The 142008-nt window shown below is 40.7% G+C and overlaps 2 protein-coding genes across 7 annotated transcripts; both read right to left on the bottom strand.

Annotated features, from left to right (window-relative positions):
• Positions 1–21785: 21785 nt before the first annotated feature.
• Positions 21786–125379, bottom strand: VPS13D (vacuolar protein sorting 13 homolog D). 5 transcript variants are annotated; one of them, XM_054291955.1, is made up of 70 exons: positions 125334–125379; positions 122784–122952; positions 121858–121935; positions 121439–121629; positions 121035–121115; positions 120578–120694; positions 120258–120362; positions 119758–119928; positions 119029–119129; positions 117720–117888; positions 116282–116374; positions 114999–115209; positions 114278–114457; positions 113929–114059; positions 113201–113273; positions 112550–112714; positions 111250–111380; positions 110778–110910; positions 107971–110193; positions 107473–107624; positions 105690–106724; positions 104895–104985; positions 104208–104334; positions 102506–102686; positions 102173–102355; positions 99446–99665; positions 98770–98980; positions 98484–98655; positions 97387–97499; positions 96639–96848; positions 94171–94433; positions 93834–93967; positions 93368–93523; positions 92596–92818; positions 92180–92254; positions 91239–91442; positions 90695–90784; positions 89270–89410; positions 87961–88083; positions 87286–87360; positions 84792–84897; positions 83905–84057; positions 83185–83320; positions 82152–82199; positions 81265–81415; positions 79726–79936; positions 78372–78619; positions 76845–77036; positions 74597–74723; positions 73990–74132; positions 73031–73161; positions 71587–71762; positions 71348–71471; positions 70561–70796; positions 69692–69800; positions 68926–69086; positions 67183–67291; positions 66224–66403; positions 65793–65912; positions 65332–65481; positions 65032–65181; positions 64116–64212; positions 62421–62569; positions 59751–59885; positions 59244–59411; positions 46061–46193; positions 43544–43739; positions 28711–28842; positions 24289–24529; positions 21786–22870 (listed from the first exon to the last, which is right to left on the bottom strand). In XM_054291955.1, the coding sequence occupies exons 2-70, from the start codon at positions 122878–122880 to the stop codon at positions 22739–22741; spliced, it is 13173 nt and encodes a 4390-aa protein (XP_054147930.1). In that variant the 5' UTR covers positions 122881–122952; positions 125334–125379; the 3' UTR covers positions 21786–22738. The 5 variants fall into 5 exon arrangements, with proteins under 5 accessions (XP_054147930.1, XP_054147931.1, XP_054147932.1 ...); XM_054291956.1 differs by having other exon boundaries at positions 99446–99662; XM_054291957.1 differs by lacking the exon at positions 87286–87360.
• A 2222-nt stretch (positions 125380–127601) lies between these two features.
• TNFRSF1B (TNF receptor superfamily member 1B) lies at positions 127602–141010 on the bottom strand. Of its 2 annotated transcripts, none has more exons than XM_054291963.1 (10): positions 140909–141010; positions 135031–135136; positions 133153–133281; positions 131899–132048; positions 131076–131169; positions 130806–130993; positions 130058–130132; positions 129471–129508; positions 128597–128864; positions 127602–128049 (listed from the first exon to the last, which is right to left on the bottom strand). In XM_054291963.1, exons 1-10 carry the CDS (start codon positions 141008–141010, stop codon positions 127751–127753), a joined length of 1449 nt encoding a protein of 482 aa, XP_054147938.1. In that variant the 3' UTR covers positions 127602–127750. The 2 variants fall into 2 exon arrangements, with proteins under 2 accessions (XP_054147938.1, XP_054147939.1); XM_054291964.1 differs by lacking the exon at positions 140909–141010 and adding an exon at positions 139299–139432.
• Between the last annotated feature and the right edge of the window lie 998 nt (positions 141011–142008).

The following is a 142008-nucleotide window of genomic DNA, read 5'->3' as shown; positions in this document are numbered from 1 at the left end:
TGTTTGGAGTCTGAGCAAACCTGTCAGTCACCAGCAGCAGTTTCATTCTCTGGGGAACTGAATCCTCTTTGACCTCATGCTTTTCTGAAGGAGATGCTGAGCTGTGAGTAGTGGCAGCCACAGATTCAGAGACTTGGAGAGAGACAGGAGGAGAAACAGAACTTCACCTGCTCCCTGCAGCTCATTCTCCTCTATCCTGTGTTTCCTGGGGCAAGGTGGAAATTCAGATCCTTCTGCCCCTTTATCACCTCTGTTCTCCTGAGGTCACCTCAGCACCTGATTGTGCCCTGGACCATCCAAGGCATTGAGTCCCTCTGCTCCATTCCTGTCATTTTGCTTTCAGCATCACCCCCTCTTTTGTTCCTGCAGCAGATCCTGTGAGCAGAGTCACACACTGACCCAGCCTGCCTGCACTGAAGGCACAAACCTCTGAGACAATTTATATCTTCACATCTTCCCAGAGAGTCCAAACTTAGTTGTTCCTTATAGCTCATCTTTGCTATGGGCATTGTGATGTATTAGCACAGAAAAAAATTAAGTGTGATGATTTTTTATGCATCATATAATGATTTTTTCCTGCCTAACCTCCTTAAATGAGGGAAGAAAGCTCTGTAATTGGAGTTGGAGAGTGACAGAAAAGTGTATAAGAATACAAAATAGAAGGTTTTGTATTCACAATCTTAGGGGGATTGTGATGGCCCTAAACAGAGGCAAGATGGCAAGACAGAGGCAAGATGCCACCTTACATCCCTGAAGTTATATAATAACAGAGGCACAGAAAAAAATTAAGGCAGATGTGTGATGATTTTTTATGCATCATATAATTATTTTTTTCTGCATAAAACCAGAACAATTCCTCCTTAAATGAGGGAAGAAAGCAGTGTTACTGGAGTTGGAGAGTGACTGAAAAGTATATGAGAATACAAAATAGAATATAAGGTGCAATCTTAGGGGGAGTGTGATGGCCCTAAACAGAGGCAAGATGCCACCTGACATCCCTGAAGTTATACAATAACAGAGGCACAGAAAAAAAAATTAAGTGTGATGATTTTTTATGCATCTATAATGATTTTTTTTCTGCATAAAACCAGAACAATTCCTCCTTAAGTGAGGGAACAAAGCTCTGTAACTGGAGAGTGACTGAAAATTATGAGAATATAAAATAGAAGATAAGGTGCAATCTTAGGGGGAGTGTGATGGCCCTTAGCAGACAGAGGCAAGATGCCACCTTACATCCCTGGAGTTATATAATAACAGAGGCGTGTGATTTCCAGCCAAATGCAAAGTCTATAAAAGTTGTCACTCCTGCTCATTCCAGGGGGTCACCATGCCCTAAAAAGCAGTCAATTAATTTTGTAGCTTGCTGGCTTGGAAACTGCAATATGCTGGTAAGTGATAGCTGACTCTTGGTTTTTTTGAGGGAGGGAAAGCAGCCCAAACATGTAAAAGCAAGGGTCACTTTGACTCCCTGCTCACTTTCTCCAGCTGCAAGGGCCATCCATCACGTGTAGGTATTACAAGGACATGATTGTGTCACTAATTGTCCTGACCTGGTGCTACTAGGTAGATGTGGTTCCATTTCCTACTTTTTTCCTTAAGCAAAAGCATTTTTTAAATAGGATTTCTCTTTATCTGAGTTAATTGTCTCTGTATTGTACAGGCTTTTCACAGAGAGGCGTCCCAGGGAAACATGAAATTTCCCTATCTGTGTTAATCAAATTATAATGAAAATACAGAAGTGAGGAGTTCCCATTGGGTGTCTTCCTTCCCCATGAAGCCATGTAGAACTAAGGAGAGGAGCCCTGTTGGAAGATCAATGCCTTAAATGAATCCATCTCAGAAGCCTGCTGAAAATGCTTCTGCCTTCCAAAATTGTCTTCCTGCAGCTCCCTGGGGCATCTGGCACTGAATTTGGTTCCCTGAGCAAGTCACTATCACAGTACACTCATAAAGATTGCACATACAAACTCTGAACAGATCTAAACTTCTGGTCCCACAGGACACTGTTGAAAAATCCAGGTTAAAGAAGGAGGTGATGCCAGGTAAGCAGTACAAACCTGAGCTCTGGGGGAGAGCTCTGCTTGTCCAAAGAGAGCTCAGGGCACAGCTCCCACCTCTTGCCTCACATCTGAGCCCTTGGACCACAATCTGCAAACCCTGGGCATCAGGATTGCATGAACTGACATCTTCCCTGATTTTTTATCATCAGACACTTTGTGGTGTGGCCCCCAGCTGCCCTTGGGCATCCCTGTTGCAGTTACAGCTTCCTTGTGAGGGGAAGAGCAGGGGCAGACCCTGATCTCTCTGCTGACCAGGGACAGAACCCAAGGGAATGGCCTGAATTGTGTCAGGGGAGGTTCAAGTTGGATTTTAGAAAAAGGTTCTTCACCCAGAGAGTGGTTGGGCACTGGAAAAGGTTCCCCAGGGAAGGGGTCACAGCCCCAAGCCTGACAGAGTTCAGGAAGCATCTGGACAACACCCTTGGGCTCATGGTGTGACTGTTGGGGTGTCCTGTGCAGGGCCAGGAGTTGGACTCAGTGATCCTCGTGGGTCCCTTCCAGCTCTGCAGATTCTGGGATCCTGGGATTCTGTGATCCTGTGATCCTGTAATTCTGTCATCCCGTGATTCTGTGATCCCCTGATCCTGTGATCCTGTGATTCTGTAATCCTGTGACTCTGTGATCCTGTGATCCCGTGATCCTGGGATTCTGGGATTCTGTGATTCTGTGATCCTGTGATTCTGTTATTCTGTGTTCTGTGATCCTCTGATCCAGTGATCCTGTGATTCAGTAATCCTGTGACTCTGTGATCCTGTGATCCCATGGTCCAGTGATCCTGTGATCCCGTTATTCTGTGATCCTGTGAGTCTCTGATCAGTGTTCCCAGACACTGGGCTGCCACATGGCAGCATTAACTCCAGCTCTAAGATAAGGAGGCAATTCCTTGCTATCTTTTCCAGGAAAGCCAACTCTTGGTGCCTTTTTTGCAGAGAGGACTGAGGTAAGTGCAGGGGGATCAGCTTTTCTGGGCTGTTTTGGTGACATGAATGCTGCTGTCATGTGGGATAAGAAAAAAGGGCTTATGTCAGAGGGATGTTAGCAGAAGATAGAAATAGCAATGATGGAAAACAAGTGATATCCAAGCACATAATTCCTGTTCCCAGAGCCTGCTGGGAGCCCTGATTCCCTGCAGACATGGCACACAGAATCAGTTCACTCCAGTCTTACACCTCCCTCAACCCTGCCTACTACAAGTAGCAGCAGAGGTGACAAGCTCATGATCTCTGCTCTCTCAACTGCTAAATGGAGCAAAATAGGTGGTAAAAAAATATATAAATCCATCCATCAGAGAGCAAAGCAATTCTTTGGGTCAGGGTCAGCCATAGAGAATGGAGGAGTCTCTCAGGTACCAGGAAAAAAGGAGCTACAGCAGCTCCTGATTCTTGGAGGTCTTGGGCCACATCTCCCCTTGTTAATGTAATAAATGTGGAGGAATATGTTTGACTCAGTTCAGCCATGGGATTAAAAAGAATCCCAGATCAGCGTGGCTCTCCTCTTTCCAGCAGTAAAATGCCTTATGTTCTGTTCTGAACTCCCATCAGAGCTGCAAATTCATGGAGAGCCCTTGTGGAGCCAGGCAATATTTTACTGCTGTTCTAAGACTGTGCAAAAGACAGTGGAGAGAAACACAAGCAAGCACTGTCAATGTGCTTTGGTGGCTGAATAGTCTGTAATTTTCAATATCCTGATGGTTTTGACTATTCAAGCAATCTGAAGCAATCTGACATGTTTCTCAACTGTCTGCTATAGCCAAAAAACCTTCTTCACCCAGATCAACAATTATAATATTTTTGAATCCTAAACCACATTCAGTTTCTCTGTTGTCCTGTTGGTTTAGCTGAGGTTTAACAAGCATGTTAATCAAATTATCAAATGTAGCCTTGAATTTCTCTAGAAGTGATCTGATGCTGAGGCAGAAAAATAAAAACCCCAATGTTGATGTCCTGTAGCAAAAGTTTCTACATATGTTAAAAAGCACATCAATAATTTACAAACAATTCTGTTTAATTGTGCAATAGAATGCTCTGCTTCCATCATCCCAGGGACACAGAATTGAGCTTCCTGATCTCAATTTTACACATGCAGAGTCAAAGCATCTTCATTCCAGTTTTAAAAATAAATGACAGACTTGTAAGTTGCCTTATGTAAAAACTACTGCTTGGCTTTGAATTCAAGCACACACAGCTCTGACCTCACATCAGTTATGAAAATAATGTTAATTCTTTCAAATTCTGAAGCTCAGGATTTAGGAGCAGTTACACTTTCTGGCTGGAGATGTCACATTTCCTGTGATGCAACGTAGGAGGCAGAGTTGCAATTCAATATTTCCCTTTAAAAACCTCTTCCCATTGCCAGTCAGAGTTGCCAGAGGCACAGAGCAGAGGAAGTTCTTGTCCATCCCTCCCCTGACCTGAGCTCAGTGCAGAAGAGCTGCTTTTGAATGAGCCACAGGAGCCATGCTGAGTTTATTTTAGCTGGGTTTGTATTAGGTCTGATTTCTGCTGATCCCTTCATTTTTCATCATTTCATCTGTTGGAGAGGGCTGTGTTTGGAGAGCTCCTGAGCCAGAGTGCTGTGCCTGCAGATCCATCTCTGCTCCCATCTCTGCCCTGGGCACACCTTAGACATTAATTCTGTGCCATGGTTTGGGGCTGGCACAATCCCAGTGCCCCCGTGCAAATACATTCTCCTTAATGTCTGCTGTGAGATGTGACCAGAAATAGAGCAAAGCAGGCTCCAGTTAGGAATAAAGGAAAGAACTTTATTAACTTGCAATATGAAAAAAGGAACACACGGAACTCAGAATGAAAACCTTGCAAAAACATTCTTCCTCCGTCTCCCCATTTTCCACCCCCACATGAAAGGAGCTCTGACCTCTGTCAGGAACCAGAACCAAGAGAGAATTCCCCTGGATGTTCTCTGATTTTAACCCCCTGTGTTCCCAGAGGTGAATCCATGTCCTCAGGTGCCAAAATTCAAATCTGAGCCCCCATTGGTTTGACCACAGCCTCCCAAAAAACCACTCACTTCCTTTTCAAACCAGGACTCTCTGCAAACTGCCCTAAATATCTTCAGGATTGTTCCTTTGAAGATGAAGTGCAGCTGAACCCCAGGGAGCTGTTAGCTCTGCTCATAGCTGCACATTCTGTTTAACACCTACATGATCTGAATTTGAACTGGGAAGGACTGGGAGGGAGTGGGTGGCCAGAGCCTCACTTTGTGGTTAGAGGGGGAATCATAAGGTAAAAATCATCTGTTGGAAAATAGAAACACAGTGCAAGCCCCAATACCCAGCACTGCTGTTTGATTTCTAACAATTTCATACACAAATAGTAAAATAGATTATTCTAACAATTTCATACACAAATAGTAAAATAGATTATTTTGACAATTTCATACGCAAATAGTAAAATAGATTATTTTCATGGTGCTTGGTGAAAATAATAGATAAAATTTGGACAATTTCATACACAAATAGTAAAATAGATTATTTTCACAATTCTTCAGAGTGTCCTTTTGCAGTCCTTTCACACATCCTTTAAGGCTGGGGGAGCAGCTTGTATTCCAGTGATCTTTATTACAGCAGCACTGCTTTGCATGGGCAATTCTCGCTGTAAAATCAGCCTGTTTCCTTTCAATGGATCATTTTTACATAGATTTCTTTCAGATTTTCATTTCCCAGATATTTTATGGTTCTCAGCCAGTGATTTCCTTGCAAAGCTCTTCGCCATAACTCCCCCTTTAAGTGCTTGCCATTCATTAATGTGCAGCTTTCCTGTGGAACTGGCCATCCCCATCACATGGTGGCTTTGCTTTCTCCTGCCTGGATGCCTTCCAATCCCACAGAAAGCTTTCTAGGGGCTCCAGGATGTCTGGTGATGACTGTGAGATGGCTTCTGGCAGCAGTGTTAATGCAAATGCATATTTGAGTGTGTTCTCATGACATATTTCCAATCCTGTGATCAAAAACGTGCCTATGGATGTTTTCAAGGGAAAAACCCCCAACTTGGGATGCTGTCAAAAGTGCATTTGCCTTTACTTGCAGCAGAAAAATTTCACAGTTTGGTTTTGTTTCTTTCACTGGATTTGCCTCTCAGCCTGAGCTCATCAAGGGAAGAATAATCACAAAATTAAATTTGAAATCCTGCAAAGAGTTCATTAAAATAAGAGTGACTTCCCAACATCAGGGCATGGCATATTTCCACATGAGGGGGATGGCATGATGGTATTTTGGGATTTGTGTTGCATATTCACCCTTGGTTCATTTAAGAAAATAAAGTGGACTGGAGTTCACTGCAGCTGAGGTTTGGGAAGGAAGGAAATGCAGGAAAAGCTCTGCAGCTGTTTGACTCTCACCTGTGCCAGCCACAGCACTTCCATTTGTTAGACACAGAAAGATGGCACAGAAAATGGTACAGACTCACCTGGTGTCACACAATGAGATAATTTATTATTGTGCTGCTGGCACAACCCTCAGGGTCACCCAAACACCCTTTGGTGGCTGCCAACATCATGAGTTTCTCACCTGGCTGGGACTGCCAAAATCTGGGTCAGAAATCCCAACAAAACGCATTGTTTGTTCATGATCTGTTGCTTGATTATTTCCCTCTGTACAGACAAACCCTGGTGGCAAATCTCTAATTGGATTTTCACAAAATCTCACATTGGATTTTGACTAGATTGCTGCTCCTCTTAATGCCATAATTACAACATTTCCATGCCTTAAACCAAACCAGGGCTTGGAAACGTGGCCCTGTGGCTGCTGCTGCCGCCCAGGGATGTTCTGGAGAAGGGGCAGTGCCTGCTGTGCTGAGCACAGGGGCTCTCAGGGTTTCATCATCACAGAAATGTTTGCTCAGTGGCTCTCACTCTTGGCGTTTTCCTTGGAACTTTGAGCAAACGTGGCCTTTGTTTGCATTTTTCCCTGGGATTTGTTTACTGTTCATTTGTGCTGCACATGCTGTGAGAAATTAAGCCACTATGTCCATATTTTTTTTTCCTTTCTCCTGCTTTCATTCCTTCACCCCCCCCTCCCCTTAAAAATCCTTACAATTCCTTTCATTACTTGGTGTTAACAGCACAAAAGAAATAAATACTTGAAAGAAGATACAAGCTGTGTTTCTGTTTGACTTTGGAGCTGCTGTGGTAACCAAATACCAGTCTGCAAGGTCAGGAAAAGAAAGGAAGAAATAAGAAAACTGCCCAAAAAGCTCAGACCATGGGGCTCATTGGCTTTTGCCCAGCAATTTCCAGCCACATGCCCCGAGAGCTGAGCAGTCACTCTGTAAATCTCTGAGTGTTTCATATAGTTTCCTTGTCATGTGGCCATTAAGTTTTATAACCTTTATATTTCAAGGGGAACAATGAAGGTGAATTCCTCTGAAATGCCCTAATGGATCCCACATGTTCTGGATGGTTCCTGGTTTGGTTGTTCTGGAGGTGCTGGACCTGCCTGGGGATGGTTGGTGATGGCCAAGGGACCCCATCCTGGTGGGTGCTGTCCTCCCTGCAGTGCTGAGGGGTCTGTCCAGGATGTCTGTCTGTCTGTCTGTCTGTCTGTCTGAGCCCCCAGTGTTGCTCAGGGCCTGCAGGAAATCTCTGCAGGGCAAGGAAACACCTCAGGGTAATGAATGGGCACAGCAGGGAAAGGGAAATAGGGAAAGGGAAAAGGGAAAGGGAGATGGAAGGGGAAAGGGAAAGGGAAAAAAGGGAAAGGGAAATGATACATTGTTAGTTATTTTATAGATAATTCTGTTGAGGCAAAGGTGAGGAGCTGTGCTGGCCCTACTGCTGAGGAGTGCAGGACCAGGGCAGTGATGCCATGTGGGTGAGGAGTTTTTGTGTGTCCTCAGTTTATTTATGCAGCAGTTTGAAGTTTCATGTCTTCCTGACAACTTTATTTGTCTCTTCTCAGCAACTTTCATGCTTTGAAATCAGGGAGCATTAGATGGGGAGGGTGGATCACATGCTTTGTAACAGCCTGGGTTTTTTTATTTTCAAATTACTCTTTGTAAAGTGGTATTTTAATGCTTTGGTGTGGGAGTGGTGAGGTTTGGAATGGATGGTGTCACTGAATTGGTGCTCACATCAGAACCAGGCCAGACTTCACTGCCTGCACAGAAACGGAGCCATGTGTCAAGGCAAGGTCATCTGCTGACCCAGAGAAACAAGTTTAATATTGTTCTTAGACCACAAGGAATTTCCACTTATTGTAAAAGCTGTCAGGCTGTTCCTGCCCTCCCTGCCAGTGGGAACAGGAATTTTGTGTGCTCAGACACACTGTAATGGAGATTTGGGCACTCTGATGATACAGACTGTAATAATAGGGAGGAGGAGGAGGAGAAGAAGAAGAAGAAGAAGGAGAAGAAGAAGAAGAAGAAGAAGAAGAACAACAACAACAACAACAACAAGAGAAAGAAGAGGAAGAAGAAGAAGAAGAAGAAGAGGAAGAAGAAAAGAAGAATTAGAAGAAGAATTAGAAGAAGAAGAAGAAGAGGAAGAGGAAGAAGAAAAAGAGGAAGAAGAAGAGGAAGAAGAACAAGAATTAGAAGAAGAAGAAGAACAAGGACAAGGACAAGAACAAGAACAAGAACAAGAACAAGAACAAGAACAAGAACAAGAACAAGAACAAGAACAAGTTGGTGTTGTCTGTGAGAGTCTCTCCTGGACCCGAGGCATCTCAGGTATATCAAAGCCACAGCACAGCTCTGATGTTCTTTTGTCAGCTCAAAAATGATAAAATTAAGATTTACAGGGCACATTTGTTCTGCTCCATCCACAGAATCTTAGGCACATCCTAAAAGTCACCTCTGACAGAGGCAGGGATTGGGAGCAGGTGGGAATGTGGATTTTGGGGAGCCTGAGGTTAAACACCAAAGGGAGCAGGTGGGAATGGAAATGTGGATTTTGGGGAGCCTGAGGTTGAACCCCAAAGGGAGAAGGTGGGATTGGAAATGTGGATTTTGGGGAGCCTGAGGTTGAACCCCAAAGGGAGCAGCAGCTGCTGAGGACAGCAGGGACAGCTCAGCAGGTTTGGTTCGTGCCTTGCTCTGAAGCTGTGCCCAGTTCATTGAGAAGCCTGTCAAATGCACTTTGTGCTGCCCTGAGCAGTGTTGGGAACAGTCCTGAGCACAGCAGGAAAACAAGGGGAGCCTGCCAGGAGCTCGTGTTCCACCAGCCAAGCCAGCAGTTTGCATCACCAGCTCTGGGCTCTGACGTGGGGAGCTCAGGGGGTCACAGAGCACTGCCCTCACTCCAGGGCAATGTCAGGGGTTCTGTCACCCAATTCTTGGTGGGATGGGTGGGAAACTGTGGATTACCAGGGAAAGGGAAACTGCACAGCAGCTTCTGAACAAACCTTGGCTGTGTTCTGGCTGGATTCAGGCTGGATTCTGCAGAGTGAGCAGCTTATGGATGCATAAAGGTCAGGGATGCAAATATAATAAAAAACAAACATATAATTTCCATACAGGGAATCCTTTGTGCAAAGCTTGTTATGGATTTTAACCCCTCTTCAGAACTGCTGGAGTTAGCCATGGGTGGGTAAAAAGGAACAGGATTGTTCCAAGAGTTGAGAGAGAAAATCAATCACAGGGAATCCTGTTCTCCAAAGAGCAGCAGTGGCACCTCTTGATATCCTCCAGCCTTTCCTACACTGACTTTATGGGATTTGGGGTGAGAAAAGCCCTTCAGGGTCTCCCTGCTCATGTTCTGTGTTGCTGCAGCTACTGCAAAATCTAAATTCACTGTCAGGTTCCTTTTGAGGATGTTGAGCTGCAGAAATGAGGGGATGGGCACAGTGGGGTGTCTGGCATGGAGGAGGCTGTGGATGTGGGATCTGTGTGCCAGGGGGATCAGGGATCCATCCTGAGCATCCTCAGGGGAGCAGAGGGAGCAGAGGGAGCAGGGATGGGGTTCAGGAGGTGCCACCCAGCCCTGGGCAGGCTGATAAGCTGGAGCACCGTGTCAGGCAATGCTGCTGACTGCGGGGCTTTTGTGTTTGCTCTCATTGAGGCTCAGAGCATAAATAATGACGGTGAGAGCAGCGCTGAGCTGTGTCCCAGCCCCCTCTCCCCTCGCAGGGTCAGGGGAAGGGAATTGCAGGCGGTGCCTTTGGCTGACACCGGCCCGTGGGGAGGGATGGGAGGAAGGGGGTCTGGGGGCTGGGTTCAGAGCAAGGTTAGCCAAATATCGGATAAATTAGGCAAGAGAAACAGACAGCTCAGCTTGCAGTGAACTTTTCACCCAGCTAACCTGTTCCTCACCCTGCCCTGCACAGGTGGAGTGCCACAGCAGCACAGCCCCTGCTCCTCCTGGCCAAGGGACAGCTTGGAGGGGCTGCAAGAGAGCTGGGTCAATAGAACAAATAACAATTGATGATTTTTGAGTGTATCCATAGCAAGGAAGAAGACAAGGCTGTCAGCATGGAAACAGATTTGGAAATATACGTGAAAATTTTTGTAAGCTAGACTACATGCGTAAGTATGCATGCCTTATTAAATTTCTGTAAAACTTTTGCCAATTATATTGACGTTAATTGCTCTGCACCAATGAATATAATAAGTTATTGGGGTGTAATTAATGACTTAAGATCATGCTTTGTTAAGGGTATATAAGCTGGACAACACTCTGAATAAAAAAGTTTTTTCTTCTTGGACCCTGATCTCGTGTGTGTCGCATCCAACCTAACAGGGACAGGAGAGCAGGAGCTGCTCTGAATCCAAGGAATATCATAGCTCTGATTTCTGCTATAAGAGCCCTGAAGTGAACACCACTAATTGCAGAGGGGCTGGTCCCTGTTTGCTGCAGGGTGAATGAGGACTGATGGTTACTGGTCATAGAGGGAAGAAATTCCATAATTGTGGTGGCACCAGCTGTGGGTTTCTCTGGGTCTGCATTGAAGGCACTGAGACAGCAGCTCATGTTCACACTCAGGTGTTTATTATTTCTTATCAGTGAAACAGTCTCACTGCTGTGAGTTCTGCAGCTTTTCATTAGAAGGCACAAAATGCCCAACAATCTCTTGGTACCAGGGCTTTTCAGACTAAACTCTCCAATTAAGAGCTGACACCTGGATTATTTCCCCTTTTAACCCAATAACTGATCCCACAGAGCTGCAATGCAGACTTTTCTGCCCAATTACAAAATGCCACCCAAACCCATGGAGAAGAAGCATGAAGAAGAAACCCAGGACAACACCCTGTGCCCTCCATCTTGCTGCCATCCACAACATACTAAAAATCCCAAAACCTCAATTTCTCACCAAGTGATCCACCTACACTGCTCTCTGTAATCTATTTCACACTTTTGTGGGTTCCAGTCTATTCTGGAGTTTAGGAAACTTTCTCCATGAATGAGGGTCAGAGTCAGTGCTGCCCTGGGGGTCAGGGCACCCCAGAGCAGACACAGAAATATTCCCAATTCTCTGGGTTTCCACACATTCTGGAGAGGGCAAGGAACAAATGTGAGTCCAAACAGCAATGATTAGAGATTCTTTGTGGGAAAACACAAGACTGGTGGGAATTCTGGTGTTTATTTCTCTGACTTCTCTTCTGCATTTGCAGTGCAAGTAAATACAAATAATTGCTGACAGATGTTGTAAAAACAGAGCATTATGCTAACCATTAAGGTTAATTTTTTTAGGTTAATAATAGATGCTGATAACTCTACAGGGTGTACTTGGCTCAGACTCCCATTACCTTGCTGAAATGGGCTCTGCTCCAGGTGCATGTGTGGAACCAAGAGCTGGATTTCTTCTCTTGACCCTTCCCTGAATCCCCTTGGTCTCCACTCCCTCCTCCCCAGGAACCTCCAAGCAAATTAAAGTTCCTGGGGTTTAAGGAGTTGCTCCACCACAATCAGTGCACAGTGGTGAGGCCTGAAGGTTTTTGTCTTTTCTTAAATCTCTGGTTTGTCAGGTCTGTTGGAGAGCAGGACCTTGCATTGCTTCAATGTTGGGTTGAAAACCACTGTACTGAAATTGCAGCTCCAGGGTTCTCTAATCTTCCTTTTCCCTTTTCTCTCATCATAGGTAAGGAAGGTCTGAGACCAACAGCAGCTCTCTAATGCACAATATTTCCAGGAGCCAAGTCCTGTATTCTTCTCTGTGTGTGCCTGAATGCCATAAAAGTCCAAAAAGAAAAAAAAAATTGCAATAGAACCTTCTTAAGATGCTCCTTCTGGCAGTGAACTTCTGGATGGTGGATGGGAGCTGTGTCTGGAAAGGGAGGAGCAGCCTGGAGATCATCCCTGACTTCAGGAGGCTCAGAGCATCCTGGAGCAGTGAATCATTTCAGTTTTGCCCCTGCCCTGTTCCTCACACGTTCCCATCCCCATTTTGGAGCTGGAATATTCTTGGAGCTCCCTGTAAATGTCTGTCCACACCCAGCTCCTCCTGCCAGCTGCAAAGGAGCATCCAGAAATGTGCCCACAGGTGAGAAGCTGACATGTATTGGCTGATAAAGGTGTTTTATGTTGGCAGAAATGTCCATGGCTCTGCAGGGAACAGGGGTGTGTTTATGTGGAAGGTGTGGGCAAAGGGATGAGGTTGTGATGTGGTTACTGCTGAATTCCTGAGCCTGCTGATGCTGCTGGTTGCTAATCAAAGAGTTTTTCCTTCTCCTGCAGTTGTTTAAGAAAGTGAAAGGTTGAGATGTGCACAAGGCAGCAGCACCACCTCCTCTGCTGCCCTTCCCCTGCAGGGCCGGGAGCTCCTGGTGGGTTTGATGAACCCAGAGAGCAGCTCCTGTTCAAACTCTCTCTGTTTGCTTGGTCTGGGCTGTTGTGGTGCTGTTCTGGTGTGGGTTTGTTCCCTCAGGATGGTTCTGCCTGGCTGATTTTACAACCTGCAGCTTCAAATACAAATTCCACCCCTGGGGAGGGGACAGGGCAAGGACAAGGTCATCAGATAAGTGGGGCTGCTCCTTCTCCAGCAGTTCAGGCAGATTCATCAGAGCTCCAAGTAACACCAGGATCTTGCCAAAGACAAATTTGCCTGTCTGATCTGTCAGAGTGTGTATTCTCCACAAACCCTGCTCCCTTTTGGATGTGTTGGTGAAGTTTCCCAGAGCAGTTTGGCCAATCCCACCGTGGCTCCAAACCCCTCTCAAGGCTTCTGCTGTATTTTTTACTGCCCCTTGAGTGACATCATTCAAATGATGAGTCTCTGAGATGATTCATACCAAAAATAAAGATCCTAATAATTGTTACCAGTTCTTCAGATCGCTGTTCCTGATTCCCAGCATCCTCCCACTGGTCCCTGGAGCTCCCTCCTCCACCCACTCCTTTTCCCTGATATTTCCCAGGCTCTGCCTGTGGGCTCAGGGTGCCCTCTCCTGAGGTGAGGTGTGAGTGTCTGAGTGTCTGCCTCTCCCCAGAGCACCATTTGGGGCTTGGCTGCTGCATTTGGGGTTTGCTGTAGGGGCAGATGCAGCTGGGGTGGGACAGGGAGGCAGAGGGACCCTGGAAGTTCCAGGGGAGCTTCCAGGTGTGGGAATCCACAAAATCAGAGGGTTTTGGGAAAGCTGCAAAAGGCAGGCCTCAGAGCCAGCAGAACTACGATTAGAGCTAAGCAGCAGCCATGAGATTGGTCAGCAGAAAAAATATTTAAAGTATAGAAAAGCAAGGACAAATAAAACAATGATCTGTGTATTAACACTTGTCTAGAATAACTCTCTAAGCTACAGAAAAGTTTATCTAGCAAGATATTAGCAAGTTTTAAGCTTAACAATGAAGCTCTGTGCATCGTGTGTCAAGGCTCCCAAGCAGGTATTGGATTTGAAATAAGCAAGCATTGTTTTTTAACCAAAGGTACCTGTGCTTATAGTGGTTGGATAGAACTACTGTCAATGTGCTTTTGCTTTGTGTGATTGGTCAAAAAACTTATAAAGTAAGTTGTAACATTAAGTTCTTGGTCTGCTGCCTGGGATGTGAGCTGCTGGCATCTTCCCATTGTCATAACCATGTAATGAGAATGATGCTGGAACATAAAACAGCTCAAGGCTGTTTTATCTTTATCCAAGTTCCCAAAAAGAGAGCTTTTAATTTTAAAAAGATTTATATATATATATATATACATATATATATATATATATAAATAAATAAAATATTTTAATATATTATATATAATGTTTTTATATATAATATATTTATATTATATTAATTTATTTATATAATATAATTTTATATTATATATTTATATATTATAATATATAAATATAATATATTTATATATTTTTAAAAATATTTTTATTTTGTATACATTTTTCAGAGTGACAGAGGATTGGAGGGTGACAGTGCCACCTCTCCAATGACACTGGGACACCAAATTTCTTCTATAAAAGAATGCAAAACAATAAGTTATTTACATAAAGCGTGTGAGAAAGTTTGTTACAAGAATGTAAACATCAGAAGGCTTGGAAAATCTTCAAAAATCAACACAACTGTGTCGGCTCAGCAGAATGAGCTCCCCAAAAGAGAACCCTGAGAACCTTTCTGGGCTGGATTTATGGCAAGTGCTGGAGCTGGCACAGGGCAGCCGAGGGGAAGGGAAGCTTGGCATGACCTTTGCTGTGTTATTTATTAACACTTTGCAGCCCCCTGGAAAATGAACTTTGGAAAGGCCGGGAAAAGGCCGGGAATCAGCAAATCCATTGTGCTGCGCTGACAGAAAGATCCTGTTACAACACACTTCAGCTGCCAGCTTGCTGCAGTCACTCAATCCATCACGGTGGGCCGGGGGATCACAAGGCAGTGAAACTCAGCCCGGCGTGTTATTTTAGTCTTACATGGGCTGTGAGATAAACGGGGCACGAACCGGCCCCCTGGCAGGGGGGCGACCCCCGGCGCCCTCATTAAAGTGCCAATCAAAAAGAGTAATGGAGGGGGAATGGGAAACTCCTCCGGCTCCTCCAGCCTCGCTCTGTCCCGGCAGCTCGCACAGGCCAAGGGAAATATTTCTGTTCTGAGCAGGAGCCAGGCCCCAGAAATGCTCCCGGCGCGTCCTGGAGCTCTGAGGCTGCTCTGGGGTTGTGGGGTGGAAACCTGGGCCTGTGGCTGGCTGGGAGCACAGAAACACCAAATCACCAAAGCACAGAAACACCAAATCACAGAGTCACAGAGTCACAGAACCACATAATCACAGAGTCACAGAATCACAGAGTCACCAAATCACCGAAGCACAGAATCACCAAATCACAGAATCACAGAATCACCAAGTCACAGAATCATCAAATCACAGAAACACCAAATCACAGAATTACAGAATTACAGAATCACAAGATTGGAAGAGACCTTAAAATCATCGAGTCCAACCCAGCCCCAACAGCTCAACTAAACCCTGGCACCCAGTGCCACCTCCAGGCTTTGTTAAACACACCCAGGGATGGTGACTCCACCACCTCCCCGGGCAGAACATTCCAGAACTTTGTCACTCTTTCTGTAAAAAAACTTTTCCTAATATCCAACCTATATTTCCCTTGGTGCAGCTCGAGGCTGTGTGCTCTGGTTCTGTTAGTGCTGCCTGGAGAAAGAGCCCAGCCCCAGCTGAGCACAGGCACCTTTCAGGAGCTGTGCAGAGTGACAAGGTCACCCCTGAGTCTCCTTTTCTCCAGGCTGAGCACCCCCAGCTCCCTCAGTGGTTCCTCACAGGGTTTGTGTTCCCAGCCCCTCTCCAGCCTCGTTGCCCCCTCTGGATGTGCTTGGGGGAGCTGGCAGGGTCCTCGCTGGGTGCGCCCTGGAAAAGGTGTGGATGTGGCTTCTGTGGATGCCCAGCGCCTGGGATGGTGCCCATGGTCACTCAGTGATGGTTTTCTGTCAGAAGTGGTGCCCAGTTCAGGATTTGTGTGGGAAGCTGCAGTGAAACCTCTCTCAGTGTTGCCCTGCTCTGTGTGGATCCCTGTGCTCTGGGGGGTTATTTCCACTGGAACCCACAGCAAATCCTCACTGGATAACCTTGGGGTGAATACAGACATGAGGCACAGGAGCAGAGCTGAGCTGTCACTGATGCCCTGGGCTCTGCTCTGACCATGGGTGCTGCTCTTTGGGGCTGGGGGAGCTCCCAGCACTGCTGGGGGATTCCTGCATGGCCTGAGATGGGCTCTGGGTGATGGATGTCACACACATCTTTTATGGAAAATCCTTTTTCCTCCTGAGAAGCTGAGAGGCCTCAAGAACACAATGTAAACAATGGTTATCTGCTGCTGTGGAATGCAACAGGTGCATCTGTGATTGGTCTCATGTGGTTGTTTCTAATTAATGGCCAATCACAGTCAGCTGGCTCAGAAAGTCCCTCTTCCTCAGACCCCTGTGAACACTGTCACAGATGTATAAAATGTTCTTCTGCATGTTGATTTCCCTCTGGTGTGTGCTCAGACAGGGAAAAGGTGTCTATGGAGAGAAAGGTGAGTGAAGTTGTGCTGTGTAATGTGGATTTTTATTGTTAAAAATCAGGAAGCTGAAAGTGGGGGAGTTGGCTCTTAAACCTGCTTATAAATGTCAGCTCTGGTGTGATCTCACTGTGATTATGGCCTTGGCAGATGTTTATTTTTGCTCAGGATTTATCAGCAGCACAGACTTTCTCCAGGTAGATACTGGTCTGATTTAAAATATATGTTTTTTCATGGGCAGGATCAGCAGTTGGGATTAGAGTTAGTGAAGCAAAATATATGAGTAGTAATATCAAGGAATGACAACTGCCACAAAACAAGGAGTTCCCATGTGAAGGTGACATCTTATTGTCCACTGAGGCTGGTACAGATTAGAGGCACCAAAAACAGAGAGGAAGGAAATCCTGGAGCCCTCAGCTCAGGAAAATCAAGGAAAAGATCCAGAGGCCACAGAGATGCTCCAAAGGCTGGAGACCAGCCTGGAGCAGAGAGGGCTCCAGGGACAGCTCAGAGCCCTTCCATTATTTCAAGAGGCCACTGGAAAGATGGGGATAAAGCTTTTAGCAGGGCCTGCAGCTACAGGAGAAGGGAAAGTGGTCTGAAAGTGAAGGAAAGCAGACTCAGAGCTGATATAAGGAAGGAAATTTTGCAATGAGGATGAGGCACAGTCACAGGTTGCCCAGAGCAGGGGTAGATCCATGGAAACATCCAAGCCAAACAATTCTGTGACTATAAATACCATGGTTGGTGTCAGCTTGTACTGACCAGGTCAGAAATAATGATTTGTACCCATTTATATCCCAAATTCTGGCACATTTGCTGGTCTGAACTGGGGGATAAGGATGTAAGGATTCTCTCTCTGGATAATCCTTTGAAGGACAGTGAAGGTGCTGTTACACCACAAATAAAGATATCTTCTGGCATAGAAGGTGTGCTGAATAGAATCCTCACATTTCTGGGATGGTTACCTCAAATACTGCTTCCTTCATACTTTGAGAGTCAAAGAAATCCAGGAAAGGATGAATGGAAGGGGCTGGAATTGCCCATTGGCAGAGGAGAGACATCAGTGGTGATGCTGCTGCTGCTGGACCTGCTGCAGGGGCTGGGGCAGTCTGGCCATGCAAATGGTGAGTTAATTGTAAAAATGATTTTATTTTCCCCTCCCATTAAACCTGCATGCAGGCACAGGTTTTTTGCGACATCATGATTTTGATACCCAGTGGTTTGTGGGGCTGGATGTCAGCTGTTTGCCAGAGCAGTCCTCAGGAATGGTGAGTCACCCTCCTGGGGCAGAGCAAATGTTTGCTTTTGTGGTGTCTGCAGGGCTGAGGGATAGCTGGTATGATGGATTTCTCCTTTATTTATTAGAATTCCTCTGCAGCTGCAGCATGCAGGGGATTTTTTTTTTTTTTTTTTTTTTTTTTTTTTTTTTTTTTTTTGCTGGCATTATCAGAACCCATTGTTCTGCAGCTCCCATCCACAGCCCTTGTCCTCTGGGTGACCCAGCCATTTATCCAAAATGGAAATGCACATGGAAGCTGTTTACTTGGCCCATGGCCTTTCAGTGCTTTTGAGTCAGCCCAGAGCAGCCTGAGGTGCTGCTTTTACCCACACTTTGTGCTGAGCACAGGGCTGGGCAGTGCAGAGTCAGGGAGAGAAAACCCAAAAACCCAAACACACACCAGCCAGCCCCCTGTGACACTGTGCTATGGATAAATTATGTATTATAATACATAATACACCCTGCACCCTATATATATATATATATGTGTGTGTGTGTGTGTGTATATATATGTATATATATAATGTATATAATAGTACATAATACACTCTGAACTCTATATAATTTATATATATATATAAAAATTATCTATATTATAATATATAATGTGTTATAATATATAATTTTATTATATATTATAATAAAATTATATAACTTATAATATATTATATATATTATACATAATACTCCCTATAATAGTATTCTATAATATATAATATATAATATATAATATATACAATACATAATACACCCCATAATATATAATAGTATAATATAATATAGTACAATATAGTATAATATAATATAATGTAATGTAATATAATATAATATAACCCTATAATATAATGTACCCTATAATATAATATACCCTATAATATATAATAGTACCCTATATTATATATAATAGATAAGATTATGTATTATAATATATTATATATAATACATAAACCACCCTATAATACATAATAGTGCCCTTCATGTTCAATTTCCAAGGGTGGGCAGGCCCTGGCACAGGGTGCCCAGAGAAGCTGTGGCTGCCTCAGAAATTTCCAATGACATTTCCATCCCTGGAAATGTCCCAGGCCAGGCTGGACAGGGCTTGGAGCAGCCTGGGGCAGTGCAAGGTGTCCCTGCCATGGCACAGGGAGCATGGGTTGCTCTTTAAGGTCCCTTCCCACCCAAACCAGTCTGGATTTTGGGATTCTGATGCTCTCTGCTCATCATGAGTGACCCCAGGCCCTGAGCAGAGCTGACCCCTCTAAGGGAACTGCAGTTTGCACCCACAGCATTTTGTATTTCTGGCCAAAAATGTGCTGTGGTTCTGCTAAGCAAAACAATATGATTATTTTCCCCCCAGTGTTTGTCAGTGGTTAATGAGTAACCTTTTCTTTCTGGCAGGAATCCTTGTCAGATTCTGCCCTCTCCTGCACCAGGGCTGCTCACAGACCCAGCTGGGGCTGAGCTCTCAATTCCAGCTCTCAATTCCCAATCTCCCACTCCAGAAAATCTGCTCTGGACAGCCACAAAAAACCTCCACAGTTCAGTCAAACTGCTCTGAGTCCTGTTAACAAAATTTCCTCAGCCAGGGATGGTTGTGGCAGGGAAAGCAGATGGGTTTGAGCTGCCCTGAGCCCTCTGTCACAGCTCCCAGACCTGTAAGAAATGGGCTGAAAGAAAATCAAACCTGTAAAGCAAAGGGAGTTGGAAGAGCTTTCTCCCAGTCCTGCATTTGATAAAATTAAGCAATGTGGAGTCAGAGTGTGCTGTCGAGCTGGAATGCTGCAGCAATCCAAACTGGAGTCTGAAGCACTGAGCAAATGTATTACTATTATTATTATTATTATTATTATTATTATTATTATTATTATTTTATTTTTATTATTTTATTATTTTATTATTTTATTTTGCTTTATGGTATGTATTTTCAGAAAATGAAGGTTGTTCTTTCTTTGCAGCAACCTTAGGAGGTTTAGGAGGGTGGAATAGAGAGTTTGGAACACAGCCTTTGCTTTTCAAGAGAATTTTGAAGTATATGTCCATTTGGGGGTGGGTGATATATATATTTAAAGTAGTACAGATGCATAGATGATGCACAGTGTTATTGTCAGGTGAAAATTTTTAAGTGGATTTTGAGCAATTCTTGACTTAATTCAAATATGCTTTGATTTTGCTTTGTTGTTTTTTTTTTTAATATCTATGCAACAATCTAAAGAGAGTACATTCACTGAAACCTGCTTTTTCAGCATGAGGTACCCAAGGTAAAGTCATTGTGAGCAGCAAATCAAGGTGGGTTCCTCTGAGGAGGAGAACAGAGCAAATCTGAGAGGATCTGTCAGCCCACTGGAGGAAGCAGGTTTGTACCAAACAGTGCTTTAGAGAGAAAAAGAAGTTTAAAAAATAGGAATAGTTGGGCTGTTACAAAGTATTTTACTGAAGAGAAAACAGATAAATGCTGAAAAGCATCATGCAGTTTAGGAAGTGAGATAGTGGAGAGATCAAAAGGTCCCTGTCACTGGGAGATGTCTGCTTAGTGCTCTGCTTGGAGATGGGGCCCATTTAGCCACTTAGCTGCTCCCCACAAAAATGTAAACATTGCTCTGCTCTGCTCTGGAGAGCAGCCCTGGGGCTGGAGCTGCTCAGAGGGAGCATCACCCTGAGCTTCTGGGATCACCCTGAGCTTCTGGGATCACACACTGAGCTTCTGGGATCATCCTGAGCTTCTGGGATCACCCTGAGCTTCTGGGATCCCTCTGGGATCACACTGAGCTTCTGGGATCCCTCTGGGATCATCACTCTTAGCTCCTGGGATCCCTCTGAGCTTCTGGGACCATTCTGAGCTCCTGGGATCCCTCTGGGATCACACACTGAGCTCCTGGGACCACACTGAGCTTCTGGGATCCCTCTGAGCTTCTGGGATCCCTCTGAGCTTCTGGGGCTGTGGCAGGAGCAGAGGGCAGGGAAGGGTGCTGGTGATGTCTGCCCCATGCTCCCATGCCTGCAGGAGCTGTTGGGAACAGGAGCATTCCTGGTCCAGCAGGGATGGATCAGGATGGATCCCTTCCTGGTCAGGCAAGGAAATGGAGTTTTCACTGTGACCATGCCATAGATGCAGGACACAGAACTTCAGCCCTGGTTTTGGAACCTAAAATTTAATTTCTTTTTTCCAGTTACTTCCATGCCTTGAGAAAGTGAAGACATTTTCTGTCTCAGGAGAGGGCAGTCAAGTGATGCCTGCCTGTCTGTCTGTCTGATGTCTGTCCTGGGGCTGTTTCCAGTGGGGACAGTGGGGACACACCTTTGGAGTTTGTCACCTTTGCAGGAGCACTGGAGTGAAACTGGGCCAGGGAAAAGGGCAAGGGAGAAAAGGGCAGGAGGAGAGTGCAGGACAGAAAAGGGGAATAAAGGGGAGGGCAGGGAAAGGGGGAGGACAGTAAAGAGGAGGAAAGGTGGAAAGGATGGGAAAAGGAAGGACAGGGAAGGATGTGATGGGTAAAGGGGATGAGAGCACTGGGAAAACAGGAAGGAAAGGAGAAGAGAGAAGGAAGGAAGACATGGAAAGGTGCCATTTCCATGCAGTCAGAGACAGTTCTTCCTTCCTGCCCCTGCTGAGGTGATATTTCATCTACTCTTTACTACACCTTGAAGCTGGGCAGGTTTTTTCACACAAATGATTGAGTTCAGAGCATCCCAAGGGTGCCACTGTTCAATGACTCCTCATGGGTGGTTACACACCCCAAGCACTCCATCCATCCCCTGCAGTGCCCAACACAGCAGTGAGAACTGCTCCTTGTTCTCCCTCCCCACCTTTAGCAGGCCAGGATTTTACAAGAGCTCAGAAGTGGCCTCATTCTAACCTTCAGCAGCAAAATAATCCCATGAAAGGACTTTACCTTCAAATTATTTTACCTTTTATAAGATCTACTTACACTGAATCAAAGGTTTATGAAGTCACACTTTAAAATGCAGCTTTTAAATACTCAGCAGCAGAGTTGTGTCTTCATACCCAAACCTGGCACCTCCAGGGAGTAAATGTGACACTGAGGGCTCCAGTTCCTGTGGGTCAAGGTGTTTAAAGCACTCATTGCTCCCTCTTCAGTGTGGTCACACTTAATGAGACAAATACCAATGTGCTGTACAACATCAGGGAAAAAAATTGTTGTCTTTTTTATTTAGAAGTTTAGTTCTCAAAATATTGTGAAGTCCAACAAGCTGGTAATCTCCTCTCCCCCCACCCTTCCTCCACCTGAGGGAAGGAAAATCTGAAGTTAAATGTTCAATTTCCAAGGCTGCTCACTTCAACTACTTCAAAAACAAGTCAGAAAAAAGGCTTTGAGATGCAGACTGTGAATGTAGAACTGAAACTTCCCTGTATTATTTACCAAAATACAATTTTTTTTGTTAAAAAAGAGGCTGACATTTCAGTGCAAGACCAGGTCTCCTGTATTTACCTGTATTAGTGAGTTAAGAGAAAAAAAAACCAACAAAAAGCCCACCAAACAACCCAACCAATGCCCCCATATCACAGTGTTAATGCACCTTATTCATGGTGTTAAAGCTCTAAACCACAGGACACCTGTGCTCCAAAAGCTGAAATTAATTCTTGATTTTATTTTTTAAAGGTTTATCTACATTCCTGTACTGTGAAAATCAGTTTTCTCAAGGAAAAAAAAAGACAGAGAGAGAGAAGGGCTTCTGTCAGGTAGTGCAGTATGACTCAGTAGAGCTCCTTTAATTTCTTTACACAGTAAACAGACTCATATTTATACCAACACCCTCTGCAGTTGTATTTACATGACACTTGTACATATATACATGTTAGCAAAATACAGGGCTTCTCCCAGACCCAAAGCTGTGGCAGCTACACCTCTGGTATACAACTAGTGCTTAAAAAAGAAAAGCCTCCTCTTTTGTTTTCTCTAAATACTAAAATTATATTTTTTCCTTCTCTAGTCACACAGTCCTGGCTCCAGCCTGGTACTTGCAGCTCTTTCTGGCAGTGAGGAAATGGATTTTCAAGAGTCCAGCTCGAGATGCTCTTGATTTTCACTAAGTCTCAGCATCAGCTGCTGCTCATAATAAAGGCTCTTTGCATAGTTGATTTCTTGGGACACCTTTACTGCCAGAGCTTCTGATTTCACTTTCACCTGCAGAAAGAAAGAGGATTTTTCTTAATGTCCTCCTGCTGTCAGCTAAAACAGAGTAGATTTTAGATTTGAGGTAAGGGACAGAAAGGTTTCAGAGGAGTTTCCTTCTCAGCATTTAGGAGGCAGCAGGGAAGGAGGGTGAGGGAGCACCAGGTACACACACAGATATTCAGGAACACTGTGCCATATCTGAGGTTATTTCCTTTGCCTCCCCTCCCACCTTTTATCTGGCTGCTCTGTTTGGAATGTGAACTGCCCTGGGTCAGGGGTGAGCCTGTAAAACAGCCCCTGAGCAACTACTGAAATGGCACAGAGCATAAACACTGCTGCCAGCATCAGAGACCTCACAGAAAAACTGCTGCATGGAGGAGGAGATTACACAGACAGCAAAGTGCCCGTGTGGTAAAAAGTTAAAAGCATTTCACAGGTAAATACAGGTTTCTTCCTGTTACTTTGCAGCCTGTGGGACTATTTTAGTGTTTTCCTTTCTTCAGCTTTCTCAGGAGTTCAGGGAGCCACTGAAACCTTGGCAGCAGCTGTTTCCAGAACAAAACTTGTGCCTAAATCCCTTTTTTCCCAAGGGGAAGGGTGCCTAAATCCCTTTGCTCCCAAGGGGAAGGGTACCTAAATCCCTTTGCTCACGAGGGGAAGGGTGCCTAAATCCCTTTGCTCCCAAGGGGAAGGGTGCCTAAATCCCTTTGCTCCTAAGGGGAAGGGTACCTAAATCCCTTTTTTCCCAAGAGGAAGGGTGCCTAAATCCCTTTGCTCACGAGGGGAAGGGTGCCTAAATCCCTTTGCTCCCAGGGAAAGGGTGCCTAAATCCCTTTGCTCCCAGGGAAAGGGTGCCTAAATCCCTTTGCTCCCAGGGAAAGGGTGCCTAAATCCCTTTGCTCCCAAAGGGAAGGGTGCCTAAATCCCTTTGCTCCCAGGGAAAGGGTGCCTAAATCCCTTTGCTCCCAAAGGGAAGGGTGCCTAAATCCCTTTGCTCCCAGGGAAAGGGTGCCTAAATCCCTTTGCTCCCAAAGGGAAGGGTGCCTAAATCCCTTTGCTCACAGGGGAAGGGTGCCTAAATCCCTTTGCTCACAGGGGAAGGGTACCTAAATCCCTTTTTTCCCAAGAGGAAGGGTGCCTAAATCCCTTTGCTCCCGAGGGGAAGGGTGCCTAAATCCCTTTGCTCCCAAGAGGAAGGGTGCCTAAATCCCTTTGCTCCCGAGGGGAAGGGTGCCTAAATCCCTTTGCTCCCAAAGGGAAGGGTGCCTAAATCCCTTTGCTCCCAGGGAAAGGGTGCCTAAATCCCTTTGCTCACGAGGGGAAGGGTGCCTAAATCCCTTTGCTCCCGAGGGGAAGGGTGCCTAAATCCCTTTGCTCCCAGGGGGAAGGTGCCTAAATCCCTTTGCTCCCAGGGTGCCAGTGCTCACCATGGGCCGCTGCTGCGAGGGGCCGGGCATGGCCAGCCCGCTGCTCGTGTTCACTGCCTTCTTGGTGAGCTGGATGTAGACATTCCCGTGGTCCTTGGACACCAGGCAGTGGTACAGGTCATCATACCTGACCTCCAGGAAGATGCAGTCCCTGTCTGTGAAGTCTCCACTCTTCAGGAAGTACACGGCCTTGGAGGAGATGAGCACGCAGTAGCTGTCGATGTTCTCCACAGCGATGAAGCTGCAACAAAGGGGAAAGCATTGTTAGCTTAGAGCTAAAAATAGCAAATTAACAAGTGTCCTATCCTGTCTGTGACCTTCAGAAGTTCATCAGAAAATTAAGTAGTGCCACATGTACAATTCCTCTGTATTTAATTTAAATTGTTTTGATATGGAGCTAATGAAGGACGCTCTCACCTATTTATAAAAAGATCGTGCTGTAAATCAAATATTGGTGCTGCCTGCCTGGTCATCAGCTTTGGGCATTACAGGTACACATAAAAATGTCTTTTAGGAACAGTAATTTCCATGCTCTGGAGCACTGCAAATCCTAATGCTGAAGCTTAATTGCAACTAACTTCAGTAAATGAAATTGCTGTAAATGCTGTAAATCAAATGCTGTAAATCAAATATTGGTGCTGCCTGCCTGGTCATCAGCTTTGGGCATTACAGGTACACATTAAAATGTCCTTTGACAAGGACTTAGGAGCAGTAATTTCCTTGCTCTGGAGCACTGTAGTTATGATATTTTCTCTTAGGAAGCTGAGAGACTTCAAGAACAAAATGTAAACAATGGTTATCTGCTGCTGTGGAATGCAACAGGTGGATCTGTGATTGGTCTCATAGAGTTGTTTCTTATTAATGGCCAATCACAGTCCAGCTGTTTTGGACTCTGTCCGAGACACAAGCCTTTGTTATTCATTCTTTCTTTTTCTATTCTTAGCTAGCCTTCTGATGAAATCCTTTCTTCTATTCTTTTAGTATAGTTTTAATAGAATATATATCATAAAATAATGAATCAAGCCTTCTGAAACACGGAGTCAGATCCTCGTCTCTTCCCTCATCCTCAGACCCCTGTGAACAGTCACAGAGCACTGCAAATCCTAATGCTGAAGCTTAATTGCAACTAACTTCAGTAAATCAAATGCTGTAAATCAAATATTGGTGCTGCCTGCCTGGCCACCAGCTTTGGCATTACAGCTACACATAAAAATGTCTTTTGACAAGGACTTAGCAACAGCAATTTCCATGCACTGGAGCACTGCAAGTCCTAATGCTGAAGCAAATTGTAACTAATTCAGTTCCAGAGCTGGTACGTGAAAGGTTTGCAGACATTTATGACAAGAGCTATCCTGCAATTCTCCTGTGCTTCTCTGCTCCCCACGCCTCCCTGCCTTCAAAACCAAAATCAAGTTGAACCTGCTGCCAGGATCAGTAGCAGAAAAGAGAAATTAGCTGTTTAACAAGGGGTGAGAGGTTAAGCAGCAAGCAGGTTTCCCCAGGGAGATTAGGCTGAGTGATGAATAGGAAGAGGGAGAGAAGAGTGAGTTAGCAATATTGAGAGTTATGATGGCTGAAAAGAATAATTATAAGGTGCAAAAGTGAAATGGAAGTTGAACACACAAATGCTTCTCCCCCACTTCTGGTTTCCAACTGAAATGAACCTCATTAGTGGGGCTTTAAAAAAACTGAACAATTCAACAGCATTGAATGTGGAATCACAGCTGAGCAGAGTAATAGAGCAGTGCTAAACAGAGTAAAAAAGCTCTGCCAGCAGCCCCCAGGGCTGACAAACATCTGTAAAGGAGGATTCTGCTGCTGTCAGGCAGGTTCCCAACTGCTGCCCCCTGAGCCACTGCTCACACAAACCTGCCTGCTGTCCTCACACCATGCAGAATCCTCCACTGCCTTAGAAATCTGTGACCTCTGTCACTAACCCAGTGTTTTTGGTAAACAGAAAAGTTCCCAAATCTCCAAATGCACCCTTGGCTCTCCCAGTTAAATATCACTGCACACACAAGCTGCTCTGATCTGCAGTTAAATAAACCCAGAGCTATAAAAGATATGTTAATAGCCAAAAATATGGCAAGAGGTCAGGCCATAGTTTCTTTTTGTGGTATAAAAGGATAACTGCAGTAATTCTGTATTCCAATCCTCTCAAAGACACTGCTCTGCACTTTCCCTCTGTGCCTTCACTCCCCTCACACCAACTCCAACCCACACTGTCCCCACACTGTCATGTGCTGGGAAGGACACAGCCTCATTAAAAAGGGCCTGGAACATGCTCTGCCCAGCTCTAAGCTTGGATGAAGCTCCAGGAAGATAAAAAACTGTGTTCCTTCAAGTAAAACAAACTGGGAGAAAAGTGGAGTTTGGCTTAGAGGAACCCAGGTGAAAGACAACATGAACAGAGCTCCAGACTCAGCACTGCCCTGCAGTTTTCCATTGTAGTTCAAACACTTCAGGGTAAAGTTCTGCCTTTGAAATGAGTTAAATAGGATGGAGAGTGACATTTTTTATGAAGTGTCACAGAAAACTTAATTTGAACCCAGAGCAGCTGCAGAAGAACAGCCTGGTGCCCTGGACAGGCACATCAAACACAGCGTTTGAGGGAGGCACCAGGTCCAGCTGGGTCAGGATGCCACCAGGGCCACCAGGACACCCATGGGGACAGAAGGGGCACTGACAGCTGCTCCCAAGCCCAGGGGATGCACCTGGGCACTGCCCAAGGGCTGCATTTGCTCTGAAAGAGCAGCACATGATGCATGAACTTCTCCTTAAAAGACTTTTACTGGTGGCATGTATCTATTCTGAGGAATGGAAACAGAGGTCAGTGAGTTAATGGAGAAGCCCAGAAACATTAGCTAATTTGTAGTTCAGGCTCTACATTTTGTTCTAAGTTTGAGTCATGCACCACTACCTTTGTTCTTGCCAGCTGTTTCTTTTTTCTCAGTGTCAAGTTCTTAAAACTGGTATTTTTAACCTTTTCAGATATTACTGCAAGATACAACTTTTTTTTTTTAAACCCATACATCTACACTATTAAAAATATCTCAAATTAATAAAATGAAAAATTAAATGAAACATGATCCAGTAGAACAAAGTAGAAGCAACCAGATCTCTGGAGAATTTGTGGGGTTCTTAACAACATCAGGAAGTAATTACACAATATTTTCCAGAAGTGAAACAGCGAGCCTAACTGGAAAAAAATGTGGAAACATTTAGTTAGAACAGTAGAGCAAGGTATTAAACCCCCTTTTATGGATTTAACTCTGAAGGAAAATATGCAAATAATCAGGTCTTCAAATGTGTTTCTGATTATGATACTAGGATAAAAGTCAGAGGCATAATTTTGTATTTATTTTCCATGACAAGAAACACTGTGTTCCTGCTGAATGATGTTTCTAATAGCCAGAGTCACAGTGAATGAACAGTGTGACTTGGTGACAAAGGCCACTGCACTGCTATGGGCTACACCAGGGATTGGTTTTGGTCACAAGTTGCTTTTTCCAGAGCCATCCTGAATAAGCACAAAGATCCTGAAAGGAGATGGAAACAGGATACCCCAAATGTGAACTCACAGGGTGACAAGTGGCAGATTGCAATCTCTTCCTGAGGCAGAACCTGGAGTGGCACATGGAACCTGCCCAGTGACACTGGTGACACCAGGTGACCCTGCTGAGCCTGTACCCCCTCTGCCAGCCCCACCAGCAGCAATTCTGACCCTCTGCCTTGGCAGATGCTCTGGTGGGTGACAGACACAGCATCTCACACCCTGCCCTGACACAGCTATCAGTAACTATGGTGGAGATCAGGCAAGTGATGAATTCTGCATTTAGACTCCAATCCAACAAACTGATATCCCCCTGTAGAATCACAGAATAATTTGGGTTGGAAAAGCCCTCTGAGACCACCAAATCCAACTGTTCTCCCACCACTGCCCAGGCCAACACTGACCCATGTCCCCAAGTGCCACATCCACATGGCTTTTAAATCCCTCCTGGGATGGTGACTGCACCATTGGAAGCTGTGCCAGGGCTTTATGACTTTCTATGGATAAATTCACCCCAATATCCAACCTGAACCTTCCCTGGTGCAACTTCAGGCCATTTCCTCTCATCCTGTCCCTTGTTGCTGTTCCCTGTTCTGTGGGAGCAGAGCCTGTCAGGGAGCTGTGGAGAGCCAGAAGGTCCCCATGAGCCTCCTTTCCTCCAGGCTGAGCTCCTCTATCCAGCGCTCCAGACCCCTCCCCAGCTCCATTCCCTTCCCTGAGCACACTCCAGCCCCTCAATGTCCTTGCAGTGGTGAGGGCCCAGAACTGAACAAGTGTCTGTGTGTGAGGCAGTTTTAGACATGAAGACATGAAGGCAGCAAACAGAACAGAAATGCTCAGAGGAGCAGTGGAAGTGGCTGGGTACTCACAACTCATCCTGGATGTTGTCTGTCAGCTTGAAGAGCTGCTCCTGTCCCTCTGCTTGGCTCTCCAGGTAGCGGGGCAGGAGCCCCTGGGGTCCCCTGCAGCACCGGGGCTTCCGCACTCGCTCTGCCTTGGTCCTGCAGCCAGAGAGAACAGAGAAATCACCTGCTGCAGCCTGTCCTGCCACTGACACTGCCTGCACACTGACTGCTAGGCTTCTTCAAATACAAAGCCTTCAAAAATCCCAGGTCTTCACAAACACTTGGATCTGGAAGATGTGGTGTCTACTCACACATTTCTATGAGACGCAGAACGAAACAATAATAAAAATAGAAGAACTTTGTCTACAATGAAGTAGCTAAATTAGTAGGAAGAAGTGACCTAAGCAGTGCACACTCTCTTAAGGTTTTGGGATATATTTATCAGCAGTTTTACTGATTTGATAATTTATTCTTACTGCTCTAAAGAAAGCGTGCAAAAACCTAGAGAGAGCTCTCACCAATGGACAGTGCCAGGAAACTGCAAACTCCATGGTTATGGAAATAGGAACATGACAGAAGTAAAATCCTCATTAATTAGGATCCCCACAACAGGGTTTAACATACTTTACCCTTCTGTGTGTCTATTAAAAATGACAACAAGAAGGACACACACTTGTGGGCTGACAGCTTCACACATTTCTATGAGACACAGAACCATACAATAATAAAAACAGAAGAACTTTATCCACAATGAAGTAGCTAAATTAGTAGGAAGAAGTGACCTAAGAAGTGTACACTCTCTGAAGGTTTTGTGTTGTATTTATTAGCAGTTTTACTGATTTAATCATTTCTTCTTACAGCTCTAAAGAAAGAGTGCAAAAACCTAGAGAGGGCTCTCATCAATGGACAGTGCCAGGAGACTGCCAACTCCATGGTTATAGAAACAGAAACATGCAGTTAAATTAAGACAGAAGTAAAATCCTCATTAATTAGGATCCCCATAGCAGGGTTTAACATATTTTACCCTTCTGTGTGTCTATTAAAAATGACAATAAGAAGGACACACACTTGTGGGCTGGCAGCCATCAGAGGTTGATATTGGCCACAGCACTGCAGAACTGCAGGCTTGGTTCCTCCCTTAGCAGAATTTTGTTAAAAAATAATACTCTGAATTCCTTCAAGCTCCTGGAACGCCCTGCCCCTGAAGAATTGTGTTACAGGCTGCTGAACCCTGCTCATTTTCCCTGTCCCTTCCCAGCAGCATCACTCTGGGGCTGCCCCATGCTATTTCACAGCTCCTCCAGGCTACTGCTGTTACAAATTTCCCAGCCAAATGCACCATTTTGGGTCAGTGCTCTCCCTTCCCATCCTGACTCTCTGTAAAACCCTGCACAAGGAACTCCAGCCTGTCTGATCCAGGGACAGAATGAAGGTCCCATGGAGCATTATCTCTGCTTTTCAAGCTGCCCACCACCACGAGAGAGCACTCACCTGCTGGGGTCCATGCTCTGCAGATGTTTTCCCTGCAGCCTCATTTCCTTGTCACCTTTCCCCTAACCCACACCTGAAGCCTGGGCACCCTTTTAAAATTTGTTTTCCTTCAAGTTTTTGACAACTCTTAATGCAGTGGTTAGAGCTGTGCTATTAATGTTCTAAGGCTCTAGAACAAGTCACCTCTCCTGCCCCTTAAATTCCTTAGGTACACACAGGATTCACCTGAACCATTCTTGTCTTTCTAAACCTACACAAGAGGTGAGAAACACATGTCTGCTTTTACCTATTAGAGTCTCATAAAGCAATAAACAGAAGTGTTTGCCTCCATGAATGCAAAATGTTGAGACAAAAGTTCCAGAGAAATTAAAGAATTCCAACCAGTATAATTCACACCTTCCTGTCTGTCCCACTTTCTAACTTCCACATGCAGGAAAATGGCAAAAAATCACCAATCAAAGAAGCCCCTGTTGGGTCTTAAACCTCTCTATGGCACCTACTGACAAGTTCAAAGAGTGACTGCCTGCAGCCTTAGGTGGGTTTTAATTAACAGTGGCCAATCAATAATGTTTTACTGAAACTTTCCATCTTGGAAGGCTGGATAACTGGGACAGAGCAGCTGCACTGTGCAGTGGGTTTTACAGGAACCATCCTTCAGACAAACATTCCCCTGTGCCAGCCTCTCTAATATTCCATAATATTCAACATGCCAGCCTCTCTTAATATTCTGTAATATTCAACATACCAGCCTCTCTAATATTCTGTAATATTCAACATACCAGCCTCTCTAATATTCTGTAATTCTGTAATATTCAACACACCAGCCTCTCTAATACTTTTACTTCCTTGAGAAGAGAGATTTGAAGCATTGCAAGCAAGACTACCCTAATGGAACAGAACAGGGCCTTTTAATCCCACAGACACTGTAATTTCAGGGAACACTGGTTTCTAATGTTTGGCTCAAAGCAGGTCAGAGAAAAAGCACCAGTGCTACAAAGGGCACCACAATGGATTTCTGAAGCTTTGGCAATTTCTGAGCCAAGGTTTTATGTTTTGGTTTTGTTTTTAAATGGAAGAAGCACTTCAGAGCACAAGTTCAGTGTTCATTGTGCTTTCAGACACTGATTCTGGTGATAACAGATCATTCCCTGCCTGGTGATAAGGCCAGCAGTTCTCCAACCCAGTGCCACTGGTGCTGGGCTTGAACTGCATGGATTGAATCCATCACCCCCTTGGCAAACTGCTTTGTTTGGTCTGCACAGCTAAAAACATTCCACACCACTTGATTTTTTTTTAATCTAAAAATTTGTTCTACTGTCTCAAGTTGCGTTCTGTAAATAATAAGCAAGCCTGGTGAAATCCCAAAAGCTGCAGATTTGTCAAGCAGAGCGGGCAGCAGTGCCCACATCTGGCTCCCATTAGCCAGGCACTCAGCAGATCTGCTGATTCCTTTTTAATAAGCACACGAAGGCAATCCAAGGCAGGAATGGCACAGCGGGGAATGGTGCTGCTGGATGGAGGCACAAAGGGCTGGGAGAGGGTGTTGGGAGGTTGGGATGAACATGCAGCCCTGCCCTGCTCCCAGCTGAGCATTGCAGCTCCCACTGCAGCTGACTGCAACCAGTGGCATTTACTGCTGGGCATGTGCTGAGCAGTTCACAGAATCCTTGGAATGCAGCTGGCCAGTTTCAACCAGAAGTTTTGTAATCAAACACATCAGCAACCTGATGAAGGAAGTGGTCAGATATTAGTGAGGATAATTATTGACCAACTTAGGTTGAGAAAACTCTCCAAGAGGCATCCCATGCTTTCCAGAATCACCTGTCCTTGTTCCTTCACTCCATTTCCACCCCTATCAGGTACCAACCCCACCAGGTTCTACCATCAGGTCTGTAATCCTGCAGATCATCAGGTCTATAGGTCACAGATCAGGATCTGTGATCCCTGCAGAACTGCATAAATACACTGTGGTTTTGAGAACAACAACTCTTACTTATCTCTGATGGCCTCTTGGACCTCAAAAGTTTCCCTGAAGTGTACCCTGAGTACCTTAAAAACATTAAAAAATAAAATTTAGAAGGCATCAAACTTTGTATATCAAAAGATGTTGTTCTGCTAAAACAAACCATCCCTATTCTAAAATGATTTAGAAATTATTTACAAATTTACATCTTTCAGTTTCCTCAGTATCACACCCAGAATAATTTTTCATCATGATACAGCTTCAGGAAATGTAGCAACTTCTGAGAAAAACCAACATGGACAAAACCCCATGACCAACACAGTAATCACTGGATTTCATTTAAAATGTGTATCTGGGGGATTTCTCTTCTGGGTAAGGGAACAGCAGTGGCAACCACAGATGTGTTCAAAAACCCAGCCTGAGCATGCACATCCCAAATCCTTCACTGTTATTTTGGTTTTTTAAATTAAGTTTTTTAATGTTTATATTTTTGTAACAAACTTTTTAATGCACTTTATGTAAATGACTTATTGCTTTTTATTTTTTATAGAAGAAGAGAAATTTGATGGACTGTTGGTTTGTTTAGTGTCATTGGAGAAGTAGCACTGTCATCATCCTCCAATCCACGGTGACTTTTGGAAATCTATAAATGTTAGAGTCAGAAATGACTTGGTATAATGACTTTCAGCATGGCAATGATTTTTATCCCCTTGAAATAATTATACAACAATCTTAATTCAAACAAAGGAAAATGGCAGGTAATGTAAGACACAATTCAAAAGCTGCTGGTATTTTCAAGAAATAATAAAATCAAACTATTGCTGGCTCTGAAAATAGTCTGTTTCCTAAATACAGGGAGTGCTTTGTCTGAGGAGGCTTCAGTGCATTTCAGACATTAGAAGTGACACAATCTGGTAAATTAAGGGAGGAATAACCTTTATCTTCTACCATAAAATCCACAAGTAAAATACCTGGTCCACTTGTTTGAGTTCCAGACCATGCACATGATTTCCATGAAATGCAGAATGAGGACAGTGCTTGTGGCACAGACATGATGGGAGGACACTGTGCAAAGAACACTTGGGAGTGCCAGAACCAATTAAATGCTGAACAATGTATGCCTTAAAAACTGAGCTGAAAACTCAGCCATGACAGAGACAAACTCAATGCTGCAGCCATAGCCTGAGAACACATGGATAACAAATGAAAACAAACGTGTGCCACGGGTAATGGGGTCTGTAGTGCACACTGCACCTCTGCACAGCACTAAAAATCCACTATTTCCACTATTCTTTCCTCACTGATGCACTTAACTTTGTTTCATGTGCTGAAGCCATGTGATGAGCAGGAATATTCCCTGAATTTACTGAACAGAAGGGGACAGACAGCAGGTTTTTGATGTGCCTGTTCTCAGCGCCTGAGAACATTCAATGCCTTGGGCCTAATTTCAGGAAAACATGTGGCAATCCAGATTCCTTGCTCCCTGGTGATTCTACTGCTGCTCTGTTTCAAGGGGTCAGTGCAGTTGCCTCCCATCCTGTGCAGGACTTTGGGGTGCAGTCACTGATGCCAGAGATGCAGCAAAGCTCTGCCACGGGACGATGTGGAAACCCAGAATATTTCTGTGTCTGCTCTGGGGTGCCCTGACCCCCAGGGGAGCACTGAGTCTGACCCTCATTCATGGAGAAAGTTTCCTAAACATCAAGATAGACTGGAATCCACAAGAGTGTGAAGTAGATTTTTAGTATGTTTTGGATGGCAGCACGATAGAGGGCACAGGGTGTCGTCCTGGGTTTCTTCTTCATGGGTTTGGGTGGCATTTTGTAATTGGGCAGAAAAGTCTGCATTGCAACTCTTTGAGATCAGTTATTGGGTTAAAAGGGGAAATAATCCAGGTATCAGCTCCTAATTGGATAGTTTAGTCTGAAAAGCCCTTGTACCAAGAGACTGTTGGCCATTTTTGTGCTTTTCCAGTGGTGCTTTTCCGAGCCTGGTGTGGACAGTGTGCAAAACTTTAGATAATAAAAAATAAGAATCTGAAGACTAAAATAATCCAGTGGGTCTCTCTTTCCTGTCACAAAACCACTCCAGGAGGGTCTCCCCAAATAGGGGAGCCCCCTGGGAGGGCCCAGTCTGAGTCCCAGAAGTCTGGGAATCAACAACAGGTACCCAGCAGGATTCACTGGCCGGTCCCAGCACAGATGCTGTTAAGGTGTGTTAAAATGCACACATGGTGCTGTCAGTTGAGTGCTGGATTTGGCATCAGAACATCTCAGTTAGATGCAAGAATGTGTAAAATCACGGGCCAGACAGCTCCCTGCTGACTGCACATCTGAGGAAGCTCACATGCGCCGTTTATTCCAGCAAACGCATGGAATATATTGTGCTTGTTAAACGTGCTCCCAAAATGCTAGTTTCAGGCAGAAACATGCAAATAAACGGTGCCTAGGGTTAAAACCTCCCACTTACAGTTAAATCCCTCCTCTTTGGAGGGATCTCCCAGCTCAGATGCTGCAGACCTTTAGCTGACCCGACGTGCCTTTAGGAGAGTACAGCATGCTCAAGGAGCAACTGTTTATCATGGAACTTGTTCCTGCCAGTTTCTTGGAGATAGAGCTTTTCTCCCCCTTGCCTTTTCTTTTATACACCAGATGAAAAACAAAATTCAGAATTATTCCCTGTGTTTGCAATTGTACATAACCTCATCAGGCTCCAAGTTCAAAAGGAATTAAGAGATTAATTAAGACACAATTTAATTGTGACATCCATATTACAAATCCAGCATCTGGACAAGGTGAATGAGCTTGCAGTAGAGACAAAGCACTGACACCAGCTGCACTCTGGGCATTAACTGCTGGCCCTTGCCCCACCTGTGCCTGTAACAGCTGTAAACTCACACTTTCTCAAGCACTTTGGGAACATCAAGCTTAAGAAGTTGACAAAACACAACACTGCCATCCCAGCTTCCAATTCCCCCCAGACTCCTCCTGTACTGATTACAGGGATGAAAGCAGCTGTCACCCTAAAGGTTCCTTGTCAAACCAATGTGTTGAAAAATGCCCCCATTCACCTCCTGAGTGGATGTAAAATATGGTTCTCAGCAGGGATTTCCTGCAAACACCTGTCTGAGAACAGGAGCTGAGCAAAGTGAAACCAAAGTGCCCAGCACCAGAACACTGCTCAGCCTCAGGGCACTGTGTGAGGGTTTAAAATATTAAATACTGTCTGCTGCCAGGCAGGACATAAGAGCATTGCTCTTATGTCTGTGCCCATGGAATCCCAGACTGATTTATGCTTAAAGCTCATCCTGGTCCATCCCTGCCATGGACAGGGACACATTCCACTGTCCCAGGCTGCTCCAAGCTGGCCTTGGACACTGCCAGGGATGGGGAGTCATGTTTATAATGGTCCCACCAATGCTGCTCAAGAAATATCCAGTTGCAGCAAATACAAACAAGGTCACTTCAAGTGTAAAATACTTCAATCTAACAGAAATGCTTTCACATTGTATTCCTGCCTTTCTGGGAAAGGGAAAAAAATCCAAATCAGGGGCCCTGCCCAGCATGGCTGTGCATGAAGGACTGTGTCAATCAACTCTAATTACTAATTTCTTCTCTTTCCAACCCTCCTTTTATATTTCTCAGTTATTACAACTAGGGCTGCAACAGGCACAGCTCTAGCATAAACCTCACCCAACAAAAAGCTACTCACGAGGTTTGTTTTGATTTTTAAAGTTTGCAGTTGCAAGAACAATTCAGATCAACTGGCTGTACTTACAAAACTGATAAAGAGCATTCCACATGTTAACAGCAACATTAGGTGAAAAAATTATCTATAAAAATACCAGCCACATGCTAAATGAGGTGACATCAAGGCAATAAATAGCTCCATCTGTATGAAAGAGTTTGCAGAACAACCCACAAGACATCTCTGAACAAAAAAAGTAACACTGGATGAAGTAGTGCTGAAATAAAAGCGAGTTGGGCTAAAAAAAAAAAAAAAAGATCAGTTTTACATATTTTTCCAGGATCACTTTATAAATCTGCTGCACATTAGAAATCAGACACACATGTACATTTTCCACGAGTACGGAAAGTTGAAGGTTTACATTTTAATAGCAGAGCGCCTGTTTGTGAATGGCAGCAGTGTATATTACAGGCAGTGTGAGAGGGTTAAACAGGACAGCCTCGACTCTTTATAAACTTTTGCCCTCTGGATATGTACTCATTGGCTGCTGTACAAGACTCGAGCTGTATTACACGCCTTAACGATATGGTTCAACTGTCGGTCAGGCTCGGGGCTGGCGCGGGGCCAGACCGCAATCAATGGGACACAAACCTCCCCCTTTCAGATCATCACGAAGGCTCACATTATCTCCTTTTTGTCGTGCTGGTTAAATTTATGGAGCAGAACCCCGAAGCTGCATTCCTTGGCCTGGGCCGGCCCACGCGGGCCTCCCTTTGTTTGGTACTGTAAGGAGCGTGCTTTGGAGGATTGCGGGGTTGTTAGTTCAGGCACTGACTGTTTGCTCATGACTGAAATGAAAAGAGTTCAGGGGAAGGGCAAAAGGACAGCACAAGTGTAAAACCCCATCCCAGCAGGCCCTGGGCTCCCATCTACCGCTCCGGTCTGGGATTGAACACAAAACCTGATGTTCACGACAAAGGGGAAAGTGTCTGCTAACAGGTAAACACCTGAGCAGCACCTCAGCTCTCCTCATTTCAGGCAAGCCTGTAATTGCTACATATGGGGGTCCCAGTTGGTTTTTTTGGGTTTGGATTGAAAGCACTTGAGACAGTAATTTGTGTTCAAACTCGAATGTTTTTTATTTTTCTTTTTTAAAATTTTTATTATTTTTTAATTTTTTAAATTTATTTTTTACTATTTTTATTAGTAAAATAGTCTCACTACTGTGAGTTCTGCAGCTTTTCATTAGAAGGCACAAAATGGCCAATAATTTCTTGTTACAAGGTTTTTTAAGACTAAACTATTAAATTACAAACTGACACTTAGGATTATTTTCCCTTTTTACTTAATAACTGATCTTAAAGAGCTTGCAATGAGGACTTTTCTGCCTATTTACAAAATGCCACCTAAACCCGTGAAGAAGCAGCATGAAAAAGAAACCCAGGACAACACCCTGTGCCCTCCATCTTGCTGCCATCCACAACACACTAAAAATCCCAAAACCTCAATTTCTCACCAAGTGACACACCTACACTGCTCTCTATAATCTATTTCCCATGTTTGTGGATTCCAGTCTATCTTAAAGTCTGGGAAACTTTGTCCATGAATGAGGGTCAGAGTCAGTGCTGCCCTAGGGGTCAGGGCACCCCAGAGCAGACACAGAAATATTCTCAGTGCCCAGAGGTTTTGGGATTTTTAGTATGTTGTGGATGGCAGCAAGGTGGAGGGCACAGGGTGTTTTCCCAGGTTTCTTCTTCATGCTTCTTCTTCCTCCTTCTCCATGGGTTTGGGTGGCATTTTGTAATTGGGCAGAAAAGTCCCCATTGCAGCTCTGTGGGATCAGTTATTGGGTTAAAAGGGAAAATAATCCAGGTGTCAGCTTTTAATTGGACAGTTTAGTCTGAAAAGCCCTTGTCCCAAGAGATTGTTGGCCATTTTGTGCCTTCTAATGAAAAGCTGCAGAGCTCACAGCAGTGAGACTGTTCCACTGATAAGAAATAATAAACACCTGAGTGTGAACATGAACTGCTGTCTCAATGCCTTCACTCCAGACCCAGAGAAACCCACAACTGGGACCCCCATACTTTCTGCTATTTTCATGAAGTGAAAATCCTAGAAAAAGGCTCAGAAGAGATGATGCAAACTCACAGAATGTGCATGAGATGTTTGTCAGTGCTGGGGCCCGAGCCTGACACTGGCCTGCAGGGCTGTCCTGGAACATGCAGCAGACACTGCTGGCCTGAATAAAGCCTTTGTTCCTTCCTGCTGGGCAGATGCTCCCAACTTATCTCACCTCATTCTGAGCAGGCAGATCTGTGAACTGGAACTGCAAATACTTTATGGCCCATCTTTGATGACTTTTAGTTGGTTCTGCTGATGCTCATGCATGAATATAATTATTTTCTTTTTCAAAGACTGTGCAATTTTATTCTAGGAGGCACCAATGCAGACTAATTAAATCTACAGCTCTCTGGAACTGTTTCCCATAAAGCAAGTGTTACACAGAATACACCAAGACAGCAGTAACCTTTAGCAGAGATGCTGTGATCTAAAAAACACAGTAATGCCAGAAAACAGGAAACACACAAAACACTAAGAAGTGTTCCTTTTACTTTTTGGCCTCTGTGTCCTAGAGCTTTGGATGAAATAGAAGATAGTTAGACAGAACATGCAGGCTCTAGAAATACAAATATTTCCAGAAGACATCAAACTTTCTCCCTGTCTAGCTGCATTTGAGTTAACAGTTAAATACTGTGAAGTGGGCACTCAGAATAAGAATTCCACTTTGTGAAGCAAATATTTCATGTCACACAAAATTTAAGTAGTAGAATAAATCTGTAATAAATCCAACAAAGGATTTATCTGCTCTTTTCAGAAGGAGGTTCATAACTGCTTCTATTTCTGATGGACTATGCCAGGCCAACATTACATTGCCCTGGATTTAAGTGAATTGGGAAACATTAGTCACCTACTACAAATGTCTGTGTGCCCCAAGAAACTTTCCCATGGCCTCCAGAAGTGTTGCACTGGAAAGGAGCAAGTTCTGAACCCACAGTGTCTGTTTTCAGCCAGCTCTCCTTTCATACCTGACCAGACTCATGCCACACAATGCATTTCCCTCATTAACCTGCACCTTTTCCAGACCAGTTCCGGCACACAGTAACATCAATCTGAACCCAGATTTCTGCACTGAACCCAGCCCAGGCAGCAGCTTAACAGGAGCTGGGCATGGCTCAGTGGATGCAGCACCTTTCACCAGGGATGGAAATGCAGCTGCTTTTACTTGGAACATCATGGCACTGCTAACATGGCACATGTAACAACATGGCACTAATGAAAGAAGAATGCAAACCACAAAATCCAGTGGTTTACATTCTCAGTCCCAGTCCAGGACAGGGACTGAGCACAGGAGGTTGGGCTGACAATGAGGAAAAGCCCATGGCTACAGCTGTGCAACAGGGAGAGGAATGGACAAATCTGCTCAAAGAAAACAGATTATCATGAAGACCTGTTATCCCACTGGGAAAAAGAACAAATGATAGGAAAAATCACACTGCTCAAGTAATTTCTTGATTAGACTGATAAATACATTTTCTCTCTGGCTTCTAGGAAAATCTCAGGAAGGGTTTATCAAGATAATAGCAATATCCCCTTGACCAGAAGGGCCTTACATGACTGACATTATTGTAAAGACTTTTAAAGTCAGACCTAGATCAAGTCCAAGGTCAGGACCAAGTCTGGAGCACATACAGAAGTGTAAAAGTTCAAACAATACTGATGTGTTAAACCTGAGAACCTCATGGCAGTATGTTGGCTGAGTTGGTCTCCATACAATTAGTAACTCATTTCCTACTTCTGCTCAGTGTCACTGATATTCCTGCTCTCAACCACACTGCTTTTGAGCCCACAATGTAAATCACAGCTAACAGAGAAATGGATGCAAAAAGGCAAAAAAAAATTGAGTTATAATTATCTGCTTTTGACATTGCATCAAACTTTGCAACCTCACTGCACAACTCCAAGTGATGAGCAAAGGAACAATTAGCACAGGTTCCTACTTTCCATATGAAGTACACTTAAAATAATAAAATATTTACATAATTTTCTCTGATTATTAATGGCTTTTCAATCTCAAACTATTTTTTACTAATAACAGTCTAGTTCATGGACAAAACTAATCAGAATTGAGGAGGTCACAGAGTTATCTACTTCTAATTTTCACATTGTGACTCAGAAAAGAACACAAACTCTGGTAGCAACAGTCCAAGAATAATCTTAAACTTGCACTGATCTGGCAGAAGCCTGGGAGAAAGAAATAAAGGCACTTTCCTGCACTACTTGTTAGGTTAGACACACATCTAAATATAAATGTTCTTTACTTGTGCTGCACCAGGACGTAAAACACGTTTCTAGGCAAGAGCTCTCCAAGCATATCCAGAGACATAACAGCTTTCCTGTTCTGAACTGGGCTTTAAAACTTTTGGCAGTATATGAAAAATATGGAAATAATCAGAACTGTTGTATGTGACACTGGAGTACTTGGAACACATAAAACCCTCTCAATAAAGGTATCAAATCACAGGCATTAACTGTTTATAAATTAGATCTATGCTGTACTTCCACCACTGCTTTATGCTCTCTTCTGCATTAAATTTAGAATTAGTAGGGCATCTTTATGATTAAATAATAAGTTTATAAGATTAGCCTTGAAAAAGTCCAGCCTAAAGTCAGATGAAAAATATATTTTCTTGCCCTTTAAACCAATCAGCTTTGAAACTACACCTTCAAGGTCTAAAGGCTTCACCTGTGCCTCAGCCACGCTGGTCTGGTTCCATGTTCCCAACATATGGCATGTGCCAGCTGCAGGAGTTCCAACAGAAATCAACACATTTGAAGGCAAAAAATACTCATGTCCATGTAGCCTGATCACAGGAACACATGCTGCAGACTGTTCCATTCCATTCAAGAATCTGAAGTGGATTTGCTGGAATCAGACTACGTCTTTTAGGAAAGCCAAGAGCCTCAATTAAAATTCTTCATCCCACTCAAACCTGATCCAATGGTTAAAGTCAAGCAGCTGAAATTCAGAGTTTTTTTTAAAATTCAACCATGTAATTAGAGAATTGCAAGGGGCCTATAATTTACAGTTACATATCCTGCTATTTAAATGCAACTTGCAATTAAATGGCTGAGTCAGCTTTGCAGCAGCACCAGAACAGGCACAGGGTCAAAGAGCTCTTGTCACACTCATGAACTGAGCCCTCAGGTGCTGGAATGTTGGGGGACACAAGACAGATGATGGACTTTGGACCTGGTTAATATAAGAGATTTGGTAACAGGATAAAAGCAAATGGAACTTTGAACATTAGACCTGGATTGCAAGAAGAGTCAATCAAACGGGTTTACCGGAAAAAGGAAATCCCATTAGCTCTGCAAGCAAGAGATGTTGTTATTTGCATAAATTTGTGTATGTGATTTTAACTAATCATTGCAGCACACATTACCAGTCTCCCTGAATAGTATATAAGTGTTTATATCCCACAATAAAATCAGGTTCTGATCACCAGGTCAGTCTCCCCATCCCTCTCCATCGCTGACACTCCACTGGAGCTCAGCTCCTGCCATGCCTTTCCAGTCCCATCCATCAGGGAAGGCTGCTCCTGTGTGCTGAGCTGGGGAGAGCCTCCATGGCCCAGCAGGCTCCAAGCAGAGCCAGCAGCTCAGGCTTGGAACGTTGCTCTCCTGCCATTCCAAACCACACATACTTGAGCAGTGACAAACACAGCGGGGGGATAGCGGACACAGCAGCCCAGAAAACAGACAAACCCCGGGTCCTGTGGGGCTTTCTAAACCCACAGAAGAACAATTTGGCTCCTTCTTATACAGGCACATAAAACCCACACACCAAACAGAACGTGAATGCAAGGTTGCTTACAGATGGAGGTGGCATTTTGGGCCCACCTCCCCCTAAACCCCTAACACTATCTACATATTCGCAAGAGCTAAAAAAAGTTTTGATCAGACTTGTGTAGACTGGAGTACTGTGGTAACTGAGTAACCCGAGAAAGGTTGGGGCTTTTCTCCCATTTTTCTTTTCTTTCATCCTGTAAAAAAAAGTTGTTGGGTCAGAAACTTACAGACTGTGTGCAGACACTAAAATCATTTCACAATACTCATCTGTGACAACTGGATTTCAAAATCTAGGGGAAGCAAAAACATGGTTCAGCTCATCTGTCTTAACCTCTTAACTGACAGTTAACAAGGCAAAGAGAAATATTTCCCAGAGGAAACACAATGCCAAAATCAGGCTGCCTGGAGATCTTCTTGCCCTCTCTCCCCCAGCTGCTGTCCAGTTTACAACTGTTGATAACACCCACTGTGTGCAGGCTGTATCTCACAGAAGCATGTCAAAACATGAATTTTAAGAATATGTTTCTTCAAATTACAACAGACACCCAAGCTCAACCAGGAATGCAGCTAACAGCATAGACAGGTGTGCTTCTCCCCACCTTTACATAAATCAGTCAACCTGCACAGTCACAAAATTAAGACATGCACAAGTGAAACACTGTATTTTCTCAGGGATGCACTTTGATTTCTCATTTAATTTTGTGCATGCAAATACACTTACTAAATTTCAGTCCTTGACCTCTTGGTTTTATAAATCAGGGTAAGTCCCAAATATCTAAGACACACATGTACAAACTTCTATTTTCAGAACAAAGCTCACCTAGGGTAATTCTTCAGGCTTCCTGCACCTCACTCACACTTCATCAGACTTATTGTTTACTGAAACCCTGATGTAGACCCTTCAGAATTCCAAGAGTGGCATAATAAAACACAGGAAATGGAAAAGCCAAATGGGAAGACAAAACAAGCAGAAAACCCAACATTTTTCAAACATTTTTCTCTAAGCTTTCTGACAACAAAACCTGCTTAGGGCTTTCTTTCACTCCAGCACACAAGTCTCATGCACATGCAAGAGGACTTCTTGGCACAGTAATACAAAGCAAACTCTTGGCCACAAAGAGCACAAAGACTCTCCTCTCAGAGCAGCCCTTTCAGAAATTGGTCCTTTCCCTCTGCCACACTCACAGTCAGTGCTAATAAACATTTATTTATTTAAGCAAAACCATCATTACTTTGCTGAGCCCACATTACAACAGTAACTGACTACAAGAAGAAGCCAAAGCATCTGTCCTGATGTGCTGACACCTCACAGCCACAGGAGCATGGGCACATGCACATAAGGGCACATAGCCACCCCCTTTCATAACTGAGAACTTTGCACTGAATAAAAATTAAAACATAGTGGCACTGTATTGATGACAGAACTTTTAAAATGTTTCAATAACTTTTTCTACAGCAAAATAGAAGCCGGAGATAGAGCAGGGAGAACTTCATTTCAACTCTGTGAGGATTCAGAGGTAGAAGTTTAATTTTTAGCCTAATAATTTGGCTTCATCTAATGGTGTAGGTTAATAATCCCTACTTTAGGTTGCAGCTTTTCCAGGCAAATTTCACTCTTGTTAAAGTATCAGCAAATGCCACCTATTAAACAAAAAGCAAATGGAACGCAATGGTCTGATAACAGCTCATGTTAACTCTGCTCCATTGTTGCTTTGCCTGAGGAAAGAGAATCAGTTCAGAAGCTGCAGCAGGCATTAACACACAGTTTTGGAGTGTTATTGATGAGAAATCCCAGCTGTGGCTCACCTGGGGCCGCTCAGGGTCGTGGTGTCCCTCAGCGCCTGCGCGGTTTCCGAGGCGAAGTCCAGCGCTCCGGCCACGGGTTTGGTGACAGTGCCCACCAGCCCCTTGCCCAGGCCAGATATGAAACCACTGACCCCTCCTTCTGTCTTCACACCTTCCACTGTCGATGTTATCACACTTGTCAATCCTCCAACGATACCTGCCAAAGACAAAAGCAGCACAGAAGTCCAAAATTATTGGCTCTAGAACTTAGAGAACCTCATCCACCTGGTGCTCTCTGCTATCGTATTTGGGGGATGCCCCAATGAAGGAAGGAATGATGAGTCTGATTCCATGTTCTCAGAAGGCTAATTTATTATTTTATGATAATATATTATATTAAGGAATACTATACTAAAGAATACAGAAAGGAAACTTACAGAATGCTAAAAAGATAATAATGAAAACTTGTGACTCTTTCCAGAGTCCTGACACAGCCTGGCCCTGATTGGCCAAAGAGTGAAAACAACTCACAGCAGAATGCAATGAAACAATCACCTGTGGGTAAACAATCTCCAAACACATTCCACATGAGCACAACACAGGAGAAGCAAATGAGATAAGAATTGTTTCCCTTTTCTCTGAGGCTTTTCAGCTTCCCAGGAGAAAAATCCTGGGTGAAGGGATTTTTCAGAAAATGTGAGTGCCACACTCTGCCTACAGGGTTTATTGTGCATTTAATTTAATACACAAACTCAATGACATTAACCAATAACTTTAGACTTTGTATACATGTATACATATAGTATACATATGCATATGTACAGACCATATTATCCCACAGAAAAATATTTGATTAATCAATAAATATGTGTATTTAAAAGTGTTTCTATACTGGTTCATTTCCAGCTGCACTTACACCAAGAGTCCTCATCTATTGCACAGGTTAAGTGGTTACTTAGGATGTGATAAAATTCCATCACCACAAAAGCTGGTACAATTTGAGACAGAAAACAGTGTGCATTTCTCCACTGGATGAAGTTAATTATTTTAAACTGGCACTTTAAATGTCTTTAAAGTAATTTTAAGTGCCTTTAACTGTGATGCTGCTGACAGACATTTTTGTGCACGTTTCCCTTCCAGAGAACTTCAACGCTCTGAGAAATCAAGCAGCTCCTGAAGTTTCAAAAGACTTGGAACAGTTCACATTATCTGAGAACACACTTTGGAGATTTCAAATCGCCATGATTAAAATATCAATTTCTAGTGCCCTGGCTGAAGCACTCACCTGCCCAGCTTCCAGCAGCCCAGGGCTCCTCTGAGGTCTGCAAGCACAGATCAGGCAGATCTGAACTGCCAAACTCAGGAAGCACAAAGTATTTAAATCTCTCCTCTTGAGTAACTATAGTTTATGATTAAATCCTGTCTGTTGAAATGTAGTAATTAGCAGTTCCTTTATTTTTTAAAAACACAGAATGGGAAGCATTTAAAAATGCCACAGACTTAGGACTAGAAGAGTCACAGTAATTACTGGATAATACAACACAGTGAAGTGCTTTTATAATGGACTTTTCAGCAGAGATTCAGATAATTTGGATTTCCTGTGTTTCTACCAATTTATGGCAGACTGTTCAGCACATTAGTGTGAGAGGAACCTTTCATGATTCATTTCACACCTACACAGTGTCTCTGTGTGACCAAAGCAAAAGGACTTTTCTCAGCATAGAAAAGATCCTCTTTTAGTCAAAGCCAAATCAGCTTTGCACAGGCTGCAACAGTTACATTTAACATTTAAATAACTGAGCCAAGATGATGCAAAATATAAATATTTGATTTAAACTTGGCTTGTATTGATTTAACCTTCTTCAAGAGATAAATCATAAACTAAATCGATGTGAAGTTCTGGCCAAATTAAAACTAGCTCACTACCCTTTACACAAATAAATGTCTCCAGTTCCTAGTACTCTGAAAAAACCCACAAAATAACCCAACTGGTGAAATGTAACTTTAAACTGATGTACTGATTCCAAGGAAACTCAGGTTCCTGGAACTAAAAGCAAATATAAGAAAGCTACAACCCAGCCATATTCATTTTTTTTCAATGTCTGGCCCTCAAAAAATCTGTTTCTGTGGGTATTTCATGTCTTGACAAAGAAATGGATATTTTGGATGAACTTTCTTTGTAATTCTCATTTTAATTTGCAAAAGAAGCTTTTACTTACAGTTACATGTGAAAAACTCTGATTATTAAATGTAGTTTCTGTTAGTAGTATTAAATGTATTTTCTGCATACATTTAATAGAATACTTTAATTTAATACTACATTTTATAGTATTAAATGTAGTTTCTGTAGGTTCTGACCTGAAGACCAAACAATGCCCCCACCCTGACCTGCCAGCATAAAGCTGAAAACCAGAAATTCAGGCATAAAGCCTCTAACAGCTCCACTGCCCAGGCTCCTAGCAGTAACACCCACTGCTCTCTGCAATCTGATCATGCCATTTAGGAGAGAAAGGAGTTAAAATTACAGCTAAGGGTTACCATGTGCAAGTCCATGGATTCCAGCTACCAGGTGCTCTCCACTGGTTGCAGCGTGGTACCGGATGTATTCCCGCTCTGTCTGGTGCCTGTTATCCATCATCTTCCCCAAACCATCTGACAGAGTCCCAGCAAACTAAAAGAGAAGATCATTTCTGTTACTGGAAGAACAGAAGCTGTTTCTCCTAAGTAGATTCACTGCAGAAAATTTCTGGATCCTATTTGTGAAATGCACAATGATACAACTCATTGTGATACACAACAGAATCCATCCAATCCTTTTGCCACGGAGAAAGCTCAGAATTGTATCAGCAGGTGCACCTGGAATGCTGAGGTGACAAGGAGGTGCCCCAGCTACTGTGGCCAAGCAAAAAAAACCCCCACATCTGTGAAAGATGTACCAAAAGCGATGCTCATGACCCAACTGCAACCCCTCAAAACCTAAAAATAAATTAACATTTATTAACATTTAGATATAAAGCTTTTCCTCTGCAAAGATATGTGCAAATCATCAAGGTAAATATGCCTGTCATGAAACTACAACATTTTTAAGAGCTAATTAAATTATTTTCAGTAACTCAAGGTAGAAGTGTTGTAGGAGTGGGAGCCAGGCCACACTCATGGCACAATGTGGGGAGATCCCTGACAGGATTCCCAGCTGTGCTGTTGTCCTGGTTTAAAGGACAGATATCTGCCAAGGAAGGCAGAAATTGGAGAATGCAACACCTCCTTCCCTCCAAATTATTATAACTTTGAAATGACTGGAATTTCAGGAAAAGATATAGTATACTAGCATATCTTTTGCCTCTCATTATCATTTCTTAGGCAACAAATGGGAGAAGATTCTCTGAGAGAGAGGAAAAAAAAAAAAAAAAAACCAAGAAAAAATCCTAACCTCCAGCAAGTGTCCACAGGTACCAAACCAAAAGCTCAGGGGGAACCCTGAGTGTGTGTGTGGAGCATTTTGAGTCCTTACATCTACCTTGAAAAGTGTGGGGGAGGACTGGAGACCTGCTCATGGATGAAAGGGAACATTATGTCCAAACAGGATTTGTTCTGGGAACTCTGACCATTGCTGTGAGCAAGTCAATGAGAAAGCACCAAATAAAAATGATCTGTTGTGATCTGCTGACCTTTAATCTCATGTAATCAGACAGAAACCAGAAGCTTGGTGGATGGAGGGAAGGAAGAAAAGGAGACAAAAAACCTGAAACCTTGCCTTGTATTTAGGATATTATTAGAGAAAAGGGCTCATAGAAGGAATTTTCCTGGAATACTCTACAAAAATGATCTGGTTTTTGATTATGTAGAATTGGACACTTCTTGTACCACTATGAACTATCAGCACTTTTATTTCCTTTCAAGAAATTAACAGATTTCATCCTCTCCACCCATGTGGAAGGAAGATCACTTAAAGCTTTGTTGTGTGTTTGACTGGGGCTGGGGAATGGAGCAGGTGCCACAGGAATGTCACAGGCACTCAGGGTGCTGGTGTCCCCTGTCCTGCATGACAACAGCTCCTCCAGGACAAGGAGCTCACTGTAGAGGACCAGCCTGTGTCTCATGGACCATCCTCTCTGCACCCACAGCAAAACCCCTCCATGGCTCAGGTGTGCCCCAGAGGACAACTGAGACCTGCTGCCAAACCCTGATACACTGAATATTAAAAAAGAACCAGACAAACAGTTCATTTATGGGCCCAGTGCCACAATGAAGTTCCCCTCCTTTCTCTGCTATTTCTTCTAAGGCTGTGTTTCTTTTTCACTAATGACACAACGTCCTGGTCTGAAACACTCATTTTCAGCTTCAAGACAAACCAGTCCAGTGGCTCCAATTATCTAAACAAATAGATTTTAACAACAGGGATGAAAATGAAATCCCATGACCTTTCTTGTGACTTCATCATATGGAGACTAAACAGTGATCATGGACTGAGATACTTCTGACCTTGGTATGAACTTAATGCAGATGTTATTTAAAAAAAAAAAAAATTAGCCCAGAAATACAAACTGACCTGAAGCTATCTATGAACTGTGTTTAAGGTTAGGGCTTTTTCCTAGAAAAATACTTTGCTTTTGTGGATTAGAGTAGTTGCTATAAAGACTGAAAGGCTCAATAGGTCTTCAAAATTCAAACCTCATTACAGAATCTCTCTCAAGACCTGAAAATGCTTTTTCAAGAACATGTTTTAGAAGTTACAGTATTGCATGATTGGACAATCAGCCAGAAGGAATAAACCAACTTATTGATGAGAATTGGTAATCTCCCTTTACAGCTTTCCCCCACCTGCACCCACATTTTCCAGCTCCAATACCCCAGCTCTTCCTGTGAATACAATCCAGTCTTTCCTCAAATATTCCTTCCTCCATTACACAGAATCTGACACCTCATTGTCAATGGTAATCCTGTTTATATGTAGACAGAATTTTAATGTAATTGTGTATTTTTCTTAGTAAGGAGGAAAAAGAAAAAAATCCCACGCACATAGTTTAAAAGTCAAACTCCATTAGCTGTAAACCCAAAGCTAAACAGGGACATTTTTGTTTGTGTTATTTAGAAAATAGCATTAAATTATAGATGTAAGCAAAACAATTTAAGGATTTTAACGTACCAAACGTACCATGAAGTGTTTCCATTCTGCCCTGACTCAGGTGACAAAATCTGAACTCAGCACATGTTAATTACAAAATGTAAACTTCATGGTGAATTGTTGAATTACTTTTTGAAGCAGCTCCTTCTCCCCCTCCCCTGGGACTGTTTGTTTCCTGGCTTCATCTAACACAGACTGCAGCCAGACCTTTGTCAGCATCTGCTCCATGAGCAAACCAAGGGGATTCCTCAGTGAGCAGTGAGTGGGTCCCTCCTGAGCCATTTCTTGCTCTGTGGTGCAGAGTTTGCCAGTTAGAGGTGAAATGCCAGGGAAGATGAAAAAAGGGGATGTTCCACAGGTATCAGGAAGGGCTGCTAGGAAATGGGGCAGCTGTGTGAGGTTTAGACTGGTATTTGAATAAAGGTTCAGACTGTGGGGTCAGAGTTACCCTGACCCCTGATCTGAATCACCCCTACATCCATCCTCATCACCCACTACAGGTGATATCACCTGAGTGAAATAAATACCCGCTGGGGATCACAATTTGACACTGCTTTTTATCAGAAATACTAACCCTGAAATGGTTTTGAAGTCTGTTGCAGTTAATAGGATTGCATCTACCTATACAATAAGGAAATTAAAGACTTCTAACATTAAAAACCCACAACTAACAAAACACCTGCACAACACCTCCTGCCCAGTCTATCTAGGTTATATAATCACTGTATTGAGAACAAGTTTCTCAGCTGTTAACCCAAGCAAGCATTAGAAATTTAAGGAGTTTAAGTCCAGCTTAAGCTCTGAAGGGAGATTTGAACAAACTGAAGCACAAAGGCAGACTTACCTTTGCCCCCTATGAGTTTTGCTTTTAGATGCCTCCTTTGCAGAGTGCAATATCAGCTGCTGAGGTTGAGGGTTTAAAACTTGTGAAAGAGCAGAGACGGTGCCTTATTGAGCTGTTAACCCAATCACACAGCAAACAGGCTCCAGATAAATGAAGGTGACACCAAAAGTGTGACCCACCCTTGTCTTCCTCAGCTTTTGTTAATAAGGTGTGACCTGGTAACTTCAAAGCCTACTCAAGACCATGTAAATGCCAACCTAACTAAACACAACAGTCTGGGGAACAAACATGAAACTAATCAAGAGATGTGTAAAAACCAGCTCCCTCTTCTCTACCCTAATTTTCATTATTTCTTTGTCTACTTGCTGATGAAAAATAAAAATAAAAATTAGTCACTTGGTCATTTATCTCTGCATTCTTCCTATTTCAGACATCCTTTGCCTTGAAACAGAACTGCAACATAATACATTAGTTTCAGCTAAGGGAAGTTACCTGCTTCCAGGGCAAAAGGCTCCTGATGTCTCTGGATGAAGCCAGTCTGCACAAGGCACATGTAGAAGTGGGGATTTTACTTGCCAACTTGGCCTCTCCAAAAAGAGGGGAATAGGAGCCTTCCAGACTACTCACTAAAAGCTCTGTCATTTCATGCACTTAAAATATTTCAACTTATCATCAGTATGTATTGTTTAGTGCTTTGCCAGAAGGAGAACCCCTCCTAACAGCCCCAGGCAGCTGAGCATTTGTCCACCTCCATTCACAGATACCCCCTGCCTCCTCTCACCCTGTTTGTCCCCAGAGCAGATGGTTCTTGCACTTTCCTTCTCCAGAGGGACACTGATCTTTCTTCCAGATCTACACTCTAAAGACCCTTGGATCCCTGGTTTTCATCCCACACCAGTCCACGTATGATATGAAGCTGCTGACTGACATACAGAGAATAACCCTCACTGCACTTCAGCCTGGCTGCTGGAACACAAACTCATCCTCCTGAGGAAGGTGAAATCTGGCATTTTCCCCAAATCCCAGGACATTGTGCTACTGTGCACACTGTCTTTGGAGGAGCATGCTAACCACTCTCAGCCCTCCACAATCACTGAAGATGTTTCTGCATTTCTGCAAGCCTGGGCCATGCTGGGCTCAGCCTCCTCCTCTGCAGACTCAAGTAAATCAACGATTCATCATTTCTTGTTTTACATTTACACAGTGTCAACAATCAATACCAACCATTCACCAAGATCTGCAAAAGCAGATGAAATACCATCTGTACAAGAGACTGATTTATTCGTGTTTGGGGTTACTTGGTCTTTTGTTTTTCTTTTTAAAGGCACAAAAATTAAGGAAGTTTTACCACAAAAACCTTTTACCACTGACTACATATCCCTTGCTGTTTCAAGCAATAGAAGAAAAACAAAACCACCCATATACAGTGTTTGTGAACCAAAGCTGGTGCCAAACAATTAAGGCTTATGGGGCACAAAAAGAATTCAAAGCAAATGAAAACTCGACTTTGGACTGCTTGTTCCCTCTAAGCCAGATGCATGAAGCACACAGCATGGAAATAAGTTTTAAGTAATCTTTTAAAGTCTTTTTAAGCTCTTGGCAGTGCCTGGTTCTCTAAGGACATCCCAAAAGGATAAATACACAATTATGACCTGAGTCCAAACATTCCATTGTAATTCTAGCATCAGAGAACGGTACATCTACAAATATTATTGACTGAGCAAAGCAGAACATTCCAAAATGGAATGTTAAGGGAGAAAGTGATGAAATTAAATGTAGATCACTCAAAATTTCTGTGCAAATCTCACAATGAACTGTGTTTAAAAAAGAAACCAAAGGGTTTATTTGGTTCTCATCTTTGCTTTGCAGAACTCATTTAGAAAGGAGTTAAATCCTTCATGGTCTTTTGTGTTGTAGCAACATCATTAAAAATCACCTTTATTCCTACAACACTATAACCTGTTAAAGGTATTTTAGAGGAAGCCAATTTTTATGCTGATGTCTATTTTTATGCTGATATCTGATAAATTACAACAGTTACAAATGAAGCATTTGCCTATGGAGGTAAAAAATCCTCACAATGTACATGTTCCAGGCTAAGGAGACATAAGTATATGCTGTCAGGATTTGTGGTTAAAAAAGGTCATCCTCAAATCTTGCTGCTATTCTTTGCAAAGTGCAAAAATCAAAAAGCCCTGCCAGATTCTTGGATATATACACAAGGACTGGGTGCAGTGGGACAGATAAAGTTGTCCAGTAAGTTCTGCAGCCTAAATTCCTCTGCTTTTAGTGCAACGCCTCAGGATTGATATGTAATATAGTTCTGTGACTTACCATAAAAATAACTTTTAGAGCAGCTTCTTGGCTCATCAGTACACACACTGTTATAGAGTGGAAGCAGTATATATTCAATTTTACAAATTGGCTATCAGTAGGCATAGACAACAAAGGTTCCTCCCTTCCTATCTCTGTGGTCAATGGTGTGTTATACTGGGACTGAAAAGTAAAATGCCTTTATTTGAAAACAAAGCAGGTGTTGGTTTGTCAGGTTTCAAATGAAGCTGTTCCGCAAAGTACTATTGCAATGTCTTTGGTCAGTCTCTTAAGAATTACTTGGGGCAGGGCCTAAGAATTACAGTCTCTAAGAATTACTATTTCAGTAGGGAAGATTGTGAATTTAGTTATATTTATTTACTCTAGACTTTTGCACTTTCCTTGACACATCAAGACAGACCAAGTGAACTCTGCAATCCAGTCCTAACCAGAAAGGACAGTTCAGGCTGAGCCTCCAAGGCTTTTATAACCCAGCCAAGCCGTGCAGACAGAAACGAGTCCTGGCACTCTGAACAGCACCAACACTCTCTTAATTTAGAAAACACCAAATCAGCAAAAAGCCATAATCAGCTTCTCATTTTCAGAGCAACATAAACTTTGACCCTCTCCAAATTACCGACAACCACGAGGAGCCGCCGGCTTTTCCTACTGAACAAACACCATTCCTTGAGATTCCCCACCCCTATTTAATGTCACACCGCCCAAACTAAAGCAGCTTTAATTAGCTCACATCCCATCGTTAACCCAGCTTCCTAATGCATGCTGACAGGGGCTGCTGGCGGCCCGGGGACCCCCGATGGGCCGGCTGGAGGAGCCCGATGAGCCGGGGGTCCCCGGGGAGCGCAGCAGCAGCAGCAGCAGCAGCAGCAGCAGCAGGTGCCCGCTGGCAATAGTTTTGTGTTACAAGGGCTTGAATGAGTGATCCCTGCAGGAACCGCCGGCTGTTTTCACAGACACACAAAGGCAGTCAAAAGTCCACAGCGTGAACTTGGAATGACCCCAATTGCGGAGTCACTGGCGGGTTCATCTGGAGGACAACTGTGCTTTATTAAACAACTAATACTCTTAACAGATAATTCCCCTCCCCCCGGCCTTAACTCTTAGCAAACCTGAAGCTCTTCATGTTTGTTTGTTTTTTGGGAATGGAATTATTTTCCCTCCTTTCCTCCCCCTTCCTTAAACCCCTCAATACACTGAAAATCAGAGAAAAAGCCTCAAGAGATCCAGCACCTTGAGTTAATAGGTAACAAAAAAGAGAGACTAAATTAGGTTTGGTTTTAACATCATCTTTACCAGCTCTCTTGATTTTGATTTCCAAAAGCATTTCCATCTGCACTAACTGCAGCACTCAGGCTCTTTCCAGACAATTTCTTTTTCTGCCATGACCACCTGTGACCACACCTGGGATCTGAAAGAACCTCCTGTATAAAAACTAATAGGCTTTCCATGTTTCTAGATATTTTGAAGGAAAGGCCATGCTAGCACATTATTTGGACCTGCCATCCTGTGTGTGTGTAAATAGTGAACATCTCTGAGCTGTGTACAGCTTGCCCTTCTCCCCTGCACACAGAAACACAATTTTCACTCCTCATGGATACCCAGCTAAGGAGCTTCAAGTTTAAGTCTGTACTATTTAATATTCTACTCAACTCTACAACTTTAAATACACAGCAGGGAGGTGCAGTCAGCCATTTATCAAGACTGAAATGATGAATTTCAAACCCACACCCCATTTTTTCTCCTTCAGATGCTAATGGTGATATATGGGATAGATGTGCCTGTCTGCCTGACATGTAACCCCTCAAAAACTGCAGGTTAAAACTAAATTTCATTTCAACTCTGATAAATGCATATTTCCAGTGTCACAGTTTATGACTTGGCAAATCTTTGCATATCTCATTTTAAATTCTCCTTTGCTCACTGAGTTCTCCAATGAGTCAGCAAAACAGGAACAGTACATTTTATTTTACAGGAAAATCAGCTGATAAACCCCTTTGAAATGAAGCTCTAGAGCTGGTGTAGAACCCGAAACTCTTTAATCTCTTTTTTTCAGTTGTGCAATGGTCACCTGTACATTCCTCTCTCCAGCTGTGCATCTCCATGTGTGCAGTTGCTGCATTGTTACAGGACTCTCATGGTCAATTGAGCAATTTCTCCTGGGTAAGGCTCATCCAATGTGTAGTTTGCTTTTCAATGGGGTACATTTAGGACATTAAGTCCACATTAAACCAGTTCTTCCCACAGAATATATGTGTTCAATCTACCTATACCCATTTCTCCACATAAAAATACACTGCAGTAAAGTGTGTCCACTTTGTGCAAGAAAGGCTGAATTTAAACCAAATTGAGAAGAAAACTTTTAACCTAGATGCTGGCCACACACATTTTATCCCATGGTACAAATGAAAACCAGGAAGAAATACTTCAAACTTCTCAAAGATGATCCTTTATCCCAAAACCTCTTTCAAAGATACAAGTTACAGGTGCCAGATGTTGTGCACATTAAAACTGACACTTTCCATGGCTTTTGATTGCCACTAATTGGGCATAAAACTTGCTGTCTTTTCAAACTGGCAGGAAATGGGGAAATGGCCTCATCTGTAATATCCCCCATGTACTCAGCATTTCTGCCTGGGAATTTCAATTGCTTTCCACCTCATAATCGACACATTTTGATAGAGATTCTCACTGCTCATGTGAAGCTGCAAATCTGTGGATGAAATGCAAGTTCAACTGAAGATGATCTGCAGTGCCACCTGGACAGGCTGCAGGAGCCTCTATGATACACTGGGAAAGAAAGATTACATGGAAGAAAACACAAAAAAAAGCTACATTTGGCCCAAACTGTATAAATCACAGCTGGAATACAAAAAATTACGGTAAATCCCACTATTTCAATGCCTCAACTACCCTTTGTAGGGGATGACTGCCAGCTTTCCTGAAGGAAAACAAGAATTCTAATCTGTAAGGTTGAAGATGACATGGATTCTGGCCTTGCTCACCTTTATCCAGTGAGAGTGACACTAACCACACACATTCTGCTCTCAGGAGTTAAGGAAAAGAGCAAGGAATCAAACAAACACCATGAAAATATAGAGCAGTAGGACACATTAGACTCAGAACCCAAAAACCACCATGACCTTTCTACAACATCATTTGATGATTTTGTTTAAGACTCTTCTGAGGAAAACACCACCATGTATTTCTTTCTCAGGCTTCAGATACAAAGGCTTTTGTTAGAAGCTCCCTGACATGAAAATATTCTTTTATTTTCAGCTACTTCCTTGGCATTCTGATGTTGCTAGAGTTGAACTGCAGTTAGTCCCAAGATGGGAGAATGGTAGTTGTTCTTGCTTCTGAATGAAAGAGGAGTGATTAAGTGAACAAAAAACCACTTTAAACAAAAGGGAATCATCAGCTTTGATTGTTTTAGAAACCTTTCTGTCTGGTTTTGGGTAGAGCCTGCTCAAACTGGACCTTCCTTCTGTGCTCTGGTACAGCCACTTCTCATTGTATTTGCTGCCAACTTTGTTAAACTTAACATTCATGCAAGTCAAACACATATTCAAGATTTGTTTTTAAATAATCCCTTTATTACTTCCTCTTTATTTTCCATTCAGTTATCTTTATCTTCCTGTCACTGCCAACCACTTGAGATTCTGCTTTGATTTATCTTACAAGGAGGGTTAAAACTCACATTTCCCTTTGTGGTGCTTTCATGGAGGGTTAAAACTTCCACTTCCCTTTGTGTTGCTTTCATGCTCCTATTCTACAAATGCCTCCAGGCCAAACACTCACCTGGAGCATCCTTACTACTCTTAAAGTTTTCTTGTCTGGTTCTAACACCTCACCTCTTTTCCTATCTCTGTTAAGCACCTCTGCCATCAGTCTGAACTCAGCTGAAATAAACAGATGGAATGAAAATCCAGGGCAGAAAGGTTCATCAGCCATAAAAGAAAACAGACACTCAAATGCAATTTGCTGCAACTCTGCTCCAGGGAAGTTTTGGCATCTCAGTTGCCTCCTTCTGAAGGAAGCCTGGCTCACAGAACCCTGCATGCTTCCCAAAAACCAACAGGGAAATGCAGCTCTGACTGATGGCTTACCTTTCCTTAGGAAGCCTAATTAATATAGAAACTTCAAAGTTCAATATGAAAATTAAGCCCTTTCACGAAGTTCATTAAATTCTTTTTCTCAACAGGAAGAGAGGTACACAACAATTATTTCCATCCTATATCCCATGACCTAACAGAGTCATAACAGCTACACTACTATCTGCTCATAATTCCTAAAAGATAAGGGAATTTATGGTAGAGGTAGAGAGAAATCAGAGACATTAAATACAGTATTGACAAGCTGTGAATCTTTTCAATCCTTTACCACCACTGTGTCAACATAACACCTATTTGCCAATAATAGATACAACCACACTTATTTTCCATTTGGAGAACACAAGCTACAGAACAGTTTTGTTCAGCTGCTAATTCAGTGTTCAATATTCATTTCTAATTGAAACACATCTGAAACAGGGGAAATTTAGGATTTAGTTCTGTCATGCCTAACGGGGGAAATAAAAAAAGTGTGGATGCCAAGAATGTGAGACATTTCCACGCATATGGCAACTATAGAAGGCTCCATTCAGAGGGAATGTAATTCCCTCTGGTGTCTATATTTAGGATCAAAGAACTTTTTAAAATACAGAACTTGGAATCTCCAAGGGATAAAAACTACAAAACTGTCTGGAGTGAACTTTATTTAACCTGAGGTTTTGTGCCAATTTAAATACACTGCAGCTCTCCACTTGAAAGAAGGCATTACCCACTGCATGCTCTGAAATGCATGGAAAAGCCATTACAGGGATAATCAGCACAACTATAAAATAGAAAAGCAATAAAATGACAAAACCAGATACAACTCCTATAGCTTACTTCTCATTTCAGTTGAGCAGTGTTACTTTAAAAGCCATGATTACAGTATTACTCTTTGTTTATCTATCTACTCACACCTCAATAGCTAACTCATCTTAAAATCTAGGATAGATTTTTATTTTAGACACTTCATAAGTCAGGTAGTCAGACAACCAAAATGGAGATTTTTTCCAGCCCTCAGCGCCTGTGCAGGACACAGGCTCCTCTAGTTTTGGCTGCTTTAGTTACCAGATCCACAGGATTAGCTGCAAAGACAAGAGGCCTCTGTGGCACAGCTGAATCAGGTGAAAATTTATGCAGCGAAAATATACTTTAAAATACCTTCCTGGAGCACCAACAGCAAGATGAAAACGACCTATTGTTTCAGTTTTGTTTCTCTTGACTAACTCAAATTGTTTTTTCTCTCCACATAATTTTCTTTACCAATGCTTTACATATCCTAGACACACTCATAAGGCACAAAGAAGGTAGAACAGAAAGTAAAAGACAAATTTCTCTGTTGTACCATGAACATAACATATCCCAAACTCAACTTGAAATGCCATTTTTTTTATCCTATGGACATTCCTGGCTTAGTTTTAGTAAGTGCCTGAAAGCAGTGCAACACATAAGGAAGAATTCAACCTGACTATTTGAGCCTTTTGTACCATTGTCTTCTATGCAGCAGAATTAAGATTCAACCTTTGGAAAGAGGATTAATCAAGGAGCTCCACAATGTACTACTAAACCTTTTTAAATTATGGATTTCTCTCCTTGTTCCAAAAGGACAAATACATAAACCATGTAGAAAGCTTTGAAAAGGGAACTGTGTGAGACTTGCATCACAGAGCCATTTCTGATATATAAAGGAGAAAGAAAAAAATACCTGGGAAGACAAATAAATAGTACATGGGGTGATTTTCAAAGGTATAAATGGGAAGCAGGCACTCAGCTCCTGTTGAATTTTGAAAGGAGTTCAGCATCCAACTGCCCCTCTGCCTTTGAAAATCTTCCTTCACAAACCCCTTGGTTACAAATGACTCCAAAGTTCAAAGAATGACCTTGCCCTTGTGGGAAACAGAACAAGGCTCGTGCCTTTTAAAGGAAGATTTATGAGACTGTGGCTGCAGATGTGACTGCAATGAGGAAACACCACTTTATGGAAAGGAAACTCTAAAGAAACACACTCCATTGGGTGGAGTGGATGGGTCACCAGAGAGCACAGCCATGAGGACACAGCATGGACAGAAGGACTCAGCTGGACAGACAGATCCAGCTGCCTCCCAGAAGCTCAGCAGGTCTTCTACCAGACTGCTTGGATTTGCAGCGCTGAGATTTACAGCAGCACCCACTAGGAGATTAAGGCAGGAATATCAACCTAGAATTTTGTTTGAGTTTCTTGAAATTGTGCAAAATAGGCTAATGGTGCAATCAAGGTAATTATGACAGAGAATGTGCATGTCATCTTTCTTCATGGCTCAGCTCTCTGGGTCAGATCCTGCTCTGCACTTGGTGGTGGACTAGGTTTGATAATGCTCTCTGTAATTACATAGGCTCTGCATTTCACATCTTCTGAATTACCTTTTTTCACTAAGGAAGGGAAAAATCAGATTGCCTTGCATACAAATAAGTGGGAAAGGTTATTAAAAGATGAAGCATGACAATACACATAAAATTACCTGTTAGGAAAATGATAAAAATAGAAAGTAAAGAATTTTTACAAAACCAAACTTACCAACATGTCCTTGTGTCAGAAACATATTATTTTAGTTGTATCCATGAAGGGACTCATGCTGACACACCATGTATGTAACAAAACATTTCAAGAACATGTGTTTGCTAACTATCAAGCACAGCATCAACCATGATCCAAACTACTTTGTGTTTCTGACTCCTGCCTCAGATCATCCCTCTCTTGGGCACTAAATGCAGTTATTTTCACTGATATAATTGAATTCCTTCAGCTGTTATCAGGAAGGACAAAAGAATGTTCACCATGCAGAGACTTTGGAAATAAATTACAGATAAATACAGAGCAATCTGGAAATTCTTTAGTTTGTTGCTATGTGGCACAAAACCCCCAAAGCTCAAGGGTCAGCATAATAATTGCTGTTCACATCAGCTTCATCACTTCTCAAAAATAACAGCTAAAAACCCCTGTTATACTAAATAACCCCTTAAATGCTCCACCTTTCTCTAGTGCTCTCTCTCTGAGTAGATTATATACATAATTTAACACAGCTTTGTAAATTTGCATGTAGGAGCAAATTATTTCTCCCTTTGGTTAGCTGTTGATTTAACTTGCAAGTATCTGTATAACAATAATAGGGCTTTGAGTGCTTCACTGACTCCTGTTATCCCTGGGATGTATAGAAAGCATTTAAGAAAAACAAAATCTACACTTCATATGCCATTTTTACAAAACACAGATAAAGCAATTCAAGCATGGTCAATAGTTCTATACAACTTTTTGCCTATTTTTATAGCAAACTTTAATATTACAATTTTTACCTTTGCAGCAGAGTTTGATACTCCATGGGTGACATTTCTGATGAGGCCACCCACATTGCCATACTTTATAAGTCCAGTAACACCTTCTGAAACATCATTCAGCAGGCCCATAGGGTTGCCAAGGAAATCCACAGACCCTAGAATGCTTGCTGCCTGACTCAGAAGCTCCTGGAAAATCAAGAGGAAGAATGAAATATTTCTTATGGATCACATTTACACCATCAAGGTTGAGAGAAAAAAAAAATCCCACCCACAACAGAAGCTTATGCCAGCCAGGTGGGTTTATGAGAGAAATCAACACAGAAATGGAGTAAAATTAACAACATTTTCATCTTAAAATGCAGAGTATTCTTAGATTTCTTGTGGGATACTACTTCTCCATATTCAAAAGAAGCCACACAGCACTAACACTTGATAGTCAGGAAAGGGTTCCCACATCCCTAATGGAGAATTCCTCAACCAAGAGAAGTTCATCCTTTGCCACAACATCATCTCAGCCACACTGACCTCCTGGAAGTGCTTCAGGATATCATTAATGATGAACTCCTGAGTTTCATAGGGATGGACCCGAGTGAAAGGATCCAGATTAATCACAGCATCTTCAAACCGGATCAGAGGGAAGCCCAGGGTGCTTTTCAATGCCTGAGGAAATAAAAGATATTGTCACTGTAATTCTTCTCTCTGCTTCTCATTCACAGCATCCTTTCAATGGGTAACAAATCAAAATTCTCTGAAGCTGCTGGAGTTCTTAGCACTGCAGTGTGGACACTGATATAGAGAGCAGTCACCCACAAACCTTTCAGTTCTAAGCTTCTGAGCACTGCATTTCTTCAATAACTCAAGAGTCACTAACTTCTCAATGCAATCTGCTTCCCACATTTGATAGGAATATTTCAAACCAAAGTATGTCTAAAATTCTATATACAACTTGGTTATATTGTTCTAATGTTCAATTAAACTCCAACTCTAAATGAATTTTCTTGACAAAACTGGCTATTTTCCACCCTGCTGAACTTCTGTGAAGGGATTAAGTGTCAGGATGAGCTGGAATAACATACATAATTTCCTGTAAGCCTGAGGCTCATTTCTTAACATTCTGTGGTCTAAAGAAATTCTTTAAACTAGCATTTCCCATTATTTTTCAAGGAAGAAAACTAAGATTGTAATTAGTTCATAGGCCATCGGTACTTTGTACAATTTATACATAAAAAAACATGGCTAAGGTGGACAGGCTATACATCCAAACAGAGACACACATAAATAAAATAATTTGGAAAAAATGATAAGAAAACTAAGTTTTCAAGACTGAAAGAGGGTGACTCTTCTTCAGGTCTTGATAATGGCATCTGCACACTCACCAACATCAGACACTGAGGAAGGCAAGAAGCTTCAGGCTGATGTTTTATCTTTGCACATTAACCACCAAAGCTGCCTGCTGTAAGGAACACGAGTTTTTGTGCCATCTGCAGGCAATTAAGGCAAGTTACAGGTCTGAGTTAAGTTTGTGTGTAAGAAAAGAGCTATTTATTTTTTCAGTAAATGGATGGCCAACCAGAATAGTCCTCATTATTCACTTGGGTAGGAAGTAATTTCCTGTTTAACTATCAGATATTATATAAGACAACTTTGTTAATACTGGTACCTCATAAAAATAATCTGTCTACACCAAATTACCAGACAGCCATGTCCAAGCCAGAAACATTAGAGGTAGTTAGAAAAACTTCCACAAAGGCTCTACTGTGATTATTCTCTCCCTCCTACCCTGAACTCTCCTGGGCTACAGAACTGAATTGAACTCTTTCTCTGAAAGTCAATATACAGAATATGCAGGGACTCTTAGCATTATAGAGAAAAATGTATATGCCAAGTTTTTTCTTGGGAAAGCTGCCAAGATGGATCCATGTGCAATCCTATACCAAGGGTGGTAGGAATCCAAACACAACAGTGCACAGTGCTGGGTTCTTAAACACACTCACCACCAGTTCTGCTTCCTCAGCCTGCATTTCAAACAATGCAATTACAAGGGTATTCATGCTGAAGCTGAAGTGCAACTACATATTCACTACAGGGCTGCTGTTATTGAGCAGTAAGGAATATCAGAGCTAAGGAATATTCTAGCTAGGAATATCACAGCCAAGGGATATTCTAGCTAGGAACATCACAGCCAAGGAATATTCTAGCTAAGAACATCACAGCCAAGGAATACCCCAACTAGCTGTTGAACTGTTCTTGGAACAAGGATTCAGTAAAAAGAATACAAGAATGTAGGACTGGTGATTTTCTGGATCATCTTGCTAAGACTCCATGACAGACACGCATTACACAACACTAAATTTCTTTAGAAGCTTACTCATCATGATGTCCTTAACATGAAGGACAAAAAAGCCCAGTTGGTGTCTCAGTTTTGGTTTTTTGAAAAGGCAGCAGCTCAGTTCCTCCACAAGGAACTGAGGGTTTTTTGAGGAGGGTTTTTTATGGTTTGGTTGGTTGGTTTTGTTTTAACTCTTCCACCTTGTAGGGAAGAGTTTCTATTAGCTCAGAGAGAACTGAATGTTAAATTAATCATTTCTGAAGTGGCAACTGACTGCTGGCACTTGATTGTGTCCAGGAAGGTCCAAACACAGTTTGGGAACACTGGATGAGATTATGTTCTGGCCATAATCTGGAATTCCTGGTTCACTCTCCAGCTGTGCCAGATTTATGACCATATGAAAAGGACCAGACTTCCTACTGATTTTAAGTTCATACTCAATCTCAGTTCACTTGAATTTTCAACTATATTGCACAGTCCTCATGCAAATTCTTCAATTCCAATGAAACAACATTTTTTTGGATGAAAACACTCAGGAGTTGTCGTGTATTTGTATAAGAAGTTGAATAACTTTTTTAAGACAGTAAATTCCCTTTAAGCTCTTTACACTTCCATCATTGTAACTAAGGTCCTTTGTAAAGCAGTGAGTCATTAGGTCCAGTTGGCTGTGCTTCAAGTGAAATTACAAAAAATGAAGGACTGTAACAGAAGAGACTGGAAATTATGCAAATTACATGTCAGAAGTTGCTGGAACTTTTATTATTTTTAACTTGGATAATGCAAGAGTAAATGGAAACTGAGAGTGTTAAGTTAGTTTTTCCTTCTCTTTACTCTGGGAATTCCACTCTGGGAATGCACTGGTGTACCTTGAGATCCAAAGGGAGCTTGTTGGAAGTGAAGACACTCAACTTGATTTGAGGCACACTGATTTTCAGATTTTCGAAGTAGTATCGCTTTTGTGCTCCTCCTTGTTCAACAACCTTCTCATGGAGGTTTTCATCGTAATTTTCAACCTCTGCATCCAGACAAAACACAGGAATCAGGACCAGTTAAAGATAAATAAATATGGGGTTAGGAATGCACAATGTGTTAAGAGTTAACAATCCTCAGCACAAATAAAAAGTATGTGTGACTGCTGGTGGAGCCAGCAAAATTACTCATGCCTTGTGACACGAAGTTGACCTCTGAGGCTCAAGAATTTTTGTCAGATCTCTCTGCATCTCTAAAACCTGCTATTTGAGCTTTTAATCTCACTTCTAATTTCTCTTTATCAGCACATAGAAACAGGGAGATAACACATGATTATGCAATGTTCCTACTGTGCAGTTGTGCTCTTACAGTCTGTTTTCCTCTCTCTACTCTCTCTGTAATTCCTTACACACTTAACCAGGAATATAATGTACAAAGCAAGCTTTCAAATATTCACTACACAATGCCAACATGCCTACATGGAAGACATAAATAATAAATAAATAAATCAATTTACATGGAAAGTGACTCAAATTTGGTTGACGTTAACACGTTCATGTTAGTTGTAAGAGCACCAGGGTGGTGTGAGGAAGCAGGGCAAAGATGAAAGATGACCAAGCCTTATGAACTCTGACTTATGGACAATAAAACATGCTAACTAAAAATGAGAAAATTATTTTTGTCTGAATCTAGGATAACATCAGCAGACAAACTACAAATAATGTAAAGTAAGTAAGGAAAAAAGAGCAAAAGGAACAGGGTAAATCAGAGCAAAGGGGAGATTAGTTAAAAGGCTAAGAGCAAAACTCAAAATTTGTACTTCTTCCTCATCACTAGAGATTTAAGTTTGAAAGTTCTCTGTTATTTTTCCAGAGACAATTCAGAGGATCCTGTGGATTAGCAAGACAGAACTCTGGAGCATCATTTGTAGGCTTGGCCCCATTTGGAATTATGCCAAAAATAGTTCTTTTCCTGTGACAGTTATTATGTAACAGTACACAGGCTACTGCATAAGAGAAGTGACTTTTTCAATTGCCACTCCAAAACAAACATTTCAGAAAGTTTCCAAAGCACAGATAAACACTAAAATAGGAGGATTAGAATAGCATCTATGAGATCAGAAGATTGAAAAGGTCTGTCTTGTCTACATGAATGAAAGAAAACTTACATTATAATTAAAACCAGGGGTATGGATGCCACAACAAAGGTCAGACAAAATTTTCTTGCAGTGAAGCAAGAGGAACTGCCCAAGGAACAAATTAACACAGATCCCACTTCTAGCCCTGGGTTAAATAAACAAACTAAACAAGTCACTAAACAAAGTGGCTTGCTAAATTGATAACACAATTTCTTTTATCCCAGTTCAGATGAATCCAGACACAGAGACAGGCTGGACTTGGGCCATCACCTGAGCTCTGCCACAGGCACAACACCATGAGCAGCTTCACAGGGGCCACTGAGGCATTTGCAGCTCTGCTCAAGAGTGGGAGGTTCCTCACAGCCAAGAGTGTGCTGGTGTTTTCTACTTTATACACAAAGATCATGATACTTCTGTGCATTGTAAAACTGGGCTGTGCAATGTTATACCACACCTGATTCCGACTGGCCGTAGCCAAAGAAACTCAACAGCTTCAGAAGAAGTTTCTCCTCAATTTGAACTGTGAACTTTCGGGCAGTGATCATCAGATGCTACAGAGATAAACAAGTCTCAGTTTACAGCATTAACACCAGATATATAATCCATGTAAACTAATAAAAAGGACTCTATTTCAATGGAATATTTTCACTTTTATGGATTTGTAGCAAGATTCTCACCTTCAAAATGTCTTTGGTAGCTTTCTTTGCTTCAAGTTATGTACTAGTGATGATTATTTCAACTATTGATGATTATTTCAATTTTCTGGAAGGCCTTGTGTTTAATTACCTAATCCTAACACTTCAAAATCTTAGCTGCATTTCCAGCACTAAAATCAGCTGCTTTTCAGAACAGAGTCAAAAGACATGGGTGAAGATTCCAAGTGAGAAAATAAGTCTTGACAACCAACTCAGTTTTGCCATCACAGTATATTTATCCACAGTTGGTGGATAAATTTATAACCAATGTTCCCAAACGACTGCAGAGCACAGAACCAGGTTTATGAAGCAAGAATTTATAACCTTGTATTCAACTCCTGAAGAGCAAAACATAGATATTCTGGTTCACTGTGCTACAGTTCTCAGGAGAGAATAACTGCCTTGAAAAGTAAGGTCACAGACATGGACAGACAGGGGTCTGGACTGATTTGTCACATTTTTAAACATATTTATTACCCTGTTCATCACTCTACTATAGCTTTGAACACTGCAAACATGAAGAAGTGGACACTGTGTCCTTTAAGCTTCAGAATTGATTCAACAAAGTGTATTTCACAAACCACCGAATTCAGATTACAAGTAAAAATTAAGAACAGGAAAGGTCATTTAAGCAAAGTAATACCTATGTTACACAAACAAAACATTGTGGTTTACCTTGTATATATCAGTTAGTGCATTTTTACTGGGAAATTTCATGGCATTGACTTGCACAGCAGGAGCAGGGTCCAGGGGCCCATTCTCAATCCTCCTGGGTGTCAGAAAGAGCATAAAAGGCTGTGTGGTGCCAAGAAGTTGGTTGTCCACCTACACAATGGACAGAAAATGGCATTGAAACCCCAGTGATATTTAGGAGTTAAAATCTCAGTCATTGCTCTAAACATTTTTCAAACCTATTATGAGTCAAAAAAACTGAAGACCCATGAATAAATGAATTTATTTCAAAATGGCAAATACCTGTATATCTTGCACACTGAGCTCTAGCACCTGACCAGTTGAGAGCTGAGTGTAGTGGACATTAATGTTGGTGAGGCTTGCAAACACAAGCTCTTCAGGGACTTTGTTGACCAAAGACAATCCTATTCCACCTTCCAGTTTCACAAGCACCTGAGAAAAGAAGGGGAAAAAACCCACCACTAACAAAGCAGCTGAAAAAACCTATGATATCAAATACACATTTCTGCAAGGAAATTATTTTTTGGGATCACCTCCAGAGAGACTGAGCAGCTCTTGAACAATCAGTCTTAGACTCAGGAGGGTTAAGACATATTAACCCAAATTTTAAGAAGAAGAAGAAGGTGTAGCAGAAAAATCTAAAGTTCATAACACAAAGAAAGGTTACTGACCATCATCCCCCTCCTAAAATTTAGAAAGAAAAATTAAAATAAAAAAGACAAGTACTGTTTGTCATATCTTACTTCCAATTCCTGCTCTGTATCTGGATTTTTCAACTTGCGCAGATCTTGGTCCGAAACTGGAAGTTGTTCTCCTTCACTGAATGAACGATCACTTCTACGCTGGTTACAGTTATCAGTTATCTGAAAACAAATAAATTACTACAGTGGTCCCTTTCATAGATATAAATATTATTATAAATAAATTACTACAATGATCCCTTTCATATATATAAATAGCAACTACACTGCCCTATCTTAGCAAATTATCCTTTTTAAAAATTAAGGACAAGGAAACTTTTGTACTAACTACTTCTGGTTTATGATATTCCCATCCCCTTCATGTCATTGTAACAGCAGCTATTCATAAGGATTTAAAGATGTAATACTTATAAAGACTATTTCCAGTATAAGCAAAGACTGTAACTAGACTCTAGGTAATGAAGGACTGTCACCTGCAGAACTCTGGTTGGCCCATCTGGGATGACTCTCACAGCCAGAACTCCTGAGCCAGGCCTCATCTTTTGGTTTGTGAACTGCTGTTCAGGTGGAACTGGCCCCAAAAGTTCAAGTGAGTTTTCAGGACCTAGAACAACTTCAGCTCCATCATGAAGACCCTGCATTCCACCCTTTGCCTGGAGAAAGGAAAAAAAGTAAGGAAAGAAAATTAAGTAATTAAGTGATAGGTAAAGACTTCAGATAACTATTTACATACCTTAATTTAAAGCAGTATTTTACTTTCTTCTCCTTATTCTTCAGAACTAAAAGAAGAGCAGTCCAGCAGCATATTATAGAAGTTTCTACTAATTAATTTCTAATTATCTGGAATCTAAGGATCAGCCAAGATCAATAATTAAGTAATTGATAATTAGGTGGGTATTTGATAATTAAGTGGGAATTAAGTATTCCCACTGCACGTTTAAAACTGAAGCTATCACATCATCAGGGGACATTGGAAAGTCCTTCCTGAAAAGCCTTCCAAAATGATAGGAAGCTTTTATAAGATGAACTCTGGACCTGTGCATGAGAATGTAAATCCTTACTGAGTCAATCCTGACTTACTGTTGTCTAAAGACAGCAATACAGAACTTTTTTGGCTGCTTCAAGCAGTAACTTACTACACTGCAGTAAATGATCAATGCAATATCATGGTACTAATTAAAATACTTTTCTAATTTCTAATTAATAGTGCAAGATCTTTAATAATTTGAAATTAATAAAAAAATAAGAACATTAAAAAAACTAAGACCATTCAAATATAAACTTAAAACATAAGGTGCTTGCACAAGTTTGTTTCGCTCTGTATTCTGAACTTGTCTCAAAGCTTTTAGTTCACTTCAACACTAAGCTCAAATGACTCTGTCATCTACATCAGCAACAAACAAACCAGGTTTGACACATGATCAGTACTGACCTGGACAACAAGGCCAGGGATGCCACAGGTCAGCTTTCCATCCTGGAAGCTCCATGTCTGGGTGGTGCTGCGCCGCCGGTCCGGCCGTCTCAGCATCAGCGGCTCGTACCTGCAGGGGAAGCCTCAGTGCTCACAGGATGCTCCTCACAGCTTTTACCCTGCATTTGTGTTAATGCTGAACATTTATTTTGCCCCAGTTCATTTTCCTAATCTCTCTTCTGAAGTGCTCTGTCAATAGTCACCTGCTGAAAAGGCATCAGCCACACTTTTACAAGTATTTCCAAGTCACACAGGTGATGGTGAGATTTTCTAACAAAGCCAGACAAAATCCAGCTCTTTCATATTCCTTCAGAACAATTCTTTCTGTATTCAGAGACTATCAGATCAAGCATGTTTTCAAAGACATTGTTAGAAACCCTCATCAGTTTCCCGAGGAACTGTATTCAATGTATGTATTTGAATGTTTGAACTGTATTCAATGTATGCATTTCAATGTATGATCTGTATTCAATGTATGAACTGCATTCAATGGATGTATTTCAATGTATGAATTGTATTCAATGTATGTATTTCAATGTATGAACTGCATTCAATGTATGTATTTCAATGTATGAACTGCATTCGATGTATGTATTTCAATGTATGAACTGTATTCAATGTATGTATTTCAATGTATGATGTGTATTCAATGGATGTATTTCAATGTATGAACTGTGTTCAATGTATGGTCTGTATCCAATGTATGTATTTCAACGTATGGACTGTGTTCAATGTATGTATTTCAAAGCATGGACTGTGTTCAATGTATGTATTTCAATGTATGATCTGTATCCAATGTATGTATTTCAATGTATGAACTGCATTCAGTGTATGTATTTCAATGTATGAACTGTATTCAATGTATGAACTGCATTCAATGCATGTATTTCAATGTATGGACTGTATTCAATGTATGCATTTCAATGTATGATCTGTATTCAATGTATGAACTGTATTCAATGTATGTATTTCAATGTATGATGTGTATTCAATGGATGTATTTCAATGTATGAACTGTGTTCAATGTATGGTCTGTATCCAATGTATGTATTTCAACGTATGGACTGTGTTCAATGTATGTATTTCAAAGCATGGACTGTGTTCAATGTATGTATTTCAATGTATGATCTGTATCCAATGTATGTATTTCAATGTATGAACTGCATTCAGTGTATGTATTTCAATGTATGAACTGTATTCAATGTATGAACTGCATTCAATGCATGTATTTCAATGTATGGACTGTATCCAATGTATGTATATCAATGAATGGACTGTGTTCAATGTATGAACTGTATTTCAATGTATGATCTGTATTCAATGTATGAAGTATATTCAATGTATGTATTTCAATGTATGGACTGTATCCAATGTATGTATTTCAATGTATGAACTGTATTTCAATGTATAAACTGTATTTCAATGTATGAACTGTATTCAATGTATGATCTGTGTTCAATGTATGATCTGTGTTCAATGTATGTATTTCAATGTATGAACTGTGTTCAATGAATGTATTTCAATGTATGGTCTGTATCCAATGTATGTATTTCAATGTATGAACTGCATTCAATGCATGAATTTCAATGCATGATTTGTATTCAATGTATGTATTTCAATGTATGTATTTCAATGTATGGACTGTATCCAATGTGCGCATTTCAATGTATGATCTGTAATCAATGTATGTATGCATTTCAATACCTGTTATTAGTGACAGCTGCTAGTCCTGCAATATCCAAAATCATACTGGAGTCCTCAGAGCGAGGGGAAGGTTTGTGGGGGTTGTGAGGAACTGAAGAACCTTCATGGCAAAGCATTCCTGAGTCTGTCATCCTCCAGAGCTGGGATCGCTTTCCTGGCTCCTGTTACAGAAAAATTCAACATTTAAATACAGTACAGAGCAAATATTTTTGTTCTATTTTGCTATCAGAGGCTTTGAATTATAATTCTTGGAATGTATTGTATATATTTAACTTCAGAGCCCTGAATTAGAATTAGGAACTAGATTGGATAAAGGCTTCTGATTGAACTCTAATATTTAATGAATACACAACAGCAGCTAGATGAAGAGCTGCATTTAAAAGCTGTTTAATCTCAGCAATATTTAAACACAGTTTCTGTTTCTTAAGAGCACCAGAAATAGATGACTTGGCTTACAATGCTCCCAAAAAGGAAGCATGTCCTACCTTGTAACTTCATGAGAATATTCAACACACAACTACCATAGTCTGCTGTCTAGGAGGCATTTACAACCTTCCTTGCCACTTCATTCCAGTTCCCTGTCACCTTTACCCCTATAAAAGTCTTATACAGAAGCACCACCACAATTCAAAATAAAATAACCTATCAGTTTGGAGTCCCTTTAAAAATTAGAACTTATTTTTAACTTGTCCTACTCTCAGCATTTGATTTTACTTCAGCACATAGCAACAGTATTATTTTAAAAAAATCAAATGTGTCCTGGTACCTTCTTTTTCAGCAAAACTCGTTGAGTCTTTGGAGAAACATCAAGGACAAGCTCTGCATTTGCAGCATCCTTATTTGAAGTAACTGGTCTTACACTTGGCTCCTGTGACCTGGAAGCAAGAAAACAGCATCATGTTTGTTCAGCAGCTTCTTCTGTAGCACAAATTAGATCTGCATCAAAATGCAACTGGAATTTTATACTTCCAATGCAACCCATCACACTAACATTTATACTGGGGGTTTTTCACCTAGGAATTATCAGGGCAAGCTGGTAACTTGAGTAAATTCTTAAAAGGGGCTTTGATTTCTCACTGGAACTAGGAACTTCACAGGAAAAACAGATTAATTAAAAAACAGTTTCTTACTTCATTTTGAGGAAAGTAACAAAGCCCTGTATCAATCTCCCAGAGCTGTTTTCAGTAGCATATAAATCAGTGCAAGCTTAACCCTCACAGGCCTATTGTAAATAGGTGTGACTTGTGGTAAAGTGGTAAAGTGTCCTTTATACACCAAAAAGCATTAAGTCCCCAGAGGGGCACCCCAAACATCCCAACTCTTCCAAGACTACAGAGTGGGGTCACAGCAGATGCCAGATGCTAAAAATCCTTCTCACTGTGTGACAGAATAAATGTCAATCTGCACCTCTAAAGCAAAGGCACTATGTCCAAATGAGATAAAACACACAAAATACTGACAGCCAGACAGTTTCTGAATTTGGCATTTCTTCTGCTAGCTACAAGGTAGACAAAAGTTTAACTCCATGTGAAAAACTTTTGAATGGTAACCAGAAAGAGAATAATAATTTGATATTATTAACTAAAGCCTAATGTGAACATAGAAAGTATTTCCATCAAAGATATCAAGAATTACCCTGAGAAAGTATATGTAGCAGCAATATAGATGAAGTTTTCATAGTAAAGCAGTTTGCTGTCTTGGAAGTCATTCATGCAGCACACAACTTCTGAGGAGCCTGCTCCTTTCACTGTCAGGGTGATGTAGGGAGGCAGGATGGGCTCATCCCATGCATAATCCAGAGAGGTCATGGGCTTCACATCAGTGGACAGCCTGGGCTCCACCACCCCGTGCTGCTTAAACACAACTGGGACCTGCAACAGGCAGGAAAGAGGAGTTTGTTCATTCAGGAATTGTTCATCAGACAGACTTTTTCTATCATTTGCTCATTCACCAGGAGTTGATGACTGAAACATGTTCAGATCACTTCTTTTTTCCCCCCTCAATAATTTCAATATGCATATTCTTCCATTCAGGTCTCAAGTAAAGAGAGTCATAAAGGGATGATAAACATCATCTTTGCTTTTAACTGTGTGAAATGTCTGCAAAATGTCAGCAAAATCTCAAACCCTGCTAATCTAAGTTACAAGATTAGAACAGATTAAATACCATCCCTCTCATTGGTAATACTTCTCTTACTTGTAAGACTTTTGAAGCACCCATGCAAACCAGAATGTTACCACTATTATTTGAAAAAGATGATGTAGCTGCTACTACCAATTTTTACTACAACTTCAGAAAATTGCAATTACTACAGACAAATACAGACTTACATTTTATTTCATTACACAAATTAGTAATCTCCTACTTGTAACAAATACAGAAGAATTACTTTTTTACAAAATATGGGGTTTGGTTGTTTTACCTTGGAGAAATTGTCGATGCGGAAAGGCGGCGGCAGCTGGTCGGTGTCGCTGAACGCAACGCGGTACGTGGCTCCTTGAAGGGTGATTTCTACTCTTAAAAAGTAACATTTTCCCAGGGTGTCCCTGAAGAAGATCACAGCATAAGACATCTAAACTTCTGATCTGCGTTATCTGCAGTGTTAAACAGCTGCTTCTATCAAAACACAGCAGCTGCAGAGGATTGACAGGTCACAGCTACCTCATATTAATGTGGAACGAATTGTTCTTGTTGACCTCAAAGCCCCCAGACCAAATGCAGTTTGGGACTTCCATCAGCCTCACACACAACAGCTGATCATAATCATTCCGAGGCCAGTGGAACACAACACTGGAACCAGGGAGGGTGGAGATGTAGCCATCAGGATTGGATGCTCCCTAGGAACAGAAATTGGGAAATAATTGGTAAATAATCCCAGCACTGAAAAATCCAGAACAAATTCCAATCACTCTGTGATTAGTATGCTATAAATACTTTCTTAGACCATCAAAAAAGATGTCATTGAAATTCAATATCTTCTTTAGTCTGCTATTACATATTTCTAGATTAATATTCTTAGAGTGTTAGCTGAAATTTCTCATTGATATTCCTAGGCACTCTGACCTTGAGATGTTCATCTGAACACAAACATTTATCTCTGCCTTGTCACTGTTTTAGCTTGTGTCTTATGATCAAATCTCTTAGATGGGTGGATATCCATCATTTTGCTGCCATTGGCCTGTGTTGATTTATAGATGGCATCTCAAAGCAATAGTTGTTTTGAACCATTCAATGCTTCATAAAATAAAGCAAGAAATTTTATAGTACTCCTGTGTACTACAACTATTCAATATTTCTTCTAAAACACAAACACCTCTAAAATACAAACACAGCCATTCTTCTGTCAGGTGGATGCTGCTATTGGAATAATGAGAAAGATCCTCAAAACCAGCCAACAATACTTTGAAGAACAATGTCTGCTCTTCTTGGTGAGCAGCAGCTGTCACTAAGTACAGTCCTGGGGTGACTTTATGATGCTCATATCCCCATCGGTCTGCTTAGCCCAGAAATGAGTTTTGCACCCTTAAAGACTGGTTCTGAGAGCAAAGGGGGGGAAGAAGAAGCAGGCAGTTTGTTTTCAGAAACTGCACTCACTCCTCCACATTCCTGTTTCTGGACTGTGCTGTCTGTGGATGGACAGACAGCAGGACAGAGCTCTCCTTTGCTTTTAGTTAGTTTTTAGCTAGCTGAGGCAGAGAAGTTCCCTGGACTGTGGGTTTTCTTTTTCTCTGGAGCTGTTTAAACCTGCTCTGGACTGAGCACTGGCAGCTCTCACCTATAGCCTGGGCTGAGACATTTCTTCCAGCACCAGAGGGACTGATAAGAGACTGAGTGAGCTGAGCTACAGCCCATGGAGGGGCTTTCCGAGTTTGTCATCTCTCTTAGAGCAGTAAGAGGTTTAATTGTTTAGTATTGTTAATTTTTGTGCTGGTGAATGCTTTGCCTATGAAATAAACTGGATTTTTCCACTTTTCTCCAAGGAAATATTTTCCCAAACCAGTGGAGTTCTGCTTTCTAGAGGAACCCCTTTGGAGGTTCTCACCCAAATTTGCCCTAAACCAGGACAGTACTGTACTAAAAAGTCACCACCAGGACGGTTTCTTACCTGCCCTCTGGCAAACTCCCGCTGGACAAAGGCCAGTTTGTAGCTTGATTTATTGTCCAACAGGTATCGGGGAGCAAAGGTGACCATGCAGGTGTCAATGTAACGGCCTCTGCCTTTTTTAACATCAATACCTGGTCATAAAAACAAAGTGAAAATATAGCTATTATTTACAAAAGAAAAGACAGTCCCACAGTATATTTCAGAGAATATGAGTTCTTTCTTGGGTTCCTGAGATGAAGACTTTGTGCCATACAACTGCCTTGCACTGGAACATTATTTTATTTTAAACAGTTAATGTAATCTTATGCCATCTGTTACCCTCTATTTCTCAAGTACAACTTAGATACTGAAGACAACTGAAGATAAAAACCCCAAAACCAATTCCCAATCACAAGTTTATCAATGCATGTAATTATTTCACTTTAAAACATATGAAAAATTCCTTGACAATCACTGCAGAGTAACTTCCTGACTCTCATTTAATTCAAAAGTAAAACCTGCTTGTATTTTATGTACACCAGGGGCAAAATGAATCCAGAAGCTGCACTCCTGCACATCAGCCTATGCAGGCACCACCAAGCAAAACCCAGAGAAGCAGCACATGGCTGAACAGTTACAGTGCACAAACACTCAAAATAATCAGAGTAATGTCATGGGATTTAGAATTAACATACAGAGGGAACAAAAACACAGAAGCAGACAGAACAGTTTGACAATGTAGTTATTAACACTCAATGATGAAATGTAAAATTAAAAATAACTGAAAGCTGATAAGATATAAAAATATATAGATATAAAAATATTTAGAACACTATATTTGTCTAATGATTTTCTCTGGACCCTCAAAAGCCTTTCAGAAGATACATTTCCCGGCTGCACTTGTTCTGTTTCTTGTGTCACTGCCATTGCATCTCACCAAGAGCTCCACAGGGTTTTCCAGGGTTCCCATCACCACCTACCAATGTTGTAGATGAGGCCTGGCCTGTTCCCATGCTGAATCACCTTGAGGGCTCTGACACCACTGCCACCATCCAGGGAGAAGCCCTGGCACCAGCCAGGCATGCCATCAGGATGGATTCCCTTTCCAACCCGCATTGTACAACTGAGGGCAAGAAGAAAACACAAAGGTTTGGTCATTTAAATGAAGGATCAGGTAACAACACAATGCTGGTGATCAAACACATGCACAGATGGAAAAAGAACATTGTGTCTGGATGTAGAAGCATTTGAAGCCATGATAAATCTCTTACTGAGTGGCTCATTCTGCATTTCTGCCATAAGCCCTTTCAACAAGGAGTCAATGGACATGTCCTGTAAAAAGCTTGGCAATTTCCAGACTGATTAATCATGATAGCATTTCTGTGTCTTTTATCTTTGAAATAAAAAAAAAATTAAAATTTGGAATAAATTGAGACACACCAAAGAATTGGCCAACCAAGGAGCTTTAGTAGGAAATGTCTAAGAACCCAGTATGCTCAACACAGTATTAAAAAATGTAATCATTTCACAGGTCATCTTAATACTTTCATCTTTGTAATCTCCCTCCTGATTGCCCTTCTTACTTACAAGTTTGGCTGCTCTTTATCAGCATAGCAGAACAGCAGTGGGCTGAGGCTTCTAGCAAGCTCATGCTCCTCAAACTGACCAGCTGCATCTGTTTTTGCATTATCTTGTCTGAAGATAAGTGGCAATCCTTTAAGTGAAAACAGAAGAAAAAAGTGTCAAACTACACATCACCTTTGTAAAAATTAAAATGAGAACTGTAAAAATTTCAAATTAAGGAACCCAAGATATTTTTGTTGTAGTATTTTAGCCATTACTGTGCATGAATTCTCCTTCAAGTTGTTCTTAATCTTCTTAAAACTGCTGTTCACAGCTGCCTGTCTTGAGATTGGTCTGTGCAGACCTGGAAGTGCCAGTGGAGTTCACACAGACTCACTGCAATTCAGACTGTTGCCTTCTTAAAGCATTTCAGTCTTTGAAAATCACAAATTCTAACAGTGATCTAATCTATACTGATTTATTGAGAACAACAGCTCATGTTTGAAAAACTGTAATACAGCAATCCACTGTCTAATTTACCTGCTCTAACATGCATCTAACAGTAGCTGCTGGCACTATTAAAAATATAAATTCTTACAACCTTTATTCCTCTTAAGTAGCATTTAAAAGCTTTATTTGGCTTGAGAGCAAATCAAAATACTACAGGAAATCCTTATTTCCCACTTGATGATTACAATTTAACTTGCCTGTTTTGTTGATTAACCAATATGGAGCTGAAACGAGTATTTGAAGCCGTGCTAAATCTTCTACTGATAAATTATATAATGATAATATAAAGACAGTGATATAAATAATGTATATAATAAACAAATAAAATAAATAATATATAATAAATAATGTTAATGATAGTATAATGATAAATACTTACATGATAAATCTTTATATTTATATTAAAAATATATATTCTTAAAACCTTTATTTCTCTTAAGTAGCATTTAAAAGCTTTATTTGGCTAGAAAGCAAATCAAAATACTACAGGAAACATAGAATATATAGAATAGACTCTATATTCTATATATATAATAGAAATATAGAATGTATAGAATATTTATATATCTCCTTATTTCCCACTTGATGATTACAAGAGAAATTGCCTGTTTTGTTCATTAACCAATAAGGAGCTGATATGAGTATTTGAAGCCATGCTAAATCTCTTACTGATAAATGATATAATGATAATATAATGATAAATAATGATAGTGATATAAATACTATACATAAAAATAATACATATATAAATAAATAATATATGAAAATAAAGAATATATAATCTATAAATAATGAAAATTATAGTATAATGATAAATACATGACAAATCTCTATATTTATATTGAAACTATAAATTCTTATAATCTTAATTCCTCTTAAGTAGCATTTAAAAGCTTTATTTGGCTTGAAAGCAAATCAAATTATTACAGGAAATGTAGAATATATATTCTACATATATAATAGAAATATAGAATATATATATATATATCCATCCTTATTTCCCACTTGATGATTACAATAGAACTTGCCTATTTTGTTGATTAACCAACATGGAGCTGAAATGAGTATTTGAAGCCATGCTAAATCTCTTACTGATAAATGATACAATGATAATATAATGACAGTGATATAACATATATATAATTATATAGAAAAAATAAATAATATATACTATATATATAAATAATTATAATCATAGTATAATGATAAATACATGATAAATCTCTATATTTATATTAAAAATATAAACTTTATTCCTCTTAAGTAGCATTTAAAAGCTTTATTTGGGTAGAAAGCAAATCAAAATACTCCAGGAAATCCTTATTTCCCATGTGATGATCACAAGAGAATGTGCCTGTTTTGTTGATTAACCTCAAGTATTAACTTCAAATACTCATTTCAGCTCCATTAACCACTACGGAGCTGAAATGAGTATTTGAAGCCATGATAAATCTCTTACTAATAAATGATATAATGATAATATAATGATAGTGACACAAATAATAGATATATAAATAATAAACAAATATATATAATATATAATAAATATATAAAATATATTACCAATAATAATATATATAAATAAATAATGATAGTTATATTAAAATTATAAATATATTATAAATCTCTATTTATATTTTTATTAAAAATATAAATTCTTAAAACCATTATTCCTCTTAAATAGCATTTATTTGGGTAGAAAGCAAATCATAATACTGCAGGAAACCCTTATTTCCCATGAGCTGATTGCAAGAGAACGTGCCTGTTTTGTTGATGAGCCAGTAAGGAGCTGAGATGAGGATTCTGAGGGAGCCCTCGGCGCGGCACACGATGCGGATGGTCAGGTTGAGCAGGCGCTTGTTGGCGTCGTACAGGCGCATCCTCACCATGTAGTTCTGGGTGCCTGGGGGAATCAGCAGCTCTTTGCAGATTGGGAAGTTCTCCAGCAACACCCCTATGAAACAAAAAGCAGAGCAAAGTAAAACATCACCCACTCAAACAGGAGTTTTGGTAAACATTTAAGCTGGCATTTCTCATAACTTCATCTCCCTAAGTATTACAAAGAGCTCACCCTGATCAACTTTTATATCTGCCCAGTATGGTAAACTCTGATCTCATGAAGAAATTCCTCAATTTAAGTCACAAACACCAAAACTAGTTCTGTAAGGGACCCCGTTTAGGGCTAATTATTGCTTTAGGCATTACCGGTCTAGCCTGTGTTTAATAACTTCACGCTCTCAACAATTATTTCTGTCAAAAAGAAAAAAGAAAACCACCCACAATATGAGGAGCTTATTCCCCTACTTACCACTGTTCTCTCCAGGTTCCACTCTCAGGAAAACAAGAGCTGAACAATGAACATTTTATGTGACAGCTTAGAGGAGTGACAAACCAGGAGTGACAATGGCAATACTGGGTTGGTTTTTTCCCAATGCCTTCACTTCACTAAAAATAAGAAGTTCTGCTGTTTGTGACTTAAATTTAGGAAGAAATTCCTCAAAAAAAAAACCAACAAGTTCTGTAAGGGACCCTGCTCAGGGCTAATTATTGCTTTAGGCATTACAGGTCTAGCCTGTGTTGAGTAACTCCACATACACCCTCAAAACCAATTATTGCTGTCAAAAAGAAAAGAGCAAAACCACTCAAAATATTAGGAGCTTACTTGATTTATTCCCCTCTTTGCCACTGTTCTCTCCAGTTTCCACTCTTAGGAAAACAAGAACTGAACAAGGAACATTGTAAGTGACAGCTTAGAGGAGGACAAACCAGGAGTGACAAACCAGGAGTGAAAAACCAGGAGGAATGATGACAACACTGGGTTGGTTTTTTTCCAATGTGTTCACTTCATTAAAAATAAGAAGCTCTGCAACCCAATGAAATGATCATTTAAATGCTTTCTATTTTTCTATTTTTCCATTCTGTGCCACAATTCCTTGTAGAACAAGTCTCCTGGTGGTACAGAGAGGAGCAGCAATGGTCCCTGAGCAGGAGCCTTACCCAGCCTGATGTTCTGGGCTGTGTAATGCAACCCAATGAAATAATCATTTAAAGGCTTGCTATTTTTCTATTTTTCTATTCTGTGCCATATTTTCTTGCAAAACAAATTCCCTGGTGGTACAGAGAGGAGCAGCAATGTTCCCTGAGCAGGAGCCTTACCCAGCTCAATGTTCTGGGCTGTGTAATGCAACCCAATGAAATCATCATTTAAATGCTTTCTATTTTGCATTCTGTGCCATATTTCCTTGCAGAACAAGTCTCCTGGTGGTACAGAGAGGAGCAGGAGCCTTACCCAGCTCGATGTTCTGGGCTGTGTCAGCTGTGTGCAAGGCAGCCTCTTTGCCAGGTTTCAGTGTCCCACTGATGGGCAAACCCTTCACGTAGAACTCCAGCTCACAAGGCAGCAGATTGCAGATCACCACCGTTGGCAGCAGATAAATGGTGTGCCCAGGCTGCCTGAAAATCTGCTTAGCACTGTCAGAGAATATGCTGGAAGGCATGTAATCTGGGTAATTTTCTTTCTTTATAGCCACACAGAACCTGGGAATGAAGATACATGTGAGAGTCAATGAATTTGACAGAACAATTAAACTCCGTCTTTCTGTATTGCACTAAGTCCTCAAAGATGCTCAAACTTCAGGATGAATAAGAAAAACAGCATTTAGAGTTGTTTTCCACATAATCACTTTGTAGATTATTATAAGGTATTTTGACATTAAGACAACATGAATTTTCTGATTTTAATGAAAGACTAAAGTTAGTTCCCCAAAAACTGGTCTGTTCAGAGACCTTACAGAAAATAGCTATTAGACATTACCACATTTAAAACCAACTTTGATAAATTTGCAAAAGTATGTTCTTAACTGCTACTAAAAAGAGATTTTTAACCATTAAAGTAAATTACAATCATGTTCTTAAACATAAATGCTGAATGCCTCCTTCTTCCCAGTAGATATATCCTTGCTCTAACCACTTGACTTTTCAGTTTTTCATTAGTTAAGGGGAAAAATTGAGTTGGCAAACCTTCATTTTAAATAATTAAAAGTTTATTTTGCTCCTTGTGATACATTAAAAAACAGCATATTAGGAAATGAACCATGAAACAGACACACAGCAATAACTATATAGTGGGCAAAGGTCATTGCCTGACACAATTTCCATAATCCCTATCCTAGTATTTCCTAAATTCAGAGCAGCCCTAAATCAATGGTATCAGAAAATTACAAAATTCCATTAAGTCGTCACTATGCAGAGACATTTTTGGAACCAAGCAGAGGACGTTGAGGACAAAGAATGAATATTTGTGAACATTCTTTTGGAAAACCACTCATTATCCTAAGTGACACTGAGCAGTCAGTTTAATGCAAGTTCACATTCTATTTTCTGAATTTTCTTTTTTTTACAGTAAATATTCATAGCATGCTTTGTATTGTCAGAGGTTTAACAGGCACTGCCAGAGGAGCTCCAAGGAGCCCTGCAGAAACAGAGCAGCTACATTTCACTGCTTTCTCACTATTCAACAGACCCAATAAAACATCCCACTAAATTGTAGCAGCTTTCATCTCCAAGCATTTTCTTCCCTTTTATTTACTTTCACAGGATTTCATTTATCAGAGCTTACAGAAGAAGAACTGAGCTTTAATTACCTGAAAAATCTGCTGTTCTCAGACTCCATGGAATGACACTCCCTCTTGCTGCTGCACACCTCTGCTGCCTTCTGCACATTAGTCCAGTGAATGGGAGCCTTGGAGAAGAAGAATCCCATTCCTTTGGGCCTGGCCTGCAAACGCCAGGATGTGAGGTGTAATGGAATGGCAAAGGAATCTCCTGGCATCACTGCTGGAAGCACTACAGGCTCTGCAACCAGAGAAGAAAACACACATATCAAAAGAGGCTCCTTTACTGAAAATCATAAAATTTTGAAGTAGTAAGTCTCAAATTTTTAAGGCAATAGGTTTAATTTTAATGTAAATCACTTCTTGCTTTATGCATGTTTCAAAAACCAACCTGTTATTTTCAGCTCCATTAACAGTCTGGCAGCAGACTAATTTCAATGTGGAAATCTGAAACAGCCTAAAAACTTGCAGGTACTAAAATTCTCCAGTGAAAATGCTTGTTAAAAAAAACCTCATTCTTCAAACCTTTTGGGTACATTATCAAACTATCATTAGATTTCTACACTAAACCTTTGCATGGTAACACCAAAAGTGAATGCTTTACCTATTAAATAAACACTTTTTCCCCACTTTTCTCCAAGGAAATATTTTTCTGAACCAAATGCTCCTAAAGAGACAACTTTGCTACATACAGGAATAAGATAAAGTCTTTACAGAGTCTCAGCTTTTCTTTTTTATCTGAACAACAACTGAAAATCCTACTGGACTCTATCTCTTGTTGACTGTCTTCTTCTTAGCATGACCCACATCCTGTCCAGGGAGGTCTATTCTGGTGTGAAGCATTACAGACAGTGGTGAATCTTCTTGGGGAGAAAGCTGGACTCCCCACAGCACATAAAGAATGATAGCAATATGAGTCACAGTATGGTTATTAATTGTTGTGGTGCTGTGAGGGTCCCAGGATCAGGAGAGAGATGAGAATTGACTCCAAGTTCTCAGAAGGCTGATATTATATTAATTATATTATACTATATCATACCATATTATATTATACTGTATTATACCATATTATATTATACTATATCATACCATATTATATTATACCATATCATACCATATCATACCATATTATATTATACCATATCATACCATATTATATTATACTATATTATACCATATTATACCATATTATATTATACTATATCATATTATACTATACTATATTATATTGTACTATATTGTACTATATCAATATTGCATTGTATTGTTATATTACATTGTATTACATTATATGAAAACTGCATACTAAAACTATACTAAAGAAAGAGAAAGGAGACATCAGGAGGCTAACAAAGAATGAAAAATAAACTCATGACAGACTCAGAGTCTGACACAGCTGGCTATGATTGGTCATTAATTAAAAACAATTCACATGCTGGGTAAACAATTCTCCAATTCGCATTCCAAAGTAGTAAAACATGGAGAAGCTGAAGCTTCCCAGCTTCCCAGGAGAGGGAATCCTGGCAAAGGGATTTTTCAGAAAACATCCCAGGGGTGTCCAGCACTTACTGTCAGGGGCAGAGGGACTGTCCAGTCTCAGCTCCATTGGGATTTCCAGTTTGTTCTTCAGCATCAAGGCTGAGCGCACCGTTATCACCTTCCGGGCACTCCCCTCCATGGTCACCTCAAACACCACACGAACTGGAGGCAATGAAGAAAACTGGAAGATATTTAAAAGCATTAAAAAGCTCAGGTAGTGAATATATCTAGAAGAGGGACACCTCCATTATGAAGCACTAACTGCTGGAGAAAAAATTGCCAACTGAGTCCAACCATGTGTAACTATCAGGTGTATCAATAGTTTCATAATGGTGGTTTATAATCCTCTTCCTTCCCCACAAAGCACAGTAAAATTATGAAAAAACAATTCCACCTACCACTAACTCCATTATCTTTCTCAAAATAATCCAAGTTCAAATAAGAGCAATACAGATCCTAAGAGATGAACTTTCTACATCATCTCACTCTTATATTATTTAATAAATCCATGAAGTCTAAGCCTCATATAATTACCAGTCACTCATTCCTATCTGTCAAAACTGAAAAATAAGTTGGAGCTTTCTTAACATATTCATACTTTGTTCACTCATAGCTGCCCTTCTGCTTTGGTGTTTTACCTTCTACATTACACAAAGTGATTGCCACTTTGATCCTGAAAACAACATTTACTATGTGTTTACCTGTTAGAATTCATCTACTGGAATTTAAGACCCATTTTTCAAACATTTATACTGGTGAGGAGTGGTAAATCATAAATATTTGTTCTCATTTTGAAGAACAAATTTCCTTTCCTTTCTATTGAAAAGGTTCCAGAGGGATGGGAAAACCAGTTCACTTGCAGATGTTCCCTACTCTTACTTAAGTAGCTCTCAAAAAAAAAGAAAATATATACTCACGTAGACTTGTGGATGTATTATATTTGTTCTACTTATTGGGCTTCCAAGCTGAGAGGAAAGTAAACAAGAAGGTTAAAGTAGTTCAACTTTTAAGATACTGTTCTCAGCTTTAACACAGAGCTTTACTACAGAAGAATAAACTTTCATCACTTTGTATTTCTGATCTTCAGTACAACTTGGAATCATGTCAGAACTGGATTAGCAAAGCCTGCTTGTAATACTGCTTTGCAAAAAGATGAAGCTTAAGGAGGGTTTATTGTAAGGAAAAAGTCTACAGAAGATTTTGCTGAATAGGATTTCTCATTAATTTATCATAATCTCATAATTGGCATCCTTTTCCTTCAATATTCAAATTACAGAGAGATGATCCTTTTTATGCTTCAATATAAAAACATCAGAAAATTCAAGTCAGAGATCACTGGCTCTTGTCAGCAGTATTAAATCAAATTTAATTCTGATTTATATCAAGAAGTTCTCAACCTCCCATTTGCCCAGTGCTCAACAACTTTCAGTAGCAAGTCTCAAAACACAGTCTTGAATTCCACAAAACCATTTTTATCACTGAGCCTCCCCCAAATGCCAGCCTGCTCATTATTACAACTGCATTTTCCCTTCAAGACAAGTATATTTTGTCTACAGAGCCACATACTTAAAAATCAATCTCTAGGCTTACAGGAAATTGCCAGTGTTGTTTATTCTAAGCAAATTAAATACATGAAAAGCATTCCTGCAATAAAAGAAATGAAAGTAGCTGCTGAAATGCTGGGCTGATTTAAAGCTCAGTCTCCATGAGTGCATGGCCTGTCATTAATACATTCATCCTGTCCCTGGAAGCTCTGCCTGCCAAGCTCAGATTAACTGCTGACTGTGCTTTGGGTACACAGTTAAAAACCCAGTTTCTCCAAGCTCTCCCAATCCAGGATAACTGGAAAGAGGAAAATCTCATCCAGCAGATGCTTTGAGATCAAAATCCTGCAGACATCGTTATTCCTAATTTACAGATTCTTTTACAACACTCAAAATCAGAACTTACAGTAGAAGAGGAGGAATTCTTATCTGGTGCAGCATATCGGAAAAATGTTCCAACTTTGTCCACAGACACTGGACTCACTTCTTCCCAGCCATTTACTCTCACTTGCAGCTGATGGATCCTTAGGTCATGTGTGTGCCTGCCAGGTTAGATCAAGTTAAATTACAATTAAGCATTATTATACAGACTAAATACCAAACAGTTAAAACCACAAACATCCTCTGGATTCTATTTAAAGAATCTTACTGAAGCATTAAAAAAATCCCAAGAGTTTTCCCATTTCATGGATAAATGGACTTGGTTTTATGTTTATGTTTCTTTCCTAAGGAACATACACATTAAAAAATAAAAGCATGCTACATATTTGTTAACAAGCTCTATTTCTTATCTCTGATAACAACGAACACTGACCTAGTAGTCCTTTAAAATAAAGGATATTTAGTCCTTTAAAGTAAAGGACATTGATTTGTAACTGAGGCCCCCAAGCTTATAAAGATCCAACTCACATATTGGAATATCTGCCAAAACAGCAATAGTCACTGCTTCACCAGAGAAATTATAATTATACTCCATACAAGAGTATTAAAAATAGAAACTAAACTTTAAGAGTAAATTTTACAGAAATCCACTTTTAATGTGACACCTGCCAGTGCCCTCACAACTGTGAACCTGTGTGTTCCATATAGGAGAGTGTCAGAACATCTCATGGCCTGGTCCCTTCACCTGTGTCTGAGTTTCCCTCTGGTTTCAAACTCAAACGGAACCTCTTCCCCAGTGATAACCTCTTGCCATTCACTGACATTATGGGCATCACCCAGCAGCGTCCCGTTTTCCTCAGGAACAACACCTGGACTCCCACTATGAGACAGCGCAGCCCTGGGAAGAGAATCACAGCATTTCACAAAATGACCTCTTGTGGCATTCACATTCTCTGAAAAAATCCCTTCACCCAGGATTTTTTCTGCTGAGAAGCCTCAGAGAAAAGGAAAACAATTCTTATCTCATTTGCTTCTCCTCTGTTTTGCTTATGTGGATTGTGTTTGGAGATTGTTTCATTACATTCTGGTGTGAGTTGTTTTGACTCTTTGGCCAGTCGGGGCCAAGCTGTGTCAGGACTCTGGAAAGAGTCACAAGTTTTCATTATTATCTTTTTAGCATTCTGTAAATATCCATTCTGTATTCTTTAGTATAATATTCTTTAATATAATATAATATTACAAAGTAATAAATTAACCCTCCGAGAACACAGAGTCAGATTCATCATTCCTGCCTTCATTGGGGCATTCCCCAAAAATACAATAAATACTTCAAGCTGCAAGTGCTTTTTAAGTCTGCCTCAGTCCTCATTCACACCATGAACACATGTGAACACATTCACACCATGAATGTGCTTGACTGGTTTCTACATTCTGCTAGGTCTCTTGAAAAAAAGAATCTTTTTTGTTTAATAATAAAACTATCTCTGTGTCAAAGAAGAGGCTCAACTGAGTAAAACTGGGAGTTGCCTACCTGTGTCTGCAAAACAAAAGCACTGAAAACAACAGAGATTGGCTGCCATGGAAGAGGAGCCAGACAAATGTGCTTGAAGGGATCCCCAAAGAGCTCCTTACCTGGTTGGGGTTGTGGTGAGGGTGGCAAACCAGAGAGTGCAGCCAGTGTGATTCCTCAGAGCAAAGGGGACAAACGGCTGCCTGCGCTTTGGGGTCTTCATTTCAGCTACAAAACACAACACAGACTGTCTGAATGCCCATGGAAAACATTCATCAGATCTTTATGTGGGATGAGATACAGTGGCTGGAGAACCACAACCTGCACTAACTACAAAGAAACAGGACATCAGATTATCTGCAAAGCTTTTACAAATAATTAGTAACTGCTACAGAAATGGTACAAAACTAACAGATATTCTTCCCCTACATCAATCCCCCTTGGAACTGAGCTTAATCTACACATTCTGTTTCTTTATATCAAGTCTTCTACAATACTATGCCTTCAGTTACATCTAACATGTAGAAAATCTAACTAAAAACTAATCTAACTAAAAACCCATCTAACTAAAAACTCAAGCATAATCAGAAACCTTTTATGTACATCCAAATGCTCATGAAATACTAAACACACATTCACTTCTAATTAGGATTTATGCTGTATTTAATGTGACAAACACACGGTTAGCCAGTATTCCCTTTAAAGGGATTTTATTCTCAAAGCCTGAACAAAAAAAAAAAATTCCTATTTTTAAAGCTACTGAAATAGGCTTTAAAATAAAGAATACTGAAGGATATTGAAGGATCCTGAAGGATACTGAAGGATCCTTTAAAATAGAGGATACTACTGAAATGTGGAAAATAATTTGGGAGCAAACAAAGGCAATCTGGTTTTGTTAAACTGCTGGGACAGCAAAACACCAGAAGAAGATACTTCTCCCATGTTCAACTTTTTCTAAGCACAAATTTTTAACAGGCACACAAGTGCTACTCTCATTTTCCACACTGCAGTGCATGAAATCTGTGAAAATACTTACTGAGTTTGGACACAGTAAAACCCCTGTCAAAGCCCAGTAATTTACTTAAAAAGGAAGATAAATGGCTGCTACCTCAATACACAACAAGTTTAACATGAGGGAAGTGGAAAGAAGGCACACACAATAAATCAGCTGCTGAAACAAAAGGCAAGACAGAAATCTCTTCCCCAGGCCTGATTTGAAGTCATTCCAAAAGTTTTCCAGAGCCAAGCAGGGGAGATGTGGGGAGGGCAGGAAAGTTTCTGAAGGAGTTACAGATCATGACAGATGACTTTCTGTCAGATCAACAAATCCCTATGGACCCTCACATTGCCCATGGAGATTTAAATCTGATCTTAAGCTTACAGAGAAAGTTATTTCCAATTAAACAGCAAGAAGATGAAATCCTTGAAAATCAAAACTCTGATTTTTGCCAAAAGCAAATACATGTTTTTAGTGTAGAGTTTCAGTTTATATAATGTTTTGGCTATCCCAGGTTCTACAAAATCAGACCAGAAGCCAAATGAACTTTTATTCTGGTGTTTAATCTATTGCCAGCTTATCTTTGGAGACTTCAAAAAAAGGATTTCTGGGACTATGGTCTGATTTTCAAAAGAAATGTAAAAGCTGCATTTTGAGACTACTGCCTAAAAAAAGAAGTCTCTCATTACCAGGAGGATTTTTTAATCATTAGTTTAGTAATTTAGCTGCAACCCCTACTAAAAGCCAAACAATGAATATTAGATGTTTTGCTGCTTGTTTGATTTTTGGGGGGAAAAAAATCCCAGAAAATATTTCATTAAAAATCAATCGAAAATTTTCCATTTTTTTTTCCTTTAAGCTCAGAGAAAATATTTCTAATGGCACTTGGAACAGGAAACAGATGTAGATTTCTAGAAAATTCTGTCCTCCCATCCATTAACTTTTCCATAGGGCTATGTATTTATGAAGTATGCTCTTTGTCTTCTATAATGTCAAAAAATTAATATCTTACTTTATCCTGCATGGTTTTGCCCAAAAACCTGTCCTGTCAAATAGAACCCAAACAAATTAACAAATTATTTATTAGGAATGTTTTACCTTCTAAAGTTTACTGAAAACATCCTGTGCTTCTGAAGCATCTGAAAGTTATAGTTTTTCAGTAAGTTTTAAGTACATAAATATGCTAAATTAAGCATAAATTTGTATATTGAACATAATGGTGAGTATTTTTGGAATATAAATTAAATATTGTGATAGCATTACACAATTTTTAATTGTAAAAAAATTAAATTGTAAATATTTTTAGTTGTAAAAAAATCTAGAAGAGGGACACTGAATAGTCAACAATTCACATAACCTTCCTCACAGTTTTCCTTTATTGAGTTTATTTCTCCATTCTTTCCTGAAGAACCCACAGAATGATAGGATGAAATAATAAATTTAGCAGACTAAAACAAAAATAGCTGTTGTATTATTTGGCTTGAGGGTTCTTTGGTTTTGATTATTTTTAAATATAGAGGCCAATCTACCAGCAAGTCCCACATACAGCACAGTATTTATTGTGCAAGAGCCTTCCAGAGCAGAAAACCACCTTTTGTTGTCTGTGTGCTGTACAGTACCTCTAGCATAGATCTGATGCTCTAGGTTAGTCAAACTGGCTGTACTCCTAGTTCTAAGGTAGACAAGAGGAAGGCCTGGCAGACAGGAAAGAAAGTCAGCAGGTAAGAAAATCACACAAACACAGGTAAATCTTCCCCTGCATGCATAAAGGGAAGATACACATCATGCAATTATTAGTCTCTACTTGTTTGCTTATATTAAGCTGGTATTTGATTGACAAAGTTCCTTCCAGAAGGAACTTTGGGAGAAAATAAGCAGGAAAGAGCTATTGCTTGGGTGATTATTTCACAAAGAATACAGTAATTTTTTTCAGAAACTCATTGATTTAGGTCTTTGGGGTGCAGAAAGAAAAGCATTCTCCCTGAACTGCACACAGCCAAAAATCAACACTCTGACTTAATTCTTCTCATTAACTGAGAGTGGCAGACAGAAAGGAAGCAGAGTTAGCAGTGCAAAGCTCTTACTCAAAGCTAAGCACCCAGAAAGCTTTTTGTTTTAAAATAATTGAACATAACTGAACAGAAAACAGCTTTTTTGTCTTTTTTCTTTGCCAAACATATCTAACAAATCACTGTATTCTGTGAAGTCAAAACACTTATGTTTGTAATACATTAGACAGATGACCCTGTGTGTCAGGTCTGTTTCAAATAAAGTGTGATTAATGACCAACATACTCTGCCCAAAACATGGGGGATCCACTGAAGAACCCATCCAGTCTTCTGAGCTGATTACATTCACTTCTTTGTCCTGTTTACAGTAATCTTCCATCCAGGACTGCTTGGTACATTTGTATTGCTCTAGAGGAATGTAAGCACAGACAGCCAATGTCTTCAAGGTGGCAGTAAACAAAGTCATTGAAAAGTGTGTTAAATTCATCACACTCAAGTTACTCCACTTTAACAGCAGAAGTTCCATTCTGCTGCTTTTTCTCTGAGTCACATAAGTTAAAGACAAACAACAGCTCATAAAATCACAGCAGTGTCTTAAAAAAATACATATCCCTAAGATTTTATTTTTTAAAAAAACTGTCAGTGGAATTTCATGTTCTTAAGATACTGCTATTTCAATCTAAGAGCCCTCCCTGCTGAGGCAATTAACCTTAAATATTTTTATGTTAGAAACTGTTAACTTCCTAGGGGTTTTGGGGTTTGCTCCATTTTAAGAGGCACATACACATTCCTGCATAAATATCAAGACACCAATTGAGTCCTCTGGCACAGTATTAATCACAAACCAGCCTCACCACATATTATCACTGCTTTTAAAAAGCACCATTCTCAGGAATCAATGATTTGCTTCTCCTCCTGCCACCTTGGCTTCTTCTCTTTCTGCCAACCCCTCCTTGGGAGAGAAAGGCCAACAAAGGCTTTTCTCTTACATCTACAAGCTCAGCTGCTGGCATTTCTTTTATTGTGCCCACCAAATAATTCTGAATGAGCAACAATATTCCTGGGAAAGGCACACAGGTGGAGCTCCACAATGCAGAGGCTCACATGAAATTGGAGTTACTGATGGACAAAATATTTTGATTTCCAAAGGTGGATCATTGACAGCTCAGGTGCTCAGAGACTGAAGAACTGAAATTAGTAGCTCCCCACTACACCTGTCAATGTACTGAAAAATGATGAGCTTATCAAAATATTGCTAAGTCCTATGAAAGCTTTAGATGAAAGCCTCTTTCTGATTAAAAATAAATTTCAAATCCCATACAAACTTGATAGAATTCATATGACCAGAGAAAGAATTCCTACTAACCTCTAACACATGCAGCTCATGTCTTTACATTTTCACAACATCTGACAGAACAGAGGCTGCCTAAACACACACCTGGTACAGCATCCTGCAAAGCATGGAGGCACTTGGGCCAATCCCACTTCCTCCATGGGAAGTGCCAGCAGCACTTTAATAATTAGAGATGTCTGTCATTTTCAGCAGTGAAAAGCAGAGTGCAGAGTGCTGCTCCCAGGGAATATTCCCACATACCTATGAGCACAGAGGTGATGTTGATGTCCAGGCGTGGCTTGGCCTTCACCTCCAGCTTCAGGCGGGAGGGCTGCAGGCGGCTCGAAGCCTCTTGTTGCCAAGACACTGAACATGGCCAGGGCTCAATAAATGGCTCCCACCCTGAGAGAAACACAAACCAGCATCTTTGAAGCCCACTCTGGAATGCTCTTTATATATTTAATAAAGAAACTTTCATCATTAGGTCCTTTACTTTTAATCTGTCCCTTACTTTTAATCTTCAAGATGATGTCGCAAGCCTATGGATTTAATTTATTACCTGATACAAATTGGTCCAGCCCCTCCATTTAGTCCATGTATACTCATAGAGATATCTTAGTTCCAAATTAAAGCACTAGAAGGCAATTACTGCTATATATTTAAGCTAGCTGGAATTAAGCTCTCAAATAGCTTTGACAATGATTTTCATACAATTATACATTAAGTTGGTGATTATTCAGTGTCTCAAAAGATAAAAGTCTAGAAGTTATTAAAACAAACACCCTATGTTGCTCTGATTTTTAAAGATTTTCTAAGTCTTCTGATGTTTACATTCATGTAGTAAACTTTCTCACATACCTTATGTAAATAACTCATTGTTTTGCATTCTCTTATGGAGGAGGAGAAATCTGATGGACTGTTGGTTTGTCCAGTGTCATTGGAGAGGTGGCACTGTCACCCTCCAATCCACTATTTCTTTTGGAAAACTATAGATGTTGGAGTCAGAAAACAAACTTCCCTTTTTCTTCACCTTGAGAGCAGCAGTGTGTGCACTCATGTTGTTTTGTGTACTATAGAAACAACCCTACATATTTTTAAAAACAAAGTATTTTTTAAAACAACAGAAAACCCCTCTTGTTATCGACAGATAATTCCTGAGTGCTTGTCACCAGTGATGTAACAGAAAATTTAGTTTCCAAAAAAAACCCCACACAACTAGATTACTTTTGTCAGTATCTGGCCTGTATTGAGGCCTAACTTGCTTTTTTGTATCTAAAACATAAATTGTGATGGTCTTCTTATGTTAATCCTTTGTCTTCAGCCTGCACATGATTCTCCTCCCTGAAACACGTAATAAACTGAATCCACCAAACAATTAAAGAGAAGAGAATGCAGAGAGAGCTTGTTATAAAACTGTTATTTTGCTGGATAACCATTCTATGCAATTCCATTTGAAAACCTGAGTGCCACTTTCAGATCAGCCAAATCTCCACTTTCCACATCCCTCCAGTGATCTCCAATCAGGATATCTGGTCTAGGATCACACTGTCTCACACACATAGTCCCAAAAGTCAACCTTTCCCTATTCCCTTAGAGGTATTTCACAGTGGGTAAACTTCATGCTCCTGTGGTAGGAAAGGCTGTTTCCTAAACTTAAATAAGAAAACAACCCTCAAGGTATTTCACCTGAAAGCTCACGGTTGTAATAATCTCCAGAGAGGGTAAAATGAGCATAACCTTCAGGGCTGGTTCTCAAATGTTGGAGAAAATTCAAACCTGTGAGGAAAAACAAGAAGTGAAATTTAAACTAATGCAAAACAATCAAGCTTCCTGATTTTGTGAAGTGTCCAGTAAGCAATGAAAGGTTTTGTTTTATCTTTTAAACTGAAATGGTACAAAAAGCTTTTCATAATATTCTTCCAATACCATTTGCAGACAGCCACACCTCACAATACAGAGCCTCCCTAGGATTCTGCTCAGGACAGATTTTATTTGATATGTGATGTGAAAAGTGGAAAACAGAATCTTAACCCTACAAAGACTGTAATCTTTTTAAAACCAAAACTTAAACCAAACAGAAATAAAGAAAAAGGAACCCCCAAATATCCCACACAACCACCAGCAAGACACTGCCAGCTGAAATTTGACAGGCCCTGACAAACAAGAGCACGATGCTGAACACACCCAGAACTGACAATCATTTCCTGCCAAGGCAGAACCAGATACTCACATGAAAAGGTTAATTCAGCCAGGGGAACATCACAGTCCATGCAGTCATCTATAAAGCAGATGCAAACACTTTCTGCCTTTATTTCCACTCCAGAAATGAACTGGAAAGGCAAAATCCCCTGGCTATCTCGAGCAGAAGTCTGGGAAACTGATTTCAGAGGTTCAGCATTCTTGAACAACCAACTTGCTGCTTTTTTCAAGTCACCTTAGATAGAAACAAACAACCAATCAATCATCACCTGCCTTCTCAAAGACATCTACTTAGTAAAAATCATAGAGAAGAAAACTAACTCCCTTTCTCTTAAGAAAATATTCTCAACAGTACTTCAATATGCTTATTTTGTAACATAAATATGAGAAGATTATAAAGACATTGGTATATCTTAACAGTAAGAAATGTGTTTTGAAGTTCACAAATGTAATAAAAATCTAGTAACAAAATGTAATAAAAATCTCAATAACATTATGCATGCCTATATATAAGGTGGGAAGCATGACAGTGCTAAAGGAAAAAAGAATCACTTGTGGTAAAGCTTTGTTTTCTTTTCAGGTCCTGCATGTAGAACTAGAGAAATAAGATTTTAAAAGGGAAATATGAAAACACATGCTGTCAAGAGGAAAAGATGGGGAATAGTAAGAAATTGGTGCACCAAAAAAATTACCAGCCTGAACATAACTAAAACTCCCAAACAAAAATACACTCAAGCACCCACACATGACATCCCAAAGGGCAGAAAGAATCTTTGGGAGGTGGATTTTACACAGGAGCAGAAGAGGAAGAAGAAGAATGTTTAAAACTACAGGCCAGCACAGAGCCAAAGATGTTCTAAAGAAGGAAACAGTGCCTGTGAATAACCACCTGACAGCCTAAAGGCTTTACTTAATTGCAATTAAGGCAATATGAACAATGTGCAAACCCCTGCTAAGAATATCTGATGTTACCTTGGCAGATGAGAAGAGCTTTACGACAATCTTCCATGCTGAACCCCAGCTCCTGCAGGCGAGCCAGCTGGGCTTCTGGAATGAACAGTTACAGGCATCAATCCTAGACAGTTAGCTACTTATTTCATTTTTAAAATCAAGATATATCTGCATGAAAAATGGGGGATTGTTTATTTAATAAATGGGGGTTTGTTTATTTAAGATTGCAACTATAACAAAAGCACGATTCAGCCCTGCTTTTATGATTTTTACAGCATCATCAGGACAATGCCATTATTAGGTAGTTCCAACCAACAAAGGGTCTTACCCCATGGAGATACCAACATCTTTTGTGTTCAGCACATAGATTAGCTTCACCTTGTAGAAAACTCCCTTAGATATAAGGAATGGTTTCACTCCAGCAGTGAAAAACATACCAAGAACAGGATCCAGCACACGTTTGGAGCCATCTCTGGTTTCATGAGCCAAGGAGTTCTCATGCCCCAGTGAGGAACTGGAGGAATCAGCAGCACTCCCAGCACCTGAGGCAGCTGAGTCAGGCAGGGCTGCACTTGTCTGCTGGGGAATTGACTTTGCAATGGCCAGGAAGAGCTGAACATCATTGTAGGACAGTCTGATATCCAGGGCTTGCAACTGAATCTAAACGAAAAATTAGAATGTAAGAGTCACTTGCCTTTTTCTACACATGAAGTTTTTCCCAAAGGAAGACAAAATTTAGTGTTACAATCTGATCAGCGTGCTGTTTTAAAGATCCAATAATAAATTTATCAAATTGTTATTATTTACCAACAACCAAAACCAGTACATCTCAGGGAAAAGAAGTTTTACTTTGATACAATGATAGAAATCTTTAAATATAATTCCCCTTCAATATATCCTAACAATTAGAAAGAGAAAATATAGAAAAATATCATTTCCTTTCAGCTATTAGTAACTAACAGCATCAGCCTATATAATCAGCCCATTTCTTTTCCCCACTATTAATCTCTGTAACATATCCCATAAATCACTTTTTCATTACCACTAAGAGCATTTTCTACATGCTTCTTTCTTTTTCTTTTCCATTTCAGGAAAAAGTTACCTTACTCTCTTCTTATGCATTCGAAAGTCTTCTATTGAATCCTTGGGCATAAAAATATCTCTGCTAGTATTCTCTACTGCACAGTTTGATTCAGGTTTTAATATTACCTCTAGAATAGGAGGAAAATCTTCACTATTGAAAGCATCCAGCAGTCCTGAACCAATTGGATAGGAAGAATTCCCAATAAGTTCCATATGAATCTGCACTGGATCAATAATTGACAGTGCAGTCTCTTGCTCGTTTCCTAACCGGCATGAAAACACCTAAAAATTGCAAATTATTTTTAAAAAATTATGAACTGAGATAACAGCCTGGGAAGAGCTAGCAATATTTTGATGGTACAGTCAAGTCTGACAATGTTTTAACAGAAAAACAGAAACATAAATATATTTATATAATATAAATATAAAACTATTCTCAAAACTGCTGTAAAATGAGAGCATTTGATGAGAAACCAACAAACTTCAGAAAGCTTTTGTGGACTATTCCTTTTGCATATATATTTATAGTAAAGTATCTTCACAAACTCCTCTAATTTCAGTTGTTATACAGAAGAAAATTTATTTTTCTTACCTCAATGCCAAACAAACTGCCAGAGAAAGGACGATCTATCAGCTTGGGCTTGTAAGTGAGAACAGTTGTTCCTTTTAGAATAATTGCATTGGTATCAAAGCAGGACATGTCTTCAACAACCACAAATTCAGTTCCTTAACCAAAAAAAGACAAATAACTAACAGGGCAGTTGGCAATATCATTAAGGTATTTTGGGTATTTGTAGCAAGTTTCTTGATTTCTTTTGATGGAGCTGTCTTTACACCAGCACACGGCTTTTAATGAGAAAAACTCCTCAATGAGAACAACAAACTTCCTTAATGAGAAAAACAAAAGCATCAGAGAAGAGCACATTTACCTGTCACATTAACCTTGACTTCCAGCTGCTTTTCTGCTGTCACAGGCAGTGAGGAACGTTTGGTAACCACTCCCCTTTTGACAGCTTTGGGAACCACACTGGTGTCACTGATGCAGGATCGCTGCCGGGAATGGGGATTTTCCCTCTTTTTGGTGTCCCCAGGAGTGCACAAAAAGTCATGGACCAGTAACAGCCAGTCAAATATCAGGAACACACGAAGGTTGTTCAGAACAACTGTGAAACTGGAGGAATCCTTAGTAGACCTTTTAAGAAGAGGAATGATAAAGGTGAACTTTACAACCTGTAAATATTTAAAATCATGCTGACAACTATCAGTATCTAGTAAGACTCGTGTGGCATTTTATAGGCATGGACTTGGTTTACAGTGTCTGGCCTTTAAAATACATACATACATACATAAATATATTTATATTTTAATATATATACACATCTATATATACACATTTATATATATTTTTATATATATACATTTATATGTATATAAACTCCTATATATATATATATAGGATTTTGAACTCTTATAAATATATATTTATTTATATATATAAATACATATTTATATATATATACACATTTATATGTACACACACACATTTTTATATATATATATATTTAAATAGATTGAAATTCAGCAATTTGTTGTACCCACAGAACCCCAATAGATCTTACCTGCACAAATTCTAAGCCATAACGATACAAGAGATGAACTGAAAAACTACATGACAGGAAATTTATAAAAGCTCCTTTAACACACTTCTATTATCAAGATTAATTTTCAAAATCTCAAATTTTAAAACCTTTTTAATTAGCATTTGATATCTTTATTTTATTATAATTTTGTCTTATGTTTTTATTATTATGTCTTATGTTTTTATTATCATTTTATGTCTAACATTCTGTGTGTGAAACTCAGACCTGGCTTCAAGATAAGAGGTACAACATGAATTTCCTCTCCTACCCTGGCACCATTTTGCAGCACAGGAAGTTGCTTTGTCATTCAGAAAAAATGTCAGCCTGCCTGAGCTTCCAGCATCCCATTCTGAAGGTCTGGCCAGGAGGGATAAAGTGTTTGGCTTCGTGATCTGGAATACCTCTTACATTTGATCATGCTAACTGGAAAATCATCTAAGTGCTTAAATAGCATGAAACAATTTTCAATCCAGCACACTGTGAGCTATAAAATCTCCAAAGAACTGTGATGCCTTAGTGGGGAGCTTCCAACAGCAAAGCCTATAACCCTGCCTGGCTCTCCAGGATATTTCAAGAGGCACCAGGCAGTACAGCACTATCCCTGAGCTCTGCCAGCCCTTGCATCTTCTGCCAAGGATGCTCTCACCACTAAAAACAGACCACATGCTGCTGCAGCTGAAATTTAAAATCACAACAGTTGGGAAGAAGATTCCTGAAACTCTCACTCATAAAGCAGATTAGGCTGTACTGTGCAAGCTCACTAACTGTGTCTAAGCTAGCTGCCTACTGACTCAACAGTTCTGTGAAAACCATCTGGGGTTTTTTTAGGGTGTATTTTTTAGTAAATCCCATTTTAGTTTTAGTCAAATTGAAATATTGGCTTCTTTCTGAACACATTTTTTAGGTACTTAAAACCATAATGCAGCATCCAAATCTTAAAAAAAAATTCTCTCAGTTGCCAAGATTCTTTAGCTGGTTTTTATGAAAAATTGTCTTTAAAATTTTCTACTGGACTAATATAATCCTCAATTTTTTTTCTACATTACTCCTGCAACTGTTCCAGAAGGCATCAGACTCAGAGAGTGAGAAAGCTGAGCTTGGTCAGCAAATCAGATCAGAAGTGAAAGCAACATCTCCAGACATCTCACTTCACCCTCTTTTTTGACAGTTAACATTCCTCAAAAAACCACCATGCTGATACAGGTAAATACTGACATTATACTTTATATTCCCAATTTCAATACTAAATTAGATCAAAACAGGTAAGATAAAAACAAACAGGGTAGGACAGAACACAGAAGAGAACACAGAGATTGTTTTTGAATGAGGTGCTGTCTCTGTCTGTATCTGATGCTCTCAGAAAACCATGTGTGACACCTGCTGGGAAACAGCTTTTGTGCAACTTCTATTAAAAATTCTACAAACTGGTTTTATGCACATAGACAAGTGATAGGCCAGACTTATCAAGCTTTAAGCACTATTGATTTTAATAGGTCAAACCTTCATCTGATCCATTACACATTCAAACCTAAATTTTATTGCAATAACTGAAGAAGGAAAAAAAAAAAATCCAACAACTTCCAGAGAATTAATAACTGAAGATTTTAATCTATCAAGTGCCACTGATCACCCCAAAAATGTCATCAGACTAAAATACAATGCCTCCAGGTTTATCTACAATAATAACAGATGTATTAAAAACAGGACAATGCTGATGATGTCATTATTAAAAACAAACAAATCCCAGAATTACCAACCTAAAATGCAATTCAATCTGGATTGCTCCTGGGCTGCTGGTGTTCTTGGATGACTGGAAGATGCAATTGAAGACATTTGGGGGGCCTGTAGCATATTTCTGTCCAGCATAACGAGTGTCAAAGGCCATCATGGAATGAGAGACCAGATTTACAGACTTGGTTCCATCTGAAGAGCTTTCAAAAAGCAACTTGGATTTCTTAAAATCAAACCTGGGAGAATAAAAAGGAAAACATCACACCAAAAAGACTTAAAGTTTGTTTATTCCTTGGAATCACTTATTTTACAAGTATGGCACACTGCTGAAATCTTTCATTTAGGTATTTTCTAAAACAACTACAAACATGTCCCATGTCATAGAGATAGAAAATAGATCTGTACTAAATGTTATAATATTTTCCACTGATAAAAAGCCTTATGGATTTATAAAAACCCAACAAGCCAACACAGCAGAAATTTGCTTTTTTAACCTTCCTTGTTTTGCTTTCTTAATTAAAATACTATTTCTTTTGGGCAAGTACTGATTGCTGTTATTTCAAGGACAAGTGGAAAGACAGTATTTTTAGACAGTGCCATTCCCTTTCATCTCTCAGAGCAGCTCAAACACTCAGTTTGGACTCTAATTAAGAAATTCCATTTCACTGCATTATTAAATTGTAATTCCACATATTATTTTCATTCTTCTCCTGTATCTTTCACATGGGCATAGTATTTAGGACAAGGTATTCAGTAAGAGAAGAACATTCATACCTGGCTAAAGAGCTGCTTCCATCTTTTCCCTTTGGATCCATCAGCTCCAGGCTCACATTAACCATGTCAATGAGGAATGACATGGAAGTATACACTTCCCCACTCAAAACTGTCTGAAAGTGGAAAACACCAACATTCTTTATCAGAGCATCTGTGTAAATTTGATCTCTGAATAAACCTGTATTTCAGAAAATGTAAATAGCTTTTGTGTGATGTCCGTCTTCTCCAACTGGTTTCATCAATGGTTTCATTAACCATTACTGGGGAAATGTTACATTTCACAACACTGAGGCCTTTAACTTGAAAATGACCATTAACCCATTTTCACAGTACTGGTCTAGAGCTTCTTTGTCCTTAAAATATTGCTGCCATCAGCAAAATCAGCAATCACCCTGTTCCAGATTGCGAGGCAAGATTTATTCTATTACCATCTGGATGGCAGTTGTCTTCTGCTCAGTGGGCAGTTTTCCTTATCTTTTCCACACCCAATTCTCTAGGGGGAGACATCTGCTGATAACAGCTACCGAATGTCACTGCATGGCTGATAAGAACTACAACATCCCATTGGGAGATGTGAGCCCAGAGGGAGGAGCCAAGCATTCCTGCCTGGATATAATCTGGAGATTCTGGAACACCAGCACAGCTTCTCCACTGGATTTCCCAGAGGAGCAGCAGCTGCCTCTGCCCCTGGATCTTCAGAGGAAGAGACTGCACCTTTCTCCAGGATCCCTGCTCCAGCAGAACCAGCCCTGACACTGCAGGAGGGCTGAGCCACAATTCCAATGGGACTGCTGCCAACAGCCTGACCCACAGGGTGTCAGGTTGTGTTCTGACTCTGTCAATGTTGGTTTAGTTCACTGCATTGTTTATTTGATCCTTTTATTTTCCTCCCTATTAAAGAACTGTTATTTCCTGTTCCCACATTTTTTGCCTGAGAGCCCCTAATGTAAAATCTATAACAATTCAGAGGGGTGGGGAGGGTTTACATTCTCCACTTCAGGGGAGGCTCCTGCCTTCCTAAGCAGATTCCTGTCTTTCCAAACCAAGACACACCCCCAGACATTTCAAGAGAATTTCAGGTGCACAGAGATGCTTACAAGAATTCTTGGATCCTGTAGGTCGTAGGGGCGCATGAACTCCTCGATGGGCTCGCCCAGGTTATTCTCCAGCAGCCCCCGGATCAGTTTGTACTTGTTCAGATCCAGAGAGCAGTGCACTGAGGACAGGTTGCCATGGATTGAAATGTCTGCAACAGCATGACTCAGCTCTCTGCAACAAAAAGAGAAACCTCAGTGCTTCCAGGAGCTTCAACAGCAGGCAAGACCTTTAGGATACAAAAACACCACTCTAGGTGACAGCATAAGTGACTCTGTTTAAACTCACTTGTCCAAATTTCTCTCTACTTTTAACTTCAGTCTGAAGGGTTCTGTCAGCAGGCTCCCTCCTGTCTGCCTCACCAAGTAGGATGGAAAGCTCAAATCTGCACTGGTATCTTCCACAGCCTTGGAATATTCTCTCTGGTATCTTTCAGCAGCAAAGATGTCCATGTCCTGCAGATCAACTACAATGCAGTCTAAGAGGCAGATGTGATCCTCTGCAAGCACACAGGAGATAAAACATTAAGGAAGAAAAACAGAATCTGTGCAAAATGAATGCAACCTACTTTTAAAAAAAATTAATTTAGTTTTGATTTTATTCCACTTTTTTTTTTTTTTAATTCATGTTCAGTATCTGTAACTAGCAGATACCAAGCTCATTTACAGGTCAATCTAAATTCCTAATTAGGAGTCCAAGCACACTCCTTGTGTGTGTGCAATACACATCTCAAAACACACCCAATTTGCAGGGCTGTTCTTCCAGAAACTGAACCACAACTCCTTAATCCTTTAAGCTGCAAAAAATCACCCTTAAAGCTCAGAAGTCATTTATTCTCCAATATACCATCTTCAGACCTAGAGCTTCATATCTTTTCAGTGTCACACAAGATCAAAGCAAAATGTCACTGCACTATTTCACAAGGCAAAAGAAGCTCCATGGGGTTCCCATGGCTCTCACATACCTGGGCTCTCAGGGTTTGGGACAACAGGCAGCTTTGATGGCTGCCCCTGCTGCTTACTCGCTGTGCTCACTGCAGGCTCGTTCTTCAGCCTGGAAATGTTTGCTCCTGATGATTTTTTCATGACCAATCCTTCTATTGCTGATCTGGACTCATCAACACTTGTTTTCTTCACACTGTGTTTTGGGGTTCCCATAGGAGAGGAAAATTGAACAGAATCCTGCTAATGAAAGAAATTTTGTAATTAATATCAGATTTTTGACTTAAATTCTAAGGAACCAATGCATCAATGTTCAAGCTGCAACAAATTACTAGAATGCCAGTATCTTCTGCTGTACAAAGTATGTTACTAGAATGCCAGTATTCTCTGCTGTAGAAAAATGCCCAAACTTTTCTCCTACAGCCTTAACAGCAGATGAGAACATTTTCTTTGTTAAAAAAGTCTATTTCAGCAACCTTCCTCAAAAAGCTGTAGAATCATTTCAATGAGAAACTAATTCAAAAGCAGAGGGTTTTGCATAAAACTGAAATATTCTCATTTAAATGAAATTAATACCAAAGTGGAGGGGTAAGACTGTGAGAGCATTAAACATTTCTGCAGAATAAAAACTGTTAAATATTTAAAGCTGTTTTTCAGGTGATGAAAAAACTATTTACCATTATTTCTGAAAGATCATGTCAGCAGCTTCATATTTTATTAAAATATATGAACTAACATTTCTGCACATGCACATTTTATGCACTTTAAATACTTCAGTTGTCACAAATGTGTCCCAAAATTCTCCTGCAGTTTAAGGTTGGATAAATCCCTACATTTAATGTTAAATTCCTCACAGGTGAAGAAAGAAAAATTCATTTATATTGATGTAAACCATTTTAGACATCTCCCCACCACCACAAATCCAGTGGAAATCCATGAGCTGTCTTGCATCAAAAACCTGCAAATTTCACTACAAAAAGAGTCACATCAGCATTAGAAATTTCTTTTCCCAAAATTCCTGCTTGACCAATCTGACAGCCTTCTGTGGTGGAATGGCCCCAACCACTCTGGGATTTGTCTGGTGGGAGAAGATTGCACACCACCTTTATAGCCCAAAGGCAGTTTTGGGATTCATCTGTCAATCATTTCAATTAATTAACATCATGTTTTACATGCAGGTAGCAATTATCTTTAGTGTTTACTATCACTTAGTGTTACTATTATTTCCCATCTTCCTTCTGGATCCAGGTTCTGATGTCACATCAACTCCTACCATAAATTTCCCTTTCTGGTTTTAATTGTTAATATTTTATTGCTTTACATGTTTTTTAAATATTAGAAAAAATTGGAAAAATTAATTGTAAACACAACCAAGGATTTTAAGAAAAAAATTTGTGGACATGAACATTTAACTTCATACTGTAAAGAAAAGACTGAAAAGTACATGCAAAGGAAAATCATCACATCATCTATAAAACTATGAATTTATGCAATTAAATCCAAATTAGCAGCTCCTCACACATGCATAAAGAGCACACCACAAAAAGTTTACATCCAATTCTTATAGAATTCAGCAAAACCTTTAGAACAGGAACATCATTTTTAATAAATGAAGTAGCTTTTTAAAGTGCTGAATTCCAGAAGAATACTTTCTTTTTTATAGAATGAATGAGGAGCACCTGAACACTGCCATAAGGATGTGAAATACCTCAAATAAAACAGGATCCTTGTATGCATTGCCTTGTAAAATCCGATCCTCAAAAATAAACATAGAAAAAAAATGAACACAAAACCAACAAAAAAAAGCCAAACCCCACCTAATTCCATTTCAAACACCTACATTTCTGCAGTTCTACATAATACAGTATTTTTAGGCTGAAATAAAATTATTGTGCACAAATATTTTAATTTATAATGTTAATGTAGGAGTTTACTGCTTACAAACCTGCATTTGTATCAATACCCTACAGTACAGAAAATAACTTAATATCACAGTCCACTATTTTCTTACAGTAGACACAGGGAGATACCAACCAGATGAAGGCAACAGACACACCACAAATCCAATTTAGTCCATCTAACTTCTAATCCCTTCAAAATGGAATTAGAGGGTTCCCAGACACCCACCTGTTTTGTTGAATGGGTTAGATATAGAAAGCCATCCAAGATGGATCTTCCTTCTCCCAAACTTTGTGGCTGCATCCTGGAAATCTTTCCCATGGTTTCACCTCACCAAAGCAACTACACACACTCAGTTTTCACTGAGAGCAGAAAATAAACCCCAATTTTGTTCTCCAGTGTGTCAGAGCAAGTCTCAGCCAACAGAGACTCCTGTTTTCTGCTGTTCACACTGTGGAAATTTTGATGGTGAACAGCTGGAATAAGCAAAAAGGGTGAGCTGAGAGCCCATCCTGGTCCCACACTCAGGTGTGCACCTGGTTGGGTCCTGATTCCTCACCAGAGCAGCTGGAGTGAGTTCAGCCTCCTTTATTCCCTCTGCCCTCTCCAAACACTCACTTCAGTCTCTTCTCTGCCCCAGAGCCTCAGACAGTGAGCTCAAGATAGGAAGGGCAGCACAGCATGCAAATCTATAAGATTTGCCAGCACACTAGCACAGATTCTCATTAGCAGAACTATAAAGTCAATATATAAAATAAAATTTAAGAGTAATTTAAAATTTTGATTTAGAAATAAAACACACAAGAACTAGCAAAACTGCAAGCTGCTAAATGAAGAAGCAATGCTCCTACCTTGTTCTTTAATGAAAAGGTCCCTGGCATTCCTGCAAACAGGAATCTGTTCTTCACTTTCAGCTTCCCCAGATTAGCTACAATCAGGCTGTTGGACTTGGAGCTCTCAGGTATAAGCAGAACAGGAGCCCCAGCCTCAATATCAAGAAGAACTCTGGAAGCTCTCTGGGCTTTATCTCTCACCTGGAAAGAGCAAAAATACATTTCAAAAATAATTACACATATTGCAGGAAGCAGGTGATTATTGTCCACTGATTAGTACTGAACTAAGGATCATTACACCTTGATTAACAAAACAGGCTGGGAAGGAATAGAAAAAAGGCCCAGACATACTGTTTGTCCTTCAATTGCTGCTCTCTGCCTGCCCAAGACATCTTGGAGCTGAGTGAAATGCTGGATGAAGGAAACCACCTCGGCCTGGAAGCGCTGGGTGTGCACGTACTGGACAGAGGCCATCCTCAGGGTGACACGGATGTCACACTCCCTCTGCAGCAGTGGGTCTGGCCTCCCATACCTGTGAGAAGGTGTGAAAGTAAAAGTTATCAATCTTAGCTACATTTTAGAAGCAGCACTAGACATTTTGCTGCATTCAAAATGGTAATATAGAGGATTTTGTGGGAACCCAGAGCACTGGGAATATTTCTGTGTCTGCTCTGGGGTGCCCTGACCCCCAGGGCAGCACTGACTCTGACCCTCATCCATGGAGAAAGTTTCCCACACTTCAAGATAGACCAGAATCCACAAAAGTGTGAAATAGATTATAGAGAGCAGTGTAGGTGTATCACTGGGTGAGAAATTTGGGTTTGGGGATTTTTAGTATGTTGTGGATGGCAGCAAGATGGAGGGCACAGGGTGTTGTCCTGGGTTTCTTCTTCATGCTTCTTCTTCCTCCTTCTCCATGGGTTTGGGTGGCATTTTGTAATTGGGCAGAAAAGTCCCCATTGGGGGCTCTGTGGGATCAGTTATTGGGTTAAAAGGGAAAATAATCCAGGTGTCAGCTCTTAATTGGACAGTTTAGTCTGAAAAGCCCTTGTCCCAAGAGATTGTTGGCCATTTTGTGCCTTCTAATGAAAAGCTGCAGAACTCACAGCAGTGAGACTGTTGTACTGATAAGGAATAATAAACACCTGAGTGTGAACATGAACTGCTGTCTCAAGCGCCTTCAATCCCAGAGAAACCCACAGCTGGTGCCCCTTGTGAGGATGGAACTCACAACCTTCAGATTATCAGACTGATCCAGCCCCTGGACAGATGTAACGAACACTCACAGCATGTAATTAACACTATCTGAGTTGCAGACATGAAAAATTTGTTTTGTATTAATTACTTCTAAATTTTGTACATGTAAGTGCTGCTGAGTTTTAAATAAGCACATAGAAATATTCTGCATTTGGAATCTCTGCATAGCAGTTAGACCTCTGGTGATGTTATACCAAAATGGTGGCTTTTAAGGTAACGACTCCACTGCAGGATAATGGGTACATTCAATTCTGAATCAGTTTGCTGTCATATTTGAAATTAATTCCATAATATTACTGGGATAAATTCTAATCTGATTAATTGGAAAAACAGGAAACATCACAAGATAAGACCTATTCCTTAAAACATAACAAAGAAATTCAAATTCACATTATGATAAAAGCAAACCCCTTCTTCCAAAATCAAGAAGCAAAGGAAAATCTATTTCATCAGTTGAAAACCTCTTCCAACTTTAAGAAAAGAACCATTTTAGTTAGGAACAAACTATCATGTAAATACTTCTAAGAACACCTTTAGAGGTAAATAAAAAACTACCTTTTCTTTTCCATTTCTTCATACATTGCAAGACAAAGATAAGTTAAAAATTTTAAGATTATAACTGAAAACATTTTAAGTCTCACTTAAGTACCAAGAGGCCAAAGCAGAATCATAGAGCCCTGACACTTGTGGGCTTGGGTTTTCTGGGTTTGTTCAACTTTTGGGGGTTTTTGGAGGGGATTTGGAAGTTAATGGAGTAACAAGCTAATATTGAGTAACAAAAAGTTTAAATTCATACTTTAAGATTTGAAAAATGAGAGCCTCTTCACCACTTGTAGTGAAACGTTCTCTGTAGAATTCTCCATGAGATGTAAGATCACTTAAGGACAGACTTCCAATACTTCCCTGCAAGGCCAAATCTCCCTCTGGAAAACAAAGGACAGACAATCAGCATCCTCAAACACAGATCAGTTACTAAACCCCAAAAGTTTCCATTACTGGGATAGAATCACTACAAGTAATTAAATAAGTCAATTCAATTAAATATTAAACCTCATGTTCAAAGAAAATAATGTGTTTCTGCTACAAAGATTGTATTAAGCCACACATTACTATAGGATTTACACACATCATGTGATCACACCACTTTGATTTGTGAAACTTAGATACAATTACTTTTCATCCTCTAGAACAGTAATAAAAACTATTGTTCTGCTCTGTGAAAGTGAAGTGTTAAAATCACAGCCAATCACAGTTAAAATGATGAAAGGTTTGACAACTGGGAGGAATGTAAAGATTTAAAATAAACCCTAAAAAAACAAAAGAAGCAGTGGGAGGAGAATGTACATTTTGCCCAAAAAACCACACAAACCCCAATGAGCACCAAAGGAAAATCACTTAAAATCTTAATTCCAGTGCACATTTTACTCATGTGCACTCATTTTATTTTAAGCTGTGAACAACCTGAGCCCCTCAATGTACTCACCAATCACTTCCAAGTGAGCTGCCAGCTTCGCCACACTGGCTTTAGCAAGCTCACTGGTTGTCTTGTTCAGGACTAGGGATAAAGAATGGACCTGGTCAAATAAAACAGGAACAAACTGGTATGAAAAACATGACTTCAGAGCTTGAACATCTTGTTTAGATTTTTTTCCAAGACAACTGCACTGTAATACATGAATGCCAAACAATAATTATCTGATTGGGAGACAGTGAATGAGAGCAATATTTTTACTGCTTTGTTTGCATATTAATGGGTCTCTCAAGCAATTCAGAATGATCAGATCAAGAACAAATCCAGCACTGTTACCTTCATCTTCTCCTTTGTCACATGTAAATTACACTGCAGGGCCTCTGGGCAAAGATTATATTATATACACATACAACATGTGTTTTTTAAAAAACATGTTTATACATATAGATGTATAAACATACATGGATATATATTTATAAAATATAGACCTTTTTTGCATAAATAAACTCCACAGTACCTAGAACAGCACAGTGCCAATTGCAGTATGTTAGCCCTTTAATATTGAAGCAACCTTTTCATTCAAGAGAGGGTCACAGAGCAAGGGGGCCAAGCATTTTGCAGATGTTCTGCTTTTCTGTAACTCCTTTTTTTTTAAACTACATCTACATATATTTTAATTCTGTTTCTGCATTTATGTACACTCCCTACCAGAAAATAAAACACATGATGTAAATGTCACCTTAAGTTCCTATAAACCAGATGCTTTATGACAGACAATCCAATTACTGTTTTCCATGTCAAGTATACCTTTAGATCCAGCTTAGTGTTTACAGGCTCTTGGACTTGAGAGGCTGACAAGGAATTAATTTCTGCTTTGATTGTCTGCTGAGTATCTTCAGGCTGCGGCTTCATAGCATGGTTATCAGCAGTGGATCCAATCCCAAAGAAATCCAATATTACTACCCAAGTTTGCAAAGTAATTAACACATCTAGACAATTAAAATCAACATCTACGCTACGGTTAATTTTGTTATAGCGAGAAGAAAATTCAGGATGTTTCCTATCCACTAGAAATATATTGATATGAACTAATGAATCATCAAAGTTACTTTTTCCACAGGGCAACCTGGATCTGTCTGCTGATGGAGAAGGAGGTGGAGTCAGAGGATACTCAGAATCAGCATCTTCCTTTTGCTTCTTACGGGAGGCACAAACTGGTCTTTGGTACAGCTGAAAGACATTGGGTGCTTCTTCCATATGGGAAGGGAGGGAACGTGGCATGTCTGGATATTCTGCATTGGACATTGAGGGACAGGACTGTGAAAGATATTCCTTATGGGCTAAACTGGAGGGTTTGGGTGCTCCATGGGACACCATGAGGTTCTTGTACTTAGAGTCTGGTTTCTTCTCCAGGAGATCTTCCATCAGCAGGGAACGCAAGGCAATCTGAATGGACAGGGTTTGAGGGTGGTCTTTGGCAAACTCAACATCAAAATCCTGAAATTTAAGGCTGACAAGACCTTGTGCCCCAAGTGTGAGATCACCACTTAACTGAACCTGGAGCTCTGAGATGTGAAAGTTTGCTTGAATTTGAGTAAAAGATTTTGTTTCCCTGATAGCTAAGGGCTTGTTTGGAACAGAATTAAAACTAGAGTGGCTGAATAAACCATTTTCCTTCCGTTCACTCGAGAATTCTGAGCCTGTACTATGAAGTGATGCTGAAGGAGAACTAAGACTAGCTGGAGATACAGAAGTGGCTGAAAATTTGTTCAAGTCTTCACTGTAAATTAAATTATCCAGAGTCTGAAGGACTTGTTCATATACATGTTTTGCTAACACCACCTACAATGCAGAGAAAAGAAACAATCATCACACTGGAGCTCTCTATGTTAATGGAATCAATACATATATTCTAAAACTTGTAAGTGGAATTCCAAACCACACAAATTTTAAGTTAATCCAAAATAATAATAATAAACAACAACAAGGTACAATGCAAAACTGAAGCAAAACAGTTCTTCTGTATATGCTCTGCAAGATGACACCACCCAGAAACACATGGGATGGGATCCTAGAATAGGATACCTTCTATTCCTGGGCAAAAAGCATCCAGACAGAGTTAATTAAAAATAATTCACCACCTGAGCTTACACAGTAATTAATGAAACAAACATGTTATGTAGCCATCATGGTTGTCTCCTAAGTGTTAGAAGTTCCAGTTCTCTCTATTTAAAATCTCTGCTCTTGCATAGATTTTTTCAAGACAATGGCATATTAATTCTTAGTTTCAACTACAACTGCAAATAAAGTTGTTTGGACAGTGTCATTTGGACAGTGACACATTTACTTTTCTTTCTGTATTCAAGATAAGCAAAAATTATACTAATTCATAAAGATGTCTAAAATGTCCCCAAACAAGGTTAAATATTGCTCATTATTATTATGACTTAAGACTGTCTCTTCTAACCATGTCTATAAGGATCTGATTTCTAAACTACTAACATGTTAAACCTGAAGATACTGAAAAATGCTTATCTTCTATGCAGGGAAATATTTTTATATTGATGGTGGAAATACTACATTTCTGTACCTGAAGAGGGTTCACAAATTTCCCTTCAATTTTCATAATGCTTGATATTCCCAAGTCTTCGTTACACAAAGGAAAAGTTAAATCCAAATCTTTCTCTAGCGGTATCTTTTCCAATTTAAACTGGATCGTGGTGTTATTCAGAATGTGGAAAGCTGTAAGAGAAAGTGAAATTAAAGCAACATTAGAGTAAGTGAACTGATTAGCCCATAAATACTGTATGGAAAAGATAACACAGGAGCTATTGAACTTGCTCAGAATCTGAGCAATGCTGGACTCAGGTTCTATGGTTATGTTTTGCTTAATTTCTGCTTAAAAGGTACCATTCCATTTTTGGTTAGGAGACTAAAAATGGATATAAATACAGTAACTAGCCCATTGTCATTAAAAGTAACCACTGTGTTTTAGTAGGATGGATGAAGCAGAATACACACTCAATACACATTTTTAACACATATACTACTCATATTATAATAATTAACACTCCTCTAATTAACATACCATGACCTTTATGCAATGATTCAAAGAAGTCATGACGAGTAAAATGAGATTCTTCCTGGCTGTTAATGCTGGCAGGACCTGATGAGGAATGTGACCCACGGGGTATCCCACTTGCAGGCTCCTTCTTGTTTGTAGATTGACTGCTATTTAATGAATACATCTTAATATCTTTAATTTCAACTTGCAGCCTATCACTTGTAGACTCATCTTCTCCTGGTACAAAATTCTGGATAGATATTTGTCCTAGATGACCTACAAGCAGTTCAGAGCTACCAGGCTTTCGAGGTATGGAGACAATTGGGGATTCAATGTTTACATTTAATATAAGTTTGATAGTATCAGCTTTGAGGGACTGTGACCCAAATGTGCCACCTTCATTATCTTCTGCACTGCCAACATCTCTTGATCGTGGTGTGGTATCAAACAAAGAAACCATTTCACTGTATTCAGCAGTTTTAGTTGCCAGGACTGTTGTAACTTTTGAAGCTGCACTTTTCAACATGCTGCGGAAATTCTCCTCCAGCTCATCCATGGTCAAAGTCAGTTCTTTCAAAAATTTGGCTGAGTGGTTGTAGTGTAAGGAGGCCATTTTGAGGTTGAGAGAACACTCCTCTTTTGACTTTTCTGTGAAAGTGAAACTTAAAGCATCTGGAAGGTTATTTCCATCATCAAGCCTAAAGAGCAAAGACTCAAAGAAATTCACATCGCCAATGAGATTTTCACACCTCCCTGTGTTCCCTATGCTCACCACATACTGGTTCTTCACATTGTCCTCAATCAGATCCATCAGGTGAAGGCACCCAAGAGAGCCATTCACATCCAGTTTACTGCACATGGAGACATTGACCTTGGTGCCACCAATACTGGCTGTTGCAATTTTTCTGCCATATTTTTCTCCATTTGTCATGGCAACTGTCCTGAGGAGGAGAACATTTAACCAGTGGATATCAACTGCTACCTCTGTGTTCTGTGCATAAGTAGACTGGAATGTTTCCTGTTCCCTCCAATCTCTCTCCAGGTCAGCTATTAAAGGCTGAGGACTAGAATCTTCTTTCTCCTTAGGGAAAGATTTCTGGAGAAACCCAATCAGTTCAACAATAGTCTCTGGGTTCAGGATGATATCCAGGTTGTTCACCTGCAAAGAGATCACCTGCAGACTGCTATCCAAGTTCATTGATGGGCATTCTGCACTCACAAACTGATACTCCAATTTTATCAAGGACTCTTGATCTTTTCCACTGTTACTGGGAGAGGTGGTGGAGGATGTACTGCACCTCTCTGCCAAACCAGCAACATCAATGGGATGTGCATCTTGTGGTCCAGACACTGGGGACTGAGCCCTGCTGTCTCGAAGGCTTCCTGTTGGTACACAAAAGCTCAAGTTCTTATGAGAAGCCATCAAAAGATCAAAATCTGTTCCATATGTTTGCATAGTATCAACCAGTAAGAGGCCATGGACAGTCAGGGACACCTCTGCATCATAAGGCCTTTTCACAAAATGGGCATTGGTGCCAAAAACCTTGAGCACAGAGATGTATCTCCCATTACTCTCAACACCCAGCTGCATACAGTTGACTTTGAACTCAGCCAAAAGCAGCTGGGATTCAACAAGAACTTCCCGGGTGTGCTGCTCCAGCATGACAACACTCTGTGTCAGATTCATCACAGAATCGTGCAAACTGCCAAACTGGTCAACCTCTGCAAAAATCTTGTCTTTCCCAAGATGTAGGGCATCTGAAGACTTAGCTTCAGATGTACTCAGCTGTGTCAGACAGTTCCTCAAAGCCAGCACTTTGTCTTCATTGATGTGAATTTTCAAGTCTGGCAGGTTGCCAGACAAGACAGCTCCTGGGTATTTTGGGTCAGAGGTGTATATCAGTCTGTGCTCCAGCTGCAGGTGAACATTGAATTTTTCTACCACATGAGTTGGACCCACATCACTGTCCTGAACGTGCTTCCAGTTGTCTTTCACTCGGCCCACCATGATCTGAAGGTCCATAAAAGAAAGTGTGTATCTCTCATACATTTTTTTACTCATCAAGTGTGCCTGGAGCTGCTCTTCACTTATTTCTACTCCAGTAAATTCAGACATTTTGATGCCACTGTTGGTGTTGGATTCTGGTGGTGGAGTATTGGGAGGAGTTGCAAGAGGTGTTTTATATTCTTCATCACTCAATTCATTGACTTCTGAGGAAATGGCACCTGTACTCCTCTTAGAATCTTCTGTGGATTAAAAAAAACAGTAAACAAAAATAAATGAAAGTGTTCTTCTCCATTCTCAGATGTTTCCTATGATTATCTGATCATTCTGTCTGAAGTTCTATTTTTTCTAACACAAAGCATATCTGGTACTGGCCTTGCCTCCTTCCACTGTCATTTCCTTTTTCCTCAACAAGAAACCTACCACACTTCTACATTCACAAAGGTGTCAGTCACAATGCAGTACAGAAGCTACTAAAATACACTATTGTCTCATTTTTAACCCACTTCCTGCAAGATTCACTTTTGACCAAGTTGTCAAAAAAAGAACCCATTACTCTGCCCACACAATTCTTCTGATCCTCAAAACCAAATGAAAGGTATGAGCTACTTAACTACAGTATTTTTATCATCATCAGGTTTTTTCCAACTGGCTTTACTGCCTAATATTAACTTTCATTTTATTATTGTAAGAAAAGGATTTTTTTCTACTTTACAAAGCAAGAACATCCCTCAAAACTTCCCTGTACTTTTTTTGCCCTTTTTTTTAAATTCTGACTTTCTGAAAGAAGACAGAAAAGGAAAGCTGCAATAATTCTAGATCATACCTTGAGAATTTGTGAGTAATATTCTTCCCAGATCTACAACAACTAACACAGGATCCACAAATTTGAAATCATCGGGAAAGATCACCTGAGGGGCAGAGATATCAAGGCACACGGACCAGCTTTTGCTGTTTTCCTGAAAGTTTAGAAGAAAGACATAATGGCCCACAAGAAAACAAACCAAAAAAAGCCATGTGAGACATCTAATCTGTCACTTTTTCTCCTGATGAGCAGACTGTCACAAACTCCAGCCACACTGAGGTTTGGTACCTTGTTAAACCACAGACTCGCACTGTGGTCAATAAAACAAAACATTTTCAGCAGGTGAAAACATGCCCTGCACCTCAATCCTGGAAAACTCCCCTCCTGCTCACAAAGAACATCACACAAACAACAAACCTCACTCTTTAGAGCTCTAAATCCTAAAGCAAAAAAGGTAAAAGTCTACATAAACATTCAGGGGGCAAAAACTTACAATGAAGTCTCCAACCAATAAACGATCGATGGTTTGTCTGATTTCAGCCTTTGTCTGCATTTTCAGCTTGTTGTACTGTCTTCTGGCAGCTTCGGCCACTCTTGCCTCCAACTCAGACTGATAACCAAAACCTGCACAAGAGAGGGAAAACTCACTAGGTATAACTTTGTTCACCCTTCATTGAATCAGAAGAAAAAACGGAAGAAAAAAAGAGAAAAGATTTATTTTAAATTTTAGCACTAAAATACAGAACAGGAAAATAAAGCAGGTGAAAGTCACTGTCTGTGCCTAATCACCAGGCTGCTGCACAGAAAAAAGGAAGTATTTAAGCACCAAATAAATTATCCCCCTAAAAAGACACTTCCCAATCCATTTTCTGGTCTTTCTCTGGAGGTCTATTCTCTCACAGACCTCCAGCCCAAATAATTAAATTTGAGTAATGCAGAAAGGGTGCTAAGTATGGCCACAGAAGAAATCCTGACTAAACATTAAGATGTGCATGTGTAGGCAGTGTTTTTTGTTTGCTTTGTTGGTTTGTTTGTTTAAAATTTGAATATTTATGGAATATTCTCACCTTGTGAGAAAAGATGCCACATGCATCTTTATACAAGGTAACTTGAATATTTTGGTATTTATGATAATCAGCAGAAAAACAAACTGGTATTTCAAGAATATTTTCATGTTCCTAATGTTACTTACTGTCACTTCTCATCTCAGAAACTGCAAAGGTGGCCACTTTCTAGTGTTACAGGTTTAGGTACTAGAACCCTAAATCCTGTGTTTAGAAATTTAAGGAACAAGTATGTTCAAATCTAAAAATCAAGGTATCAAGATGCTGTAACAAAGGGCAGCCTTAATCTCATCAACAACAAAAAAAATACACCAGGAATTAGAATATTATTTCCTCTGTATCATTACTACAGAAATAATATAAAACTTTCAACTGCCCTCTCAAATAAGCTCCATCAACTGCCAGAAGAGATTACAGGAACAAGTCCCCTCTTCTTATTTATGCATTTTAATTTAGGGGACATGAATATCCACCATGGGCATAACACCAACTTGCAATTTTAAAGCAGAAGTTGCATGAGTCTTACAAAGCAAAATCCCTGATTCAACTAAACAAAGAACAAAACAAAGGAACAAAACTCTCCAGACAAGACTTGGAGTATTGTTAAACTTGAACTTAAAGTGAAGATTTTTTGCTTTATATTTCTAAGAATGAAAATCAAAGACAAAAAAATATGTGATTCCACCAACAAAACCCCAACCCCAGCAAAAAAACACATTAAAGGTTAACCTGAGGTATGAACCCTTCCCTTGTAGAAGAAGTCTGCTACTTTCTTAATGGCTTGTGGATTGTAAATAATATTGAGTGGTCTGGTACTGACTTCCAGGCGCCTCTCAAAAGTGCTGTGAATTGGATTTCTTTCATAGAGCATCTCAAATACTGGGGCATCAGGGTCTGCAACAGAATAAAAAATGACTTTAAAAAAGCAGCTGTAAAAAAAACCAAAATAAACAAATAAGACAAAAGCAAAAAACAACTCTCAAGGAATTTAATAACTGATTTTAAACTAGCACTACTGGGAAAGTACAAGTGTCTAAGGATTCTTCAGTAACAGAAAAGGAAATAATATTATCAACTTCTACAATCAGCAGAATTCTACAAGTTATATATACAAAAACCTTTGTATAATTGGGGTTCTAATGCTGAACTTTATTTCTTTTTAAACCAAAACAAACAGTAAGTGCAACTCCTACTGTCTTGAAATACAGAATTTCTTCCTTTTTTTAAAGGCAACCTGCATGCACCTTACATCTTGAACAAAGCCTCTATGATTTTATCTTTACCACGTGCAAAAAGAATTTGCATCAATTCAAACTCCAGATACTTAATTTCAAAATTTCTGATTTGTAGGAATTATCAAACATAAAATGAAATCTTTACCAGTGTTGTGATTATTCATTTCTGAGGACAAACTCTGGAGTCCAAAGGAAGACATGCAACCAACCTCTTTTTGCTAATAAGAATTTAAAAGAAAAAGACTGTTTAGAAAAAATCAACCAAGCCACCTGATAAACATAAAAATCTTTTCTGTTGAACTGTATGTACAGTCTGAGATTATTATATGCATTTTTTTCCCCTGACATGGTCAAGCAAAAGAGGAAAATATGACTAAGCAGTAAACATTCTCCACTCCTGAGGTGCAAATTACAGTCAGTACAAAATACATGGGAAATCCTCATGGCTTTAGATTCAAATTTTGTTCACTCAGAAGAGAACTCTGAAATCTTTTCTAGAATTTATCTGTGCATTTAGTTTACCAGCATACAGGTACAGAGCCATTACTTGGGCCACACAGCTTTATGGAAAAGAACAATCACTGATTAAGCAGCAATGCTGATTGTTCCAAAAATCAAATGTTGTTCAACACATTATCTTCTTCTCAACACATAAAACTAAAAGTTGAAGTCACAAGCATACAGTAAATCAGAATAAAAAATGAAGAGTTCTACAAATGATATTTGGAAGGAGAGGGGAAAAGTAAATTCAACAGGTGGAAATTTTTCCTCAATACTTTCTGGGATAAGAAATGTTTTGAGTTTTGGAGTATGGCTATTTTCATACACAATTATGCATCCCACATAGTAACTTATAGGGGTTTTGTCACCTACAGGATTTGGAAAAACAAGAACAGGAAATATGGTCCCCTCTGTTGCCAAATCCCTCAGGAAAAGACCACCGAGCTGAACTTTGAGAAGGGAAGACTTTCTGCGAGGAAGGGATTCTGCCAAGACCTTTACACCTGGAATATAAATACAAACAATTATTTTGTTTCTTTTAGTACAGCATACATTTTATTTCAATTTTACAAATTAAAAATACTGTACAACAAACAAGTATATTTTAAGTCTTTATATATATTTCCACTAAAAATATTTAAAATGGAAATTTTTTATATAGTGCAATGATTGTGAGACAGCTCTTATCTTTTTTAAGAAAGAACAGAAATGGGCTTAATACCTGAAAACTCCAGCTGCATAAAAGCAGTCTCTTCAGCATGCAGTACCTTTTTCTTCCTATGCAACAGAGTGAAAGAGCCACCCTGCAGCTGCAGATTTAATTTAGCAAAAACATGATCTCTCTTGGTAAAGGTATTCATGCTGGAAGCATCTGCAGCAGGATCAAAAAATTCATCCGTGCCTAATAAAAAACAAAACCAGCACATTAAATAAATTAAGTTTCTGGAGGGCTACTGAAGAAAAAGTATGAATATGAAAATAAAGATTTCTCTAGCTCTTGGTGGGGGGAAAATAGAAACAAAATTTAGAGCAGATAGACCTTTTTCCTTTTAAAAGAAAGAAGAATTTAATGGAATATTCTATTTCAATCAAGGTAATGTAAGCCTGAATTTACAAAGACCCAAAAACCCAGTACTATTCCTGTTACACCCAGCACATCAGCCACACATACACTTGAGCAGAAGTCCCAAAACCCTTTGCAGAATAATAATAATAAATGAATTTGCAGAATTAAGCAACAGTGAAAGCAATTCCCTGTATTGCTCTGGCAATAAGCAGGTACCCAGGCACTGACACACTGCCCAGGCTGCTCAGCTTCAGGCAGGCTCTGCTGCCTGGGTACATCAGCTGGCGCAGAATCCTTTAACAGAACAAGCCCAGAGCTCTTTCTGCCCACCTGGGACAGGTACCAAACCCTGGGAGCAAACCCTGTGTTCCCATACCCAGTATATCTTCTGGATTCCACTGCTCCTTGGGGTCTGGCAGCAGCCCTTCAAAAGGTTCCCCTTCATATGTCTGCTGAGCATATCCATACCAGCCTCCCCAGCCAGGAAACCAGGACTGCAGGTACTGCAGCATCCCTGAGCTGCTGTCACGGGCGGGCTCTGCAGGAGGGGAGCCTCCAATGGAATCAGGCAAGGGCTCTTTAACACTCTGTGTGAACATTCAGTGCATACATGTTACTGCTGCTGAGTGAAACAATATCACCAGTGTATAAAAACACCACAATTTCATCTCCTGTTTACTCAGTGATATTCTCAATCAATATTCAGATGAACCTCCAGTGGAATCAGGCAAGGACTCTTTAACACTCTGTGTGAACATTCAGGACATACACATTACTGCTGCTGAGTGAAAGTGTCACCAGTGTACAAAAACACCACAAAAAACCCACAATTTCATCTCCTATTTACTCAGTGATATTCTCAATCAGTACTCAGCCTAGAGGAGAGCAGCAGCAAAGAAGTAACAAACATTTCATCACTTAACAGCATATTCATATAAAAATATTCATGTGATTATGCACATATGAAGTCATATATCACCATTTAAATCTTAGTCTAGAAAGACTAAACCAAAGAGGTCATTTGACACCATAAAGCACAGCTCTAATGCTAGATACAAATTTTAGCATGTGTATTTGCAAGAGATTATGTTGTGTTGTTATGGAAATTAGTCCATATTTAATGAGGTGTGTTCCCCAAGCTATTTCCATGAGGCTCACCGTGTTTATTTTGGGAAATATTCATTACAGGCCTTCATTTCCACTCTGTTTTTAAGATGGAGAGTGGAATTGATTTTCAGACTGGGATTTTCCATGTGAACAAATTCAGAACCCAGCTGAGGTGGGGAAATACCTGAAAGAGAAGTGGCCAAAGCTCTACCTCTACACTGCTTCATGGATGGCAGCCAGTGCTCTGTGGGGATGGCTGGAGAGCTGGAAAGAGGCTAATTGGCAGCATAGAGGAAAACCAATTTGGGTTTTCCTGACCTAGGAATTCTGGCAAGGATCCTGCTGGGGAGCATCATCACATGGTGAGACAAGATTTCACAGTGCAAATGACACAACAGCAAAAACTGCAGGAACTGAGCATTTCTGCAATTTTAGCATTAATGCCACACTTTTAAATCAACAGAAATATATGTTCAGGCTCTCCAGCAGAACAATACCTCAGATAATCACTTAAAGATTCCAAATAATTCCCTGTACAAAAAATGTTCTCACCTCAGCTAAGTCATGAAATTTATTATGGACTATCTCATACAGAACCTTCAACTCCTCATAAGTCAGCTCATCCTCAATACGATGCATTTCTGCCTGGAAAGACAAAGAAGGTAAAGGACCTGCATTAAAGGAGTACAGAATCTTGTTCACAAACATGCCGAGTATCTCTGCACTGATTTAGGGACTTGTAGAAAAAATTAAGATGGCATTAATGATCATATCCAAGTGCCTTAGCATATGAAAATTAATTAAAGTCATGTAAGTAATTGAAACATTGACATTCCCCTGAATTATAAATAAAGCTTATTTGCATTGCAAAATACACTATTTTAGCACTGTAAAAAATTCAGAACTGTATCCTCCTATTACAAATAAGAAGCAAGATTTGCAGCACAAAAATTAAACCAGGGAAAATAAACTGATTTAAGAGAATGCCTTGCTTAGCTAGGAGCAAAAAAAGCTTCTATCTGAGTAAAGCAGGTGGAGGAAATGAACTGGGTAAATTAGGACAATGTAGAATTCATATTCAGTTACTCAGACATGTTGTCTTCTTTTTACTGATTAACAAGTTGTTTGAGGGAACTGATGATTCACCCAAGTCTAAAAAAATCTATCATGAAACAACAAAGCAAAAGACATTTTTCTAGTCCACTGCCATTACTCTTGTTAGATTTCACAACTCTGCTGAATACAATATGTGCTCTAGAAGATCTGGCTTTGCCAAGTACTACAGAAATTTTCTGTACATTAAGATACTCCTACAGTTCATGCTCAAATAACAGAAGTAAGGATTACATCCAACTTAAAAGTATCAACAGAATTCCTTTAATCCTTTAATACAGGTGTGGTACAAGGTGCCCTGAACTGATTGGAAGAAAAAGTCCCAATAAACCTAAAGATAAAAAGCAGCTAATTATAGTTCATGGGTTTTTTCTTTCTGAAATAGGCCATAGGTTCACTATTGGAGCACTAAATTCTTCATCCTCAAATAAACTTGGAAAAACAAAACTAATAAACAACCCCATCTGTCAAATAGCCACAATTTTTCCCAATTATCTACCCAAGCATATGGGCAGACACATTTCTGGTACTTAAATACCTTCTGGATCTACCGAGAACATGAGTTAAGAAAGCATTTTACCAACTGTCACAGGCATTCTATAGCAGTTAATGCTATTTTTGGTGAGCACTGCTTACAGATCAAAAACCAGACAGCTTTTTTGCAGTGCAAAACAAAACCACATGAACCCTGCAGCTTTAAAATCTCTTTAAAATCTTCATCATTAAAATCTCAGCAGCAGACAGTCAGTTCAGTGAAAAGCCTGCAGTACAACTGAAGATGTTTCTGAACTCATCCAGGTTTTAAACATGGAAAGATGAAACAAACCAAGTGCAATACCATTAACCATCACTGTAGAAGAAACTCAAGTGTAAATACCTGGTCTGCAGCAGACAGTGGCTCTCCCTTCAGCTTGCTGTAGTACATGTCAGTGTAGGACACGGCGTCCCGGGCCCGATGCAGCGCGAAGGCCCAGGTGGAACGCTGCCTCTGCTCCCTGATCTCCCACAGATTTGCATTCAGGGCAAAGATCCACCATTCCCGGCAGCTGAAACAATTTTAATTACTGTAGTATCAGTATTTAATTAAAGAAAACTAAGGCAAGTGCATGCCCAGCTGGTGAAAGGTCCAGGAGAGGCAGTGAAAAGCAGTGGGCCAGCAGCCAGGAACAGCAGCAGCCCTGGAGCCAGCACAGGGCTGGCCCTACAGATGTGCAGGACAGGGCTCCCCAAGGCCCTGCCACCCCACTGGGATTGACTCCAGCTGCCACACAGCAGGCACAGACAACAAAATTCAGAGTTACACAGACTGACTGAAAGGCTCAGGTAAGGATAATTTTACATTTGAATTACATCTGAGTATTTTTAACTGATTTCTGAGGTGTAAGAGCCTAAATGAGAGATGCAGGACTCCAGGCAGCTTTTCCAAATGCAGTTTATTACATCCAAGAGGTTACAGCAGTCCAGGTCATGGGTGACAGAGCTGTGCCCACAGCTGTTAGCTCCAGCTGCAGGCAGGCCTGGAGACCCTTTGGTTTTGGTTACATTGCATTCTATATTTTTCTTTTGGTTACATTGCATTATTTACATTTCTTTGCTGAGCATCTTAACACAGTAGAACCAATCTAGACCTTAACTATTATCTATAGCCCATCATAACTACTGTAATTACCATATCCATGTTACTGTTATCCAATCACTAAAAGTCAGTACATTACAGTTGAAGCTAGAAGTTGTTTTTCAGTTTTCCTGCAATAGAAAATTCTGAGACCTTTTTTCTACTTGCAACATTGGCAGGCTTGTTTGCCTGTGCTATCTTTCTGCTTGGCAAAAACATCTTGTCTGAGGTGGGTTTATCTTTCGCTCTAAGCCATAAAAACCCCTTCTAACTAACACACCCTTTGCCTTCTTGGTTATCCAGTAAGACTGGCTCAGCAATTCTTTTCTTCTATATCAAAACTTGTTTTCACTTCTATCCCTTCATCAGCCTCTACATTTAAAAATCCTTCTGCTAAGCATGCATACCTGTGAGACTTTCTTGTCAAACCTTCATCCTTCCCAACACTGAGGTAAGGAACAAAACAAGAGAACTGAATCTCTAACATGTGATTATCATGTATGTTTTTGTATTTCTCTCATTCTAGTTTTTCTAATACAGCTGACAACACCACATATGGAGATGTACTTACTTTTCTGTTACTGTAACCTTTGGTTTCCACTTCCTGTATTTAAGCTGTCGTTCCTTTCTGTCCAGCTCCTTTAAAAATCCTATGATCTGCTGATACTGCATCTTTTAATGAAACAAAACACAGATCAGTGAGGTGGTACTGGAGTGCTTTCCCAAGAAAAGAGGAGAGGAAAAAGCCCAGCCAAAAACCCAACCACTGGTTTGGTTTACTGGAGGCAATGGCCTGTACATGGTGCAGAATTAAGATTATTGTTAATTCACAATAATTTTGTTCCCTAGTGTGACATATCTACTCCCAGCCACTTGTAGTTCATGTGTCACATTCCATTTATGGCTTTATTTACAAATACACAGAATGAAATCTTCCCAGTCAGGTTATCAACATAACATCAGCTGCTTTTGTACATTGGACAGACAAACCCCCCAACATGCACCCTTCCTATTACTACAATAAACAAACAATTTAATTCTTTTTGCATTAATCAGTTTCAGTAAAATAAATAAGTCATTTTGAATGCTTGACTTTAGAACAACTTATTCAATATATCTCTTGGAGCCGCCTCTCAGACAAAATCTTTCAGAGAGTATTAATTCTCAGAATAATTATTATTAATAGTTATTAATGCAGAGAGTATTTATGCTACAATAACAGCATTTAAATTGTCACAAACACTGGCACAGTTTTATGATACCTGTTCCAGTAACTGGCAGGTAAAAGGTTGGTATTTACCTGGGAAAGCTTCAGGGGTATTGTCTCCAGCTTAATGTCACACTCCAGCCGTGGAGTATGGCGGGACCTTAAAGGCTCCTTAGAACAATTTCTCTTGAGGAGAGCAGAAGTGCAGACAGGCTCCATGATGTAATTGTGAGCACGACTTTCCATACTCCTATCCATTGCTTCCTGGGGGTTACAAGCAAATTACTCTCTAAGAAGTGAGTGTACAATAGTCATTAGGAGCACTGATTTCATGTACTACAATGTACTTTATTAGCAGGCCAGTCCATTGGAAAAAACTTCTTGAACATGTTCTCCCTTCTAAAGTAAAACAAGCTATTTCACAGCACAGCCTTTGTGGGTTGCACATGTATCCTATCAGTAAAGCATGCAACCATAGACTTCTTTTGCTCTTAAAAGATCAAATCCAATAAATTCTACATCAATCAGGTCTGTAGTACAGAAAGGAGACTAACAACAACCTCTCTTTAATTTACAAAACCCCCTTCATGTACCTGTAGCTGAGCAGGAGGCAGGTCACCCAGTAAAGTGCAGCTGGTATCCCAATAAACACTGAAATCAGCAACATCCATTTGCTTCTTCCGCATCCGCTTCTCCACCTGCAGCAGAAGTGGAATAAAGTCAAGATCACACACCACGTGCCATTTAGTTTTTAGTTCTACACACCCAATAAAAAACATGAAATGCACAGAGTCAATTTATTACAACAACCAAAAGATTTTTAAAATGCTGCATGTTTTTTGGAATATTTGCTAGCACCCATAAAAGGCAGCATCCCATCTGAGCTGCTCCTGCACACACAAGGTGCACTTACTGGTTCAAACACTGCATTTTGCATTGAGACGTTTTTGATGCAGATGCCAAATGCAAACGGCTGCAAGGGATTTGTGACACCATCCTCAAACCTCAAATGCACATCCTGGATTTTTAACTGGACAGAAAAAAAAATTACTATCATTACTAGAGATATACTATTTACATCATTATAACAAACAGTAGTATTTTCACTAATGCTGGAACAATTTAATATTTAATTTCTGCAATTTTCCAATAAATTTCTACTAGATATTTACCCTAATAGAAACTCTAGTCCTCATTTCTGATTTGTACTCTCTGGTTCTACCTTCTCCCCAGATACCAGCAGTCCCTGCCCTTTTCCCCATAAATGAGTCACTTTCACAACACACTGCACTTTTTTTTACTATCCTACAATTATTCTCCATTTTAAAGGCAAATGTGTAAGTGCCAAGCACTCAAAAGCAAAGACTCACTTCAATGTTTTCTACAATTCTTGTAACTACAGATGCAGTAACTGAGTACCAGTAAGACTCCCCTTTCTGTTGTTGCTCTTTCTGAAAGAGAAAACAGGGATAAACATTACCGCAAATGTAAAACCTGGTAAGGAGATAATATACTTTGTTACACTGAAATCACTGTTAACAAAGAGAAAGAAAAACTAAACAAGTTAACTTAAGATATTTATGGATCTCTGGCATATGTGAGACATACCACATAATGGTGAGGGGTGGTAGGATAGAAACTGCACTATGCCAGCATGTTGAAATCAAATTCTAGCTCCATTTCCTGTGCATTTGTTCTGTCTCTGGTTAGGAGACTTAAACACAACCCATCCACCACACAGGTTTCTTCATCATGAAACACAGGTGTGACTCACCTTCCATTTTTCTTCAAGTGCCAGCAGAAGGGCTTTCTTGTGTTCCCTTTCTTGCAACTTTTCCCTTTCCTCATCAAACTCTTCTCTTTTTTCTGGTGCACCAATTAAGTGCAGTTTTGAGACAGATATCACCCATGGATCCACATGTGGACGATAAAAAGGGATCTGCAGTGTTATTTTGCCAATGAAACCTGAATAAACAAAACAGAAACACCATCAGATTCCTGTGAAAGATTACTTTATCAACCTTGAAAATCCCCAAAGAAAAAGTGGTATAAGAAACAAACAAGCTAAAACAAAAATAACCTAAAAATCAGGCTACCTCATTTGTTCAAGCTTCTGACTCACAGGTACTCTAAAACAAGCAGTGCTTCCTGCTTAGAAAATATCTGTCCTGCACACACAAGCAAAATACAAACCTGCCTTTACTTCAAATGGTAATTCCAGCTCCTTTAAGGCATCTTTTTTTAGTGGCAAATTTTCCAATTCAACAGCACCTACACAAAGCAGAAGAAAAAGACAAGTCTGCTAAACAAAACTACGTCAAAGAAAGCCAACTTGAACACTGGAAGCCTAAAACAACTGGCATTGGTTTGTTAAAAAATTAAATGGGATTTAATAAGAAAAACCAACCTACCACTTCAGGTTGTGTTAAGATCACAATGGTTACTTAATACACTTGTTAATTTTCCAGTGTCATGTGCTCAAATTATTTCATGATGTCATCCAGAATAATCACCTGTGGGGTTTTAGTACTGAACCTGGTTGCAGCCACAGACAAAACCTCTCCCCATTGTCTTTTCAAAGGAGATACTTATTTTCTTAGCATTGTGAAAAGCACACCCAGAAAAGCCTTGCAGTATTACAAAATATTCTCAGCAGCAGCAGCAGAAAACAGCAGCAAAGGGTGAACAGAAGCATTGATTTGAGGACTGTACAAAGTTCAAAACTCGTGGATGCAGCATGACACAAACCAGAGCACAGGGGAGCACCTGTGAGCACTAAAAGGTAAAAGGCTGCAGGACACTTCCTGCCATGGTCCCTAGGCAGGAAACTTACTGAACAGTGTCAAGAAAAAATGACATAAATTCAACATGCTAAGGTAGCTAAGCATAGCTTTGAAAATTTTATGTAAATTGCTTTAAGAGTGTTGATAAAGAACATAAGATCATTTACTGTTCATTATAAAGTCTAGTACCAAACTCTATTAAAAGGGTTTATATAGATATTAAACACAATATTAAGTAATTATTTCTATTCCACTTTCTAGTTATCACAAAAAAATAATACTTTTCTAAATCACAATATGAAAACAGAACAGAAGATAGCACAAAGGCTCCCTCACCCTTCAGAAGTGCCACTGAAAGTTGGTCTGTGTTCAGGTTATTGACATATTTGCCCAGGTAGGTGTTGAGAACCCAGGCTACCAATCCTTCCAACATGACTGTCCTAGAAGAAGAAAACTAATGCTTTTCTGTCATTTTTTGGATTTCTCTTCCATAATTAGTCTCAGTCTGAAAGAAAAAAAAAAGAAAATTATTATCTGAAATATACACACTCAGCAGAGCTGACATTGCTGTCACTTCAATTCTTCCTGTGATCTATCCAAAGAGAAGTAAAAGCACCAAGGTTGATTTCTACCTTAAAAAAGCTTTACCCCATGCCCTTTAAGTGTCAAATCAGCTTCACAGAGAGATTTTCACATAAAGTTCATCTTTCCATCCTTTTTCTAAGCAACACATTACTTTTTAGTGCAATAATCAACACAGGGAATCCACAATCCTCCTGCAGAAAAGGAAAGGACAAAACTCCACATTGATCTGAAGTTTGCACTGGCTCCTTGACCTCTGGTGCCAACATTTTCACCGTGCTGGCTTTGGCAGCTGCTCTGAAGTAACAGCCTGAAGCCTTCTGGATTTTTGTAGAATTCTTCCACGGCACCTATGAAGCAACTCACCCTACTCAAAGCCCTTTTTGGGAGAGCGGGTGTGTGGGCAGTAATCAGATCCAAGCCCCAAAAATAGCTCATCAACAGTTACTGCAACAGGTTTTCAAAGTGGCAGCAGAGATTATTGCACTGAGGAGGGAAAAAGCTGCATCAGGGAAGCACCACACTCCAGAACATTTCCCTTCCCTCTTCTCCAGTCACTTCTGTTTCACCTCTGTGGCAATCAAGGCATTAAAATCCCTAAGTCCCTGTTCAAGCTTTTAACCACAGAATTACAAAACCACTCACAGCTCTTGCAAGGGCAGGGTGAAGCCTGGTACAGTAAGGAAAAAAGCATGCAGGCCATTCCTTGAGATTAGAATGCAATAAATATCTTGATTTTGTGTTTAAAAAATTCTCCTAATCCCATACACCTGCCTAAACCATTGAATTATACACAGCAGAAAAAGCAAGATACATCCTTTGTTTACAGCTGACAATAGAAGGGAACAACAGCTTCAAGAGTCACATTTTAAACTTTGCATTAAGATACAGAGTTTTCTCATTATGAGATTTGGTTGATTTTAGGTAGCCCCATTTAAACTTTTATTTCTGCCTTAAAAAGGCAGTGAAAATTAACTAATAGTTAGAAATTTAACTAATAGTTAAATTAACTAACCAGAATTAAGCAAGCAATGAAAGGCCTTTTCTAAAGGCTGAAAGTGAAACTGTGCTGTCCTGAAGAATGAAACAGAAAACAGCACAGGAAAGTTCGATTCAATTCAGTCACATGGCTTCTTATAAAATGTGTTTTAATAGTTTTGCCTTTGTAAAATTTCTCAACAATTTTCAAAAACAACATTACTGTCCCACCTAATAAAGACTAAGCATTTGTGCTCTTGGACCACCAGGTTACATTATAGGTTTTTATTCTAATGAAAGTGACAAGAAAGTCAAGATCAAACAAAAGTATATGCACTCATTTTTGTTACACGGGCATTAAAAAAAAAGTAAATAAAAGAAGGAATCTACAGGTGTTTGGAACCAGAGCAAAGGAAAGACCTTGTAGAAACATTTAAGCACAGTTCAGCATCCCAGTGACTGAAACCCTCTGGTATATGAACCATGCCTGAACTCACCCTAAGAGCTGTAAATGAAGCACATCACAACCTTAACCTAAACTCGTGGGACATAACTAACCATACACAAACCTTTCAAATCCTTTAAGGCTTTTATATTTTTAACTCGCCGGTGCACTGCTGTGCCCAGGAAAAATGAAAGCATTTCTTTGCTATGACAATGTTTTAATTTCCTTAACGCACACAGGACAAGAACTGTCAGGGTGAGAACCAAATCCCAAAGCAGGCCCTGGCTCAAAGCGAAATTAGGATGCAATTTTCCGTAGGGGGAGGCAGAGCAGGCCCGGGAGCGCCGGGGCCAGGGCAGTGGTCGGAGGTACGGGGGGCTCTCCCAGCGCCCCTCTACCCAAATCCGGCAGGGAAGGAGCCTCCGGGACACGGGGGACACGGGGGATCGCCAGCAGCGACCTGCGGGCTCGCCCGGCGTGCCGGGGAGGAAGCGAAAGGTCACCTTGCCCGGCGGGGCGGGAGGGACCCCGGGCAGCCCCGGGGAGCGTGAGGCGGCGAACGGCCCGCGCCGGGCGGGGAGGCCCCGAGGGACCCCCAGGCCCCGCGGCCGGGCTGAGCCCCCCGCGCCCCGCGGCGGGCGCGGGCACCGGGACACACCGCGACACACCGCGGACGCACCGGGACGCCCCTCGCCCACCCTTCCCGGGGCGGGGCGCCGCGAGGGGCGTGCGGCAGGGAGGGGCCCCTCAGGCCGGACCCGGGGAGCGGGAGCGGCGGCTGACGCAGAAGGGAAAAGGCAGCGGGGCCGGGGGTGCCCCGAGTGTCCTCCCCGTACCCCCTCGGGGCCATCCGAGGAGCCCCCCGGGAGCCCCGGGCTCACCTGCGCGGCGCTGAGGGCGGGCGGGGGGCGGCGGGCGCGCGCCGGGCGGTCGCGGGGGTGCGCCCGAGTGCGGGAGCGCCGAGCGATCGATGGGGCGGCGGCACCGCCCCCTGCAGGCGGGGCCGGGTAACGCCCCTGGGCTGGGCCCGAGCCGGGGCCTCCGCTCCGCCCTCACGGAAATGGACTCGAACGGGGCGGGTTTGGGGGCAGAACACGCCCTCACGGAAATGGGCTCGAACGGGGCGGGTTTGGGGGCAGAACACGCCCTCACGGAAATGGGCTCGAACGGGGCGGGTTTGGGGGCAGAACACGCCCTCACGGAAATGGACTCGAACGGGGCGGGTTTGGGGTCGGAACGCGCCCGGGATTTCTGCACCGCCCTCGCGGAAATGGGCTCGAACAGGGCGGGTTTGGGGTCGAACACGCTCTCACTGAAATGGGCTCGGACAGGGCGGATTTTGGGTCGGAAAACACCGAGGTCTCTGTGCTGCCCTCACAGAAAAAGACTCAAACTGGGTGGATTTGGGGTCGGAACACGCCCTCATGGAAATGAACTCAAACGGGGCGAGTTTGGGGTCGGAATACCCCCGGGATTTCTGCACCGCCCTCACGGAAATGGGCTCAAACAGGGTGGATTTGGAGTCTGAACGCGCCCTCACGGAAATGGGCTCAAACAGGGAGGGTTTGGGGTCGGAAATGGGCTCAGACAGAGCGGGTTTGGGGTCGGAAATGGGCTCAGACAGAGCGGGTTTGGGGTCGAACACGCTCTCACAGAAATGGGCTCAAACCGGGCGGGTTTGGGGTCCGAACGTGCCTGTGGCCTCCGCACCGTCCTCACAGAAATGGGCTGAAAGCGGTCCAAAGAGCTGTGAAAAATGAGGTTCTTGTCTAAATCATTCAGTTCTGTAGTAGTTTCAATATGCCCATTTTCAAAGTCTTTCCTGAAAAATGCCTTCAAGTGTAAGTTTAATACAGATTTGCAAACGGCTTCTTCATAGTAGAACTACGGACCTGATTGTCAGCCCCAGAAATAATTACAGATTATATGATATCATAGTTTTTGTGGAAGTTTAAAATCTGTATTTTTAGAATCTGAATACTCCTTTTTAGCAATTTTATTCCAAAAGATCCTTTTACATTTCAGGCCTCAGAAATAACCACTGTGTCTGACTTGAGATAGATTAGGACAGTTCAGTGGAAGTGCAGGGATCACACAGTCCAGCAATGTTTTTATGGCATAACACAAGGGTGATGTGTCACTGAATGACTTCACTCCCATGGGATTCAGACTCTGGATTGCAGATTCTGCTTGAACATAGCCACCACAATTGACAGTTAAGTCACAGATGTAAAATGTAATTATGGGAAGTGGGTTCCTAAATATTGGCTTCCAAACCACTTCATTCAAGGAGAGCCTCCACTAATTTGCTCTAAGAGTTGGTTGGAGCTCCAGCATCATCAAGCAGTGAGGGAGAACAGGATTTTCAGGTTCTGAGGTTTGAGTAAATTCCATTTATTACAGATGATGCTCTGCCACCTGAGGGCAAAGAGCTCTCTGGCAAAGGTAATCACAGGGATCTGCTCTAATAATCACTGAACACAGGGAAAATATTTTGGATTTATGGTTTACCTCAACAATGAGGTCAGGATCAATTGGGGAAACATGTTACCTCAGCCAGGACACAAAGGGGGCGAACTCTAGGGTTGTCAACGAAAGGAACTTCCTTCCTCCAAGATAAAAACAGTTCAATCTGGATTTTTCCCTTCTAAAACAAAATGAACTATGTACAGGCAATGAAATGCTGTTGGTTAGACATAACAGTTGTAATTTTAGTTGTAAAAAAGAGCTTGTGTAAAAGATTTCACTTCCTGATATCCTAAATGTTGTTAAGAAATTTGGTCTGATAATGAGAAAAAACAAACTGTAATAATAAAGGAAATATCCAGGAGGGTGAGGGAAAGTATGACAACTAAAATACGGGATAGGAACTGATAGCTTTAAAATTTAAATCAAATGGATGATTCCTGAGCATTGAAAGAATGATATTTTAACCTCAGTCCCTTGGAAGTGCTGTCACAGCCATGTTCTTGACATGTGGCAGACCTTGAATAAAAATCATCATCACAAGAAGTCTCAGGAGAAAATTTAACAGCATAAAGTTTGAAAAATATTCCTTTTCAAGTCTGATAAATGTCCTCTTAGAGTATTACAGAAGAAAGGGAGTTGGCCATTCCATTTTAAAAAGTTTCAATGCTTTTAAACTGCAAAGCAACAGAAGACACTAAAAAGCATCAGTGTCTATATTCATCTGAAATTTCAAATCTCTGTGAGAAAGCTACATTTACCATAATGTTTGTTTTATAAGACAAGAGGTTGTTTGATTATCAGTCAATCTGCATATGATCTGTAATTTCCTTTAACTGGTTTTCATCCCAGCATCTTGAATGCCCAGAGGAACCTTCTTTTCTTCTGGAAGTAAGTCTTGAAGTAAATTGTCCTCATTTTCCACTGCAATATGAATTTCGGTTTCTTTGTTCAAGGCATTTTCTTCTTTTGAAGGGAGGGTTTCTTCTCCTGTTGGGGAACCCCAGGGACTGTGCCCATTATCCCTGACAGTTGAATTTATCTGCTCAGGGCACTGGGAGCTACAGTCTGGTCTGCAAAATTTCACAATGCACGTCACATTCACCTGCGTGCCTCCATTACCAGAATATTCTGTCAAATAAACACAAAACACAGAAGAATGAAACCAGAACAGGGCAGCTGGATTCTTTATCCAGCTCTTTGACTTACAGGTAAAATAGACACTAAATATCTTTTTGCTTCACATAATTTAGTCAAGCTGGTTGAGTTGGTTCTGTAACATTTTGGTACCACAAAATCCACCTATCTCCCCAGAAATAAAAAGGCTGCCAAAATTAATGCAGAGACCTGGATTGCAAACAATTCCTTGCCCATCTGTTGTCATTTCAAATGTTTTTACAATATTCTTTTGTAACTGCTCCCTTTGGCTTCTACTCCCACCCACAGGTAAGTGCCAACCCCCTGATGCCCCAGCCCCTAAATCCCTGTTTGTCCACTGAGGAAACTCTATTATTTCAGGATGGCAACTTAAAACAATCATTTTTTCTTTTCAAAAGCTACTAAATTTTCTCTCTGCTGAACAGGACTCAGATGTTTTATCCTGTCATTTAGACTTCTGCTAAAAAGACTCATAATTTATAATTTCAAGAGGTTCTGGATCATTCAGAATCATTACTACCTGAACTTGCAGAGCTGTGTCTGTCTCCACTCAGGAATTTAGAACCTTCAGGAGGTGAATGTTGCTGCTGAAATCCTCCTGAGTTTTTATTTTCATCCTTCTCTTTACTTATTACACTGCTGGTTGCAGATCCAGTTGGATTCAGGATACTGCTGCTGGACCCAGAAGTTTCCAAGAGATGCTGTTGTTCCTGTTCAGAACTCCTGGAGTTCTGCAAATCTGGATCTCTGATTTTTTTGTCACACTGTTTTTCTGCAGGGGGGAAAGGCTGGAACATTTGCAGAGAAATGCAAAATATTAATATAAAAAAAAAACAACCAAAAAAAACCAAACCAAAACAAACAAACAAACAAACAAAAAAAAAAAAAAAACAAAAAAAAAAACCAGAAAAACCCAAAACAAGCAACCCACTAGCAAAGAACTGGTCAGTATTTTGGCAGCTAAAGAAACCAGTGATGATTGGAACTAGAGGAGCTTTAATGTCCCTTCCAATCCAAGCCATTCTGTCATTATTTTCATTTGCATAGTGATGGGTGCAAGTAAAGTCCATAACAGCTCATTAGGGGTTCAACAAAATGAACCCATCTCCTCAAGGCACCCACAGCACTGCTCTGATTACTTAGGGACCAAATTTAGTTTTCAAAACCCCACCTGGGTTTTAGTGCTGTTTTCAGCCTCACATAGAGTGAGGGTGGGACATTATGTGGGATATTTAAGATACATCTTACACCCTTGCTTGGGGACCAAACCACCCTGTTCTCACTGCAGATTTCTTGCTGCTGTGCTGTTTTCTTCTGCTTGTATTTAGGTGAGAGTTTATGATTTCTGTGTAACTTTTAAAGAAATGGAAGAGGTGGAAAGAGAGGACACTCACCAAACCTGCCTCTGTAGCTGCTGCAGAGTACACAGGGGCTGCCAGTGAGCAAAGACAGTTTGTTAGCACCCAAACCTGTCCCATTTGCAACATCTGCGCCCTAAACTAGGCTGTGATCCCCTGCTCCTGGAATAAACTTCAAATGTACATTTATTGCACACAGTTTGAACACATTGGAACCTGTATTGCATTAATTTCGTGACTTAATTAGCCAGGAAGCAAAGAGAAGCCTCAGCATGAATTCATAATCTTTCTTGTATAATGTCAATGAGAAAAGCTATTGATGACAATAAACCACATTCATGTCTGTTTAATTATAACACTTGAAATGGTCTAATATTTAAATGATGAGGTACCAAATATTTAACAAGCTTCAGCAGAAGCACAACTGTTGGACAGTTGTCCAACTCTAAGGCTGTTGTGTATTTAGACAATTACCTAAAATCTGAGGTACAAGACAGATTTGAAGAAAGCTGGCAGCTTCTTAGACACTAATTTCAGTCAACCACCAGGCTCAGGTAATGGGAAATAAGGCAAAAACTTCACAGTTTTTACAGGTTTGCTTGTTTTCACTTCATGAATCTTACCTTTTTTTTTTGAGACTAAGCAATACCCCAAAATAGCAATTATCAGGATCAGTAACAATGGCCCTGCTACTGCTCCTGAAAATAAATAAAATAAGAAATTATTTAGCAGCTTGATCTAATTAGAAAAAGGTAGTTTTGTAGTTTCTGTGCCTCACTACAAAAGCCAAATTTACAAGTATTGTATATGTCTGACATTCACATCGGATGCCTTAATTGTCAGAAACCAAGGTCTCATTTCAGTCACCACTTCATAAAACTGAATTCTCCTCTCCTGAAAAGTGAGGACAGACTTTTGGCCTTGGTCCCAAAAGGTATTTCTCTGGGCAAGCAGGAGTTTGTCACATACAAGGCCAAGTAGCTCAAAATGCTCCTAAACATCTCTGCCTTCTCCTGTGAAAAGCAGAGAGCACATCCACACCCAGGAATGCTGTCAGGACCTTCTGTCTGACAGAAGACTCACAGACCTCTCACCAGGTCAGGTTTGCCTCAATCCAGAATTTAAGATACAAAGTTTTCTACCAGCTATAGCAGCAATTATCAGGAAATCCTTGTATAATCTAGTTTGGGTTTTTTAGAAGTAATGCAGATGCACAGGTAAAAATGCAGTTCCCTACAAGCTGTGTCACATTGAATTAATTGAGCTCTTCTGAGGTTCTGTTTGGTGACTGGTTTTGGAAAGACACTGAGAACCAAATATAAGCTTGGTTCCTGAGCAGACAAAAGTGACTTTAAATGAGTTAAAGCTCACCAGTGATGTGGGACAGGTCAGGTACAGAGTTTAACATGACAGGTTGAGTTATTATTTCAGCTTTGTGGGAAGCTGGGTTCTGGGTCACAAGTAGGTTCCAAATGGTGTGAGGCAGAACCGTGGCTGTTCCCGAGTCACTGCAAACAGTGTCATTCCTGCTGTTCCCAGGGACAGCCACTGATTTACAGCTGCAAGAGACAAAAAGAGAAGTCAGGAACACCAGAAAGCCCTGCACAGCTAAGGCTGCTGATGGACAGAACACTGGCTCACACGGTATGGGGTGTGCAGCTGGTGTTGTAGGATTCCTCAGGGGAAAACGTGCCAGGAGGACAAGGTTCACATTCTGTGTCTGTGCTGTCTGTCCCTTTAAACAAAGAGGAAAACTCCAGTTACTTATCTGGTGAGAAACAAGAATGAATATTCAGGGTCTGCAAGAGTTCCCAGCAATGATATAGAAGCAGTGCAAAAATGCAGTCTGTGACTGTCACAGGAGACATTCACTTGATGCACCCAACCCAAAAAGATTAACCAGCTGTAAGTTTGGTGCCATTAAAGGTTCAAATGTGGTGCTTCAGACAAAGCTTTTCACCGACTGACTACCATACTGTTGAGTTCTGCATCTTCTCAAAATGATTCGTCATTTTCTTAAATGTTTCTCATTTCAAGTATTTTAAAATTATTTATCATTTTGACACAGATGTATTATCAGGTGGTAGATTTCATCAACCAATAAAACCAGATCAATTCTGCAGGACAGCATAGAGTCATCATTATTTACTGTACCCAAAATCCCACCTGAAGCCCTTTTTCAAGGATTTAAGGAGTGATTAAGTGGTCTTGGATTTCAGTCACTTGTACAGAATAAATCACAGGAGAGCATAATGAAGATTAAGTTGGATTGGGAACTTTATGATATATGACAGTAAGAAATTGCAATGTGTTGTCACTTTGAATATACCTCTGGAGAACACTGTTACTCTGGTTAGTGCCCACTTGCTTAGAATGTAAAAATAAACCCTAAAAGGAATGCACAGCTGAAGGGAATTAGGCCAGAATAAATGTGCAGTATGCAGAGTGTTCAAAATCAAATTACCTCTTCTGGAAACCCGGTAGCCTTTGCCGCATTTTTTGTGTGTTCTACAAACTTCACAGTACTCATCCAGCTTGGAAACACAGTACTTGTGGGGTGGGCAGCTACAGATCCTGTCCTGGGACCTGGTGCACGTTTGATTCTGTACAAGCCCTGGTTTTAAAACAAAAATAAAGCAGCAAGATGTCATTGACAGCATTTAAAATCACAGCCTGCAATGTTTCGAGTGAACATGAGGTGATGTTCACATACAAGTTTTGTATAGCACCATAAACCAAATGTGTTACATGCCCCAATGTCTACATTTTCAGAAGAAAATGTTTTCTCTCTCCAGGCAAGGAGAAATTTGCACCTGCAGAGTGCACATTTAAAACTCTGTGCCTGCAGTTGTGTTGTATTTTGTCATAATTCCAAATGTGGCCATTTGTGTTCACCACTGCCATACCTGGGGGCCACACTGAGATTTTCAGTCCGTGCAGATCATGTCACTGTATTTAATGTGTTTGGGGATTTTACTACAGATATTTCCATATTGTAATTAACCAGCTTTGTAAGATCTATTTAGACAAGACCAAAGGTCCTTTCAACTTAGACTGTATCCTTGAAACTTACTTCTCAGTGAATCAACTATATAATGTTCTACACCAATTTCCATTAGAAATTATGGAGAACAGCATGACTGAGTTCATTAATGCAGGTGATCTATTAGCCCAAAGTACAGGTGTTGGTACAATGTTCTACCTTAGGTACTGTTCAGCTGCTTCACTGAACAGAACCAGTGTGCTCTCACTGACTGCTGCTTTGCAAAATAAACCAATGTTTATTTTGCAAAATGGACCCATGTTTACTGTTGTCACTTCAGCAGACAAAATGAGAAATGACAGGATGCTGGAAATGTAATTATCCATTTATCCATGTCCAAGTCAGGTATTAAAGTCTCTTGATGGGATGTTATAAGCAGGAGCTTATTCTACTGATGGCATTTGGAATATTTTAGTGATGTAGTGCCTTAGCTTTTAATAAATTATATTATTAAAACTTATATTATTAAGTCCTCATTTTTAGGACTTAAAAATAAAAAGAGCCAGGGCTCCCTGCAAGATTTTTTTCCTTGTTTCCTATCCCTAAATCTTACACATTACAATAGCATGAGGGCTATACAAGTGATTGACAAAATCTCATAGGTTTCTTAGGAGAAAAGACAAGGTTAAACCAAGCCCAGTCTTTGAGCAAGCCCCTTTCCTAACCCAAGCCTACCTTTCCTGCAGGGTGCTGAGCAGGCAAAGCACTGTGGAGAATGATTCCAGATGGCTGTGTAGGTTTTAGGTCTGCAGGGGCTGCACTTGGTGTCCGTGGTGTGACTGCAGCTCCCTGTCCTATACTGACCTGTTAAAAGAAAAATACCCCAAACCAAATCAGAGAAATCATCTCACTGGAAAAGATCACTAGGAATTAAGGCTCATTCTGAGCTGTAGAATCCTTTCCCTTCACTGACATTATCAGATTGATATAGAGGACTGCATGTCTCTACAGGGAAAGTCTGACTTATGTCCATCCATGTTTGACCCCTTTTCCTACATGCACTTCAGTGGATTCCAGACACATTCAAAACAAGGCAAAACAAAACCCCTCAGCACATACTTAGGTGCAGCTACCACAATAAAAAACCCAAATATTTTACCTTTGCAGAAGCTGTTTTGTGGTGAACACGTGGAGGTGTTTCACAACCAGGCATGTGCCAGAATGATGTGCCTGAGTGAGACCCTTTATTACAGACAGTGGGTGGAGAGGGCAAAGCTTCCCACCACCAGCAGAGTTTGCACTATTTCTCACATTTAGTACAGTGATGGGAGCATGTGAGTTCCAACATTAATTTTGGAGAAAACACCTCAATTGCCATTTCCCTTTCATGTGAAAGGGGAAATAAGATAAAAGTCAATGTCTCATATCCTTTACAAAAATATCCTGGAAAACATAATCAGGAAGCAGGAATAACACTGGAAAATTTTTAGAGGTGCTTGGAGAATCTGTTTTTCAAAAGAAGAGGCCCTGGAGGTGAGCCAAATTAATTATTTCCAAAGACTTTGTTTTCCCCTGTACTTAATTAAAGCTTTACATTCTGCATCCTACATCTTGCTCATGATCTAGGCTGATTCACTGAACACTACATAACACAACTGAAAAGTTTTACTTCTGAATTCTCATCTTTCATCTGTCATGAACAAAGGAAGTCTGACAGATCTATCTAGATAATTTCAGTTAATTCAAGAAGCTGCAGCTGTTTCAGCAAATACTGATTTCCTGTTTGAACTTCCGGATCTGACAGACACTCAGCATTTATGGAGACAAATTTTCTTTGCTCAGCGTGTAATGAGGAAAAAAATGCAGGTTGTTTTTTCTGTATCTAATATAATAATATAATAATATAATTGCAACTTATTGCACTCTATGACCAAAATCTCCAAAGAACATTACTATCCCCCCCAACAAACCAATCCCAAAATCCACAGACAATGACTTTGGCTAACTACAGGTCACTTATAATCACCCCAGGAGTGTAGGATGTGACAGCTCAGAGCAGACAGTGTCTGCAGTCCTGTCCCCAGCATGACAGTGCTCTCAGTGTCTGATTTACACTAAAAGACAACAACTCCCTTAATGAACAATGACACATTGACCTGTCCAATGGAAAGCCCCTTAGATAAGTGATATTATCATAGCACAGAAACCAAGCTTTACTTCATGCCCTGTTTTACAATATATATTTTTATTAGTGGGCTAGGGTCTGTTTTGCCTAATTTTTGTAATTCCCTTAGTGAGCTGTTGCTTCCCCTCCAATGTTGACTAAAATTACTTTAATTACTTTAATGAAAACTTTATGCAGAGCTGTGCGTACACTCCTGGTAAGCCCCAGCCCAGTTAACCTTGAAGGAGAATTCCAGTTCTGATGGACAATGTGTCTCTTTTACAGGTTTTTAGCAGTCATAGTGTTTTGCTGTCTTTGTTGAGGAAGAATGCATTATAACAGCAGAAATCTGATGCACTTTAGATGTATAAGTAATCCAAATACACTATGATCATCTGAAAACTGAATGAATTTGGCTGTGTAAAGTAATAGTTTGAATGATAACCTACCTGGAGGGCACTGGCTGCAGCATTTATCAAGTTCTTCATCATAGAATTCAGTGCTGGGATCGTTGCATCGTTCTGCAAGCTGTGGTGTGTAAGGCAATGAATATTCCTAGGAGAAATCAAGGGCAAGTCATGAGTCACAAATCCATTCTGATCCTGAATTAGAGACTCAAAAGAGACAAATGCCTAAAGAGCAGTGCAATTGCAGGCACCTTCCCTTCCAAGGCACCAGTGGAGCTATAATGAAACAGCACAGAGGCTGCAGGGCCAGGAACAGCTAATGAGCTGCATGTGACCCTTCTGAGGTTCCTCTGTTTTCCAAAGATCCACCAGGAACCAAGTGATTTCTCCAGGTTTAGGTTCAAAAGAGTGCAGTGGAACCAAAGAGCTGAGTGCCTTATCCCCACCTGCCATGGCTCAAACATCATCTGACAAAACACCAGAGAAACCGAAATTCCGACCTGTGGGTTTGTGGGAGAAACATTTACTGCAAAGCGGCTCAAAAACCTCAGTCAGTCTTTCCAAAGAAAAGGGAAAAAGGCTTTTATCTTTCCAGGCACTCTGTGATTCCTTCCTCAGCAAGGAAGGCCTTGATGTTTTGGAAATGATGTCTCCAAAAACTTCTGAGAAGCAGCACCTTTGCAGAAGGTGCAGACAAATATGCAGGTTAAATGCATTAGAGACAATCATGAAATAAATACAGGGTGCCTAATTTCAGCTCACACTGATCAGCACAGCTCAATGAACAAGTGTCAAATTATTTAATGACTTACAGACTATTTTCAAAGGGGAAAATACACTCACTTAAAAAGGTTCCTGTTAGGTAGGACAAGTGTAGGAGTTTCCTGCTAGACCAAAAAGGCACTGTTAAAAAAGGATGTGACACTGCTCAGCTTTAAGGCATCATTGCAGTCTGAAGAGATTGCTCCATGTTTAATCTACACACATTTAGAGGAATCATTACTAAGATGAAAAATCAAAACAGGAACAAGATCTCGGGAGGCCAGTAATGAAAATATCCTTCCTCCTTACTGAAAAACATCTTGAACATCTATTGTGGCTTCACATTACTGACATAGGAAATGAATTATTCCCACCCTCTTCAGCATTTTCTTATGCAGCTTATTGAAATATTTTATTTCTTATTTCTTATAAAGAAGATATATTCTATATCTTCTTTCTACTCTTATTTGACTGTGATCAGAAACAGGATTTTGTCAACCTACTCAATGGGCAGTGTCAAAAAAACATTTTCTAAGAATGTGAAGGCAGAGAAAAGTCTAAATATCATAGGATGGACAATGATAAATCATCCTGTTTGCAAACTTGAGCTGCCACTAAAATTAGAAGCAGAAAAGGGCTCTGCTCTCAACAAAAATATTTTTATTAAGTTACTTTTTTATTAGAAGAGGAAAGATCAAGTGTTGTCATCTCATTTTTGCAGTCACTGTGATCAGCTTCATTAAAAATAGCAGTTGAGAGCCTTTTCAAAACATAAGGCTTCAATGCAAGAGCAGACACGGGGGGAAAAAAAAGCAGAAATACAATAAACCACATCACACATGACCCTGCTGGTGAGGTTTCCTGGCTAAAAAAATATAAAGTTCTTATCTCATGCTCTTCCCTGTCTGTTGTAAATCCTGCCCTGTGGGCTGCAGACACAGGAAAACCTGTCAGTTGCTGGGTTCACACCTGTTTCTCTGAAGTTGTGCTTGGAAGGATCTCTCTGCTGTCTGATACCATCTCCCTGAAATTTTATCTGCTGAGCTGTGGCTCTCAGTGACTTATAACTGACAGTTAGACACAATTTACACACACACACACAGAGCCACACGCACGTGCCCAGCTTGGTTTGCCCAAAAAATCCTTCCAATTCCCAATTGCAAGGATTCGATTCATTTACTAGACCCCAATTTTCTAGCAATTTCACCAATCCTAAAGTCTGAGTTGGGCCATATAAAATTTCTGTCTGGCATCCAGATGCATTGGCTACTTTGGACTGAAAGACTGATGAGTAGAGACCACATTCTATATTTCACAATCTTTGCATTTTGTTCATTTTTGTATCTCTCACAAGACTTTCTTTTATCCTGTTTTTACTGTGATTCAGTGTCCTACAAGCAGATTGTGTGAAGGGAAACTAACCTGATGCTGCACATGTTGCATTACAGGCTCAGAACTTCTCAGTCTAAATAGCAGTGCCTAATGGCAGCTGATTTAAAAGAAATTTATAAGGACTAAATTAAGAGTTTGGAAGACTTCATTTAATTTAACAGGTGCAAGAAGAAATAAAATGCCTCATCTGTCCATCAGTAGAGGCACAAACATTCTTAAACATGAAATTTAGTTTAGCTCTATGCACATCAAATTAAGAAATACATTTTGGCATAGAAATTGGTAAACTATGTTTGCCTTTGACTTCATAACTCACTAGGGAAATTTTTGCAATGCCTCTGCATTAAGCAATAACCAAGAAGTTACACACACAAAGTCAGTGATTCCAGACCCTCTGGAGTTCCTGCATTGTTTGGATAACTTTCCTGTTTGCAATGCAGATATTACTGTACAGGTGACATAATTTGTCCCTGGAGAGGAGTGGCTAACAGTTATCTCCAGACAAGCTGAAAGGTCTTTATGTGTAATTAAATTTAAGTATCTTAACATAAAATGAAACATGTTTACACAATGGAAGAATCTATATAAATCCATTCATATAACACTCATTTTAATTTCATTTTCACTCAAGGCCATTTATACAAAGATATATAAGCATATATTTTAATCCTAATTCACATGTCTACATTTCTGTTGATCTATTTTTCATACATTTGCCTTCAAACCCAAGCTGTCAGTCAGAGGATCTGCAGAGGAATTACATTTGTGTGCAGTGTTCTTCACGCATGTGAAACCACAATGAAGTCACTGAGGTCTCTGGTGTAAAATCTGTTTCTATGGAAAGGACTTGACATACAGAGACACTATTTGCTGAGCTAGCAGACCTACTGGAGGCAGGAAAAAACAGAATTCTGTCTAAAATATTTAAACTTCTCATTTTAAAATAAGTTCTGTTGAATTTCACTTACCAGATAACAGCGTCACCAGTTCTTCTCTTTGAAAACTTCAGGTTATTACTGATAACCTTGGTGATTCAATTGTTCAAAATGGCAAAAATAATGTTCAGTTCCTGCGTCTAACACAGAGACTGAGGCTGGGAACTCTCAGACACTTCCAGATGAATGAGATAAAACCCAAGAAGTGTCACACAAGAACTATTGCTTTGCCAGTTTGTCTCCCTCAAAAATAAAGTTTTCTTTAACAAATCACTGTTAAAATTTGATATAATGGGCATGGATTTTTTCCAGCTCTGTGACAGGTGTGGTATTACTGAAACTACTGTGTTTGTTTTTCTAACTTTACGTATAAGCTTTTCCTTATTTTGTCACGGTGCAAAAAGTGATGCTGAAAGTTTCTGTCATTATTTCCATCATTATGTTTCAGTCATATTTAAAATAAGAGGAGAGCTAATTCCTTTTGAACCAAAGCCCCTTGCTCAGCATGAAACATGACAAACTTAAATTCTGGTGATAAGTTCTGCCACAATTCTGAGACTGTCCCTTCTCTCTCTGCTTTATCCTATCCACTGCAACGTGTCCAGTAAATCAGGTTCAAAACACTCTCACCTTAAAACCAGAGCTGAATTAAAAATTAGTGAGAAACACTAATTAAAATAATTATTTTAATATATTATCGGCTCACTGTAGCACCCCATACTCCTTAAAAGACCACAGTGTAATTCCAGGTTCAATTCTGACATCCTCGCCTGATTTCACTGAACCTTTGCTTATCCAGCCTCAATTCCTATGATTAAATGAACATGTAAATAACATAAATATCCCATAAGAACACAGTGACCTGGACATCTCAGCAACATTTCCATATTTATCTTCACAATCCTGAACATTTTAAAACCAGACAGAAAAGTCCTGTCAATACACCAGTACAGAAAACACTGAGTTGAAGGCAAACAGATCCCACTGAGCTCTTTGGCTGGCACAGCTACAAACCCTCACTGCCAAACACAATGTGCAGCAGCAGCTGGATGTGGAATAGAACAGCAACAGCTGCAGCACATCAGATCTTCATGCAAATTCAAAGGTTTTCTATTTTAATAGGGAAGAGTTCTAGGGAACCAACGGAGCAGAACAATTCTTCCTGTGCAACCAATGTCATGTAGATATGGGGTTACACTCTGCACTTGCCAGGATGCTCACCATGGTTTTTACAGACATTCAAATAAGCCTGCAAAATCAACACATTTCCGCTGAAAATCCAGGAAAAGTTATTAGTCATTCCTTTGGGAAGCCAAGAAGTAACAACAACACAGACAAAGGCTCAGCTTTGAAGTTTAAAGAGCAGGACTTGAAATTGCTGTAGAGATCACGGTGAATCCAGCCCAAGCCCAGGGGCACAGAGGGGACAAGGGACAGACAGGTGACAAAGGACAGGAGACAAGGGACAAGTGACAGGAGACAGGGGACAGGTGAGAAGGGACAGACAGGTGACAAAGGACAGGAGACAAGGGACAAGTGACAGGAGACAGGGGACAGGTGAGAAGGGACAGACAGGTGACAAGGGAAAGGAGACAAGGGACAGGTGACAAGGGACAGAAAAGTGACAAGGGGCAGGTGAGAAGGGACAGACAGGTGACAAGGGGCAGGAGACAAGGGACAGGTGACAACAGACAGGCGATAAGGGGCAGGAGACAAGGGAGAGTTGACAAGGGACAAACAGGCAACAAGGGGCAGGTGACAAAGAACAGACAGGTGACAAGGGGCAGGAGATAAGGGACAGGTGACAAGGAACAAACAGGTGACAAGGGGCAGGAGACAAGGAACATATAGGTGACAAGGGGCAGAGACAAGGGACAGATGACAAGGGACAGACAAGGTGTCTGTGACAAGGAACCAATAGGCAACAAGGGGCAGGAGACAAACGACAGGTGACAAGGGACAGACAAGCGACAAGGGATAGGAGACAAGGGACAGGTGACAAGGGACAGACAAGCGAAAAGGAACAGGTGACAAGGGACAAATAGGCGACAAGTGGCAGGAGACAAGGAACAAGTGACAAGGGACAGGTGACAAGCGACAAGGGACAGACAGGCGACAAGGGGCAGACAGGTGACAAATAGAGCTCTCACACAGCAATGGGACGCTGCCTCCAGGGCGGCATCACCTGGGGATGCCCGCGGGCGTTTCCCCCGCGGCGCTCCCGCATCCCCGGAGCAGCATCCCGGGAGCAGCGCCCCTGCCCCGCCCGGCCCCGCTCACCCAGCCCGGCCCCGCTCACCCAGCCCGGCATCGCTCACCCAGCCCGGCATCGCTCACCCAGCCCGGCATCGCTCACCCAGCCCGGCCCCGCTCACCCAGCCCGGCCCCGCTCACCCGGCCCGGCATCGCACACCCAGCCCGGCCCCGCTCACCCAGCCCGGCATCGCTCACCCAGCCCGGCCCCGCTCACCCAGCCCGGCATCGCACACCCAGCCCGGCCCCGCTCACCCAGCCCGGCCCCGCTCACCCGGCCCGGCATCGCTCACCCAGCCCGGCATCGCTCACCCAGCCCGGCCCCGCTCACCCAGCCCGGCCCCGCTCACCCGGCCCGGCATCGCACACCCAGCCCGGCCCCGCTCACCCAGCCCGGCCCCGCTCACCCGGCCCGGCATCGCTCACCCAGCCCGGCCCCGCTCACCCGGCCCGGCATCGCACACCCAGCCCGGCCCCGCTCACCCAGCCCGGCATCGCTCACCCAGCCCGGCATCGCTCACCCAGCCCGGCCCCGCTCACCCAGCCCGGCATCGCACACCCAGCCCGGCCCCGCTCACCCTCCCGGCCGCGGCGCCCATCAGTGCCGGGATCAACGCCAGGATCAACACCGGGATCAGCACCGGGACGGGGCCCGGGAGCAGCGGCCGGCGCGGCCCCATCGCCGCCGAGAGCGGCCCGGGCGGGCCCCGCAGACGCCGCCCCGGGGACGCGGCTCCCCCGCCCCGACAGCGGCGCCGCTCGCACCGGGCTGATTGCGGAACAAACAAACTGCACAACCGCTGTGAAACTGCTGCAGCCGGTGTGTTTATTGCAGCGCTGGACGCACGTGGGGGTCGTTCTTCTAAAATGACATGCGTGGCTCTGGGAACTCCGGATGCTTTCTTAAATCTCCCTCTCTAATCCATATGCATGCAATTTCAGAATAGGTTCATACATATTCATTTTACTGATTTTGCTGCTAATTTTTCCTTTATCAGAAAGAATTCCTGGGTCATTTTGACCTTGCTTTCTGCAGCAGCCTCTGTGTGTGTCCGTTTCAGAGTTCAAGGGGCTTCTTCTTTATCTCTGTCCTTTGGCTGAAGCAGTTCCTTAGAGCATAGGTTTTTTGTGAGAAAACGGAGTCACACCAAACAGCTATGTTTGCAAGCTGCAGAGTTAATTCAAAGATGTACATTTCACTTAAATCAAAATGGATTTCTATTCTGGAAAATTTCCACTCTGTCTCATGGTGTATGTGGAGGGTCTGTCTCTTCAGCCCCACTCATAGAATATTGAGTTGGAACATTGAAATGCAACTCCTTCACCCCACAGTACAAAGTTACCTTTGCAGCATTCCAATATTCATTAATACTCATTAATACTCATTAATACCAGTCACTTGTGTGTCACATGCAGCCAGGATGGTACAGACAGACTTTACAAGAAATTCAGCCCTGCTCCTGAGAAAAACTCTAATCCACTAAGAGCTCCATGAGCTTCAAATGGCTTTCTTGCAAAAATATTCCTTCTGAGACTGAAATTATCAACAATTTAACATTTCATATCAAACAGGAAAAGTGTGGCCATGGCTTAAAATCCATGTAATTTTTAATTCAGAGATTACCAGCATTATTAAACCAGCTAACTATAACACATCCAGCAGGTTGCAAGGCATATG

This window comes from Melozone crissalis, unplaced genomic scaffold, assembly GCF_028551555.1.
Source record: "Melozone crissalis strain CALT ecotype California unplaced genomic scaffold, PUWL_Pcris_2 ptg000107l_1, whole genome shotgun sequence".
NCBI lineage: Eukaryota > Metazoa > Chordata > Aves > Passeriformes > Passerellidae > Melozone > Melozone crissalis.
This window is presented reverse-complemented; position numbering and strand designations above follow the sequence as displayed.

Bases quoted from the DNA above. Each gene is read 5' to 3' on its own strand.
- VPS13D (XM_054291955.1), bottom strand. From the start codon at position 122,880: ATGTTGGAAGGATTGGTAGCCTGGGTTCTCAACACCTACCTGGGCAAA. The intron at 106,725-107,472 runs GTACAGAAATGT...TCTGCATTGTAG, and splicing joins AATTTGTGAACCCTCTTCAG to GTGGTGTTAGCAAAACATGT. The intron at 78,620-79,725 runs GTAATTAAAGCT...CTTCATTCCCAG, and splicing joins GAGAACAGCAGATTTTTCAG to GTTCTGTGTGGCTATAAAGA.
- TNFRSF1B (XM_054291963.1), bottom strand. From the start codon at position 141,010: ATGGGGCCGCGCCGGCCGCTGCTCCCGGGCCCCGTCCCGGTGCTGATC. The intron at 130,994-131,075 runs GTGAGCCAGTGT...TGTCTCTTGCAG, and splicing joins AGCTGCACACCCCATACCGT to CTGTAAATCAGTGGCTGTCC. The intron at 128,050-128,596 runs GTAGTAATGATT...TTTATTTGACAG, and splicing joins ACACAGCTCTGCAAGTTCAG to AATATTCTGGTAATGGAGGC.